Source organism: Chiloscyllium punctatum, chromosome 1, assembly GCF_047496795.1.
Source record: "Chiloscyllium punctatum isolate Juve2018m chromosome 1, sChiPun1.3, whole genome shotgun sequence".
Taxonomy (NCBI): domain Eukaryota; kingdom Metazoa; phylum Chordata; class Chondrichthyes; order Orectolobiformes; family Hemiscylliidae; genus Chiloscyllium; species Chiloscyllium punctatum.
In genome coordinates this window covers 57,217,061-57,338,956 of record NC_092739.1, presented here as the reverse complement: position 1 = coordinate 57,338,956, position 121,896 = coordinate 57,217,061, and the positions used below count along the sequence as shown (strand labels likewise).

Here is a 121,896-nt window from a genome sequence, read left to right as displayed (position 1 = left end):
AAAATGCTAAATTGTAAAAAATAAATATCAAACTTTTGTTAGATTAGATGTTTAGTGCAAAATAAATTCAAAACAGATGCAGGATGGATATTTGGTGATAAACTAATCAAAGAATCCATGGGAAAAGACAGAAAAATCAAACCCATCTGGGTGTTCAAGTTGCAGTTAAAGTGTTAGGTTAGATGAATTAAAAAACTAAAAAGCGACAAACTTAACAAGCTACTTGGCCTTTTCTCACACCTCACAGGAAAATATTGGATGCCCATCCTTCAAACTGACTTCCATTCTAGCCCAAGTTGTCTGACCAATGGAAACAGATCAAAATGTCAAATAACTTAAATTTTATTCCCTTTTTTTACACAAACAGTTGCTTCCATTCATAACTTGTTTATCAAGTGCCAAAAGTATACATGGAGTTGTCTCCAGAATTTGTTTAAATTCACTGTGCAGAAGAAATTACTTTTGATGACAATAGCAAGCCACCTTGAAATTAATAAGTCTGAAACCTGACAGCATTCAGCCAACTATTAAAACTTTGTTGGCAAATTAGTAGCTTCTTGATCTTGAATGCCAACTGACCTCAGAGCTGCTCAATATTGAGGTGATAAGCAATATCAGGTTAACAATTCAAGAGGGATTGACAACATTAAATCCACTAATTTTAAAAAAATACTTAACTTTGAAAGTACTTCCCTTATTTCTATAATATTTAGAGTTGAGGCAAATATAGGTGGAAATATCTTTCAAGGCAATAACTATTTATATTTTAAAGAAATTATACCCATTTGAGTCTTATACCCACCACGAAATGATTGTCAGTGTGACGCAGTGTACAGTATTCTTCTCTGAATCACAGGGTCTTGGTTCCAGCATCACTAAGAACTTAAAACACATGACCTAGGCTGATAAGAGAAGACTGAAGAGACTGTTGCATTGCTAAAGGTGAGGCAACAGCTTTGCTAGATGTTCTGTTATAAAAAAAATCACGGTACTGCTTGCAGCCGTTGCTTGATTTCCAGACCAACAAAATCTCCAATGTAAGCAGATCTCATATGCAATCAGCTAATATTCTGATACATAACATTTACTATATTTCAAAAGCAATGCATTGGTTGTGAAGCACTTTGGAGAGTTCACAAGACAGAAAACATTAAGCAGTAGGCTGAGAGATCTTTACTATGATGCCATAGAATCTGCTCACCAAATAAGCTCAGCCATCTTTAACTCTGAAGGGTGAAGGAGGTAGCCATATTAACATTAGAAGGCAGAAAGATCCAGTTCCATAATACATGCACACAGACTATGGAGGGACAGAGGACAGTGCCTAACAGTACCTTTTTCCATATTCTCATTTTATGATCAACGTTTGCCATTTTAGTATACCCAAAAAGAGGTTATAAATCTATTTTACACTGAATGCCCTATCCATATTTGTTAACATACCTGCGGAGACTAACATTTTAAATTATGTCCAAATGCCAAACCTAGGACCTTTGGATATTCATGTTTCAACTTTTAGTGAAAGGACCATAGGAACACTGGACCAAAATCCATAGGAATACAATTCTTGACCAAAATACAAACAGCCTTATTGCAGCTTGAATGTAACAGATGTGGCATCAATAAGTTAGTGACAAATTTCTAAAGAACAAATTACACTTTAAACAACATTTATCACTTTTAACATGGGTAATAAAAAATAAGATAAACCACTGTACCAAATAGCCAAAAAATAGAACTCACATGTAAGTGGATATATTGTTAATATGAAAAAGAGCTGGGAATATGTTTCAACATACAAAAGCAGTGCTCTGAGGGAAAATTACAAAATTAACTCAATACTTAATGGCCACATTCCCAATTCAGTTAATAGCAGAACCTCATTTATCAGGTGTCAGTATATCCATTAAACTTCAGTTTTTACTCAAGTGGCAAAGCAAATCTATCAGATATTACTAAATACTGCTTTATTAAAATGATTGAAAAAATAAAGCTATGTTTGACATATCTGTACTGTTGTATGTATTGCAGACAGAGAAGCTACTTAAAACTTCTGATATTTTTGTTTTTGAAGTACATTGGGATGCTCCACATGACAATGCAGCAAGAGATGATATGAAAGAATATCACAATTTTGGATATATATAATAGTTAACGTGATAGCAGCCATAATCTGATCGCAGTGGTAATCCTGAGAATTCAGAACAAAAAATAACCCTTTTGGTATTCTTAAGTATGAGGAAGAACCAGTTGAACAGCACAAAAAGCAGCAAAATGTGAATTAAAGTGTAGTCAATTGAGTTGTCACATAATGCTAAATTTTATAAAAGGAGATGTACACTAACTGGTATTGCATTTATCCACATTACTGTGTATTAAAACTATTTAAAGAAAGCTTGAAACTGCATGTACTACTCTCCTAATGTGACATCATGAAATTCTGTCATATGGTTTGCATGTTGCTGTACAACATATCAAGATATCACATGAGGTGGAGCATACCAAAAAAATTACTCATTACCAACCTGCTTCAAACCAGTGGTTTTTAACACAGCAGTTTGGCAACTGAGACATGAGTAAGCATACAGACACCTAAGTTATTGCTGTGTGCTCTGCATAGTTGAATACACACCCCTTTAAGGTGACAGATTTGAAGAACTTAATCTTATCACAAGGCTTGCAATTTACTAATTTTTCAAACTTATCACCGGAATCAAAGCTGTAATTGAAGAATCAGAATTCAACATTTCCTTCCTGCCTACTGTGAGTAACCTTTTATAGATTAAAGGAACCAGCTTACATCTGTGTTTAGATTGCCTTTGTGTAACAGATCACATTTAGCCAGTTTGACTTTAGTGCTTCTTTAAGTTATGATAAAGATCATGATACTGTAACTGATTTTTGTCCCACATCATGGTGTCATATTGAGACATCCATTAAGTACAGTAATGCAGATTGACAGATAATCATAAAAATGAGGTTCTCCTCTCAAACACCACTTTCAATTAATAAAGTCACACGACTCAAGTTTTTTTATAAAAAAAATAAAAATTAGGACAGTTCCAGCCAGTGACCAAAATATAGGTCTTTACTGGTATAGTAGGTGATGAGAATATACAGCAAGGTCAGGCCTGGAACCTGGATACTTCAGAGCCCATTGCTCATAGGAAGAAAATATAAACTATTTGGTAACAAAAGTGTACTATATGTATAATACAAAAAAGGTATGGTGAAACTGTACCTCCACTAAAGCTTATACAAGTTTCTTGGTCCATAGAAACTATGTTATTTTTGTATGCATTCTCTAGTCTTCTTCACCAACATCCCACCCAAATTCTTTATATCTTGCCCACACTTTAAACAGCTGAAAAATAGATTTCCATTTTAGCTCTTTATAAAGTTTTATACATAGGTGTATTTTCTTAATGTGGTAACACCCCTTGCAGATTATCAATGCTTGACATGTCCACCATCTGAACAAAGAGGTGATTTCCAGAATACCACAATTGTTGATACTAGGGTTTTCTTTGCAGGACTTCAACAGTTTTGCATCTTCTCCCTTCCCAAGACTTGGCCACTGTCTTTAAACCACTTTAATAGTTAGGAGACTACTGTTGCTGCTGATGTGACAATAGTTGAGTTTGTGCTGACAGTTGTGTAACTTCCCTCACTGTTTGTATTCGAGTCATTTGATGCCATCAAGCTGGAATTAGCTCTAAGAATGGCTCCAGCAGCACTGCAGTGTGGTCTTGGTCCAGGCTCTGGTGTGTATGTGAAAGTAAGGCTCGTAGAGTAGATAATCCCATCATTTCGAACCAGAGTGACTGGGACCTGAACAGGTTGACGTACCCATCGCCAACCCTCTCGGAATGCAGAAATATCTGGAACAACACAGAGCATGCTCTCTGCACACCTTTTAAAACAAAATTGAAGCCATTTAGCAAAGAGTTAGATAAATTATTTTTATTTCAACTACACCATGATTGCTTATAACAGTACAGTGTATGCATTGAACATTATCTTGCACTAAGGGAATAAAACTTCATTCGATACCTTTGAAATTAACCTTATTGTCAGAAAGATCTCAAAAAGATACCAAAATGCAAGTGTGCCCAAAATTTTGGAATATGGGAATAAAATTGCTTCCATTGAAATATTAGAATTCTCACATGTAGCCAGGTTGAAACATGTGCGTCCAGTGGATCAAAAACAACATTACCAGATCCCAATGTAAAAAGTGAAAACGCCTTGGTCATTTAAGTTACAGGTTCCCTGTTAAAATAAAACACACTCAAACCTTAGTTCAAAATTATGCAATATGTAATTGCAATAAAAATAATGAGGTTATACTGCACCACGAGGTACAGAATATTTCAACAATTGTCTATATAGCATAGACTGACTTTGATTTTACTCCAAGGTTTAGGCTTCCATCTTGCCATAAAATTTGCCAGAAAATGATAGCATTTTAATTCTGTTTCAATAAAATACTGTTGCCACTGTTGTGTCACATTTGCATGCCACAAAGTGGCATAAATACAACATCTGCATTGGGACTCTCAGCTTGAGCAGCTCAGACGTTGTCTAAAAATATTAAAAATTCACAAGAAATAATACACAAAGAAAACATGCTTATTTCTGGCAGTGGATGAGTGGAAAGCTGGCCAAATTTGCCTTGACCTCTTGCACTGTGTCGAGATCAGTGCTCTAGCATGAATTGATGCCCTTTTATATATAAAGGAGAGCAGACAAAGACCACAGCAACAGACAAATAATAAGACAATGATATGAAATGTTCATTAAGTAAAGATGAAGTTGCATATAGGTAAATCCGATTTACAATTGCTTGGTCTGCAAACTAATCCTTTTAGCTTTGGCACAGTTTTTAGCATAGCTTCCCAGCTTCAAAGGCATTGCTGTTTTGCATGTCACTAAATTTAAATGCTGGATAAAAATCAAAATTTCAGTGCTACATTAACTGAATTATTTTGTTCACTGCATGTGCTGAATTGTACTACAATACAGTTTAGAACACTCCAAAACTGCTACATTTCTGCAAGGACAAAGTTAAAATCATGAATTCGATCAAACCTATAGGTCATTACATGAAGTCAGTTGGCTCAGTGCTCTCAGAGAGAGTTGGGCACTCAAATGATATTGAAAGTTGCTTACACAATACTTCACCACAACTTCTCCCAAAATGTTTGAACAGTCTAGCCCAATGATTGTCACCTCAGTTTGTGTTAGCAATGTCTCCCTGAGTGGTGCTTTCATAAAAGTAATATTTCATCATGGAGTTAAGCAAGGTCTCTAGTTTAACCTGCTCCAGGCTTGACCAGCAAATACTACTGAATAGTGATTAAAAAACCAAACAATTGGATGCAGCCTTCTGGACCAGGGAAAATAAATCCAGGTTCCCTTATCCCAAAACGTTTCTATCAGTTTGACTTCTAGGTCTATTAAGAATACGCAGATAAAGATTTATCTATTAAATATGCATAAATATTAACAATATGAAACCGTGCTGACAGATATATTGTGCCTATAGCCAAATAATGAAGCTAACAATACATACGGGATCAAGTTTAAGGGCAACACAGCAGAAAAATGACTAAGTAGCAGTACTGAGCAAGTGTCAGTGAGATGAAACTTCTTTAAATGCATATTAAGTGCCAGTATGTATGGATAACAGATCCTACGTAAATCAGCCAGACAGTAAAATTTAAATTGGGCTTAGCTACGCTAATACGCAGAAGCACAGAATAAAACAAGTAAACCATTTTTCTTCCACCCCAACCACCTTAATGTGGTTCAACCAAATTAAACTCAAAATAACCATCTATAAAATGTTTAGTAAATTTCTTCACCTGTACATGGTCTCCGCTTCCACATCACCAAACCAAACTCGCAGATTAGGTGTAAAATTCTGTCCCGTGAGCTCAAGCATTGCAACGTCCCCGCCTCCATTTAACTATAAAAGAAAAGGTCAGTTGTACAAAGCCAGCTGTTGTATATACATCCACAATAAACTGCAAAGTTATTGTATCATCGTTAATAATGATACACATTGCCTTAAACCTACCTGTTGGTACCCAAAGCAAGAAAAGTAGAGTTCCTTTGCTATTTTACACAAGGCTCATTTAAAACACTCACCAGTAAATTACAAACAGTTTAGTCATTCCATTGCTGAAAAAAAATCTTTCAGCATAGAATCAGTTACTACATAACATACTCGCCAACAACCAAAAGAAACTCTTCAGACAGTCTCAAATTTATGGATGCTGCTGCAATAAATTTCTATTACATAGTAACCATAGAAGGTGAATCCTGCTGAATTTAGGAGACAAATTTAGCAGGTCTCATTAGTGTTTTCCATCAAACTGCATTATATGTGCATCAGAGCATTTTGTTACAAATTCAGAGGGTGTGGGTATCACTGGTTAAGTGAGCATTTATTGCCTATCACCAATTGCACTGGAGGTGGTGATGGTCTTATTAACTGTAGAATGTTGGTACAAGGAAGTTCCAGGATTTCAATCCAATGCTTGTGTAGGAACAGCAACACAGTTCCAAGTCAGGATGTGTTATTGCTTAGAGTGGAAATTGCAGGTGGTGCTCCCATGCATCTGCTGCCCTTGTCCTTCTCAGTGATAGAGATTTTGTGTTCAGAAAGTGCTACTAGGAGGTGCCTGTTGTTGCTGTGCACCTGGTAGATCATACACACTGCGGCCACTGTGTGTTGGTTGCGAAGGGATTGATTGCAGATGGTGGAGAAGGTGCCAATCAGTTAAATGGAGAAAAATGGCAGGAAGCTGCAACACAAAGGGACTTAGAAATACTTGTACACAAGACACAGAAAGCTAGCACACTGGTGCAGCATCTAATCAGGAAGGATAATGCAATGTTGGCCCTTATTTCAAAGGGGTTGGAGTACAAGAGTAGGGAAGTCTTACTTCAACCGTGCACGGTGTTGGTGAGACCACATCTGCAGTACCAAGGAAAGATATTATTTCATTGGAGGCAGTTCAGAGAAGATTCAGCAGAATGATCCCTGCTATGGAGGATCTATCTTACCAGCAAAAGGTAAATAAATTAAGACTCTACTCTTTGGAGTTTAGACGGATAAGTGGTGATCTCACTGATGGGCCTGACAGGGTAAATGCTGAGAGGATCTTTATTCATGGAGAGTCTATGACCGGAGTCAGACGTACAGCATGGAAACTTGGTCTAACTTGCCCATGTCGACCAGATATTCTAACCTAATCTAGTCCCATTTGCCAGCACTTGGCCACATCCCTCCAGACCTCTCCTATTCCTATACCTTCCCTATTCCTTTTCCTATTCCCTATTCCTATGCCTTTTAAAATGTTGTAATTGTACTAGTCTCCACTACTTCCTCTGGCAGCTCATTCCATGCATGCACCACCCTCCATGTGAAGAAGTTGCCCCTTCGGTCCCTTTTAAATTTTTTCCCTCTCACCCTAAACCTATGCCCTCTAGTTCTCTACTCTTCCCCCAACTCCAGGGGGAAGACCTTACCTATTTTACCCTATTCATGCCCCTCATGATTTTATAAGCCTCTAAAGATCACACCTCAGCCTCCAACACTCCAGGGGAAACAGCCCCAGCCCATTCAGCCTCTCCCTGTAGTTCATATCCTCCAACCCATGGGCATGGTTTCAGAGAAGAGGGGCACAGATTTAAAACTGAGATGAGAAGGAATTTATCGGAGGGTTGTATCTCTTTGGCACTCCTTGCCACAGAGAGCTGTGGGGGCATAATCCTCGTGCATATTAACTTTGACATAGATAGATTCTTGATTAGTTGAGGAAATCAGGAGTTACGACTCCCCAACTAACCAAGTTGGATTACGAGGTGGATACGAGGAATGCTGGATCAGCTATGAAATACCCGAATGGCAGAACAGGCTCAAGGGGCCAAACAGCCCACTCCTGTTCCTTATGATCGTTGCTCTGGATAATATTGAGCACCCTGAATGTCGTTGAAGCTGCACTCATCCAGGCAAGTGGAGAGTATTCCATCACACTCCTAACTTGTGCCTTTCAGAATGTAGACAAGCTTTACGGAATCAGGTGGCGAGTTACATGATGCAGAATTCCCAGCCTCTCTTACCCACAGTATGTATATGGCTGCTCCACTTCAGCTTCTGGTCAATGGTAACCGAGGATGTTGATAGTGGTGAACTCAGCCAAGATAATGCCATTCGATGTCAAGAGAAGATAACTGCATTGTCTCTTGTTGAGATGGTTATTGCTTAGCATTTATGGCACTGCAAGATGTTATCTGCTACGTATAAGGCCAAACCTGAACGTTGCCCAGCTCTTGTTAGTTTGGAGCAGTCTTTAGTACTATTGCAGGAATGTTTTCAAGGACTGCAAATGTTGCACTATTTGGTGTTCTTCAGCCATTTCCTGATATTACGTGGAGCACATCAAATTGGCTGAAGACTGACATCTGGGGAGCTTGAGGGCTGGCAGGGGTGGATGAAAGTGCTTACAAAATATTCAGCTTTGTTTTTTGCACTAACGTGACTCTGTCATCATTGAAGATGGGGATAGCTGAGGAACCTCCTCCTCTGCAAGGTCATTAATAATCTACCACAATTAGTAACTGCAGAAACTCATTCAGATTTCTTCAATCAAACCCGGAAACACACACATCTAGAAAGACAAAGGCAGAAGATGCACAGGAACACCATCACTTGCTAAGTCATAAGTCACAAGACATCAGATTATAATCCAACAGAGCCATCTGAAATCTCATGCTTTGAGCACTGCTCCTTCAGGTCTCTTTACCTGACAAAGGAGCAGTGCTCCAAAAGCTTGTGACTTCAAATAAATCCTCTCTGCCACAACCTGGTGTCGTGTGACTTCTGACTTTCTCCACCCAGTGCAACATCAGCACCTCCACATTACGACCTGCCAGTTGTTCTTCAAATTACACACCAGCCTCACTTGAAACTGCATTGCCATTCCTTCACTGGTGTGAGGTCAAATTTCTGGAACTTTCTTCTTAACCACACTACAGGTCTCCTTACACTCAAGGTCTACTTCAAGAAACGGGCTTAACACCACAATCTCTTCAAAGACATTCAAGGACAACAATAATTGCTCTCATGGCCAATGGGTGGACAAAAGTAGAGGGGAGGTGCACGCAAGGCAGATAGGTCATTACCTTTCATTTCCTGCACTGTCAGGCAAGGGAGCTTCTCTTTGTCCACTGATGGACCCTCCAGCACTTCCCAAGAGGAGACAAACTTTTCCCTTTATCTCCCCAACCACATGCTCAAGTCTCCAAACCAGACCTATCTAAAATACCAAAGTGCCTGTGAGTTCAGACTCAAATGATTTTTTTCTCAGGGAGATTTTCTAGTCTTAGGAACAGTCAGTGCCCGACTATACGGTGGCCAATGACATTTGCCTAAAGCAGAACGTGCTCCCATATGATAGAAGTTCCATTTAAACAATTAAGAACTTTGCCAGAATAATATTACTGACAGATATCCAGTTCTGCATTAGTGGGCTGAAAAACAACTTTTCTACCACTTTGGATGAAGACATGTTTTACCATTAAATCTATGCCATCAATGAACTTAAGTCAACAACAGTTTTCACAGTTCGGACATGAACACCCGTGTTGCAGCCTTGTAGCATATTTGGTTTTTTCATTTCTTCTATCCACTATGACTACAAAAGTTGTGTTTTTAAACTATTGCCTACTGTTCCAACCAAAATTCACCAGTAAGATTCGCCTGGAAAATCATGTAGAATTTATTTCAATTTGTGATAACAGATTTAAACAGAGACATGACAAGAGAAAGAAATTTCCTTACAGTAATTTACTCAACATTAAGTATCAGCTGCATTGTGAAAGAATGATGACAGAGGAGGATTCCAGTATACCTGTTTAAATTTTTAAAAATCTGCAAAAGGAAGTGCCTCCTTACAGTCCTTAGTCAGGTTCCAAAGATGCCCAAAAGACACAGCTTAAATAACCTAAAGTTAGAAAAGACTTCATGAATAACCAGAAGTCTATTTCAGCTGAGGAAAATTCTGGGAAAAGGAAACCAGGAATGTCAGGTTTTCCATGTTATGTTAGGACATAAACAACAGATGAACAAATATGACAAAACAGATATGTTAAAACAGAAAAAGAACTCAATCCAATAAGACATGACTTAAAAAACCCCTCACACACAGCAGGTATCCCAGGGAACAGGTGCAGGGAGTGAAGTGAGGGCCTGGCCTACATTAACCTGTTACTATAAACCCTGGGTGGGCACCTGCCTCTTCTTGGAAATCATGGATTTACCAAAACTTCATACAAGGATGAGGATTACAAAATAATTGACAAGCAACCTTTTTACATAGTGTATTTAAGACATTGGCCTAATTTCTGCTCCTATCAGACCATTGAGTCCACTCTGCTGTTCATTCATGGCTGATAAGTTTCTCTACCCAATTTTTCTGCTTTCTCCCCATAACCCTTGATCCCCTTGATAATCAAGAACCTATCTTAGTCTTAAATATTCAGAATGAGCTGGCCTCCACAACCTTCTGTGGCAGTGAATTCCACAGATTCACCACTGTCTGGCTGAAGAAGTTCCTCTTCATCTGTTCTAAAAGGTCTTCCCTTTACTCTAAGGCTGTACCTCAGGTCCTGGTCTCTTCTACCAATGGAAATATCAGTATTCTTTAATTTTCAATTAGATCCTTCCTCATCCTTCTAAACTCCATCCAGTATAGACCCAGAGTCCTCAAACATTCGTCATATGTTAATCTGTTCATTTCTGGGACCATCTCATGAATCTCCTCTGAACACGCTCCGGGGCCAGTACCTCCTTCCTGAGATATGGGGCCCAAAAATGCACATAGTACTCCAAACATGGCCTGACCAGGGCCTCAGAAGTACATCCCTCCTTTCATATTCATGTCCTGTCAAAATAAATACCATCATTGCATTTGCCTTCCGAACTACTGACTCAACTTGTAAGTTTACCTTGAGAGAACCCTGGACTAGAACTCCCAAGACTCTTTACATTCAGACTTCGGAATTTCCTCCCCACTTAGAAAATAATCCATTTCTCTGTTCTTGCTGCCGAGGTTCATGACCTCACACTTTCCCACATTGTATTTCATCTGCCACTTCTTTGCCCACTCTCCTAACCTGCCCAAATCCTTTGGCAGCCTCCCCACTGCCTCATGTTACCTGTCCCTCTACCTAACTTTGTACCATCTGTAAACCTAGCCAGAATGCTTATCTGGAACATTAAGGTTCAAGCAAGCTATCCTTCCACTGTGCTGAAATCAGAGTTATGTATACTAGAATCATAGAGATGTACAGAAGGAAACATACTCTTTGGTCCCTGCTGACCAGATATCATAAAATTAATCTAGTTCCATTTGCCAGCATTTTATCCATACTCCTCTAAACCTTTCCTATTCATTTCCCATCTTGATACCTTTTAAATGTTGTAATTGAACCAGCCTCCACTACTTCATCCGACAGCTCATTCCATACACACTATCATCCATTGCATGAAAAAGTTGTCCCTCAGGTCCCTTTTAATTTTTCTTTTCTCACCTTAAACCTTTGCCCTCTAGTTTTGGACCTCGCTATTCACTCCAACAATGACCCTCATGAATTTAGAAACTTCTATAAAAAGGTCCCTCAGCCTCTGCTCCAGGAAAATAGCCCCAGCCTATTCAGCTCAAACCCTCCAACCCTGGCAACATCCTTGTAAATCTTTTCTGAACCCTTTCAAGTTTCACAACATCCTTCCTCTAGCAGGGAAACCAGAATTGAATGCAGCATTCCAAAAGTGGTTTAACCAATGTCCTGTACAGCCACACTACTGCTCATTTTGCCAGGTATCTACCTTAATTGAACAAAGCAACTGCTATCAACCATCCACCCACAAACCTGGGTGGAAAAAACACATTTTTGCTATGATTAGTACTGTTGCCCCATTAACATCTTGTAACAGGTTATGTCACTTCCATGCTTTCAATGCCTTTGAGCTACAATCTGCATTGGAAGTTAGTTTGAGACTGTCCTGCAAAGTTGAGCGTTTGGATGGGGTGCAATTAAGCATTTATTGGTCCATGATTAGCTCCAACAGGTGTTGTTAGGAATTAATGCGAAGTTTAGAAATTCATCTCATTAGATGGATGGAGAGAATTTACCACTGCTCTTAGGTCATTTCCTCTTGAACTCCAAGTCAATTCCTCTACATCAATGATGCCTATGTCTAAACTCCAAAATGAACTCTCTTCACTTTCTAACTCATCTATCCTCAAAGATTTAGATGTGAATTTGCTTATGGGACAGCTTATTTTGAGTCAAGAGTGTGGTGCTGGAAAAGAGTGTGGTCTGAGTAAGAGAATCGACTTTTTGGGTAAAAGCCCTTCTTCATTATGTCCAAAACGTCAATTCTCCTGCTCCTCAGATGTAGCCTGACCTGCTGTGCTTTTCCACTACACTCTCGTCTCTGATCTCCAGCATCTGTAGTCCTCACTTTCTCACAGATTATTTTGACTCCATTCCCATTAAACTGATCAAACTTACTTCCAAAATGTCTAACTTTCAAATTGCTCAATCTCCCAAGGTGTTATGCGTCCTCAACTGTCCTTCGCAATCCCGTATTTACAAACTACCAAATCTTCCAACCTGTAAACTCTCTACCCTCATTTCTCACCAAGTGTTTGAAACAATTGTCATGAAAATTTTTGTCAGTTTTCCTGAAACACGGAGAAGTTCCATAATCAGGATACTGCCTTGCTAGATCACTGACCATGCCAAAATCACATGATCTATGTTCTTCTGACCATAAGAAATTAACCTTCCTTATCCTGTGACTACTGATATCGTCCTCCTTTAATTGCATACAGCATTCTTCTGCAATGCCATCTCTACCATCGCTCAGGTTTGTGGATGATCTTCATTTTGTTTAACATAGCCGCATGGGTAGGCCGGTCAGCCCTTTGAGTCTGCTCAGCCAGTCTAGATAATGACTGATCATCTACCTCAATGCTATTTTTCTACGCCTTCCCTATTTCTGATGTCATTAGTAAATAGAAATTTATGTTTGAACTAAACGACTGAAACTTCAATACTGAAGCAGAGCAAACGTTCCTTGTCTAAAATGCCTTGCCCTTTATTCTGAAACTGTTTCCCCTGGTTCGAGATCCCACAGTCAGGGGAAATATCCTTTCTTCATCTCAACCACAGTCAAAGTAGCCAACAATAGCTTTGTTTCTATACTTTGCAACATTGTCTCTGAAGTTGCTCAACTGATTTACTCTCAAACCTTTATCCTGGTTATTCAAGATAACCTTAGCAAACATGAAGCAGGTGTCCACTGATTACATCAACTTTATTTTTGCAAAATCTCTCTATACTTCTGTCGCCCATGTTATCCAAGTGATTGCTCAATGTCAATACTTCAATTAGCTACATTTTTTCCAATTAAGCAAATCAAGCTAATTTAAACTTTAAAAAATAATCAGGTGCACTCAGCTTGAACAAGGTTGTTTATCCTATTTGACGCAAGCCAATCTTCCAATTATGTATCATCTGTAACAACAATGCCTGAATTCTACTTGTATAATATTGTTAAATCCCATTCTTCATCAGCCAATTTGTTTTTAAAACTTTTCATCTCTCCTTTGCCACCTTTGGATTTAATTCTTCCAGCTGCCCCTTTGCTACGCTGTGTAAACATAACATCCAAATCTCAGTTACCTGTATTTCAAAGTACATGTCCTGCTCAACCACTACATTCCCTCAATGATCTACCTTGAGTTCTCGTCTCCACATTACCTCCAATTTAAAATTCTCACCTTTGTTTTAGCACTTTTCCACATAATCCTTCCTATATTCATGAACAGCTCTAGCCTTGCAATTCAGAAATCTCCATACTTCTAACTTTGGCTTCTAGCTTACATCCCTCTTTCTTCACTCTACTACTGATGCCATCAGCTACCTAAACTTAATATCTGGAACTTCCCTTCGATGTCTCCAACACACAGTTCTTTAAATGTCTTAAAAACCAACCTTGGATTAAGCTTTTGTTAAATGCTCCTTTTTTTTAAAATCAACTTGACAACTGTTTTCTTCAGATTGCATCTTTCAAGTAGCTTTCAATGCGGTCTGTGTTGAAAGGTGTTATACAAGTGCAAATTGTTGTTAGATGTGCTTGCAGGGTCTCTGAGGTCAATTGACTTAAGAATAACTTGCCTGTTATAGATTAAAGCAAAGCTGTACATATGTAGCCAAGCCTTAAATATGATATGCGAGCTAAACAAGTCCACAATTTTCCAAGATGACAACTGACCAATTCCCTGGAAGGTGTACTGTATCTAGGCCTCTTGTCACTTAGCCTTGAAAGCTAATTTGCCAAGTACACTGATGGACAAGTAGTCAAATTATCACTGCTCTTAGATTAAAGCACAAGTTTCAGTTGAACCTTTTTGGTAAGGCTGGTCTTTTAACGATACTTAGCCAAGTTATTTAATTTTAAAGATGTGGGACTTGTTCGATCACATGCAAATAAAAATTGTGTATATTTTTTCCAATAGCTGGGTTCAGAGACTTTTAAACAACATGGTATATTCTGTCTACGACACACCTTGCAAAGCCGAAAAACAAACTTTCCCCCTCAAAGTCAAAGAGCACCTAATTTGTTAGCCAGTTTCTTCAGTCAATGGCTGGTTCTTCTTGGGCACACCTTAAAGCTATTGCATTTTCAAAAAAACTTGCACTGATACGTTCTTGCCCTCAATGTAAAGAGATTTAGCCACTGTAATCTAAATGTAAACAAGCAAACCTATAAATGTTCTAAGTCCTGTTACCTGAAGACTTTCTACAACAGGTACAGGTGTCACTGGTGCATGTACGGGCCCCATCCCCTCGTAGAAAGTGTATTCAGCCTTATCTGTGCTTATGATTGTCCAAGAGGCTCCATCGTTTATCATTTCTTTGTTTGGTTCTTTTGGACATGGAGTGGCCTGTTAGGGGAGGGAGGGAGGGGGCAAAATTAAATTAAAACACACACTGACCATGAAACACAAACTAAATCCAAGTTGCATTGATTGACTTAATGGAGACATACGTTTTTAAAATAGTGAAAGATCAGTTCAGTCTTCAAAGTACAGTGGAACTTGTATTATTCATATTCCAATTATTTACCATTATCTTCATTGGTCAAAACATTGTTTCTTTAGTTAACCTATGATCAATCTCCTGCATGACCAATATTACAATTGAATCATCATTAACGTTGTGCTTACTGTAAGTTTTAAGACCTGTGCCTATTATTGATATTCCAGAGTTTTAATTTTTTTTATAATAGGCCCAACACATGTACTATTTGGTACATGTACAACACCAGTGTTTTGAGATTCTCAAATGCCTTTTTAATTTCAATTCCCCAATCAGTAAAGTCAATTACAAAGGCAGTTAATAAAAGTTCCACTGCAAATATACTTGAAAGTTTAATTTCATTGAATTGAAATTTACAGCATAAAACTTACAAAATATTTCAAAAATAATTTTGGTGCAACTTCCTGATGCAAATGTTTGATGTAGTTAGCCATGGAAGTTCTGGTTAAAATAAAAAACCCTAACATATTTTGATAAGGAAGCAACATAGTTGTATTTTAGTAAGAATGCACTAACTGCACAAAAAGCTAAAATTTAAGTTGTGCTAGCAATGACGTATCGGCTGCAAACCATGCTGTTCCAAAAGAAATACTGAATTGAACGTATGTGCATTTAACTTGCAGCCAAGGACTTTTAGTTAAAAATAAAAAGCTGAATTCTGAACATTGATTTTCATTTATTTACATTCAGAATTGAACAGTTAGTGCAAGGATTTACATCCATTTGCTTCAGTGATAACATTCTAATGTCTCAAACAAAGGTTTAGATTCAAGACACACAGCAGAAACCTGAACCAATGGTGTAGGTCAATATTTCAGCACAGTACTGAGGGAGAGCACCATTATTAGAAGTGCAGTCTTTGGGCAAGTCAAATCACAATTCCTCCCTACTATACAAACATAAATATTATTCAAGGTCAGAACAGCTAATTCTGAGAACATACTGCCTAACACTTATTCCCTCAACTACTAACAAAAACAAACTGGTAGCATATTTTAATGTTTGTGAATCCTTATTATTGACAAGTGGCTTCTCTGTTTGCCGACCAAATAACTGAGGCTTACCATTAAGAAATAATTCTTTGGTACATTGCAAAGATGAAGAGGTCACCCATCTATATTGTGTATTCTCATGAAAATTTACATTGATTGATGTCGCAGTTAGGTGAATTAAGTTCAACAGATTTTTATATGGGGAGCAATCAATAATAATTTATACTGCTGGTATAGTTCAAAAGATTTTATTTTTTTTTAAATGCTCTAATCAATTTCTGAACACTGGTAGTCTTTTCAAAAGCCAGAAGTATATTACATCTCAGATGGAAAACAATGCAATTCGTCGAATTACAATCTTAACTTGAGAGTAAAGTGAACATGAAGTTCTGAAACCAATACGTTTAACTAGTACAGATAAACCTTCAAAGTATATTGTCAATTCCATTATTAATTTACCAAGATTCTTGACCCAAGTATAAGTCTATCTGGTTCAGCTTTAGATATAGTGCACAAGAAAAGGGATGGATATGTTATACAAGGAACAAACAACACAGAATAGCTATTTGGATGAAGTACAGATGGTTGCTGATGGCAGAGGAACAGCTTATCAAAAGCCAGTTCCTCCAGCATTTGAAAAGTGAAGAAAAAGGGTGAGATGTAGAGAAAATGCAATATTTGCTACCAGGAAATAAAGGAGTCACCTACAATCTAATGTAACTTCTCCTCATATAACACCCTTAGGCAATAGAGAAGACATGTAACTTGCTCAAGTTTCTGTCATGTTACCTTGAAACCAGTAGCTACAAGATTGTCGTCAAACCAAACATTTGAGCCTATCCCTTTACATGGCAACAGAGTTCCTTTTCACAATTGTCTGATGACAAAGTAGAAATCAGACACTAAATCTGTCTAATGCAAATCCTTTGTTTTTAAAAAAAATTTCACAAACTGAGCATTGCTGGCAAGGTCAGCATTCATTGCTCAATCTTAACTGCCACTTATAAATCTTTTCATAAATGATTTCAAAACAATTTGAGGTTCAAATGAAAAGGAGGAAAGAGTCTGTCTTTTGCTGTAACACAACCGTGTCCGTGCAGTGGACATTTGTATTGGTTTACCACCATGTTAATGACTGCAAGCAGATTAATAATAATAAATTATGTAGCAATGTATAAGAAAATGACTTTGTTGACCATGTACTTCAGTCCATTTGATTTGCTCAGATTGCTCAATTTAACTCTGTTCTTCAATTAAATAATCATTGCTAAGCTATAAAAAGGGGAAATTTGTAATAAAGGCTGCTTTGAAGACTGATCATGGTTTGAAAATTCAAGACCACTGGGCCATACTTGCATCATTTTAATGGGTTGTATTTATAATTTTGACGACTTTGTTGCCCTATTCTGTATAGTCTTCCCATGCCTGAACTCATTTCCTATACATCTAAGAGATCTATTTTCTCTGATTGCAACCAAAACAATGAGATGTGTCCTCTTGACATGTTGCTAGTTGGCTTGTTTCTAACATCATTTCAGACAATGCAACCTCTGGAACTGTACATAAAACTTCAAACGCAGAGTTAGTTATCACTTGGAGAACTATAGCTACTGCAGCATGCTATAGAAAACTAAATTTGTAACATGGCCAATTGATTCATAAATATAATTTCTCAATTCTTTTGAGGCCCATAATTCAAGATGGATTTAAGAAACATGTCTCACTTACCCACACACAATTGTTTGATAAAACAATCAAAATAATTCATTTTCTTACTTGAAATTGGATTATCCTTTCTTGAGAAAGGCACAGATACATCCTTTCTGTATCTTTCAGATAAAATGCACACTTATGGAGCTGTGACACTGGGTCATCCGCATCTAATAATGCTGTTTGTTTATCGACTTTACGAATTATCTGTAAAAGATTAAGAAATTTAATGCCAGTTTATTGAATTCCACAGTGGTGCTGTGAACATTTGTCCATTCGATACCCAAGCATCAGCTTGCTTTTGACCAAGTAAATATTATGTCACCAAGAGAAACTGAAAAAGAAATGAAATAGCTGACCTCTCTCTCATATACAGTATAAACTACCAAGAGCATTTGGTAACAGAACTCCTGTGTAATGACAGCCCCCATGACATGTTACCCAAAATTTGTAAATCAATATGTTGTCAGTGTTTTTGCCCAAGCATCAACTTTGCTAAAGGTTTGAAGTTCGGTGCTCGAAGTAGTCTTCACTACTATACCAAAAGACAAAACAGTGTGTGCATGCTCAAGAGCACGTGTAGTCATAACTCAAATAATCGAGAGGAAATATTGATCAATAAACCAGGTGAGAAAAGCCAGTACAAATGACATCATCCACAAAGTGTACTTCACCTGCACTGGTTATAACAAACATCCTTCCCTGGTAGAATAATAAATCCAAAACGACATGGAGGTATAAAACCTATGCACTAAATGATTCGATCGTTTGTTCTTCTCTGAATTACCGATGTGTGTGTCAAAACAGATGGAACCATAGTTTTCCTGTTAATGCGGCAAGTCACTATTGAAAGAGAAAGTTAAAAATCACAACACCAGATTATAGCCCAACAGGTTTATTTGGAAGTACTAGCTTTTAGAGCTCTGCTCCTTCATCAGGTGATTGTGGAGTATAAGATTGCAAGACACACAGTTTATGGTAAAAATTTAGTGTGATGCAACTGACCTGGATTGAAAAAGACCTGGACTGTTTGTCAAGTCTGTCATCTTTTAGAATGACCATATCGATTTCAGTTCTTTCATATGTAAACCCCAGAACTTCTTATCACAAGTTACCTTCTCAAGTGAACTTGATAATAGGTGCCATGTCAGCTCAGATAATGCATTGAAGGCGTGAGGTGCCAGTGCCCCAATGTTCAGACAGATTCTGTAAATCCCATGGATTCATACATTTTTGAGCAAATTAAAATGTAATTCTGCAAGTACAAATTCATCCCACAAACTTGTGTGCCTGAGAGTGTAAAGGGGTATAAGTCGGAGAGATTGTGGGTGTTGGGTGGGGGGGGGGGGGGGGGGGGGGGGGCGGCGGGGGGAGGAGAATAGTACAGTAGGATCACCTGTAGTCTTGGGTTCATGTCACACTACAGGTGACCCCACTGCACTACACACACTACTACAGACTCATACATTCACACAGACCCTCTCTCATACACATCCACATATGCACAGATGAGCGACTTAAACAATCCAGGTCTTTCTCAATACATAATCTCAGTTTTGACCAAGTAAATATTATGTCACCAAGAGATTTTTGCTATAAATTCTGTGTCTTAAGATCTTATAATCCACAACCACATGAAGGAGCACGCTCCAAAAGCTAGTGTTTCTGAATAAACCTGCTGGTCTATAACCTGGTGTTGTGATTTTTAACTTTATACATACCAGTCCAACACTGGCACCTCCAAATCTTGAAAAAGAAAGGCATTTTCAGCAGCCTAGCCCATATTCATCCCTCAATGAAAACCCCCAGAATCAGTCTAACAAATCACTAAGTTCAGTTGGTATTAACTTCAGTTTGATTGGTAAAAACTGCCACTTTTGTTGATAGGGTTAGGGCTAGGGATAACCCTTTCACAGGCACTACATTTGCAAAGTAACTTCTTGGCAATGAACTGCTTTGACAAAGTCTGATGCTGTAATAAGATGCTATGCAACTTTTTTTTGCTGAAATCAATTTCACTAACACATGAATATTTCATCGTAATTAATCTGATCCAATATACCTTTTAATGTCAACTCAGCCAACTGCAAGTTAAATCTCAGACAGCAAATGTATCCTAAGCTTTAGTAGAAAGCATCGTGTCTCAAGTGCATTGTTTATCTGTTCTGAGGAACATGTCTTTACACTCCCCACTGAGGGAGTAATTGGAAATCACGTTTCCAAGGTCACTGTAGAAAAACCAAAAGGCCAATCATGTTTGCTCCACCACTGAACTAGATGGTGCCTAATTATTTACCTCCATAAACACTTGGCTTTGCTATTGCCACACCTTGATTTAATTAGTTCCAGAAATCTATCAATTACTGTCCTGATGATCAATATTGCATAATCACAGCCCTCTGGGGTAGAAAACACCAAAGAACCACCACCCTCAATGAAAAAGTTGTCATCTCAGTTCTAAACAGTCGACCTCTGTTCTGTGATTGTGTGTCCTGGACGTTTTGGAGTCTCACAATTATTTTTTAAAAAAGTCAATTCTGCAACAATAGCACCCTTTCCATCTCCATGGTAGTGCAAGAATCAGATGAAAGACTGACCTTGAGCAAACTGCTAAAGGCCTGCAAACAGCCATACAACTGTACTGTCATTTTGCTATCTTTGAGATACAGAAGTGACAAACTGAACATGCACAAAATGCCAAATATTTACATTTGAACACTAAACTATTAAAGATATACAAAAAAGGAAGCCACTATACCAGTCTAGGAAGTGCCATCCCAGTAACAGAACACACCAGCTTCACTGTCTGACCATAATGAATGTATCCATCACGCACTGTGAATTCTTCGCCCTCTGATTCTTCATCATCCACTGTAGACAACAAATATATTTATTATACATACTAGGACTGCAAATTAGTTTCATACTCAGTTGCTACCATAAAAAAAACATACATTATACATATATGGCTATTGAAGGACAACCTCAAATCACTTATACTCTTCACATCAAGAACGAAAGGCACGCAAATTGTGAAAGGTACTCATTACAAGCAAAGAGCAATCAAAAACAAAAACAGAAGTTGCTGGAAGAGCTCAGGTCTGGCAACATCTGAAGAGAAATCACAGTCAACGTTTCGGGTCTGGTGACCCTCACCAGATCAGAAACTACCTCTGCTTTCTCTGCACAGATGCTGCCAGATCTGCTGAGTCTTTCCAGCAACTTCTGTTTTTGTTTCTGATTTATAGAAACTGCAGTGCTTTCAGTTTTTAATCGATCACAATCAAATGTATTACACTAATCTGCAATTTTGCTCAATAAGACAGACATGTTTTAGGGTCAATGTTACATTGAAGGAATGGATCCACAGGAGAACAAAGAAACTTAGTACTCCTGATTGCAAGTTCTTTCCTTTACATACCTAATTGTTAAGTTTGAAAATGATCACACAAACTAGGCAAAGGTATGGTGAATCCTTGGAGAAATTTGCTACTTCGAAAGTTTCATTACAAAAACAAGTGCAATTCGAGAACAAACTATAATGAACTAGTTCCAAAGCTCAGAAGGAATGAAAATTTTAGAAGAGATCAGGTATTAAAAATTAAGAACTGTAGATTTATAACAGGTAAGCAATAAGAAAAACTGTTTAGAGTTTATTACAGCCAGCACTGAAATTTACAGTTTTCACAAAAAGCAAAAGCAGTTAAATTAGAATGCACATTATACTTGAAACCATGGGCTACCAAGTCAACTAGGTTTTTGTTATCAGTGTTCAAACCAGTTTTTCTCCTTGGCTTCATTTTTCTCCCCTAAATATTTACATGGAATAGTTCTGAAGAGACATTTTATCTTGTACTCATTAGGTTAAATGAGAGAACGCCAAATTTCAAATTATCACAACAATTTGTACTACAGGAAAATGGGTGCAGAGAACAGCAAGGTAACTGTGATTGGCCAGAGCATTGCAATGGAGGAACACAGGATACCAAGCTCTACGGCAAATCAAATAACATCTCTAATAATTTGCCATGCTTTGTTCTTCTTGGGCAGTTAGTGTCAACAAACATGCCCAAGTTAGGTATCATCAAATGGAAAGTCCTCTTCTACACTACCTTACCCTGGCAATGCAGGCTTGCCCAAGCTGCATCTTCAGGGTATTCCATCGTTCCTTAATCATCTTTCCCAGAGCCCAAGAGCTGTTACCTGAACTTGCTCTGAATTTTAAACTCTTATGTATGGCATCTGTCATTGATGCAGACACCATGGTAAAAGTACACATGACAATAAGTTTTTTTTATTCACTCTGTTTTAGAAATCTAAGATGTTATATACAACATAGTTCAATTTTCAATAAAACAGAGAAAAATCAAAAGTAAGATTGGCAACGATCAAAGATGTTGAAACATGAAAATGGGGGTAAGCAATTTTGACCTTCAGGCCTGCTCTAGTATTCAATACGATCAGGACTGATTATCCTACTCATTACCCTGTTCCCACTTTCTCCCCATATCTTTTGACCCCTTTAAGTCTATGGACTATACCCAACTCCTCCTTGAAAACACTCAATGTTTTGGTCTCAATTGTTTTGTGGCAAAGAATTTCACAGGCTCACCATGTCCTAGATGAAGAAATTTTCCTCCTCATTTCAGTCCAAAATGGTCTACTCTGCATCTACTGAATGGCATATGCCTTTTTTAAATGTTCCTATTAAGTAATACAGAATATTAAACACATTGCCTAATTTCTGAGCATCTGTTGAACAAGCCCATACTCCAAACTCTAATTCTGAGATTACGTCGTTTGGTCCTAGACCCTCCCACAAAGGGACACAACCTTGCTGCATTCTCGCCTGTCAAACCTCCTTAGAATCTAGTATATTTCATTCAGATCTACTTGTTCTTTCATACTCCAATGTTACAACCTACACGTCTCATCGTAAGATTCCTTCTGTATGCCGGATCAGCTGAGTGAACATTCTCAGAATTGCCTCAGATGCAAATACACTTTTCCTCAGTTCAAATCAGTTCAAAGTATTTCGGCTGTGACTTGGCTACTGCCTTGTATAACTTAATCAAAACCTCCCCATTTTTATATGCGTGCCCTTTGTAATACTTGTCTCCTCTCTGAACTTAGATGCCAGTTTTTCGTGATTTATACCTTATGACTCCCAAATCCTTTTGCTGTGGCTTTAAGATTTAAGTAACATTCAGCTCCTCAATTCTTCCTACCAAAAAGTGTATAAGCTGAAAATATCCTCTTTGCCCTATTTCTGTCCTCTATTATGATTTCCCCATTTAAAAAAAAATCTAGGTCAGTAATTGCACACTTATTCTAGCTTTTTTAAAAGAAATATAGAAATAACTAAACAGATGCAAGCAAAATAGGCTATTCAGCCATTGAGCCCACTATCATTCAACAATCATGACTGATCCTCTTTCTCAGTGCTATTCTCACACTTTGCCCCCAACTCTGACTTTTCAAAATCTATTTTATTTTTCAAATATATTCATTGACTTGGCCTCCACAATATTTTGCGGTTGAGAATTTGATAAGTCCACCACTAAGTGAAAAAATGTCTCACTGCGATCTGAATGGGCCTACCACATATCCTGAGACAGAGACCCTTTCTTCTGAACTCCTTGGCAGGAGAAACATCATCCCTGTATCTAGTCTGCCCAGCCATCAGAATTTTGCATGATTCTATGAGACACCCTCTCTTCTTCTGAATTCTATGAATACTGGCACACTCGACCAAATCTCTCCTCATTTAATAAACTTGTCCCTCCAGGAATCAGCCAAGTGAAGGTTAGCTACACTCCTTCTATGGCAAGTTTATCCTCTTTGGGAAGGAGACCAAAACTGCATACAGTACTCCTGGTGTGGTTCACCAAAGCCCTATACAACAACACTTCCTTGCTCTCCTCCTTCAATCTTCTTGCAATGAAGAAGATACCTTTTGCTTTCCTAACTGCTTACTGCAAATTTGCTTTCAATGACCAGTATACAAGAATGCCCATGTCCACTTGTATCGCAACATTTCCCAATCTATCACTATTTAAATAACAATCTGTTCTATTGCATGCAAATTATTTCTGCATTCAGAATCAGTTCAACAAATTAATAGCACAAAACTGCTGCACATGGGTAAAATAGGATTGTGATTGTGGAGACGACTGTAGAGTCACCATGATTGGGAATTTAGCATCCAAGAGTATTTTATCTTTAGGAAGAATAGTCGAAAGGAAAAATGTAGCATTGTTGTGAAAGACAAATTCAATGCAAGAGAGAAAGGATTTTGGGTAGGAAACCTAAAACTGGAATTAGGTTGGCTGGAGCTAAGATACAACAGCACCACATCTGGAAAAGTGGCCAAACTATGGTTAACAGAAGCACTGAGCGTAACATTAGATTTAAAGAGTCGTATAAAGTTACTAGAACAATTAACAAACCTTAATACTGGCAGCAATTTAACAGTTAGCAGAGGAGGATCAGGGGTTTGAGATTAAGAGGGGGATAGGTATGGTATCAGCGTAAACTTGCCAAGTGCATAAAAGACTAAGAACTGCTATATGTATAAAAAGAAAAAGCTTAGAGAAGACAAATGCAGGATCCTTATAATCTTAAACAGGTTCATTCACGACGTAAACAAAGAAAAGGTAGAGCAATTAGACAATTACATTTGCTCTGAAGATAACAAAAACAAAAGCTTCCTAAAATGTTAGTGTCTTTCAGGAAGGAGAAATAGAAGGAAATAAACTCTAGAAAAAAAAAGGAGCTGGAGAAACTAATGGGACTGAAAGCAGATAAATTTCTAGGGCCTGATAATGTACACGCCAAAGATATAAAGGTGGCGGCAGTGGATGCATTTGCTGGCATCGAAAATTATTGTCTGGAGATTTATGTCAAACTCTATTGTGCAGGTAAACAGGATAAAGAGAAACAAAATTTGTGCTAATTATTTTCAAATTACAATAAATTGCCCTGTAACTGTACTACAATGATTATGATGGTTTTTCAAATAAAACTGGAAACACTGTAGCACAAATTACCCAGTAATTATATGTTGTTGTTACATCAATTATTCTGTTAATGAAGCAGCTGTCCATATGCTATATTTAGTTTCAGCGCTCATTTTGAGATGAAAATACCTTCAGACTATTATTGATCTAGTCTCATCTCATGGATGGTACTATCCTTTTCCCAAGTGATCAACTGAGATAGGAGATTCTCGGATGATGTGCTTAATGAAATAGGTAAAGTCTCTTTCTGCAAAGCAAATACTTTGAATAACTAAATTCAGGTGATATATAAATCTGATGTATTCTGTGGCAGTATCATGTACCATTTGGCATGATGTAAATATTATTTGCTTTTCAAGAGTTTCAACTGTACCCGGTTTCACTTATTGTGACACCAATATCCGCAACTTCCACTATTACCAATAATATAGATAGTATCTGCCATCACAGATCATGCCTTTTTATTCAAGACCTTGATAGATTAAGTACACGCGAAAGGGTTTCAACACATCTCAAAAACAAATGGGAATACCATGGACAAACACACTGAAGTTTCATCAAGTCAACTACTTTGGTAATGTCATTATACTATATCAAATAAAAAAAGCTCAGATTTTACAGAAATTCATCCTTCACTCTAATTCCTCTCAGTTAATATTTTTGCTATTTTTATAATTACAATGATAATGAAACTTGAAGATCATTTTACAAAATTAAAATCAATTCACAAATGTTGATTACTAGTATGACAAATAAAAAGTGAACTAAAAGCAAAATTTGCTCATGTAACTTCAATGTTGGTGACATTTCAATGTAACCGGTTGTGCATCCAGGACAGGAACCAGTATAATATGCTAATACGACATTACTGTCACTCCAATTAAATTGTATTTGAATATTACATTGTGTCCAATCATACTTGATTTTTTGAGCAATTACAAATTTGATTAAAGTGTCTGGAACTATTCTGATATAAAGAAAACTTAGAAATTAACAAAATGGCACTTCAGAGATTAATAAATGAAGGCTTTCATTAAAGATTCATTGAGGCCCTTCTTAATGCACTCTTTACAGTAAAGTATTCATTTGCCTTGTAAAATTACATCACCCACAATTACAACTAAATTGCCGATTGCTCAAAGCTAGTGACTTGTTGAGATGAAGGTCAATAAGTAACAGCAGCAATATGGTATCTCACTCCATGTTTGAAGTTTGAATATCTGCAGGCCATTGTACTGTTAAATAAAGTACAATAAAACCCTAAACTGTGCTCAACAAATATTCATAATTGCACTTTCCAGGAAAGGAAGGGAACTGGTTCACTCAGAAGCAATTAGGAGTGGAAATTATAGTTGATATATAACTCTTGTGTTGAAGTCAAAAATGATTATTTCAATTGTTGTTCTGGCCAACGTCTGTTAGTGTGGCAGAGAGCAGTAAGCAAAGCTGAGAACGTTAGGCCCACATGGCTCATGTTATGGTGCCAACTAATATTATTGGTCAAATCGCATCCCCAAATTAAAATTGGACTTGATGTATAATAGCGCTGCGTGTTGTGTTCTAACAAGGTTACCCCCCACCGAGACAGATGCATGCAACGTCGCAGATTTTGCTTTAGAGAGCTTAAGATAAAGAAATGAAGATGAAATAGAATAAACCAATTTACTTATAATACAAATTCAAAGAGTTTTAAACACAGCAGCTAAGGAGAATTCTATTAATCCCAAACACTTCTTGAGGTCACAAAGAGAACATCTGTAGTGCTGAACCCAACACCAACCTTTGGTCAGAGTTCACACTAGAACCTTGTTCTCAAACAACTGAATCAGTTTAAGGTAACTGACTAACTCTAAGTCTGGAAAAACTGATAGCTCCAGAAAGAAACTATCATAAGCCTGAGCTAACAGCTTCAATTAACCTCTTCAAAGTTTTAACCTAATGTTGCTGGAGTAAAACCAACTCCTAACTGAGGCAATTTAATATCACCATATTCTCTTTCACTCAGGAGCTTGCTGTACACATGCAAGGACTTCATATAACTGCCCAAAACAAAGTACAAGTAAAACAAAAACCTCTCCCCAAGCTATAGGTGTTTCTATTAAGCTTAAAAAACCTCAAATCTCAAAAATTTCAAATAGCCCTTGAAGCACAACAGCATTTTCAACTTAGCCAAGTCAGCCAAAACCGACAAACATTAGGTTGTAAAACTAGCCCCCCCCCCCCCAAAGTATTTTAAAGGAAATACAAGTTAATTATTAACTTCTGAAATACAAAACTGAGGCTCCTGAACAATAATTCAAAACAGACTTAAAATAAGTGATAGTAAAATGTATCAGTTTATATCTCATTCACTGACATCTGAATTTTAATTTTTAATTTTAAAATTTTAGATGGTCTTTTTTCATACATAATGTGCTAAAGCTGGATACAAATTTCTTGCCTATGACAGCACCTCAGTTATAGAAACAGAGAAAAGCTCCTAACCCAACACATCTGCGATCTTGCAATTTTAGGGATCAAGCTGCCAGAAGGACACTGTGCGCGCGTGTATATGTGTATGTTGGAAGAGGAGACACATTCGAAGAACCAAGGAGAACCCAGTGCTCCAAAGTTGTTGCTTTCTTCTGGTTGGATTTTGTTTTATGAATACAGTGGGGATATTGTTTTGCAAGATGGTTGTGTCTCAAGTAACATTTAATATAAAAATAATTTCAAGCAAAACACAAGCATTGGTTAATTGTTGTTACTTACATAAATGGATGTAAAAAGCTCCCCACTGTTGTGAACTGGCATGGAAATTTCCTCCTTCTACATGTAGATAACGTGTGCTGACAGTCTGTGAACGAAGTCTGTTAAATAATGCCACCTTTGTTCCTGATGCAATACATACTAAAGATAAAAAAAAGCAATTGGAGGATATCACAACAAAATACAGAGATAATAGCTGGGGGGGTACTACACTGAACATAGACACAGCAGTACAACATTCAGCCACCTGAGCATGTTTCACAATACATGGCTCATCTGTGGGCTAACTCCATACACTGCAGCACAGTGGCACAGTGGCACAGTGGTTCGCACTGCTGCCTCTCAGCACCAGAAACCTGGGTTTAATTCCCGTCTCAGGCAACTGCCTACATGAAGTTTGCTCATTCTCCCTGTGTTTGCATGGGTTTCCTCCGGGTGCTCCGATTTCCTCCCACAGTCCAAAAATGTGCAGATTAGGTGAATTGGCCATGCAAAATTGCCCGTAGTGTTAGGAGTAGGGGAATGGGTCTGGGTGGGTTGCGTTTCGGTGGGTCGGTGTGGACTTGTTGGGCCGAAGGGCCTGTTTCCACACTAAGTAATCTAATCTAATTCTAAAAAAACCTGCCTTTGGCCTATATGCCGGAATGCCTATGCTTAACAAAGAAATTCTCAATCTCAGATTTAAAATTAACTGATCCAACATGCACTGATATTTGTGGAAAGTTTTCCAAATATCTACCAATCTTTGCATTTATGAGTGCTTCCTGACATCTCTCCTGAATGGTCTGGCCCTAATTCCCAGACTATGCCTGCTAGTTTCAGAATACCCAACCAGTGGAAAGTTTTTAACCAGGTCTGCCCTGCCTCTTCTTGTTACTACCTTGAGGAATTCCATCAGATCACCAGTTAGCCTTCTAACTTCTAGAGAAAAGATGTCTAATTTGTATAATCTCGCCACATAATATAACCCCCGAAGTCCAGGTATCATTCTTGTAATTCCACAATTGACTTCCAAGGTCAATATATCCTAAGATGTGGTGCCCACATCTCCCCGCAGTACTCCAAGTGGGGTCAAACTAGGGTTTTGTATAACTGCAGTAGAACTTCTACATCCTTATACTCCAGTCCTCAACATATCAAGGCTAGCATTCCATTTGCTTTTTTGATTTTTCTAAAACCTGTTCAGAGACATTTAAATACCTATGCACCTAAACACTCAAGAGTCTCTGGACATACAACTTATTTAACTTCGTAGTACTTTCTAGATTCTATCCATCCTTTTTCAGTCCAAACTAGATAATCTCACACTTGCTTACACTGAACTCTACCTGCCACAGTTTCACCCATTTAGTGTTGCTCTGTAATTTTATGCTATAACCTACATTGAGGTTTTATTTTTTTCTCAATTTATTCTGTAAGTGCTTGAGGTTGTAGGCATTTAATAAGAACAACTACATAGAGTTTACAAAGTGACTACCTTTACTTCAACTAAAATATCAGATCTGATTTCACTTATTTCCTTTGCTTTTTATGTTTCACTTCATTACTTTTTCTTTTCATTACCTGCTCTTTACTATTCCAATGATAAAATCCCATTTTTTTTAAACAAAATGACTATATTTTGATCTACAATTTTTCAATTGTTTCTATAACTTTAACAAAATATTCACTTCCATGCTAATTCAATGAATAGTTGATCCCAAGACCAGGAAGGATTCGGATTTGATCCTTTGTCTACACCAAATTAGCTGATCTCAGCAGACTGCAAACGTAAGTATTTTAATTGGACTTGGTTCCAATAATTTAGATGAAACCAACTTTTGCTCCTATTAACAGCTACGCTGCACAAAACTCTGTTGGAAATAAAAGATGTGTAATTAAGAAGGACAGGTTTAGGCTCAGCAGTTAGGCACCCACAGTGGAAAGATGTAGAGTTAAGGCTCACAATGAACAATGGTCAACTTGGATGGAAGGGACCAGACAATAAATTAAGTCTATATAACCTTAAAGCAGTAAGGAATTAATAATTTCTTCAAGCAAGAACAGAAGATGATTCATGACAGCAAAGTAATGTAAACTACTTGAAATGTGAAACACAATGCTAGAAATGCTCAGCTGGTCAGGCAATCACTGCATAGAGCAACAATGTGTTATTTCAGGGTGCAACAAAGCCACTCTTAACAAGGTTATGCAGTCCTTGGTTTTGTTTTTAAGATAGGTCATAAATGACACAGACTCTGACAAGTCTGGAGTGTAGGGTTTTAGGGTTAGTTTGATAATAGCTAACAGATACTGCCTCAGGAAGAGGCTTTCAAGTTTAAAAAACACTGGTACAATGAAAGGGGTGCAGCCAGTTCTCCCAGAGCAGCTTTTCTCTGGCTTGGTTAAGTTTTAGCAGCAGTGTGAAAAAAAACCTGCAGGGCCCAGGCTGATACTCTCTCTCCTGCAAGAACGTGTGTTTGATTTTACCTGTTGTGGCAAGGGGTGTTTATGGGGATTACAGTCATCGAGATGTACAACATGGAAACAGACCCTTTGGTCCAACTCGTCCATACCAACCCGATATCCTAACCTAATCTAGTCCCATTTGCCAGTTCTTGGCCCATATCCCTCTAAACCCTTCTTATTCATTTACCCATCCATATGCCTTTTAAATGCTGCAATTGTACCAGCCACCACTACTTCCTCTGGCAGCTCGTGTCATACATGATCAACCTGTGTGAAAAAGTTGCCCCGTAGGTCCCTTTATATCATTTTCCAAAATAGATGCTGCCAGAGCTGCTGAGCTTTTCCAGCAAATTCTGTTTTTGTTTCCGATCAATAGCATTCCACAGTTCTTTCAATTTTTAATTAGATTCTTTAAACATTGTCTATCCTCCAGACAATCACCTCTCCTAGTTCTCATTCTCTCAGCCAACTGAGTGGAGCTAAAAAATCGTCACAGAGAAATGCAAACAAATTCAAGTCAGGTATGTGGTGCATTAAAGCAGCATTGCTTTAGATGATAAAGATCTTACTCAATGTTTTGCTGTGCAAACGTAATTCAATTACTATAGTTTTCCCTCTGATGGAAATAGTTGATTCAATTGGAATTTTTCAACCTTACTAAGCGTAAACACTGCAGTTTAGCTTCTCCAGTCTTCCTACCAAACTGGAAATCAGATGACCAATTACTCCTGTATGCAAGGCAAGCTTGAATCTTAAAGCTTGAGAATGACCAACTTGTTTCTAAGCGAGCCATTATCCGGGGCACTAATTTTAAATAATGTTTGTTTTTTTAAAAAATGAACTACAAACCTTTCAAAACGAAGAATTGTGTGCAATATCATCCAATGTACAATGACATAGTATTTGAACACAAAATGCATAGATACTCACAGTCTGCATTTTTCAAGGATTGTTTCTTTTTAGAAGGTTTGGAGATTACTTTGATCCGCTTGCTGTGAAAGACGCCGATGTCGTCACTATTACCATAAAACATTTTTACTGATAACATGAAGTGCTTTCTCTTGTCAGAGTCTGATATGTACAATGTTTTGGCTGTGCAATAGTTCTGCAACAGTAAAAGGACAAGATTTTATTTAAATAAGCAAATAAAAGTAGAAGCAATATGGCCCATGTGACTGAGACAAGATGGAATTTCATGGAACTGGTCTCAGGTTTTCTAGACATCAATTGCAATGTAAATTTTACAATGAAAAGTAGAATCGCACATTTTCAAAATAGCTAATACATGACACTGAAACTAGTTGGTCCAGGTTCAGTGCTTTCAAACTAATGCGTGAAAATTTATTAATTGTGCATCTTTTCTGGGGGAAAGAGGAAAAACAAATTGAAGTCAAAACGATCAGTCATTACAATAATAATTAAACAAAACAAGGCAAGTGATTAAAATCAAATTCTAAGACTCTGACATGCTATAATCATCAATTCCACCAACTTCAACTGACTACTTTGATCTTTCTTTGAACTGCCCTGCTAAAACATGGCGAGATTAGTTAAGGATATCTGGTGGGCATAGACGAGTTGGACTGAAGAATCTATTTCTATGTAGTGTAACTCCATAACGAATTTTAAACAGACTTGTTAGACAGGACTTCCCTTCACAAAGCTGTGCCCTCTCAGCCTTATATTCCCATACTTTCAGTACCCCGCAATCACATCTTAAGTCATGGACTCAATCTTATTAACGACCAAAGGTCAGGCCTATAGTTTTCCATCATCTGCATCCCTCTTTTAAAGAGGGCTGTCACATTAGCCACTTTCCAGTCCTTTGGGACCCTCCCTCACTCCAATAATTCTACAAAGATCACCAACAATAATTCCATAATGTCCTCAGCTATGTTCTTCAGCACTTTGGGGTGTAGTCCATCCAGTCGGGATGACTTACCTGCCTTCAGACTTACCAGCTTCCCTAGCACCTTCTCCTTAATTATGTTCACTACACCCACTGCTGCCCTCTGATTCTCAAAGTTGTGGTATGCTGCTGGTGTCTTCCATTGTGAAGAGTGATGCCAAGTACCTATTCAGTTTCTCCATTTCTTTGCTCCCCCATTGTTACTTCTCCAGCCTCATTTTCCAGCAGTCCCAACATCAACCCTTGCCTCTCTTACCTTTCAGATACCAAAACAAACCCTTGTAATTTATTACTAGCTAGCTTACTTTCATATTTCTTCACCCGCTTTATTGCTTTTTTAAAGTAACCCTCTACCCGTTTTTAAAGGCTTCCTCATCCTCTGGTTTCCTACTAATCTTCATCACATTGTATGCTTTTGTCTTCTGCTTTTGTACAGTTCCTCACTTCCCTCGTCAGTCACTGTTGCCTCATCCTGTCCTTAATAAATTCTTCTTAGTGAGGATGAATTTCTTCTGTGTCTCCTGAGTTAACCCCAGAAACCCCTGCCATTGCTGCTTCACCATTTTCCCTACTAGGCTCCTCTTCCAATCAACATTAGCCAGTTCCTCCGTCATGTCTTAGTTACCTTTACTCAATTGTAATAATGTTACAGTTGATTCAATTTTGTCTCTCTCAGACTGCAAAGTAAATTCTACTGTATTATTGTCACTGCCTCAGAGGGATTTCTTCACCTTCATCTCCCAAATCAAGTCATTTTCATCGCTTAATGTTTGTAAGCTTTCCATTTTTGGTTTGCAATTTGTAACGGCAACAGTGCAGAGGTCCAGGGAAGAAGAGTCAGATAGTCATTAATATTATTTAATTTTAAGGACAAACTAAAGGTTTAAATTTAAGTCAAGGAAGAAGGAGAACTTAGCCTTCTCAAGGGTGAACCCACAGAAAGCAACTAGCCTGGATGGAGACCACATCATGCGCACAATGCTGCATGGACCAGCTGGCAGGTTTATTTGCAGACACATTAATCTCTCCTTACTAGGATGTGAGGTTCCCACTTGCTTCAAGACAACCACTATATCCATGGTGCCAAAGAAACATTAGACAATGTGCCTTAATGATTACTGCCCAGTGGCTCTGACATCCATCATCCTTCAAAAGCACACATCCAATCCAGCCTCCCAGACTGCCTTGATCTGCTAAAATTCATCTACCATCACAATAAGTCTTTAACAGGTGCCATCTCCCTGGCCCTAAGCTCATCACTGAACAAGAGATGGCATCACTGTCCTTGGAGATCAATTGGATCAATTGCAATTGGATCATGAACTTCCTGATCCACAGACCGTAATCAGTGTGGACAGGTGACAACACCACCTCCATAATAATTTTCAACACCAGGGCCCCATAAGGCTGCATACACAACCCACTACTATATTCTTTACACACTTAAAATTATATGGTGAAATTCAGCTTTAATTACATTTACACATTTGCTGATGACATCACCATTGTGGGTCACATCTCAAACAGCGTTGAGGCAGAGAACAGGAAAGAGATACAGTTTAATGGCATGATGTAATGACAACAATCTCTCCCTCAATGTCACTGACTTTACCAAATGCAGAAGACACACTTCTGTCTGTATCAATGCTACTGAGGTGAAGGTAGTCAAGAGCTTCAAGCTCCTTGGAGTAAATATCACTAATCTGCCCTGGGGTCCATCCACACCAATGCTGCAGTCAAGAAAGCACACTAACACCTCTATTTCCTTAGAGGGTTAAAGAAATTCAGCATGAAATTCACAAAGACTCTTAGCAAGTTTTATAGACAAACCATAGAAAGCATTCTACCTGGATACATTACATCTTTGCATGGAAATTGCTCTGCCCAAAACAGAGATGTGAACACAACACAGTCAATCATGAAATTCAGCCTTCTTTCCTGCTGCCTCAGGAAAATAGCCAAAGACCCCTCTCACCACCTCTTCCATCAGGCAGAAAATACAAAAGTTTGAAAACATGTACAAATAGATTCTGCCCTGCTGCTATCAGACTTGTGAACGGACATCTCAGCAAGAGTTGACCTTTCTCCGCACCTTCTCTGTAACTGTAACACTAGACCTCATTCTGTCCTATTACCCTGATGCACATAGGTAAAGTATAATTTGTCAGGTTAGCATGCAAGACAAGGCTTTTCACCATATCTCAGTACGTTACAACAATAAATCAAATCAAAATCAAATAGCGTGCTCCATCTGCTCTAAGTGGTAAGTCAAACAGTTCAAATACTTGGAATCAGAACATCTGCATGAAGTGACTCCAGCTGAAACTAACAAAAGCCCAAGTTCTGAAGTGGCAGCTGGGGACACTGTAGAGCACCCACAAGGCTGAATGTATCATTGATGGCACAGGTAGACATGGTGACTCCGCAGGCTGAGATTCCATGGGCAGAGGGGGAATGGATGACATTGCAGTCCAGGGAATCCTATGGCCATCCTCTGCACAATGGATGAATCACTTTGGATACTGACATGGGGAATGGCCCGTCAGATGCAAGTATCAACTGTCAAATTTATTGCAACTTTTTTGGCTCTGCTGCTAGGAGGAGGAAGAATAAGTGTGGTAATACTACACTAGGTGATTCATTCACAAGAGGAAAGAAATGTTTCTTTGGCAGCAAACAAGACTCTAGATGCTCTAGGGTCAAGGATATCTTGGGAGTGGTTACAGGACATTCTGGAGTGGGATAGTCAACACCCAATGGTCACAGCACACGTCAGTACCAAAGGAATGAGTCCTAAAAGAATACAGTGGGGATTGTATATAGAACCCCAAACTGTAATAGAAATGTTGGGGAAGGCATTTAACAGGAAATTAGAGAGCCAAACAATAAGGTAAAGATGTAATTATGGACAAATTGAATCTGCATGTAGATCAAATAGCTGATACAATAACATTCTCACACTTACTGACCTGCTGCGCTTTTCCAGCAACACATTTTTCAGCTCTGATCTCCAGCATCTGCAGTCCTCACTTTCTCCTTACTGAAAGATAACCAACAATATAGCTACCATTTCTATAGTCACTCCCTTTAGTATCCTGGGATGCAGTGCATCCAGTTAAGGGGATTTATCGGCCTCTAATCCCAATTTTCCTGACCCCATTTCCCTACTAACCCTGATTTTCTTCCATTTTCCCTCTCTGGATCTCATGTTCCCTAACATTTTGGGGATTTTAGTTATATCCTCTGTGAAGACAGAATCAAAACATGTATTTAACTAGCCTGCCTTCTCTTTATTCCCATTATAACTTCTCTTGTTTCTCACTGTTCTCACTAGCCATTTTCTCTCCACACACTTATAGAAGCTTTTGTAATTGGTTTATTCCTCAAGCTTCGAGTCATAATCTACATTTCTTCTCAATCTCTTTGTTCTCCTTTGCAGAAATCTAAATTGCTCCCAATCTTCTCTTTTTGGCCAATTTGTATGCCTTTCCACTGATCAAATACCCTCCCGTATTTCCCTTGTTAACCATGGTCAGACCATCTTTCCTTTTTTTTTCCCCCGCCAGACAGCAATTACGATTACATTAGATTACTTAGTGTGGAAACAGGCCCTTCGGCCCAACATGTCCACACCGACCCGCCAAAGCGCACCCACCCAGACCCATTCCCCTACATTTATCCCTGCACCTAACACTACGGGCAATTTAGCATGACCAAGTCACCTAACCTGCACATTTTTGGTCTGTGGGAGGAAACCAGAGCACCCGGAGGAAACCCACACAGTCAGTCGCCTGAGGCGGGAATTGAACCAGAGTCTCTGGCACTGTGAGGGAGCAATGCTAACCACTGTGCCACCATGCTGCCCACAGGAATTAACAATTCTTGCAGTTCATTTAGGTGCTCTTTAAATGCTTACCATTGCCTATCTACCATCATCCCTTCAGTAACGTTGCCCAATTTACAATAGCCAACTCACACTTCACGTCACTGTAGCTTCCTGCATTCAGATTCAGGATCCTACCTCAGAATGAACCACGTAACTGTGCATCTTAATTAAGAACTCCATCATATTATGGTCACTTTTCCTCAAGAAGCTTCACACAGCTAGATTGACAATTATTTCTTTCTCTTTACACAATTCCCAATCTAGGATGGCCCTTTCCTCAACACGTTGATCCAGAAAACCATTTCTGACACACTCCAGGAATTCTACTGAACTGGACCAGATTTGATTTGTCCAACCTACAGTTCCTATGGATTGGAGGGAGGAAATTGTAACACCACAATGAAAAGGAGATAGAAAGGAAACAGTTAGAGACCAGTTAACCTGCCACCATGCAAAAATGCTTAATTAAGATTTAATAACAGGGCACTTGGAAAAAACAGGATTGGACAGTGTCAGCATGGATGGATGAAAGGGAAATATTGCTCGACAAAGCTACTGGAACTTTTCAATGATATAATTAATAAAATTGATAAGAGGGAACCACTGTATGAGATTTACTTAGACTTTCAGAAAGCTTTCAACAAGGTCCCACATGAGCAATCAGCACAAAATTAAAGCGCATAAGGTTGGAGATGGTGCACTGACATGGATAGAGAACTGGTTGGCAGATAGGGAACAAAGTAGGAATAAATAGGTCTTTTTCTGAATGGTAGGCAGAGACTATTGGAGTACCACAGGGACCCCAGCTATTCAAAACATATATTAATGATTTAGATGAGAAAATGGAATGTAATATTGTTACGAAGTTGAAGGCGTGTACTGTACTTTTAAGAGTGAATGCTGTTCTGCACTGAGAGCTTACAAGAGCAGTCTCTGTACTGGAAAATTGAAAATATGTACCATTTGACTGTGAAATATATACCTGAGTTGGTTGCTATTTTGACAACAATTCAAATTTAACTAGTTTAATTTATGCTCCAAGATACTAAACCCAATCGAGTTTGAATTTATTACTGTGCCAACATTGAATCAATGAAAGAATCTGATGTTGGGAATATAAAAAAGGCAGGCATTTTGAAAATCAGACAGTAACTGCCATTGAGAGAAACCCAACACATTGAAACACTCTGTACCAAAAAGGTACCTTTTCCATTTGAAACACATTCGTAATAAAAGATGACAATCCAGGGATATCTTCAGCCAGAAGAAAGACACCAATGACTACAGCCGCTGTATGGTTTTGAAATTAGGTTGTCGCAATTTTAATAAGTGTGTTATTGGAACATTGTATTGTTATAGATTTGGAGGCAGGTAATAAGCAGCTAAGAGAAAGGGGAACTTAGTTGCTGTTGAAACGTTCACTTTTAGAATTAAATAAATTGATACTATTGATATTATTTTCTTTAAATAGTAGAATTTGGGAGTTCTGTCACTCATTTTACAGATTACAAGGTGAACAATGTCTCCAAGTTTGCAGACCCACAAAGACAGATGGGAGGGTGAACTGTGAGGACTCAGATACTTCATTGTGATTTGGACATGTTGAGTGGAAAATGTATGGCAGGTGAAACAATGTGGTTAAATGTGCAGTTATCTACTTTGATAACAAAAATGAAGGAGATTATCTGGATGCCAATAAAGTGGGAAAGGGAACGTGCAGTGAGATCTGGGTGCCCTTGTATACCAGTTGCTGAATATGCAGCAGGTGAAGGCAAGTGTGTTTGTTATTTTTCATATTGAGAGGATTTGAGTACAGGAGCAGAGATGTCTTGTTGCAATTGTACAGAGCCTTGGTCAGATGGCACCTTGAGAACAGCTTTTGTTTTTTTAGCAGAGGATGGATGTTCTATCCAGAGGAAGTGTAACAAAAATTTACCAGACTAATTCCTGGGATGGCAGGACTGACAGGAATAGAGACTGGATCGCTTACAACAATATCCTTGGACTATTGAAGAACAAGGGGGCTTTCATACATTGGTTCTGCTATAATGTAGTTGCTCCAATCTCATGCAATTCCATGTTATAAGAAAATCTCGGAATAGCAGCATCATTTAAACTAACGGGGCCGCAACTGCTTTATATATTCAAGCTAAAGCAAGTGTCCCCAATTCGTCAATCATGTTATAGTGAATTTGTATAAATGAAACACGCTTTATAGCAGAGCAACCTATACAAACCTATAAAATTTAACAGAACTAGATAGGCAATCACAGGATGGATGTTCACAATGATTGGTGAGTTCAGAGTCATGGATCACATTTTAAGGATATGGAGTAGTCACTTAGGGTTTAGATGAGGAGAACGGTTTTCACCTGCAGAGTAGTGAGCAATTACAATTATCTGCCACAAAAATGAGGCCAAAATTTTGAATGCTTTCAAGTAGGGGTTAGATATCATTCTCAGGGCTAAAGGATAAGGTTTGAGGAGAAACGAAGAAGAGTCCTGATTTGCATGATCAGTCACGATCATGTTGAACGACAACAGACTGAAAGGATCTACTCCTGCTCCTAGTTTATAAGCTTTATTGAGTTTCAACAACTCCTCTGGCAGAAATTCCAACTTTATCCAAAGAAGAAATAAGCATCTCTTCTATTTTCAAAGAACAATGAAATTGATAGCAATGAAAACCAGACTCTACCCAAAGAATGGATTTTTGATGAAGCTTATGAATTGTGGTAAGGGGACAGCCTGTCAAAAGTGTCAAGCAAGCAGAACCAAGTGCAGTAAAAGCTTGTCAACATGCAAGTCATAATATAACCTTTAAAATTATGAATTAGTAAGGGTGAATAATTATGCAGATTATGAAAAGAGTCATACAACATGGAAACAGACCCTTCATTCAAACCAGACCATGCTGAACATGTCCCCAGAACAAATTTGGCCATATCTCTCCAAACCTTTCCTATTCATGTCCCTATACAAATGTCTTTTAAATGTTGTAACTCTACCTGCATCCATTTCCTCTGACAGTTCATTCCACACACTAACCACTGTGTATAAACAAAAAGTTGCTCATGTCCTTTTTAAATATCTTCCTCCTTTCATGTTAAAAATATGCCTCTTAGTTTTGAACTCCATCCACCCTAGGGAAAAGACCCTTGCTATTCACCTTCTCTATGATTTTAGAAACCTCTATGATCGTCCCGCAACCTCCAACACTAGCGAGAAGTCATCTCAGCTTATCCAGCCTCACCTTAAAAACTCAAACCCGGCAAATCAAGTTAGTTCAAAATAGCTAAGCCTCAGGATGGCTGTTGAAAGTGTTGAAAAGAACGAGAACACAGGAACTACCAGCACAAGAAAATAAACCTCTCAAACTGTAGAAATCTGAACCACGTTCAGAAGTAAAATTGCCCTGAAATGTCTTTCATTACAGGGAGACAATATATTCTCTGTAAGGGGAGCAATATGAATCTCCAAATAAAGCCACATTTGTGAAACAACTTGAGGGATGGGCAACCGAAAGAAAACACATTAGGTAGAACAGCATTTATTCATGAGATGGTTGAATAAATCGTTAAAGTCAGATTCAAATGAACATAGCAGGTCATCCAGCACCTCAAACGCATTCCAGCATTAAATTTAATCATAGCATCCCAACTCAATGCCCCAACAATGCCAAAGAAAATTTGTTAATCTGTAAAATTGCAAATGAATTAGCTGTCAGAGGAAGTGGTGGAGGCTAGTACAATTCCAACATTGAAAAGACATTTGGATGGGTACATTATTAGGAAGGGTTTAGCAGGATATAGGACAAATGCAGACAAATGAGATTAGATTGATTTAGGATATCTGGTTGGTATGGTTGAGTCGGACCAAAAAGTCTGTCTCCCTGCTACACATCTCTAGGACTCTATTTGCCCCAGTATCTAGAGCATATTGAGAGAGCAATTTACATAATTTCATTATCGTCTGCAAAGGCATTTCCTAGTTTCTCTATTAAAATCATAGAATCCCTACAACGTGGATTAAATGATACTATAATTAAAATGTTATCAAGTGTTCTCATCCTTGATTCCCCTACCAGAGGAATATTTCCCTGAAAGTACCTTGTTGAATTCTTTAACATTTAAAACCAATCAAATCACCCCCTCAAATCTTCTGTACTCCAGGAATCAAATACAAATTTACACAAACTGTCCTCATAAGTGAGGTTTCCAAACCACAATAACATGAAGAATTTGAACTACACTGTCAAAATATATTTTCTTTGTGATGTACAAAATAAAATGTAGTCCTCTGGACTGGATCAAACGGAGGCCCTGTGAAACTATTCCAAAAACATTCATTTTGTAACCAAGCCCCCTTCAGATAAAGATGAAAACTATTTTAGTCTTTGTTCTGTCAATCTGTTTGGACATACCTCCATGGCCATCACATTCCGAGATGGGACTTGAACCCTGATCTTCTAACCTTGAAGTAGGGATACTACGGCTGTGCCACAAGACCCTCCATAACTCACTAAACTTGTTAATAACCTTTTTGCACCTGTTTATTAGCTGAGCCACTAAAGATGGCCACACACAAGTGATTTTCAAATGCAGCTGATCTTTGAATCTAAGCCATCTCTCAAATCCTGTAAGTCTGCATCTCAACAGCTGCTTTATTTTTCACTTCTACTAGCTTCCTAGGTAAAATATTGCAGTTAATGTCCAAGAACAAAGAAGTAAAAATATGGACAGAAAAAAAAGTGAATGCTATGACAAGTTTCCATTCTGCTTATTTTACTCAGCTTTATTTCCAATATTTCATATGGTCCACAGAAACCTCAGACCATATTGTGCTGAATGAATGCTATTATAACCTCAACAAAATATCGCTTGATGCAAAACACAGCCAATAAACTAGTTAGTTTGGAGCGTATTTGCAACTAGTTTGCACCAGCAGACTATTTCAAACAAAAATATACAAGATGTACTTTAAATCCATGCTTGTTGTTTATCGTTGTACTTGCAACAGAGTCATGCTTATTACTGAATAGGACTCTACCTTTCCTTCCAAGTTAAGTTGCTGCATTTCTTGGTCACTATTTCCAATTCCAATAAATGCACATGGCTGTGATTCTTGTTCGTTGCACCCATCTCGCTCCATCTGATCTTTCTTTTTCTTCCAGCCACTGCCCATTAGATATACACATGGAGGGGGGCAGAAAAATCTGCAATATAAAACATTCAAAATGTTTAACTAATATGAATATGCTAGCCTTGGATTGAAATACATGAATACCAGTACCCCAAGTGGTATTTAATGCGATTTCCACTTCAGCTCCAAAATCTGATCACTTTCTGGCATGTTCTTGGTTTTCATGTGCAATGGCCAATTCAAATGGATCAAAATGAAACTGAACAGCCACTCATTCTTCCCCTTCAAGTTCACAGATCACAGAATCCCTGCAAAGTGAAAAGACGACCATTTGGCCCAAAAGGTCCATACCGACCCATTCCCCCATTACTCTACAGTTACCCCTGACTAATGCACCTAACCTACACATCCCTGAATACATTTACCTGACCTACACATCTTTGGGTTGTGGGAGGAAACCCATGCAGACACAAGGAGACTGTCTGTTTGGAGTTTGCAGAGGCTCCAGAGGCTGGATATGAACCCGGGTCTCAGGCATTGAGAGGCAGCTGTGCTAACTGCTGAGCCACCATACTGCCCAAAGTTATAACACCACCTTTCCGGGCCTCTTCTGGTATTTACTAGCTGCCAAGTCAATGTAATGACACTCACAACTTTGCATTGCAAATGCTTTCTACTGAAAATAAACCCGAATTGCAACAGCATTTTGTCAAGTACATATTTTAGCAAATATGCCATGACACTGCAGCCGAGTTAATACAGAATTGTACAACACAGGAAGGGGCCCTCAGCCCACGTTATTGTGCCAAACTGGACACCAAATTAAGTTAAATCTTTTCAGTCTGCCCTTGACTTACATCTTTTCATTCCTTGCACATGTGTACTTTTCTAAAAGCACCTTAAACACCCCTATCGTATCTGCCTCCACCACCACCAATCCCTGGAAGCGTAATCCAGACTCCTACCACTCTAAAGAAAACTTGCTCCTCACCTCTGTTTTGAGCTTTTCTATCTCTCACTTAAATGCATGTCCACTCCTAGTATTAGACATTTCAATTCTGGGAAAAAAAAACGACTCCAACGGTCAACCCTATCTACATATTTCAATTTTATAGACTTTTATAAAGTCACCATCCATCTTGTCATTCCAGAGAAACAACCTTCATTTGTCTAGCCTCTCCTTATAAGTCTCAACCTTTAACTCAACCAGCATCCTGGTAGACTTCTTCTGCACCTTCTCCAAAGCCTCCACATCCTTCCCGTAAACGTGGCAACCAGATTTGAACAATACTCTTAAGTGCAGCCTAACCAAAGTCTTATAAAGCTGCAAGACACCCTGATCTAGTAGTCAATGGCCCGACCAATAAAGGCAAGCATGCCATAACACCTTTACTGTTGTAACTACTTGTATGCCCACTTTCAGGGAGCTATGGACTTCAGGTCTAAGATAGCGGGTGTACATTAATGATGTTCACAGTCCTGCTATGAAATGGATAATTTTCCTTAGCATTTGATCTTCCAAAGTGCAGCACTACCACAAAATGCCATAGTTTTACTTGGACAGCCAATACTACTGTACACTTCTTTATAGTTCTGCAATGTATTGCAATTTTATTACTTTGTCAAACCAATTCACTAAACGAATTAGTGTAAACTAGGACTACAGGAGCTGTTAATTAGATATTACTTTTCAATACTGTATTCTTTAAACAACCATTTTGCATTACTATTTTTTGCATCACAAGTTTCAACTTTCAGTCCCAAATGTTTGTAAAGGGAAAATGACTTCATGATGGCTAAGTAGATGTTGTCTTACCAATCCGTTCAGTGATGTTATTACATATCGCTAGAACAAGTGGGATGTGAACGCAGGCCTCTTGGTCCAGAGGTTGGGACACTATCACTGCACAGGAGCTCTAATAGTGACTATGCAAACATAACTTAAAACCACAGGTTAGTTGACCTCAACAGCAATTTTAAAAAAACAATTCATTTTAGAGAAGCAGAGTCAGCACAGGGAAAGTTAAGTGATTTGTTAAAAACTAGCCATTTGTAGTTTTTTTTCCCCCCAAGATGTTGAACAAAATATAGCACCTTGGATTTCCATGAAAATGAATTTATCCTAACAAAAAATGGGACTGAGGATATAAAAATCAGTAAGTTGTTCTAGTTATTCTGAACAGAAGTAGTTCTATAGAGAAGTAGAACTACTCTGGATCTTATAACAGTGCTCACTTCTGCAGTTTTCTTGTGGCTTACCTTGCTGAACACATGAATGAGAGGGGGGTAGCTACATTTTCATTGGAAGAATAAGGAAGCAATTGAATGCTGCAAATCTGGGTGATGTTGAGAAACAAGGCAAACTCAAAGTACAAATACAATCATTAAAAATTGTGTCACAGGTTAGTACAAGGGGCTTGGACAGGATAAACAGACAAGGTCTTTTCCTTGGGTTCGGTGGGGGTAGGGGAAGAGGAGAGAACTAAAGGGTTTAGTGTTAGGGTGAAAGGGGAAGATATAAAAGGGGCTTAAGGGGCAACATTTTCCATGCAGAGGGTGGTGCATGTAAGCAATGAGCTGCCAGAGGAATTGATGGAGGCGGGTACAATTGCAACATTTAAATGGCATCTGGATCAGTAATAATATGAATAGGAAGGGTTGAGAGAGACGTGGGACACATGCTGGCAAATGGGGCTAGATTTATGTCGGTTAACTGATCGGTATGGACAGGATGGACCAAAAGGTCTATTGCCGTGCTGTATACCCCTATGACTCTATAACCAAATAATTAAGTGTTTATGAAATTTGCTACACAGAAAAACTAGGGGAAAGGATAGGACAGAGCTACAATGACAGATACTTAAAGGAATATTTCAGAACACAGAATAGCTTAATTTGCGCAAGAAAAAAAACCCAGGGATTTCTACCTTTCTGTAGTTAGGTAGAAATGTTAACAATAAAACGTAAAGACAAGTGCCTTGTCCTTGTGGACTTCATCTTACAAGGGGTTATAGAAATGTTGATACATTTGTGAAAATTAAAACCAAAGTCCTCAGATTTGAGGAGGGTCTAAATAGATTAAATGAAAGCGAAAGCAGGGAGACAAAATGTGGGAAACTACAGGCCTTTAGCGGATGAAATTACCCCTGTATCATGTGGAATACTACAGAGTATCAGTGACTTTAGAGAATAACGTAAATGCATAGGAGACAGTAAAAGGCTTTACACGGCCTATGCATAAAGGTTGGACAGGTTAGGTTCATAACTGCTACAGTTTAGAAGACTAACAGGTGATTTAATTGAAACAAAGATCCTGAGGAGTCTTGGCATTGTAGATGAGGACAGGATGTTTCATCATGTAGGAGAATCTGGAAATTAAGGTCTTGTTTTAAAAATCATGGGTCACCAACTTCAGACAAAGGTGAGCTGAGACTTTATTTTGAGCACCGAAAGTCTTTGAATGTTCCCACCATCTTTTCAGAAAGAAAACGACTTGTTGCATATTTTGAAGGCAGAGATAGACAGATTCTTGTTAAATAAGGGGGTGTAAAAGGTTATCATGGGTAGGCGAGAACATGAATTTGCAGTTACCATCACAGCTGTCATTGAAAGGTGGAGCAGGCTTGACAGACTGAATGGCCGCGGAGGTTTGATGCTTGGTTTATTTCAGAAAGACATTAGCTTCCACACACAAGGTGAATAGTTCATTTTCTGTTCAGTGTTATAACAATTGGGGTGAGGCAAGCGTCCATCTCGTTTCTCATACTTGATAATCAAAAATCATGCATGGCTGTGAAATGAATTATTATTGAGGGGAAATAATGAAACTTTTTAAATGTAATAGCGTTTAATTTTAGTGTTTCAGAAATATGGCAACAAAGCCATTAGAAAGAAATTCAACTACTTCCAGTGTAGATGCCTAAAATAGTCAAAGCACGCAACAAGAATGTTAGGTAAATAACGTGTCATACACCGGAGGAAATTGACTCTGCTGGTTAACCACAACAGTTAGTTTTAAGAATTCAGGTTCTAAGAATTTACAATAGCATGGTTTAACATGAGCAGGAAATCAGCAACAGTTTACACTGAAATCCTTTTGTTTAATAACCACAGGTGAGTAATTTTGAGAATTATTGGAATTTTGTACTTTGATATGTATACTGTTGTAGCAAAGCGCAAACACTCATTGGTACCACTGTCAAATGAAAATTTTATTTTGAAGTGTCAGAAATTTTAAAGTAAAACTTGATCTTCAAGGACCAAGAGAAGTTTTAAAAATAAATGAAATTTAAATAAATTTAGCTTTGTGTTGGGAATATTGCATTTTAAATATGAACATAAAAGCCTATAAATTAGGAGTAAGCCTAATTCAGTCTGTCAAGCCTGCTCCACCATTATTTCCCCTTTAATAATAATTCATTTCACTGAGGACAGACAATGAACTATTCACCTTGTGTGTGGAAGCTAATGTATTTCTGAAATAAACCAAGCATCAAACCTCTGAGGCAATTATTTCCCATCATCAAAATCTGAAATTGCACAATGCTCAACACAACTGATAACTCCTCTTTAATATTCCTTCATAGGATGCAAGTGGCACTGGCTAGGCCAGCCTTTGCTGCTATTCAAGTTTCCCTGAAGAATCTGGTAGTGATCTTTCCAAAACATCTGCCGCCCATCCTTTGCTGGTACAAAATAGTGCTGTTATGAAGGGAGTTACAGGATTTTAACAGTGACAGTGAAGGAATGGCAAATTTGTTCCAAGTTAGGACGGTAAGTGACTGGAAAAGGAGTTTGCAGATAATGTTCCCATGCACCTTTGTCTTTTCAGGTAGTATAGGTCGCAGATGTAGAAGCTGCTGTTGCAGAAACCTTGGCAAGTTGCTGTGACACTACCTTGTATACAACACGTCAGGGGATGCGGTGGCAATGCACACGCTTGGGTCGGGTGAGAGGGCGGGTAGGTTTGCTGATGCAGACTTTGAACAATAGTTGGCACTGGCAGAGGTCACAATTTGGAAGGTGAGCACATGTGACAAATAGGTCAGATACTGTACACACCCCTATAAACAACAGCATAATATACTACACAAAAGTCAATGCAATGTGCAGTTCCAATTCCTTAAATTAAAAAGTGGAGTGCCTATATTTATCTGCTCTCATTTCTATAATCATTTGTGGATTGTACTGGGACCAATCCAAATATTGCTACCATGGAGAATCTGCTTACTCATCATCTTAGCTCTTTGGCCTACACTGCCATTCAATATGATTACAGCTCATCTCTCAACTCCATTCGTCCATCCACTCTAACTCAAGACCTATTTCAGGCTTGGAATCTCCATAACCCTCTTACGATCAGGTGATCCTTTACCTCCAGGATCGTTACAGAAGTATGGACATCTTTTTCATGAGCTTGGATAAAAACTTGAAATGTAGAAGCAAAGTTTAAGCCCAGCCAAACTCTGCAATTTGTGAACCGCAGAGTCAGAATAGACAATACTCATTCAGCCAGACCTTGAACAATCAACTTCCTGTTGAAACCAGACAGGCCTGAAACTGCCTAGCCAGACGTTAACAGCCACATGGTTTGTTGTGAAACAATTATTTTACACCCCCAGTGAACCTGCTTTGTTACAAGCATGCTACAGATCTGGCCCCACTCAGTACTAGCACTGAACACTAGCCTCAGAATAAGAGGGGACAAAAGGACAACTGGAGACCCAGCTCTCTCTGCTTTGTGCATTTGCCTCTACAGCATCTCCAGAGACCACCTCAGTGAGGTGACTCGAAAACCAGAACCAGACTGAGACAAGAGAAGCTCAAATCAATGACTGCAGATCCTGAAATAACAGCCAACCCTCAAAGATTGGGGAACAGAATGCTCCAGCTTTATTGAATGGTTTTACCAGTCATTTCAGATACAGCAGTAGGGACCTAGGTGTCGATTTGAGACAGTTTACTGAAGATCCTGTGAAGAGGTTGATACAGTTTGATAGAATTTATTTAAAGTAGAATAATAGTCTGATAAATATTGTTTTTCCTTGACAAAATGTTCAATAAAGTATTCATTAAAGTTGTATTGGGGCCTTCCCAGACTCCAGGCATTTTTGTCTCTTGCATCACACCCCCATGTTAAAAAGGGTTACTGCGATCTGGTCGAGATTTGTCAGGGTAAATATACGCACACTTTCACTTTACAACACTATATCAATGCTTTGCTGACTTTCTAATATCATACTATTCTTTAGGCTTAACCCCTTCCTGAAAACAGTTGGAGCAAGAAATTCCCAAACTGTTTATTCTAATGAGCAACTTTCAAAGTTGAGCTTTGGCTCAATTATTTTAAAAAAGCACTGTCGACTAAAATCACTCATCACATGACTAGCTGTATAGAAACTGGAGAACATGCATACAACAACCACTCAAACTGTAGAAACAATCCACATTATAAACCATTGTTCTAAAATCCCACTTGCTGAAATTCTCTTCATAACTTTCATGTGCATAACCTTGCACATAATAAAGTGCACCACAGCAAAGTGCATAGTACAAACGAACTGTACAGGACATGGATAGCAAGTCAGGAAAGGGGACAGTCAGTTGTTTGCTAAGCTTTGAGTTTCTAGAAAATAATTTAGAGGATAGATTCACAACATGTTGAATTGCTGCAACTAATGCTGTGGTAGCATGGAGGGAAAGTTTAGACCGCAAACTGCTGAAATGAGAGATTCTGGAGTTTGTGTGTTTGGTGGAAGAGAGAAAGCCAATCCATTGTCACAAAGATCAGTTTGTGCAGAGCTACAAAACAGCAAGAGCATCAAATAGTGGTAGTAATTGTTTGCAAGCCATTGAACAGTAGCAAAGTACAGCACAATATAAATCTGGAAATTAACGGTGTTGGTAGCAAGAGCAATACGGCAATCATAGGGGCCTTCAATCTCCAGATAAATTGGGTAAACTAAATTTGCTAACGCTGTGAAGGACAAATTAATAGTACATGTTGAGGAACCACAGAATGGATAATTTTAAATCTGTGATTGCACAATGGGAAAATGATAATTAATAATCTTGTTGTAAAGGTACCTTTATGGAAGAGTATTCATTAAATGATAATGTAAAATTCTAAGCCTGAAAGTACAATGATCATTCTGAAATTAAAGCCTACCTTGAAACAAAAATCTATGGGTAGATTTGGATTTGAGTGTATGAAGAGCCAATGAATTGTGCTCCACTAGAAATACTAAAGAGGTGTAACTGCAGACAGGAAATGGATAGCAGTTGAACAGTTAATTCATGGTTTACACTAAATTCGGATTCCTTTGAAAAACAAAAATCCAATCATAAAAAAAAATTGTTCTAGGTTAAAGGAAGACACTAATGAAGTTGGCAGAAAATCAATATAATTGCAGATGGGGAGCACTTTAAAATTAACAAAGGAGAACCAAAAACTCTTGGAGAAAATGTCATATGAAAGTAAGCTAGCAAAGCCAGTACTAGTCGTCACTAAGTTGCAAACGGGTTCCATTCTGGATTCTATTTGAAAGTTGATTTGTATGCAAGCTGAAACACAATATAGGACAATACAAAGCAGTCGTTTGTAAGAACAATTTTTTTATATGCCAGGTCAATAATTTCACCTGTGGGGAATCATGTTGGTAAGCACAAGCATGCTTAAGTTGGATGCTCATAAATTGACAGCCCCTGTGAATGCTTTTACAAGCATGCAAATTGGAAAAGATTAGCAAAGACAAACATGAGTATGCTCCAGACAGAGACAAGAGAATCTACAATGGGAAACAAGAAAATTGCACAGAATCTAACCAAAAAATCATAAAAAAGATAGAAAAAAATCTCCCAGACCCAATGGACTAATGAGAACAAGGACTGAAAGAAATTAGCATTAGTTTAAAAATAATAGGGACATAAACGGGAACGTATGCGGATAAATCTTCTGAACCTCATTATCTCAAAACAATGGATGAGGTGGCTATAAAGATAGTGAACAGGTTGGTGGACATCTAAAATCCTATGAATAAAGAACTGTTCCAGCAGACTGAAAGGCAGTGAATCTCACCTACCTATGCTTGTGATATGATAGCAGGACATTTTGAAAGTAATGGTAGGATCGGGCAGAGTCAACATGAATTTACGAAAGGGAAATCGTGTTGGACAAACCTGTCAAAAGTTTTTGGATGATGTAACTAGCAGAACAGAAAGGAGAACCTGTGGAGACAGTGTATGTGGATTTTCAGTAAGCCTTCAGCAAGATATTAATTTTGATACTGAACAAGATTACACCACAAAGGATGTAGCAGAATAGAATCACAGTTTGAAGAGGCCCTTCAGTCTATCATGTCTATACTGCCAAAGCTACACAAAACCGACACTATTTCCACCTTCTAAGACTACAGCCTTTTAAAGGTTGAGAAGTTACCTGCTTCTATTACACACTTTAGTGCATTTCACAGCCCCACCACATTCTGCATGAAAAATATTTCCCTCAAATCCCCTCTAAATATCCTGCCTTCCACCTTAAAATTATGCCCCCTTTTTATTGGCCCTTCAACTAAGGGGAACAACTACTTTATATTCACCTTGTCCAAGCCTCAATTATACACCTCTATCATCTCAAACTTCGCTGATCCAAAGAAAACAAGCCAAGCTTATCCAGCCTCTCTTCACAGCTAAAGTGCTCCAAGTTCAATGGTGCAATACCTTAGCAGGGATGACAGTGGAGGAACAATGGCGGATATTTCTGTGTATAATGCAGAAGATGCAGGATCAGTTCATTCCAAAAAGGAAGATTCTAGAAGGCAGCATGGGATGTCATGGCTGACAAGGGAGGTTAAGAAAAATGTAAAGTTAAAAGAGAAAAAGTATAACATAGCAACGATAAGTAGGAAAACAGAGGACTGGGAAGCTTTTAAAGAACAACAGAGGATTACTAAGAAGGAAATACGCAGAGTAAAAATGAGGTACGAAGGTAAACTGGCCAAAAATATAAAGGAGGATAGTAAAAGCTTTTTTAGGTATGTGAAAGGGAAAAAAATGGTTAAGACTAAAATTGGGCCCTTGAAGACAGAAATCGGGGAATATATTACGGGGAACAAAGAAATGGCAGAAGAATTGAATTGGTACTTCAGATCTGTGTTCACTGGGGAAGACACAAGCAATCTCCCTGAGGTAACAGTGGCTGAAGGACCTGAACTGAAGGGAGTTTATATTTGCCAGGAATTGGTGTTGGAGAGACTGTTAGGTCTGAAGGTTGATAAGTCCCCGGGGCCTGATGGTCTACATCCCAGGATAATGAAGGAGGTGGCTAGAGAAATCATGGATACATTGGTGATTATTTTCCAGCGTTCAATAGATTCGGGATCAGTTCCTGCAGATTGGAGGGTGGCTAATGTTGTACCACTTTTTAAGAAAGGAGCGAGAGAGAAAGCAGGGAAATTATAGACCAGTTAGTCTGACCTCAGTGGTGGGAAAGATGCTGGAGTCAATTATAAAGGGTGAAATTACGACATATCTGGATAGCTAACAGGATAGGTCAGAGTCAGCATGGCTTTATGAAGGGGAAATCATGCTTGAATTTTTTTGAGGATATAACTCTGAAGAAGGACGAGGGAGATCCAGTGGATGTAGTGTACCTGGATTTCCAGAGAGCTTTTGACAAAGTCCCACATAGGAGGTTAGTGAGCAAAATTAAGGCGCATGGTATTGGGGGCAAAGTACTCACTTGGATTGAAAGTTGGTTGGCTGACAGGAAACAGTAGTGATAAATGGCTCCATTTCAGAATGGCAGGCGGTGACCTGTGGGATACTACAGGGATCAGTGCTGGGACCGCAGCTTTTTACAATATATGTTAATGATATAGAAGATGGTATTAGTAATAACATTAGCAAATTTGCTGATGATACTAAGCTGGGTGGCAGGGTGAAATGTGAGGAGGATGTTAGGAGATTACAGGGTGACCTGGACAGGTTAGGTGAGTGGTCAGATGCAGTTTAATGTGGATAAATATATGATTATCCACTTTGGTGGCAAGAACAGGAAGGCAGATTACTACCTAAATGAAATCAATTTAGGTAAAGGGGCAGTACAGAGAGATCTGGGTGTTCTTGTACACCAGTCAATGAAGGTAAGCATGCAGGTACAGCAGGTAGTGAAGAAGGCTAATAGTATGCTGGCCTTCATAACAAGAGGGATTGAGTATAGAAGCGAAGATGTTCTTCTGCAGCTGTACAGGGCCCTGGTGAGACCACACCTGGAGTACTGTGTGCAGTTCTGGTCTCCAAATTTGAGGAAAGACATTCTGGCTATTGAGGGCGTGCAGGGTAGGTTCATGAGGTCAATTCCTGGACTGGCAGGACTACCTTACGCTGAAAGACTGGAGCGACTGGGCTTGTATACCCTTGAGTTTAGAAGACTGAGAGGGGATCTGATTGAGACAAAGATTATTAAAGGATTGGACACTCTGGAGGCAGGAAACATGTTTCCACTGATGGGCGAGTGCTGAACCAGAGGACACAGCTTAAAAATACGGGGTAGACCATTTAGGACAGAGATGAGGAGAAACTTCTTCACCCAGAGAGTGGTGGCTGTGTGGAATGCTCTGCCCCACAGGGCATTGGAGGCCCAGTCTCTGGATTCATTTAAGAGAGTTGGATAGAGCTCTCAAGGATTGTGGAATCAAGGGTTATGGAGATAAGGCAGGAACAGGATACTGATTAAGGATGATTAGCCATGATAATATTGAATGGTGGTGCAGGCTCGAAGGAGAGAATGGCCTACTCCTGCACCTATGGTCTATTGTCTTATCTAGGCAACACTTGCTGGAAAAACTCAGCAAGGTGTGGCAACATCTGTAGTGAGAAAGCAGAATTAATGTTTCAGATCCAGTGACCCTTCAAGCATAAAAAGTGACTCAATTCTCATTCTGAGGAACAGTCACTGGACCTGATTTACTCTCTCTCTCTCCATAGATGCTGCCAACCTGCTGACTTTTCCCAGCAATTTCTGATTTTGTTTCATTTCCAGCATCTGAAGTTCTTTGTTTTTTTGTTTACAGTCCAGGCAACAACCCAGTGAATCTCACCTGTAACCCCTCGAGTGTAATCACATTGAGTGTATAGTGTGGAAACCAGAATTACACATAGTACTCCAGCTGTGGTCTAACTAAAGCTTGATTCACAACCTCGCTGTCCTTATAATCTATGCCTCCACTGATAAAGGCAAGTGTCCCAGATGCCTTAACTACCATATTAACCTGCTTTGACACCTTCAGATATCTTTGAACAAACATCCCAAGATCCCTCCACTCCTCAGCTTTATAGTATTCTGCCAAAGAATTACTCCCTTGTTTTGTTACTTCTATCAAATCATCTCTCACTTATCAGGGCTAAATTCCATTTGCGACTGATCAGCCCACATGACCAATCTGTTTATATCTTCCTTTAATATAAGATCCCCTTCCTCACTTTCAAAAACCCAGTCAATTATCCTGTCATCTGCAAACATACTGATCAAACTCCCCCCTCAACACACTCATCTACATCATTTATATACATTGGCATTAATTTGTTAGCATGGATTTGGAATTGCAACTAGGAAGGAGAACAGAACATTGGAATAAATGGATCATTCTCAGGTTGGAAGTCTGTGACTGGTGGGGTACCACTAGTAAGAGTGCTTAGGCCCTAGCTATTCACAATCCATTTTAATGATATGGATGTGAGATCAATATAATATTTCCAAGTGTGGCAATGACAAAATTAGGGAACACAAGTTATGAGAAGGATCCAGAAGTTAAGGGATTTTAGACAGGCTAAGTGAGTGGGCAAGCACATGGCAGAATCAATGTTGAGTGGAATACTGTGAAGTTATCTGCTTTGCAAGGACAAACAGAAATGCTGAGTATTTCTTAAATGGTAAGAAATTGCCAACTGCTGATGCTCAGAAGGGCTTGGTTGTCTTTATTTATATAAGTCACATGCAAATGTAGTAAGCAATTAGGTAGATAAATCAATTTGTTGCTCCAGATTTAAATGCAGGAGTAAGAAAGCCCTATTTTAGTTCAACAGAGCCTCAGTAAGGCCTCATCTCACGTGTGGCTAGTTTTGCTCTCCATATCAAAGGAAGAACATACTTGTTATTCAGGGAGTACAACAAAGGTTCACCAGACCACCTCCATTTGCAGCAACAGTGGGAACAGGGAGATCAAGGACTAGGGGGCTGCCAGGAAGGTCAATTTTCATCTGAAATCATGAGGTCCAGAAGATTTATCCACATAGATTCCCATTTATGTTATCATTACATTTTTTAAACTTGTGGAATCAGTGGCCCCCTCAAAGACCGCATTAGGAAACTGGAGGAACTTCGGATCATTCAGAAGGCTGAGGAGGTGATAAAGAGGAGTTATAGGGAGATAGTCACACCTATGTTACAGGATAAAGGCAGCTGGGTGACCGTCAGGAGAGGGAAAGAGGATTAGCAGGCAGTGCAGGGACCCCCTGTGGCTGTTCCCCTCAAGAATAAGTATACCGCTGTGGTTACTGTTTTTGGGGGGACGACCAGGGGAAAGCCACAGTGACCAGGTTTCTGGTACTGAACCTGGATCTGTGGCTCAGAAGAGAAGGTGGGGGGAAAAGAATAGTAGATTCAATCGTAAGGAAGAGACAGAAGATTCTGTGGTCACAAGCTAGACTCCTGGATGGTATGTTGCCTCCTGGGTGCCAGGGTTAGGAATATCTTGGATCGAGTTAAGGGGAAGGGTGAGCAGCTAAAAGTCTTGGGACACATCGGTACCAATGAGATAAGTAGGGAAAGGGAAGAGGACCTGAAAAAGAGTATAGGAAGTTAGACTGGAAGCTCGAAGACAGGATGAGCAGAGTAGTAATCCCAGGATTGCTACTGGTGCCATGTGCTCATGAGGTTAGGAGTAGAGAGTATGCAGATGAACATGTGGCTGCAGGACTGTATAGGAGGGAGGGCTTAAAAAATGTGGATCATTGTGATACCTTCTGGGGAAGGTGGGACCTGTACAAGGAGGATGGGTTGCACTTTAACTGGAGGGGCACCAATATCCTTGGTTGGAGGTTTGCCAGAGCTCTTCAGGAGAGTTGAAACTAGATTGGCAGAGTGTGGGAACCTGAGCTATGGATCAGATGATGGACTAGGTAGTGAACAGCCAGATACACATGCAGAGAGTCTGCGAGGAGGGATAGGCACTCATTGGGGCAATGGTGCAGTCAGTATGATGGGTCGAAGTGTGCCTATTTTAATACAATTAATATAGGAATTAAGGGTGACAAACTCGAAGCATGGATCAGTTCTTGGAACTTTGATGATGTGGCCATGATGGAGGCTTGGATATCACAGGGGCAGGAATGATTGTTGGATGTTCCAGAGTTCAGATGTTACAAAGGATGTTTTTGCAGGGGGGAGAAGAGTGGCATTGCTAATCAGGGATACAATCACAGCTGCAGAAAGGGTGATTGCTGAGAACGGTTTGTCTACAGAGTCTATATGGGTGGAAGTCAGCAACAGGAAAGGAGCAGTCACTTTAGTGAGAGTTTTCTGTAGGCCCCCCGAATACCAACCGAGATACGGAGAGCAGATTGTGAGGCAGATTTTGGAAAGATGCAGGAGTAACAGGGTTGTTATCATGGATGACTTCAGCTTCCTTAATATTGACTGGAACCTCCTTAGTTCAAAATAGTTTGGATGGAGCAGTTTGTGTCAGGTGTGTCCAGGAACTGTTCCTGACACATTATGGAGATAGGCTAACTAGAGGGGAGGCCATTTTGGATTTCATGCTTGCCAACAAGCCATGCCAGGTGTCAGATCTCTCAGTGGGACTGCATTTCAGTCAGTGATCACAACTCACTGACCTTTGCTGTACTTTTGGAGAGGGATCGGAGCAGATGATATGGAAAAGTAATTGACTGGGGAGGGGGAATTACAATGCTTTTAGGCAGGAACTGAGGGGCCTAAATTGGGAATACATGTTCTCAGGGAAATGCACGACAGAAATGTGGAGGTTGTTTAGGAAGCACTTCCTGATTCTGCTGGACAGGTTTGTCCCACTGAGGCAAGGAAGGGATGGGAAGCTGAAAGAACCTTGGGTGACAAGGTAAGTGGAACATCTAGTCAAAAGGAAGAAGGAAGCTTACTTAAGATTGAGGAGGCAAGGATCAGATAGGGTTCTACAGGGTTACAAGGTAGCCAGGAAGGAACTGAAGAATGGACTTAGGAGATCCATAAGGGGCATGAGAAAGCTTTAGAACAGAACAGAACATTACAGCGCAGTACAAACCCTTCAGCCCTTAAATGGTCAGTGCAACAATCTGAAGCCGATCTATCCTATACCTCTCCATTTTCATCCATGTGTTTATCCAATTACCATTTAAAATGCCCCCAAAGTTGGTAAATCTACTACTGTTGCAGGCAGGGTGTTCCAAGCCCCTATTACTCTGAGTAAAGAAACTACCTTGGACATCCGTCCTATATCTATCACCCCTCAATTTAAAACTATGCAATGTTGTGCTCACCATCCTGTGAGGAAAAAGGCTCTCACTATCTACCCTATGTAATCCTCTGATTATCTTATATGTCTCACTCAAGTCACCTATCAACCTCCTTCTCTCTAACAAAAACAGCCTCAAGTCCCTCACCCTTTCCTGATAAGGCCTTCCCTCCATACCAGGCAACATGCTAGTAAATCTCCACTGAATCCCTACCGTTTTATATGTTGTTGCGTTGTTCTGGAACTTTGGAGAAAAAAAGTCAAAACAGCAGCACTTTTAAAAGGGAGAGGAACAGAACTGATACAGCAGTGAACCTGTGCAGTTACTACCTTTGCTGTTTGAATTCATGTATTGCTGTACATCAGAGTACATCTGGTAAAATTAACAAACAAATTCAAAACTGATCTTGGAGGAACCTGCTTGGGAGAGGTCACAGCACAGAGACAGATAAGCGAATAGCTTTAGGTGTGGCCTTGCCCGAAGTATGCAGTAGTGAACAGAGTGGCTTCTTTCTTGATTATATGTTTTATTGAGAGGAGTCTCTTGATTAAGCTTAAAATATAAGCCATAAGTATCAAGTTAGCCTGGAGCAGTATTTTGTAGAATAATAAGACAGTGCTATTTTCTGGGTCTGCAGATTGGGAGCAGCAAAATTGGCCCTTAGTAAAATGATATGCTCTTCTTGACGGATGTGGAAGTTTGGGGAGAGTTTGTGTTACAGATTATATCTGCAATAAATGCCATTGGTTGCGAATCCTATCAGATCGAATGGAATGGTTGGAGCGACAGTTAGAGGCAATGAGGAATTTACAAGAGCAAGGGGGTGTGATGGATGGCAGTTATATGAAGGGAGAAAAATCACAGATGCAGTCACATAGATAGGTGAACTCTAGGAAAAGAAGGAGAGGTCGTGTAGGAGTCTTTGGTGGCTATCCCTACTTCAAACAAGTATGCTGTTTTGGAATATGTAGGGGGTGTTGGGTTCTCAAGGAAACATAGCATGAACAGCCAAGTTTCTGGCATTGAGATTGGCTCAATGCAATGAGGGGTAAGTCGGGTTCCAAGACCGTTAGGGGACTCTAGTCAGAGGTACAGATGTTTCTGTGGCCAGTAGCAAAAAAATCAGAATGGTTTGTAGCTTCCCTGGTGCCAGGATCAAGGATGTCTCAGAGAGGGTGCAGAATACTCTCAAGGGGGGTTGGGGGGAGGGGAGGAGGAGGAAAAGAGAAAGAGGGTCCAGCAGGAGGTCACTGTACACATTAGAGCCAACAGCATAGGAAGGGAAAAAGTTGAGATCCTGAAGGGAGATAACAGTCATTTATTCGATCCATTGCTCCCAATGCAGTCTATTCCACATTGGGGAGACAGGACGCCTAATCGCAGAGCACTTTAGAGAGCATCTCCAGGACACCCGCACCAACCAGTGCCACCGCCCCGTGGCCGAACACTTCAACTACCCCTCCCACTCCACCGAGGATATGCAGGTCCTGGGCCTCCTCCATCACCACTCCCTTACCACCCAATGTCTGGAAGAACGCCTCATCTTCTGCCTCAGTACCCTCCAAGCCCATGGCATCAATGTGGATTTCACCAGTTTCCTCATTTCCCATCACCCCCCACCCCAGTTCCAAATTTTCAGCTAAGCACTATCCTCATGACCTGTTCCATCTGTGAATCTTCCTTCCCATCTATCCACTCCACCCTCCGACCTATCACTTTTACCTCTATCTCCATCAAATCATTGCACTCTCAGCTACCTTCTCCCCAGCCCCAGCCCCACCCCCCTCCCATTTATCTCTCCACCTCAGAGGCTCCCAGCCTCATTCCTAATGAAGGGCTTTGCCCGAAACGTCAATTTTTCTGCTCCTCGGATGCTGCCTGACCTGTTGTGCTCTTCCAGGACCACACTTTTGACTCTGATCACCAGCATCTACAGTACTCAATTTCACCCTGTGCTGCTCTTCCTTCTATGTTCAGACTGATCCCTGGGACAGTGAGATTATTCAAATGGAATTTGGTGGTGATCTCATTTAAGAATATAAAATTCTTTCAGGGCTTGACAGGGTAGAAAACAGGAAGAATGTTTCCCCTAGCTGTTAAGTCTAAAACTAGGGATACGCCCTCAGATTAAGATGTAGGCTATTTAAGACCAAGATGAGGAACCTCTTCATTCGGACAATAGTAAATCTTTTGAATTCCCAACTGCAGAGGGCTGTGGAATCTTTGAGTATGTTCAAAATGGAAATTGATAAATTTCAAGACAAAGATATCAAGGAATATGGGAATTGAGCAGGAAAATGGTATTCAAATGGATGATCAGAGAATAGACAATATAGACAATAGACAATAGGTGCAGGAGTAGGCCATTCTGCCCTTCGAGCCTGCATCACCATTCATTATGATCATAGCTGATCATCCTCAATCAGTATCCCGTTCCTGCCTTATTTCCATAACCCTTGATTCCACTATCCTCGAGCGCTCTATCCAACTCTTTCTTAAACGAATCCAGAGACTAGGCCTCCACTGCCTTCTGGGGCAGAGCATTCCACACAGCCACCACTCTCTGGGTGAAGAAGTTTCTCCCCATCTCTGTCCTAAATGGCCTACCCCTTATTTTTAAGCTGTAACCTCTGGTTCGGGACTCACCCATCAGCAGAAACATGTTTCCTGCCTCCAGAGAGTGTCCAATCCTTTAATAATCTTATACGTCTCAATCAGATCCCCTCCCAGTCTTCTAAACTCAAGGGTATACAAGCTCAGTCGCTCAAATCTTTCAATATAAGATAGTCCCGCCATTCCAGGAATTGACCTCGTGAACCTATGCTGCACTCCCTCAATAGCCAGAATGTCTTTCCTCAAATTTGGAGACCAGAACGGCACACTATTTCAGGTGCAGTCTCACCAGGGCCCTGTACAGCTGCAGAAGAACCTCTTTGCTTCTATACTCAATCCCTCTTGTTATGAAGGCCAGCATGCTATTAGCCTTCTTCACGACCTGCTGTACCTGCTTGCTTACTTTCATTGACTGGTGTACAAGAACACCTAGATCTCTCTGTACTGCCCCTTTACCTAACCTGACTCCATTTAGGTAGTAATCTGCCTTCCTGTTCTTGCCAAAGTGGATAACCATACAGTTATCCACATTAAGCTGCATCTGCCATGCATCTGACCACTTACCTAACCAGTCCAGGTCACCCTGAAATCTCCTAACATCCTCCTCACATTTCACCCTGCCACCCAGCTTAGTATCATCAGCAAATTTGCTAATGTTATTACTAATACCATCTTCTATATCATTAACATATTGTAAAAAGCTGCGGTCCCAGCACTGATCCCTGCGGTACCCCACTGGTCACCGCCTGCCATTCCAAAAGGGTGAAGTTTATCACTACTCTTTGTTTCCTGTCAGCCAACCAATTTTCAATCCAAGTCAGTACTTTGCCCCGAGTACCATGCACCCTAATTTTGCTCACTAACCTCCTATGTGGGACTTTATCAAAAGCTTTCTGAAAGTCCAGGTACACTACATCCACTGGATTTCCCTTGCCCATCTTCAGAGTTACATCAAAAAATTCCAGAAGATTAGTCAAGCATGATTTCCCTTCATGAATCCATGCTGACTCTGACCTATCCTGTTACTGCTATCCAGATGTGTCGTAATTTCATCCTTTATAATTGACTCCAGCATCTTCCTCACCACTGAGGTCAGACTAACTGGTCTATAATTTCCTGCTTTCTCTCTCACTCCTTTCTTAAAAAAAAGTGATACAACATTAGCCACCCTCCAATCTGCAGGAACTGATCCTAAATCTATCGAACTCTGGAAAATAATCACGATTTCTAGAGCCACCTCCTTCAGTACCCTGGGATGTAGACCATCAGGCCCCGGGGACTTATCAGCCTTCAGACTTAGTCTCTCCAACACCATTTCAGCTGTGATTAGTTGAATGACAGTTCAGAAGCTGAATGGCCTACCCTGTTCCTAATTTGGAGGTTTCGATGTTAGTGTCTAATTTAGAAGAAAACTTGAAGGTCATTGATTCGCTGCCAATTTGTCACAGAAATACAAACCTGTTGAGCTGCAAGTTTATTAACCGAATGCAAATAATAATTCTATGCAAATCAATGTCCTGCAGGGATCCAACCTTTTTAAAATTTACACATTTCAGATAGCTTGCAAGGAATTTTAGAATCTGAAAGCGTACTCTATTGTACTTCTGAAATTAACTTGAAATGGCTAGCAGGTGACCATGATTAAGCATTCTACTGCCCAATAACTCATGTTGTCATTTAAAAACACAGGATTATATTACTACTTTAAGAAAATGGGAAAAATCTTGACCTAAGTGTAAGATTTACGAAACTGAACATTAAGAATCAGTGGAAGAGTGCAAGAAGCAACATATACTTGGAAATGAGAATGCCAAGGAAAGCTAGGTCAATACAGATGTGCATTGTATCTGAAGGGCAGAGCTTGGGTACCTAGTTGCGCACTGATCACTGCACACATTGATATGCTCACAGACCCATTACTAATGCTCTACTGCTCTACTTTGTAGGAGTTGGAGTATATGCTGTAATGACATAGGCAGTACACATGAAGCGAGCACAATCAGCCCAATTCATCCTACAAAATCTTATTCACTTAATTCTGACAACTTGCACTAAAATTGAGAACTATTCAAAGACTAGTTGAGCAAGAGATCATCATACCGACACGATCATATCTTTCAGCATGTCCCACACTCCATTATTACCTATCAGGTATGCCCTGTTCAACCCGTGATAAAAACCCACCACAGTGTTTTTGGGAGGTTTGAGTATAAACTGCAGAGTTGTACACACCAAACATTACAAAAAGGCACAATCAGCCCAATCAAGCTTAAAATCCTGTTCACACACATCTGGGATCTTGTGTCCTTGGAGTCATCAACACTGACTCAGGACTTCATGAAGTCTCATGCAGTCAGGTGAACTATGCACGAGGAAAAATCTGACAGTTTATAACCTTCCACCCTTTCTTGTCTGATGAACCAATATTCCATTTAAACACAACTGAAAAGGGACAAGAACAAAGAACGCACTCTGGATTAAAAACTTTAGTGACCACAAGAGTGGCTCAGTAGCATCACTACTGACTGAACCATAGAGTCAAAGAGGTGTACAGCACGATTAACAGACCCTTTGATCCAACTTATCCATGCCAACCAGATATTCTACCCTAATCTGATCCCATTTTCCAGCACTTGGCTTATATCCCTCTAAACCCTTCCTATTCCGATACCCTTTTAAGTGTTGTAATTGTACCAGCACCCAATACTTCCTCTGGCAGCTCATTCCATACACACACCATCCTCTACCTGAAAAGGTTGCCCGTTTAGTGCCTTTTAAATCTCCCCTCCCCACCCATTCCCCCTCACCTTACACCTACACCCTCTAGTTTTGGACTCCCTCATCTCAGGGAAAAGACCTTATCTATTTACCCTACTCATGAATAAAAAAAGAATATTTCTGCCAGACTAGGACTATGGCAGATAATGAAAGCAGCAAAGCAGAAAAAATGTTATTTCATCTCAACCTCACTAAATTTCATGTACCATAAATACCTCTGGCAGTATTGGTAGGTGTAACCAATATACAGTAGAGACGAAGTCTTATATTGACAGTGAAGGGGACATCCACTGTAAAAGGTAGCATTAACACTGTGCTACACAGGAAGGATTAAGACCACTTATAGCAGCCCAAGACTGAGAAACAATGAAGTGCTGCCAGCTATCAACATCAGCATTGTATTTAACCACAATCTGTAAATTAGTGGCCAAACATATACCTCACCTGACAACCAAGGTTAAAAGATAAAAAAAGACTGCAGATGCTGGAATCCAAAAGAGAGAGGTAGGAGGGCTGGGAGGACACAGAAACTAGGCAGCATCAGTGGTCGAGAAGTTGATGTTTCGGGTGAAACTCTTCTTCCGGACTGGGGGTGATGAAGTGGGGATAGGTGAAGACAAGTAGAGGGTATGACCTGGTTGGCCAATGGGAGGAATGAATCCGGTTGGTGGCAGGGAGCAGTGGAAGGGATGGAGAGGAGCTCAGTGAGCCATAAACTTAGGGAGCAGTTCACTGAACAGCACAGCCAGGGCCACAGGGGCTGACTAAACCTCCCAATCACTGCCCATTTCGATTCCCCCAACCGCTCCCTTTCCTTGACCTCCTCCATTGCCAAAACAAATCACAGCGCAAATTGAAGGAACACCACCTCATCTTCCACCTGGGCAACCTAGAGCCCGGAGGATTCAACATTGAGTTCGCCAATTTTAAGTAACCTCCCTCCCTATCCTCTGACTCTATTCCAGCCCCTCCCCATCCTTCCATCATCCCCATCATTCCTTGCATTGACCAACCAGGTTGTATCCTCTACCTGCCTTTGCCAATCCCCACTTCACCACCCTGTCCCCGCCTCCCCCTTTATCTGCAGCTTCCCCAACACTTACCCTCAGTCCTGAAGGTGGTTGACACCCAAAACAGACTTCTCCACCTCCTAATGCTGCCTGGCTTGCTATGTTCTTCCAGCCTCCTGTCCAACTTACAACCAAGGTTGAGTGCCAACTGCATTTCAGTGAGTGTAGGAAAGCATGTAATGAGCATCAACAAACATACCGAAAAGTGGGGCACCAACTTGATGAAACTACAACACAAGACTTTACACTTGCTAAATCACAGCAGCAGTATTTCATCAACAGACTTAAGCATGGCACTATTTGATAAAACACTGCTATCCAGCAACACACTTACTACAAAAAGGATCATTTTGTCCATGAGCCAATTGCAGTTTGCTAGGGGTTATAAAATAATCAGGTATTCGTTAGAACGGCTCCATTTGTAAAGCAAAATTGTAGTTGCAAAGTATTTTACAACAATCCCGGAGCATTACAAGACAATATAAATGCAAACTCTATCTTTTCTTTCTGGATAAACAAGCACAATCATAAAACATATCACAAATTCAGTTCCTAAGCAACTCACCTTTTCTCATTCCCATAAGATTTTTGTGCAACCTTAGCATGTAGAATTAGTACAGTTTGATCGCCACGCTCCTTAAGATAATTTCGCATTGCTTCCCTAAATAAACATTCAATAAGGAATTCAGATTTAAACTCATGGTAAGTTCAAGCAAGAGTTAAATCTTCACAATAGATTTCTATAGACTGCAAAAATAGGTGTGCATAAAAATTAATTTACAACTTGGTATAAAATTTGCAAATATGACATTAGTTTTTGAAGAAAAAAATCTTTTCTTCAATAAGACTTAAAAATACTTCAAGAGCCATAAACACAGATTGAAATTGCCACTTTGAGTAATTAAAGGTCACAGAAGAAACTAATGTTAAATTAAGTGATTTACTCAAAAGGCAAAAACAAATTTGAGACATCATTTCACATTTCTCAATCTATGTTATCAACTATACCCAAAATAACTCCCTGCCCAAAGCACAAAAAAATTTCGAAGAATGAAATGCACTCAATATACACAATGGTAGAAATAAGGTTTCATAAGTATATTGAGCTATTTCGATAGACTTCATACAACAGTCACCACAGAAAATTTAGATATTTCATAGAGTTAGAGAGATGTACAGCATGGAAATAGACCCTTCGGTCCACCTTGTCTGTGCCGACCAGACATCCCAACCCAATTTAGTCTCACCTACCAGAACCTGGTCCATATCCCTCCAAATGCTTCGAAATTGGTTGGGTATAACTTTGGCCCCCAGTATTAAACTTATAACATTAGTGCAAGACATTTTTACAGTTTTTCCCCACGTATTTTAAACTGTAACCCAAGCTGCATGTTCTGTTGCAACACAATAACGTAACTGTGAAGCGGTCGGTGGAATTTTTGTCTTTAAACTAAAATTATAGTGATGCACAACACACCAACGTAACAGAACCTTACCTGGTAAGGCGTTTGGGTTGAGGTCGCTCCCCAAATTTCCTGCAAAGCAAACATTAAAAAAGTGCATTAATAAATTGTAAATCCAAATTTCAAAACTGCTACAACTGTCACCAAGAACATTTCTCTATACCCAAAAACACCCTTCACCCCATATACGAGGATATATTTTTCTTGCCATCAGGACCCAAAGCCAAAATTTTAATCCATCTAATTTTCCAAGATTTTCCTCTTAAATTCATGTGTCAACCTTCCTTAGTCACAAATCTGGCACAATTCAAAGCTGCAGATAGTCTAAGCTCCATAAATTGCAAGCCAGGTAACCCACTTGAATCTCAAACTGAATTATTACTTTATATAAAATAAACTGAAATACTACTTCACAATACTGGACTAACAAGATGCAAACAGGGCACGAACACTACACAACTAAATAATCTGCCAACACTTGCTGATCAACCTAATTTTATTGTGACTTGATTCTGCAAAGTGATTAGGTTAAAAAGTAGGCTGAGATGACAAGTTCAAATAGTCAAATTAAGAATTGGTATTTTGCCACACTTGCAGTGGACAGACTCAAATGGAGTTCTACATTTTGGGCATTACATCTCCAAGGGTCACAGCTACAGACCAAATATGGGTAGATAGAGAGATCAGTCATGGGCTAAATAAATTGGGATAAAGCCTCTTATGTCTTGCTCCCTTTTGTAGGAGATTAGGAACATCATCTCCACAAATGCAGTAAAGTATAGAATAGATCCAATAAAGCTAATAAACACTAAAATCCTTGAATTCTGATATAGCTGCATATACCATGACATCAAGATAGACATGAAAGGGGATGATAACAGCTCACTTTATCTCAGCCTTGGTTCACTTACATACTCTGGACCTGAACTGCAAGGTTAGAGGTTTAAACCTTACTCTAGATATTTAATTTTTCATTTGAATGCAGGAGTAAGATGCGCTGCACTGCTAAATATACCTTCTTCCAGATGTGATTTTAAAACTGTGGCAACACCTGCCCCTCAAGGGATTGTAAAAGATCCCATAACATCATGAGAAGTTTATCAAAGTTAATTTAAGATTATCTAAAGCTCATTTTCTTGCCTTTTTTTGCTATTACGGGTACCATGTGGTGAGCAAATCAGTGTCTATGCTGCTTTACATTTCAAAGAATTGGGTTTCAAAGTACGTCTATTAGCAAAGAAGTGGTTTGGGGTGACCTGACACCACTCAGATACAAGTCTATTATTCCTTCCAAAGCTATTCAAAGGCAGGTTTTTCTTTTGTAATTTTAGTTTGCAAAGAACATACCAAAATCAATATTGCAATATCCTCAGTTAATATTAAAGAAATGCATATGGTTGTTAGAAAGCAACTGTAGAGGTCAAAAATGGAGAAGGAGGATAACCATAATGCTGTGGTACATATTTCTTCCCCATGGAAATTCCTTGAAGAATTAGGTTCAATTTTCAGAAGATTTGTTTTACTAAGTAAATTTTATATATTTGCATTAAAACGAATGCAGATCTTATGCAAATCTTCATTTAAGAAATTTTCCAAATGGGATCCTACAAAGAAAGTACACTACCAATCCGACATCACCAACTGATTGAGGTTTTATTTTGGAACTGCCTCTATTGTTCCAGAGGCTTCAAATCTGTTAAGTCTCTTTTAGCAATTTGCAACTAAAATATGGCCAAATTCTAATTTACTGTGTAACCAGTTGCTGTAAACATAAGACCATGTTACTGCACTCCATTTGGGACATGGAAAGATTGGATAATCATGAGTGAGGAAGAATTAAATGACGAGATACACAGTACGGGCAGCAAGACATGCAATTCAAACATCACTTGTACTTTATTATCAACATTTGTCCATTGGTATTGAAAAGCTGCTCATTTACACAAGGATTATTTTAAAACACAAGCTACAATGGCAGTGTTTCAAATTACAGTATCAATAAGAACTTGCATTACATAGTTAAAAATCACAACACCAGGTTATAGACCAACAGATTTATTTGGAAGCAATAGGTGAAGAAGGAGCAGCCTTCTGAAAGCTAGTGCTTCCAAGTAAACGTGTTGGACTATAACCTGGTGTTGTGTGATTTTTAACTTTGCACACCACAGACCAACACCAGCACCTCCAAATGATTGCATTAAATAGGATTTCTGGTTTAGAATAGAATACTTCGCTAACAATGAAGTCAACTGGTGGGAAAAATAGATTAAGAGGTTAGTTAAAAGTTTGGCTGAAGAGATGAACAGGGCAGCACAGTGGCTCAGTGGTTAGTATTGCTGCTTTACAGTGTCAGAGACTGACTTGCTTTCACAATGTAGGGATTCCATGATGTGAAAAAGACAAGGGAAAGGAGAATGCAGAATATTTCAGGAAGAAGTGACATTCCTTCCATGTAGCTTTATTGTACAGAAAAGCATGGTCTTTACTGGTTATCTGATTCTCTGTTACAGAACACCACCCATTATTCTTTCCAATTGTGAACTTCAACATATCCCTGACCACATTTCCTCCTGGCACCAGGTCTATCCTTCTTCTAAACTTCCTCGCTTTCTACCTCCTGCATTTCCTACAATTCAAATTGATCCTGTCAACAGCATTTGAGCTATTTTCATCTCTGTAACCAATTCCTCATATCTGTGTAAATCAGTACTTTTTCCACTTAGTTGCTTTTTTGTTGTGCAATTTAACTACTTGCACAATTTAGGTTGGAGGCTCTCTGCAACTACCATATTTTGGGATTCCCTTGTTAATGCTTGAAAGATCCAGTGCTGAAGGTCAGTTGAAAGACAAATAAATCAATTAAAAGCAGAAAATGGTTAAAACAGATGAAGTGCCAGTAAATTCATGAAAGTAGTAAAATGCAAAGTAGTAAAATGCAAAACCTCTTCTTAATTCCAATATAAAAATATAGCACTGATAATGAAAATGTGCATAATTCAAGCTGTATTCAAATACTATTTAAGAAAGGAGGTAAGGAAAGCCAAGGAACTGTAGACTGGTAAGCCTGACATCGGTAAGTGGGCAAGTGGTTGGAGGGAATCCTGAGGGATGGGACTTGCATGTATTTGGAAAGACAAGGACTAATTAGAGAGAGTGAACATGGCTTTGTGCATGGGAAATCATGTCTCATGAACTTGATTGAGTTTCCTGAAGTAACAATGAAGAGACTTGATGAGCACAGAGCTGTGAGCATAATCATTTTGGAGTTCATTACGGCTTTTGCCATTTATATAAACCTCTATGGATATGTATGGATGTGAACACAGAAGGTATCGATAAGTTTGCAGGTGACACCAAAATAGCGGACAGTGATGAAAGTTACAGAGTACCACAAAATCTTGTTCAGATAGGCCAATGGAGTTTCATTTAGATATACGAGGTCCAGCATTTTGGAAAAGCAAATCTTAGCAGAACTTATACACTTAATGGTAAGGACCTGGGCAGTGCTGCTGAACAAAAAAGACCTCAGTGCAGGTTCATAGTTCCTTAAAAGTGGAGTCGCAGGTAGATAGTGAATGTAGCATTTGGTATGTTTTCCTTTATTGGATTCAGCATTGAGTATAGGAGTTGGGAGGTCATGTTCAGCTTGAACAGGACATTAGTTAGGTCACTTTTGGAATACTGTGTGCAATTCTGGTCTCCCTCCTATCGGAAAGTTGTGAAACTTGAAAGGATTCAGAAAAGATTTACAAGGATGTTGCCAGGGTTGGAGGGTTTAGGCTACAGGGAGAGGGTGAATAGGCTTGGGCTGTTTGCCCTGGGCACCAGAGGCTGAGGGGTGACCTTATAGACGTTTATAAAATCATGAGGGACATGGACAAGGTCTTTTCACTGGATTTGGGGAGTCAGGAACTGGAGGGCATAGCTTATCTTCCATTGGGCAGAAGATACAAAAGTTTGCAAACACGTACCAAAGGATCCAAGACAGCTTCTTCCCCACTTATGGAGACTTATGAATGGACCTCTCACATTAGAGCTTATCTTCCTCCACATCTTGTGTGTGGCTGGAACACTATATTCTGCATTGTGTTCTTTTGTAAAAGATGCTTTGTCTGGATAGCATGCAAAACAATACTTTTCACTATATCTCAGTTCATGTGACAACAAATTAAATCAAAATTAAGTTCATATTAAATCCTGCTTGTTATCACTCATTCCTTTGTTAGTGTCTACTTCTGGAATTAAACCTGCACTTTATTTGTTCATCATCGTAATTTCCTCAATCCGATGAATTTCTCCAGCCTCTGCTTTTAAGTGCCTACATTTACTTTAGCTATTCTCTTTCTTTTTATATACTCAAGTTCTCATTTATATATCTTTGTTTTTATAGCTAGTTTACTTTGATATTCTACTTTCTCCCTTTTTATTAACTCTTCGATAGCCATTTTCTGGTTCCTAAAACATTTCCAAACCTCAGACTTGTTACTTTTGTTTTATATCAGCTCTTCTCTTAAACACTATTCTTAACTTCCTGAGTTATGGATATGTGTCTCTCGCTGAATTATTTTTCAATGGAATGTATTTTAGCAAACTAAATTGGTCAAACTTCTATTTTATCTTCTTGGGACAGCAAAAAATTGTACAAATCAGTGTATTTGTAAAATGAACACTTCCCATCATTGAAGAATCAATACAAATATTTCAAAGCAACTTGAAGTACAGGATGACTTACTTCCAAACTCTTATTCAATGTCATACCAAGAGTCACAAAATATTTAGGTTAATGGTAGTCAATTTTCATGAAACCATAAAATCTAGAATAAACTTCATATTTCACCACAGAATAAATTTACAGCACAAAAGGAATTCATTTCATCCGGTATGTTGGTGTAAGCCAAACAAGCCAGCTAACCAAATTTCACTTTCTAGCACAAGTGCACAGCAGTTATGGAAAGTGAAGTCATTTACCTTTTTTAGACAGTGAATTCGAAACCTTCCATTACCTTTAGTCTGAAAGAATGTCACTTTAATGCTCTAATTCTTCTGCCTGCCACTTTATTTCATTTAGTTTTTGCAAACTCTTCCTGTTCTTATAATCCATGTCCATGGTTAATAAACAAAAATATACAGTACATTCTGTCTACCTGATCTCTTACTTTCCAGATTCTGATGACTTGTACTCCAAGGGCCCTCTGCTTCCCAGTATCTTTTCATTTGTGTATTTCTTTGTTCTTCCCAAACCAATAATGTCACTTCTCAGGACTGAATTCTATTTGCCACTTTTTTGCCCACCAGACCAGTCCATTAATATCTTCTCACAAACTACAATTTTTGTATAATCTGCAAATGCAATTACATTCTTTACATTTACATCTAAATGTCCTGAAAGCAACAGGCAAGTATTGACATCCTAGTCACAAAATGCACTGCCCACTGCTTTCTACAACTGAGGCAATTTCAGATCCAATTTGAGTCACTCTTGGATCCCATCAGCCTTAGTTTATTAATGTGGCATGTGTAACCTTGTCAAAATCCACAGATTCCATCAAAAATATTACCTCCTCAAAATTAAAAGAGGGTAGCAAGTAGAATCAAAGTAGTCAGAAATAATCACCCCTGAACAAATCCAGGTTGACTGCCCTCTCTTAATTCATTTAAGTAAGCATTCAACTAATGAGAATGAGAATATCACTCTTGAGATGGTTCACAGATCATTAGGTAACTGCAGTCCCTCTGTGTATCTAGATAGTGGTAATGCAGGAAACTTATTGAAACTACATCAGAATGGACCCAAGATATTATACACGAAGGGCAGCACAGTGGTTCACCGGTTAGCACTGCTGCCTCTCAGCACCAGGGACCCAGGTCGATTCCTGGCTCGGGTGACTGCGTGGAGTTTGCACATTCTCCCCATGTCCGCGTGGGTTTACTCCGAGTGCTCCTGTGTTTCCTCCCACAATCCAAAACATGTGCAGGTCAGGTGAATTGGCCATGCTAAATTGCCCAATGTGTCAGGTGCATTAGTCAGGGGTAGAGGTAAGGAGATGGGTCAAGGTCAGTATGGACTTGTTGGGCGAAGGGCCTGTTTCCACACTGTAGTCAGTCAATCTAACCGAATTACTGATACTAAAAAGCAAATTCCGTCACTGATCGTTTCTATTAATTCAAAAACCACAATACAGATTATTGATTGGTTTCAAGTTTAGTTTAAGAACATTAGGAATAGACAGCACTACTGCTGCATATGTACCTTGTAGAAGTCTCAAAATTATTGGCAAATATTCTCCAGGACACATTTTATCTCCAGTTGGGCAATATGACTTGATTTTGTAAGGGGAAGATCATTGCTAATAAATTTGACTGAGTTTTTTGAGGTGGTGACTAGGTGTGTAGATGAGGGTAGTGCACTTGCTGTAGTTTACACCGACTTCAGTAAAGCTTGTATCAAAGTCTCACATAGCAGACTGGTTAAGAAGCTAAAAGCCAGGGGATCCAGAACAATTTAGAATCAAAACTGGCTTACCAGCAGGAAGTTGAGGGCGATGATGGAAGGGCATTTGTGTAACTGGAAGTCTGTACCAGAGATCAGTACTAGCTTCCTTGCATTTGTAGCGGATATTAATAATCTAGACATGAATACAAGAGGCATGATCAGATGACAAAAATAAAATTGATGGTGTGGTAGATAGCAGGGAAAGCCTTCGACTACAGGACAATATAGATGAGCTGAAAATTCAACTGAGCAGCAAACTAAATTTAATCTCAAAAAGTGTTGGTGATGCATTTTGGGAGGATTAACAAGGCAAGGGAATACACATTGAATAAAAGGACCCTAGGAAGCACAGCGGATGAGAAGAACATTGGTGTGCATGTCCACAGATGCTTGAAAGCAATAAGGTGAATAAGGGGGCACATGGGATACTTGTCTTTATTAGTCAAGGGCTTTGAACACAATAGCAAGGTTATGATGGAACAGTATATAACATCAGTTAAGTCACCATTGGAGTATTATGTGTAGTTATGGTCACCAGGCGAGGAGGAGGTACGAGACGGAGGAGATGGGTGGCAGAGGAAATTCTGCTGGATGTTGCCTGTGCTGGAGTGTTTCAACTATGGAGAGACACTGGGAAGGCTGGGGTATTTTGCCTTAGAGCGGGGAAGGCTGAGGGAGGATCTGATTAAAATGTACAAAGTTCTAAGGTATATAGACAAAGTAGATGGGGTGAAGCTTTCCCATTAGACGAGGGATCAATAACCAGGGAGTTCAGTTTCAAGATAAGTGGTGAGTGGTTGAGACAGGATTCGATTGAAACCATTTTCACCCAGAAGGCTACGGGTTCCTGGAACTTTATGTCTGAATGGATGATAGAGGTGGGAATTAGAACATAGAACTATACAGCACAGAACTGGCCCTTTGGCCCTCGATGTTGTGCCAACCTATGAACTAATCTAAGCCTGTCACCCAACACTATCCCATCATCAACCATACACTTAAGGACTGTTTCAATGCCCCTAAAGTGGCTGGGTTAACTACATTGTCAGGCAGGGCATTCTACTCCCTTACCACTGAGTAAAGATCCTGCCTCTGACATCTGTCTTTAATCTATCACCCCTCAATTTGCAGCTCTGCCCGCCCATTCAAGCCAATGTCATCATCCTAAGAAAAGACTCTCACTGTCTAACCTACGTAATCCTCTGATCATCCTGTATGTCTATTAAATCCCCTCTTAGCCTTCTTCTCCCCAATTAGAGCAGACATAGGTCCCTCGGCCTTTCCTTATAATTGAAACATCAGCCTACAGAGCTACAAGCCAAGAAATGGAAAATGGGATTAAAATCAATGGATGCCTGAAGACCAGCACGATGGGCTGACGGATCTTTCTGTACTGCAAATACTTTATGACTTTACAAAGATTGCTTAAGAATAAATCTTTATCAATTATTTTATTCTTTTAGTTATATTACATTGAACGATATTTGCTCTTCAATGGATTTTAAGTGGTAGACTGTGCAGGACTGGGACGAGGGTCCAACAGTTTGCTGTAATCAGAACCACACTCTGGAAAATGAAACACATACAGATTACAGTCCATTCCAGTCTGGCACAGTGTTATCAACTGTTTAAGACAGAAAAAGCCATCATTCCAATTGCTGCATTTCAACTTTTTGTTTAATGATTGAGAATATAACAAAAATAACTTTGTTGTGTACAAAGAAAATAACAAACTTGAAATTCAGAACTCAGCAGGATTTAGAAAATCCATCCCAAAGGAAAAATTCTAAATGGTTACTACTCCTAAACAAAGCCAAAACTGGTTCCACAAACATGCTCAGAATATATCTACAGATGCAGGAAATGGCTTCAAGGCTCAGACAAAATTTCCAACTCTGGAAATTAAACAGTAGAGAAACAGATTTGAAGGCACAGCATGCAGAAATGGCAAGAACGTGAAAAACCACAGAGCTAAGTATGGATAACCAAATGATTTTATGGGAAATAACAAGTAAAGTACTTTTAGTAATTTGTGGACCTGCACTTTATCCAGATCAAAAATTTTAAAAAGTTAGAATTGCTTTGAAAAGGTAACTTGGCAAAAGTTGATTAGAACTACACCTTCCAATGATTACATTTTGGTCCTACAGTTATATCCAGAAGAGACATTACTCATGAGATAATTAGGGCCATCTCAAAATTGCAGCAAATGCAGAATCTATTTTAAACAATTCAAAAGGAGGAATTTCCTCTAATAATTGCCCATTAGATTTGCCCTTGCACAGTTGCTCATAAGTCATGACCATAACTTCTCTTCTGTTTACTACCTTTACTTGATACATAAAAAAATGAAAACCACAGAGCAACAATTCCTCATACTTGAAACATTTGTGGAAAATAAACGGTTAATGCCAAACTTAGAGTTTATCCAGCTTTCTCCATTTGCAATAAGTTGTTTTTTTTTAAAATTCATTCAGGATGAGAGCTGCTATCAAAGCATTTATTGCCTATCCCTAATTGCCCAGAGGGCAGTTAAGAGTCAACCACATTGCTATGGATCTGAAGTCACATGTAGGTCAGACCAGGTGAGAATGGCAGTTTCCTTCCCAAAAGGACATTAGTGAAGAAGATGGGTTTTTCCAACAATCGACAAAGGAATCAAAAAGTCAGTGGACTCTTAATTCTAGATTTTTACTGAATGCACATTTCACCATCTGCCATGATGGGATTCGAATCAGAGTCTCCAGGACATTATTCGGGTCTCTGGATTAACAGTCTAGTGATTATATTAATAGGCCATCACCTCCTGCTCTGGGTATATTTACTGCAGGTACTTGAAATCAACCATCCATGAGAAAGCAAGTTGCCATCCTGATTTGACTTTGTCAATAGAATGGTCTCTGCAGGCCCATATTCAAATCTTTTGCCTGAACAATATATGTATGCTCAACTGACTGTTTACCTCGTCAAGGCAGCACTGCCTTCAAACACCTAAATGGAAACTATTTAATTTGGTTAGCATACTGCCTCTGGGGGGAACAAGTTAGCTTGTTTACATACTGTAGTTATCAATAACAGAATTGCCACAAAGTCTTGAAGCCTCAAGCACAAGATACTTTCCCACTGTACCTGTTTTTCTGTGCAAGTCTACAACATTAATCTGTTCAGTTGAAATATATAATGTCTTTCATCCAGAATGTACCTACACAGCTCAAATTCTCCCAATATTTGGCCAGAACGCTACCTAGTTTTCTCATCCTATCCTCAGCTAATGCTGTTATAACAAGTGCAATGCAGCTACTTAAGTTTAAGAACAGTTGTTGCACAAAGTTAATGTGCCCTGTTGGTAAACCAAGATATGCAACCCTGAGAAAACCTATGCACATAGTCCTGTCCAACGATTTTAAAGTCTCAATTAAATACCTGTAAAGTCAATGGGATGAAACATTCTAAACACGATTGCAGAAGTAAGCTTAGAAGATTTCTCATAGATCCAACTACGCAAGAGATGTTGCTTCAAAATTGCTGCAGATTCACAAAAATGTGGTGTGCCAATTCAACTTCAATTGCAAACTAGACAGAAGTTTTTCTGATTAAAGCCTGCTCTTCATATCTTGAGCCACACTATGTCTACATCCAGTGGTGGCTCATCAATTTCCTCTGTGCAGATATCTTCAGTTTTGTTTTCTACCAATCCCTCACTTTCCCACTAGGTTGAAGAAAATAAAATGGCAAAGGATGAAACTGGATTCCACATTATCTCATCAATATACTTAATTTGAATGTCAGAGTTAAAATCTCAACACCAGGTTACAGTCCAACAGTTTATTTGAAAATACAAACTTTCGGGGCGTTGGTCCTTCTTCAGGTGGCTAGAGGGACAGGATCATAACACACAATTTATAGTAAAAGATCAGTGTCATACAACTGTCACAATGTATTGTAAAAACATAGATTGCTGTTAAATCTTTAATCACTTAGAATGGGAAAGAAGGTTACGATTCATTAATATATAAATCCCAGAACTTCTTTCGTCACAGTCCAAAGCACTAGCTACCTGACGAAGGAGTAGTGCTCCAAAATCTTGTATTTTCAAATAGACCTGTTGGACTATAACCTGGTATTGTGTGATTGTTAACTTTGCCCACCCCAGTCCAGCACTGGCACCTCCACATTAAATGTCTGAAAAAGTCAGTTCATAAAGGTTAGTTTCATGCCTGCTGTGAGCACCTGGCAGAAGCAGCAGTGTCACAGAAGTGGGAAAAGAGAAGCAAAAGTAAAATAATGCAGATGTTAGAAATCTGAATTTAAAACAGAAAATACTGGAAACACTCATAGGTGTCAGCCAGTACCTGTGGACAAAAAGTTAAAAATCATACAACACCAGGCTATAGTCCATTAGGTTTATTTGGAAGTACTAGCTTTTGGAGCACTACTCCATCAGGTAAGTATGGAGCAGGATCATAAGACAGTGTTTAAAGCAAAAGATTACATTGTCATGAATGCAACTGATACGATATACAGTAGAGGAACCTTGGTAAAAACAATGACTGCAGATGCTGAAAACCAAATACTGGATTAGTAGTGCTGGAAGAGCACAGCAGTTCAGGCAGCATCCAACAAGCAGCGAAATCGACGTTTCAGGCAAAAGCCCTTCATCAGGAATCTTGATTATCCAAACGTCAATTATCTGAACAAGATCACAAGGTCCTGACGCTTGGCTAAAATGTGTTATCCAGCATTCGATTATCCAAACAAAATACTCCCCACCAAAGTTGTTCAGATAATCGAGGTTCCTCTGTATTGAACAAACCTAGATTGCTGTTAAGTCTTTCATCTTTCAGAAAGAGTTGCAGGCTTTGGTTCATTAATATGTAAATTCCAGAACTTCTTTCAAGTCACATTCCCGAGTTACCTTAAGGTTTTATAAAAAAGGCAACATCTCAGCTCAGCCAATGCATTAAAGGTTTAAGGTTAGAGTCCATCTTTACCCCAATCTTGAGTCAGACCGGTCCTGTTTCTAAAGTAAAAATTTATGAAATGTTATAGACCGACTCTAACCTCACTTTAATGCACTGTCTCAGCTGAGTTAGAGTCAGAAACAGAGATGTACAGCACAAAAACAGACCCATCAGTCCAACCCACCCACTTGACCAGATATCATAACTTCATCTAGTCACATCTGCCAGCACTTGGCTCACATCCCTCTAAACCCTTCCTATTCATATACCCATCCAGATGCCTTTTAAATGCTGTAATTGTACCAGCCTCCACCACTTCTTTTGGCAGTTCATTCCATACACTGAAAAAGTTGTCACTTAGGTCCTTTGCATATCGTTCGCCGCTCATCCTAAACCTATGCCCTCGAGCTCTGGACTCCCCTACCCCAGGGAAAAGACCTTGTCTATTTATCTTATCCACGACCCTCATTATTTTAAGCCTCTATGAGGTCACCCCTCAGCCTCTGATGATCCAACTTATTCAGTCTCTCCCTACAGCTTAAATTCTTCAACCCTGGCAACATCCTTGTAAATCTTTTCTGAACTTTTCCAAGGTTCACAACATCCTTCCAATAGGAGTGAGAACAGAATTGCATGCAATATTTCAAAAGTGGCAAAACCAATGTCCTGTACAGCAGCAACATGACCTCAACTCCTATCCTCAATGCTCTGACCAATAAAGGAAAGCATACCAAACGCCTTCCTCACTATCCTATTTACCTGCAACTCTACTTTCAAGGAGCTATGAACCTGCACTCCAAGGTCTCTTTGCTCAGCAACACTCCCCAAGACCTTACCATTCAATGTATAAGTCCTGCTAAGATTTCCTTTTCCAAAATGCAGCATCTCACAGTTATATAATTTAAACTCCATCTGCCACTCCTCAGCCCATTGGCCCATCTGATCAAGATCCCGTTGTAATCTGAGGTAACCTTCTTCGCTGTCTATTACATCTGCAGACTTACTAACTATACCTATGTACACATGCAAATCATTTTTGTAAATGAAGAAAAGTGGACCCAGCACCCAGTGGCATACCACTGGTCACAGGTCTTCAATTCCTAGAATATAAATGCAGATAGACTATTCCCTGGTTAGTGAGTGAGAAATTCAACAATAGTCCCATATGTCCTATCAGATGGGTACAAAGCAGACAGGGGAAAAAAAAAAATCATACCGTACTATTCAGAGGGTTCTCAGAGTCAGCCAACAATAATCCTTCAAATGACATTTAAAAAGTTAAGGTCGCTCATTTCCTTGCTAGTGTAGGAGTTGCTATAGACGAATCTGTGTTATCTGCATTCGTGACAACATTCAAAAGCACTTGGGAATATTGTGATCATGAAAGCAATATATGAATACTCAGATGTTTCTCCATTTAACAATTTTCTTCGACCGGAAATAGTACCTGAAATCTACACTGAATGCAGCACAATTATTTTAGAAAAAAACCATCTCACTTTTCATTACAAAGCAACTCCCTGATACTTCACAGTTAAAACTGCAATGAAACAAACTGCTCCCACTTATTATCAAAAATAAATTTGTAACCAGAAAAAAAAAAGGGGAGCACAGGAGAATGTGGGATCAGTCAGGCACAGAAGTTTTGTACTTGCAATGCCTTATTCATTACAATGAATGTGCGCAATGGCTTCCACTTTCAATCCCACTGACTTAAATGTCTACCCTTAGAGTCAGATGTACAGCACTAAAACAGACCCTTTGGTCCAACTCGTCTATATGAACCAGATATCCCAACCTAATCTAGTCCCAACTGCCAGCACCTGGCCCATATCCCACCAAACCCTTCATATTCATATACCCATCCAGATGCCTTTTAAAGGTTGCAATTGTACCAGCCTCCACTACTTCCTCTGGCATCTCATTCCATACATATACCACTGTGAAAAATTTGCTCATGGTCTCTTTTATATCTTTCCCATCTCACCCTAAACCTATGCCCTCTAGTTCTGGACTCCCCCAAGACAAGGAAAGAACTTTGCCTATTTATCCTATCTATGCCCCTCAATTTTGTAAACCTCTAAGGTTACCCCTCAGCCTCCAACGCTCCAGAGAAAACAGCACCAGCCTATTCAACCTCTCCCTATAGCTAAATCCTCCAGCCCTTGCAACATCCTTGTAAATCTTTTCTGAACCCTTTCAAGTTTCACAACATTCTTCTGATAGGAAGGAGACCAGAACTGCACACAAGAGTCCAAAAGTCACCTAACCAATGTCTGTACAGTCACATGACCTCCCAACTTCTATACTCAATGTTCTGACCAATAAAGGAAAGCATACCAATCACCCCCTTCACTCTCTTATCTATCAGCGACTCCACTTTCAAGGAACCTTGTATGCAAGTGAAATAATAATTCTACAAACCAAAGAGTTAGCCCAGCTTTCAGATCAAAGCCTTCAAGGATCAGAAGACATATGATAGTGGGCCACCCAGCCCATCGAGTCAATGAGATCATGGCTGATCTGATTATCTTCACTTTCCTGTCTGTATCTCATAACCTTTGATTTCCTCACTTACTTTAAAATGCATCTCAGCCATAAATATACTTAACAATCCAGCCTCAACAATGCCTTGTAGTAATGAACTTCACAGATTCACACCCTCAAACAAAAGATCTTGCCTCATCTATAAAAAGTGCAATCCTTTATTCTGAAATTATGCCCTCTGATCTTCAACTATAAAAGGGGGAAAACAAGCTTTTGGCTCTACCTTTTCAAGTCACCTAAACTGGAGAACCTCAGCAGGTTGGGTAGCATCTGTGGAGAGAAAAGAGTCCATTTTAGGCCCAGGGACTCTACTCTTCTCTTCTCAGATGCTGCCCCCCAACCTGCTGAGGTTCTTTAGCAATTTGTATTTGTTTCAGTCTCAAGCATCCACAAGTCTTTGTTTTTGCCCAATATACACAACCTCTCCTCATTAGACAGCCTGAAATCAACCCAGCGAACCTTCTCTGGACTGCTGCCATTGCAAATACATTTTTTCCTTAGATAAGGGAGCCCAAAACCATTCACAGTATTTCAGCTGTGGTCTGACTCGTATACTGTAAAGTTTTAACAAAGCCTCATTGCTGTATTTTACTGAATGAATCTCAGGGCGATAATTCAAGGTTCAAAGGAAAAATTGTTTCCAAAAAATAAGTGTGTGTTTTTGGGATGTTGATCATTCTAACATTGATCAAATAGACTGCTCTGCTGAGTTGCTTTTGCAGTTGCACAAACATGCAAATTAAGAGGAGGCCACCCCTCGAGCCAGCTCCACCATTTAATTAGATCATGACTGATCTATTTCTCCTCATTCCTGCCTAGCTCTGATAATCTTTCATCCCTTGCTTAAAAGCATACTCAAAAGACTCTGCTTTTACCACCTTTTGAGGAAGATTGTTCGAAATATTCATGATCCTTTATTAGAGGAAATTTCTCCTCCTCAGTCTTAAATAGGTGACCCCTATTTGTGGATTTTCCATAATATCCAGACATATCAGCCTTGGGAAATGCAGGGTTACAAGGATAGTGTAGAGATGGGTCTGGATGGGCTGCTCTTTGCAGTGTCGGTATGGTCACAACAGGTCGAGTGGCCTGCTTCCACAGTATAGGGATTCTATGATTCAATACCTAACCTTTTCTTGAAAGCATTCAATGTTTTGGAAGCAACGACTTTTCACATCAGAGAATCGCATAGGTTCACCGGTCAGTGAAGAAATTTCCCCTCATCTCAGTTCTAAGTGGCCTACCCAGTATCCTTAAACTGTGCCACCTGATTCTGGACTCTCTGGTTATCTGGAACATCTTTCCGGCATTTACCATTCTATTAGCTTCCCTACTTACTTAAAATATCAAGCTTACTGACCTTTTGCAATTCATACACTGGGACAGCCAGATATCTCAATTTTAGAGCTCAGTAAGTCCTCCCCATTTAGTTTCTATGCTTTTTCATGACAAAATGAATTTCACGTTTACTCGTGTTTTAACTATCTGCCAAATTTTTGCCCACTCACTCGCCTATATCTTTATAGTCGCCTTTTGACCTCTTCATAATTTACTTATGAGTCATCACCAAACTTAGAAACAATATCTTTGGTTTCTTTAAAGTCATTTTTATAAATTGTAAAAAGTTACAGTCCAACAATGATCCTTGTGGCACACCAGTTCTTATCCCTTGCCAACAGAGAAAAGGTCAATTTATGTTTAATATTCTGTGCGTGTCATTACATTTTATTTCTGAAATTAATATTTGACGAGACACCTTATCAAAAGTTTTCTAGAAACCTTAGTGCATCAACTGCTGTATCCACATCATGTCAAGAACGGGTTTAGGATTACTTCCCTTTCACAAACCCACCCGAGTGATTTCATTACAATCCTAACTTCTACCCTGCAGTTAAATACTACCTTGATATTCCTGTAGCTGCTAGGCATTTGTATTCTAATATTCTACACACACCTGTTGGAACACAAAATAAGTATGGGCAGCTCAGGATCTCATGCTAAGCAAGAAATAACTAATTCTCATTGTTATTTACTTCTAAGATAATTATATAAAACACCCATGATTTTGCACAAATCAAGTGTTGTGTAATATTGAAATTGGAGCATGGTTGTGGTAGTAAACTACTAGTTTGAACTATGCATTCAATATTACAGATCTAACTTAGCAGAACACCGATACAGAGAGCTTTTTGTAAAGTGCTGAAATCGTCGCAGCCTTCAGGATGATATCTGCTTTTTTCTCCCCTGAGAGATTGACTTGCATAAACTAGAGTGATATCTATGGGTAACAGATGCAACTCAATGTTGACTTGCGGCCCTGCGAACTGGCATCTTAATTTACTAAACAAAAAGTTTAAAACACTGTAGGGAATCTAATCTGATCTACATCTTAGAAGCCCCAGTTATCATTTCCCTTTCAAATTCAAAAGCTTACAATTCAATTTCCCATAAATTAGAAATATATTTCATATTTCCCTTTTTTTTAAAATGGAAAATAATCTGATAAATTGATATTTTTCAGTCCAAAAACATCAAATTAAATAATTTGAATTGAGCAAAGTTACAAAGTGGAAACCAAGTGCACAAATTCAGATCAGTTTAACTCTCAATTTGAAGCACAGACTACATTGTTATGATTTATTTTCAGAGGTCTTTGAAAAGCCTGTAGTTTAACTTCTTTGTCCACACATAGGATATCCATTTACATATGACATGGTGACTACACCTGTACTTTTTTTTGTTAAAAAAAAGTCACTTCATGGTTTCCAATCTGACCACAAATCTTACTAGAGTCTCTAGCATGCAAAATCATACTCCAGTCTATGCCAGCCACCAACCCCCGTCCTGACGTCACTACCTTTGTATACAACACCAGGGCCGAGGATCATTCTCACAAGAACTGAACTCAAAGTCTTACCCACAAAACCAAGAAAACCAATCTGAGATAAACACCCAAGCTTCTGTTTTACTCACTATAAAACAAATACTTAATCCATAACCCATATATCAGAATAATTATAATCTATGGAAGTCAAATAAATCCACCAGTAAAATGTCATAGTCATTTGCAGCACAGAACACAGCCAGTTGCCTTTATGAATCTATATGGAACAATAGAGCCAGTCCCATTCCGCACCTCTATTCCCACAGAGTTTACTTTCAGTGAATGGTTAAACCTCAAAATTGATACTTTAATAACTCAATTTACGAGGCTAACTTACCTTCACCTCTCACTTCCCTCCATTTAAACTTCCAAAAGAAAACCATTCCAGCAATTATCCTCAATGAGTCAAATTTCACATCAATACTTCATTTTGTAACATATACCCCATTTTAAAATAAAAATTAAAATAGAGAAATAGATGAACAAAATTAGAAGTGTATATATGTGAAAGTGGATATTCCTTCGATGACAATGAAATTAGACTTCTAGACTTCTATAGATTGAGATCCAAAGAAACCTTAAATCATAACATATTCTATGCACTGTTGTATTAGATCTACTGGCAATGTGTTAAAATTTGCACATTAATATTCATATATCACACACCTCAATGCTCATTAAAATATTGTGTTTTTAGTGAAGTTAATAATTTCCAAAGTTCCTTGATGAAACATTAAAATTATTCAATAGAGAAAGGTTGCATTCTAGCAAATTGTGAAACATTAAAAATCAAATAAAGGTTTCTTGACCAAAGCCAGACCTCACTTTGCAGACTCAGTAAACGACAAAGAAAATCCACAAAGAATATGCGTCTGTTACCAATGTAGATGGTGCTCTAATCATGACACACAAAGTACTCTGAAAAAACTATCTTCTAATAAGTTAGATGAATCTAGACACTACTATAAGCCTTACACATTTATAACAGATATATTTAAAATAGGCAGCAGTGTGGCAAGAAGGAATCCTAGCAAAACTGGAATCGGGATGCAAACGCTCTGCCAGTTTCAGTCATAGCTGGCACATAGGAAGATGGTTAAGGTTGCTGGAAATCAGTCATGTCAATTCCAGGACATCTTTGATACTTTCGTCAGGCAAGATATTTTCTAATCAACTATATTCAGAGATGTGACTGCACATTTCTGGAGCAGATGAAACTGGAACCTGGGCCTCGTGGTTCAGAGATTGGCACAAGACCATTGTGTCATGAGAGCCCTGGAGTGCCTCAGGTAATGTCCTGGACCTAACCTTTTTCAGCTGCTTCAATGACCTTCCCTCTATAAAAAAGGTCAGAAGTGGGATGCTCAAGGATTGCCCAAAGTCCAGGCTTGGGCTCAAGAGTGGCAAGTAACAAATTGCACCACACAAATGCCAGGCAATAACCATCTCTAATAAAAGACAATATAACCACCACTCCTTCACATTTAATAGCCTCACCATCACTGTATCCCCCACTAACAACATCCTGGGAGTTATCATTGAGCAGAAACTAAACTGGACTCACCACATACTGGTTACAAGTAGTAATAGGCTAGGAATGCTCACCTCCTGACTCCCCAAACCCTGTTCATCATCTAAAAGCACAAGTCAGGAATGTTGTGAATATTCCCCACTTGCCTGGGTGAGTGCAGCTCCATCAACATACAAGTTGACAGCTTTCACGATAAAGCAGTCTGCTTTATTGGTACCACATCGAATCCCTTCACCCAGCAGAGCAGTGTGTATACACTGCAGTAATTCACCAAAGATCCTTAGCACCTTTTATACCCATGACCACTTTCATCTATAAGGCAGCAGATACATGGGAACACCACCTGCAGGTTCACTTCCAAGCTACTCACCACCTGACTTGGAAACATATCAGTGTTCCTTCACTGTCACAGGCCTCAGAACCCAGTCTGCTGGATTTTTAACCATTCAAACCAGACCACCCCCTCACTGAGGGATGAACTATCAGTCCTCAGCAAAACGTCTCACCTTCATCCCACTATGCTCCTGGGTCAACGAATTCCATATGTGATGTGACATTGAACTTTTCTTCCACCGCTGCCATGCTTATGTTTTCAATCATGACTCCCACTCCCAACATACTCCATCCTCTTGAACACGCCGTTTGGGCCACGTACCTTCCCTTGACCTCAGGACAGATTGAGGCAGTCAACCCCTCTCACTCTCGCATCATGCAGTCCTCCCCTCTAACTCCAACCTCATCATTAAACCAGGAGGAGCCATCAGTGGTTCGGTGCACTGACCTCTACAATCGCCAAAACCAGGTGCCAACTCACGGACACCTCCTCCCATCGCCCCCTCAACCACACCTCCCAGGCCATCCACAATCTCGGTTGACTTTTTGTCTCTGCCTGCTCCTGCCCAACCTAACTTATTTCCTCATATCTCAACACCAACTTGCCCCCATTGGTCCAGGAACTTGCCACATATTTAGGACAGCACCCACACCTGCCACCTCCTCAATGACTTTCATTTTCCCAATCCCAAACACCTCAGCCTAATCATGGACATCCAGTCCATACACATGTCCACCCAGCATGGCGAAGGCCTCCAATCCCTCCATTTCTTCCTCTCCTGTTGACCTAACTAGTACCTGTCCGACATTTGATTGGTATAAGGAGCTTCACCCTCAACAACTTCTCTTTCGAATTCTCCCACTTCCTGCAGACCAAAGAGGTAGCCACAGGCACCCACATGGGCCCCAGCTATGCCTACTTCCTCGTAGGATACTTCGTAGTTACACTGGCACCACCCCCAACCTTTTCCTCCGCTACACGGATGACTGTAGCGGTGTCATGTCATGCTCCCATGAGGTTGAATAGTTCAACTTCACAAACACTTTCCAGCCCTTCCTGGACCTCTCAGTCTGTCTCCAACGACCAACTCAACACATTTATTTGAAACTCACCGACTCCCACAGCTATCTTGACTACACTCCTCCCACCCTCATTCCTGTAAAAATGCAATCCTTTACTCCAAATTCTTGTGCCATATCTGCGCCCAGGAGAAGCAATTCCACTCCAGGACATCTCCGATGGTCTCCTGTTTCAAAGACAGCAATGTCCCCTCCCACAAGATCAACAATGCCCTCCAGTAGTCCTCCACTTCAAACACCTCCGCCTTTGAATCTCACCCCTCCAACGGCAAGGATAGACCTTCCACCCCACTAGTCTCCTGATACAATGCATTATCCTCCACCATTTCCAACATCTACAATCAGACCCCAGCACCAACAATATATTTCCCTCCCGATCCCCATCTGCGTCCCACAGAAACCATTCCCTCCAAGACTCCCATTAACCCAACCTCCACATGCGGCACCTTCCTTTGCCACCACACAAGGTTTAAAACCTGCACCCACACCTTCCCACTCACCTCTGTCCAAGGCCCCAAAAGGATCTTTCCACATCCACCAGAGATTTTCCTACACACTCACCCACCTCATCTACCGTCTCCACTGCTCTCAATGTGGTCTTCTCTACACTGATGAGACAGGACACCAACACGCAGAGGGTTTTAGGGAACATCTCTGGGGGACACACACCAAACAACCCCACCACCCTGTGGTCAACCACTTGAACTCCCCTCCCTTTCCCAAGGACAAGCAAGCCCTGGCCTCCTCCACTGTCAAACCAAAGCCACCCACCAAATGGAGGAAGAACACCAGCTTCCACCTTGGGACTCTTCAACCACACGGCATCAGCATCAACTTCACTAGTTTCCAAATCTCCCCACCTCATACCAGATCCAACCCTCCAACTCAGCACCGTCCCCTTGACTCCATCTTCCTTCCCACATCTGCTCCAATCTCTTCACTGACATATCACAATTAGCCCCTACTTGCATCCACATATCGCCTTCCCAGCTACCTTACCCCAGTCACAGCTCCATCCCTCTATCTCTCAGCATCCATTCCCCTTCACATTCCTGATGAACAGCTTATGTCCAAAACATCAACTCTCCTACTCCTCAGATGCTGCCTGACCTGCTGTGCTTTACCAGCACCAAACTTTTCAACTATAACAATATTGTAAAATAGTAGTCACAGTCATGACAACACCTACTCTATATACTGAAGTTTAACATAAAACATCTCCACTAAAATATATTGAATGCTTTTATTTAAGATTTAAAATTTACCAATACAAAGCACTTTCACCAATCTGGAATTCAACCTTGAACCGGACACTACGTTCAAAACAGCTTCCAGGACTTCCTTCCAACAGTTAAGCATAATTCAGATCGACTGCTGAGAATGTTGACTTAACAGTATTTACGAGGTCATCTCACATCTTGATCCAGAATACAGTTAAGTGCTACTGATTGGGTTTTCTTTCTTCCACTGGCCTGAAAGTGATTATTTCAATTAGTTATGCTGACCACAGTTCCTCTCAAAAGTTTTGGTATTTCCACAGGGCAAGGTCTGATGTATTCATCCATTAAATGTTAGCAGATAAATAAGTACCTTACAGGGATCAAATCAAACTTAAACTCTGCTTTTCAAAGCTGCTAGATTTTATTGCTCCCAGAAAAGTGGCACTGCAAATAACATTTCAATAATTCAAGCTATTGTGGAGTACAATGCTGCAAGGGAAGCTTCCATGGAAAATTCAAAATCTACTCACTAAATTCAGTTCTTAGAGTCAGGATCTGGAACTCTTTAAAGTCAAGTCCCAAAACAGATAACAGATTAATTGTGACTCTATAATAATTTGAATAAGGAGTACTAATTAGCGATTCAGAGACTCTTCCCACTCTACTAGCAAATAATGTGGCTCAGATCCTGTTTTGCCCACCTCCTAGATTAAAATTTGAATGAAAGAGTAGCCACCCAGTTAGGGTTTCTAACTGACAAGGTCTTCCACATTTAAAAAAAATATATTTTCCAGAGATGTTATTACACACTCCTGGAGCAGGTGAGACCTAAACCCAAGCCTTCTCACTCCAGGGCCGGGAAACCACTGTATGACAAGAGCAGCCAAGTCTTCCCCCTTCAAAAAAAATAATTTAATGAGCTCAGTTATTGGTTAGATGATGTAAACCTCTAAAAATTAGCACGTTAAAGCTAAATTGGATTAAATTGTAGACCTTTAAAACTTGTCAAACTGCCATTTACTTTAAAGTATTAAATAAAATACAGAATAAAGCCAACTGGAGCTCTGCACTGAAAGGCACATTAAGACAGCAAGACAAAATTTTCTCTTGTGGTTTAGCAGTGTCATTAACTGAAAATGTACCACTCCCTATAGAACTAGAGCTTGTTTATTCTTTACTTTACAATGTGCTGTGCTGCACAGGAGAGCTTCATTTAGTTTTTGGCAAGTAGTTTGATGGTTGGAGCTAGTTCTAGAAAGATTGCATGGCATAGTAGTAGGAGGCTTAGTGTCACAGAGCTCAACGGCACAGTAAAAGATGCTTCCTCCTATTGATTCTTTGCCAATGAAATACCTATCTATTCTATCCCCATTTTCCAGCACCTGGCCCCACAGTCTTGTATGGTTTGGCATCACAAGAGTACATCTAAATACTTTTTTCAATGTTATGAGGGTTTCCGCCACTATCACCCTTACAGGCAGTGAATTCAAGATTCCCACCAGCCTCTTTGTGAAAAGAATTTCCTCATATCCCTTCTAAACCTCCTACCCCTTACCTTAAAAAAGGTATGACCCTTAGACACTGATTCCTTTACTAGGAGAAAAAGTTTCTTCCCATCTACCATCTATGCTCCGCATAATTTTATACATCACAGTCAGATTCCCCCCTCAGTCTCCTGTGCATGAAGGAAAATAACCCATCTATCTAATCTCTCCTCAAAGTCTCCAGCCCTGGCAGTATCCTAGTAAAAGGTCCTCTGCAGTGCAATCACATACCAATTTAATTTTGATTCCAGAACTGCACATAATACTCTAGCTGTGGCCTAACCAATGTTTTATGCAGTTCCAGCATCATCTCCCTCCTCAAACTCTATGCCTCAACTAATAAAGACAAATATGCCTTCTTAACCACTTCTACCTATCCTGTTACCTTAAGGGACCCCTATACACACACAGCAAGGTCTCTCTCAACCTCAGTGGTCCAGTGAGTGTTACCTACCGTATTCCTTTGCCTTGTTTGTCCTGCCCAAATGCATCACCTCCCACATATCCAGCTTGAATTTCATTTGCTTCTGATCAGCCAGTTCATATGGTCCTCTAGCTTTCCTTCTCACTATTTATTAACCACCCAATTTTGTTTTAATCATTCATGAACTTATAGATCAATCTTGTTATATTCAAGCCTAAGTCATTTATTGGTGCACCAAAAACAACAAGGGGCCCAATTGTGATCCTTGTGGAGCTCCTCTGAACAAGGCTTTCAGTGACAAAGACATCCTCGACCATTACACATTGCTTCTTGCCACTCAGCCAATTCTGTATCCAATTTGCCAAGTTTCCTTAGGTTAAATAGGCTCTTACTTTTGCTAGCAGTCTCACACTCGGGACCTTATCAAAAGTGTAACTAAATTCAGAATCAATGTATTTGTATAATATTCTGAGTTTCAAGAATGTTCAAGTCTCCATATGAAGAGAAACAGGAGCCTTTCAAGCCTATTAAGTCACATTATTTTGTAAATAAATAGATAGATTTCCAGAATTGGAGTTTAAGTCTTTAAGGTTTCAATTGAGCCATCATCCCCAATCTTCTAGGGAAAAGTGGTCCAAATTTCCAATCTGCCTTATGTAAATATTCTTCCACATTTCACACTAAATGTGGCAACAATAAAGGACATGACTGGTAGGCTGAGTCTGCAGTCTGATGAAGGAGCCAAGAAGAAAAAACGTACATGACCTCAGCCTCAACAATATGCCTGACACAGAGGCATTTGTCCATGATTGACAAGAGTAACCACTACAAAATCCACAGGAGATGAAGTCCTATCTTCACATTAAGGGTACCCTCCATAACTTTGCATAGCACTACAACAGTGCTAAATGTAACAGATCTAGAAACTCAAGACTGGGTATCCACAAGGTGTTGTGGGCTACCATCAGCAGAACTGGAACACAATCTGCAACCACATAACCCAACATATCCATTACTCTATAATGACTGTCAAGCCAGGGGATCAACCCAGGGTCAATGAAGAATGCAGGAAGGTGTGCCAGCAGCATTACCAGGAGAAGTACCTAAAATTAGGCATGAACTTGGTAAAGCTACAACACTGGACTACTTACATGCCAAAGAACATAGACAGCGAGTGATAAAGTTGAGAGATTCCACAAATCAACACTTCAGAATTAAACTCTACATTCCTGTCACTTCCATTGGGAGTGAATGATGGCAGGCAATTAAACAACTCACCAGAGGAAATAACTCTCAAATATCCTCATCACCAATAATGGGAAATTCCAGGACAAAAAAAAAAGAGAAGGCTGCAACATTCATCGCCCAGCAGGGCAAAGTTAACAAATTTACCTTAGTCTCCCTCCAGAGTCTCTAGCATCACAGATGCCAGTGGTTCAGCCAACTTAAGTCACCCTACATGATATCAAGAAAGGACTGAAGTCACTGGATGCCACAAAGACCACAGACCCTGGCACACACTTACATAACACTGAAGATTTGCTTCAAACAAGCTGCACCCCTAGCCAAGATGTATTGGTAAATCTACAGCACTCACATCTACCTGACACGTGGAAAATTGTCCAGGTATGACCTGTGCACAAAAAGGACCAATTTATCCTTCTACTCCTGATCATCAGCAAAGCAACAGAAGGAGTCATCAACAGCTGATCAGGCATGCTTGCATAGTAATAACTGATGAGGAAGAAGGGTTTATGCCCGAAACGTCGATTCTCCTGTTCCTTGGATGCTGCCTGACCTGCTGCGCTTTTCCAGCAACACATTTTCAGCTAGTAATAACTGATGCTGAGTTTGGATTCTGCCAAGGCAACTTAACTCCTTACGTATTTAAAGCATTGGTACAAATATGGCTATAAAAAAGGTGAATTCCAAAGGAAGACCAGCGTGACTGTCTGATATAATTTGACCAGGTGCCATACCAAGGAATCTTAGCAAATTGAGGGTCAACAGAAACCAGTAAGAAAACTGGTGGATTCAAATCTAGCTGAGGTTGAGGTTGGGGTTGAAGGTCATTCACTTCAGCTCCAGAACATTGCAGAATTCCTTCCACTGTCCTAGTTCCAAGCATCTTTAATTGCTTTGATGACCTTCTCCCCATAAAAGGTCAGAAGTGGGGTGTGTAAACATCAACGAACAATATTCAATGCTATTCATGATTCCTCAGACATTCCACATGCACACATAGCAAGACAGGGACAACATCCAGGCGTGAGCTGACAAGGAACATGCGTAGTACATGTGCCAGGCAAGCAACATCTCCAAGAAGAGAATCTAATCATTGCCCCTTGATATTCACTGGCACTAGCATTACTGAATTCCACCCCACCCCTCCACCACTATCAATTCCCTGTGGATTACCACTCGATGAGTAATATAGATACTGCAGCTACAAGAATTCAGAAATTAGCAGTCCTGCAGTGAGTAACTCTCCACCTAATCTGCAAAGCTTCTCCAAAACGTAGTGGTGGAATACCCCCCATTTGTCTCAATACATACAGGTCCAAAGAAACTTGATACCATCAGGGCAAGGTAGTCTGCTCAAATAACATCACATCCTTGAGCAGTCAATCCCTTCACTACCAGACACAGTGGCAACAGTGTGCGCCATCTCCAAGATACACAGCAGAAATTTACCAAGGCCCCTCGAGCAGCACCTTCTAAACCCACAATTGTTAACATTCAGAAGGACAAGGGCACCAGATATACGGGAACACCGTCACTTGCAAGCTCCCCTACAAGCCATGCATAAGCATGATTTGGAAATATATTGCTGTTAGTTCACTTGCACCAGATCAAAACCCTGCAATTCCCTAACAGTACTGCAGATGTACCTACACTAAATGGACTACCAAAGGGTCAATTTGCATGCTGTACATCTCTATAACTATGAGCAGCAATTCTCAAAATTCAACCAGGGATGAGTAATAAATGCTGGTCCAGACAAAGTTCACATTCAATGAATGATTAACAAAAAGTAAAATAGCCAGATTTTCCTTTAAATGAGTTTACTGAAGGATAGATATTTTCCTTAACATGTATTTAACTGTTGTGCTTCACAGGACATTTCATATTTACCACAAGGTGAGACTAGTTCTATGTTTAGGATTGCATCGAAAAGCATCTTCTCACAATGTAGCATACCCTCAGTATTATAGTATCAACCAATATCAAGTTTTTTGCTTTACAAGTTTAAGGCACAAGAGAAAAATTACTTCGCAAACAGAATTCTCCCCATGTTCAAAGTTATTTTCATTCATACTTCACAGCAATAAAAGTCCTACTCACTCATTACCATAACAACACAGCAATGTGGACACTTGAAACAGATTTTTATCACATTTATCTAACAAGTTTCTAGCACTACTAAGTTAAGCCATTGAACAAAACTTTCCAATTTATTTACTACAGAAAATCACCTTCTTAGACTGTCCAGCTAAGTTCTACAGACTGGATCACCTTTCATCAACATCACAATAGAGACTATCACCAGCACACAGCCTGAGCATTATATGAATCCAATATTAAAAAATCAAATCCAGATACTCAATGTCAAATTAGTTTAATGCTAATTAAATGTATATTGAAAAATGATGATGCAAGAGTCAATTCATGAGTACATGTCAAAGACAGTATGTGTGAATAAGGCATAGCAGTGCAAAGCCCTCTATTTTGATAGCACCTTTAACATAACATAACATTCCAAGGTGTTTCACAACTGCAACATCAAGCAGAATTTGACACCAAGCCACATAGTGGTGTTTACAGATTTAAAACAAAGCTGGAAAAACCAAGCAGGTATCGCAATGCCCTTGCAGAGACAAAAAGTTAATGTTTCAATTCCGATGAGATTCTTCATAAGTCAGACATCCATAAGCTTGGTCAAAGATTTCAAGTTATTCGAGAGGCAAAGTTATTTAAGACAGAAACTCAAAAGATTATGCAGTTAGAGTATAGTGCAGCACTTAAAATTTGGCATTATTAAGAGGCCAGAATTTGACAAGCACAGATATCTTACAACATCGTGGAACTGAAGAACAGTACTGAGATCGAGGTGTAGAAGGATTTGCAAACAAGGTTGAACATTGTAAAATTGGAATATTTCTTGCCAGGAGTCAATGTAACTCAGTGAGCACATGAATGTTGTGTGAACTGGGATTGGTGCAAATAGGATACAGGCAGAGTGGAGAGTGACATCAAGTTGAAAGAAAAGAATGCTTTTGGAGGGACAGCTAGCAGTGCATCAGAACAGTCAAGTTTTCATTCCTTTTAAACACGAATGATGGTTTCAGCAGATAAAAGGATGAGGCAGAGGCAAGTGAGATTACAGAGATGGATGGTTGAGAGCAATTCTACATCAAAACCTCTCACTTAACACATGCTTTTTAGTTTTCATATATTATCAGGGTATAATTCTGCATCAGTGTGGCATCAATGAGCCCTTGCAAAATTGAAGACAGTGCAAATCAGGTAGTAAAGCTCTTTTGCAGGTTGGAGTCATACCTAGCACAAAAGAAGATGACCGTGATTGTTGGAGGTCTAACATTGTAGTCACATCAACACAAGTATACTCCAGCAGTGTTCTAGGCCATTCATTTTCATCTGTTTCTACTATTGCCTTCCTGACAATATACATCCCCAAACAGGGATGTTGACTAATACTTGTGTATTGCTCAGCATCATTTGCACTCCTTAGATACTGAAGCAATCTATGACCGAACACAAGCTCAGTTCCATTCCAGGCAAAGCAGCTTATTTAATTGGCATCATGTCAGAGAATCACTGAGCATTTTGTTTCCACATATTTACTTCTTCTGACCTAGACTTGAATAAACTATCCACATAGATTACCTGAAATAAACAGGATGCACAGAATAAGACTGCCACTTCAGACAATGGAAATAGCAAAACTAAATTAAGTCTGCCACAAATTTTCAATGCTGAGTTTAAATTTTAAGAATTTATTCATTTCTCAATGGAGATTTAAGTTTGAATCACAAGAGGCAGGTCATCTTCAGGGTAAGCTTTGCTGTAGGAACAGATGACCTCACAATATAACACAATATGTTTAAAGCACTCAAGTGTAGAGAAAATTCAGCAGCAAAATGCAGTTACTGCACAATAATATCAGATTCTAGAATATTCAACAAAAGTTACAGCATTCTCTTCACAGCACCTAACTACTGTTCATCATTCTCAAGTATGGAAGGCTAATTCCACTTCAATACATATTTCAGTAGTTATGCCACTGGACTGATCACACAAAGGAAATAAGAGTTCAAATCCTACAGTGGCAATTTGATCTTTAGAAATACATTTTACAAATCTAGAAATAAAAAAAAGTTTCCAATAGAAGTTGCCTTTGAACTGTCAGATGATCAGAAAACCCCAAACGATTGATTACGCTCCAAGGGCAGGAAATGTGCTGACTTTAATCATCTTCAGGGCACTCGGCAATTAACAATAAATCCTGCCCCACCCCACACATCCATCCCCATCCAACTGAGAATTAATTCTTATTTTTTTTAAAAATTAAGATTTCAGAACATGTATGCATAGTAATAAATCATGTTGCCTTACACTGTGGCTCACATAGGCACAAATAAACAAGTTTTGGGGAAGACTATTGACATTTATAATGCTTAGCTGAAAAGAAGTTCACACTGATGAACTAGTTTGCAGTACAGCATTTAACAGTACTGAGAGCATTACAGCTGAGTTTCAGTCGCTGTACTATGTCAACTGTCTTTAGATAAATCTGAACCATCAACTTATTCACGGCAATTTATGGAAACGGTCAACACTATTGCATTACAAGTATCCTCGTTCGCGAAGGGCGGACGTTAAATGGAACTAGAAAGAAAAACTCCCAGAGGACGCAACAGTTTCTGGAGCAATTCCCTGTAGATACCCTGATGCGTACAAGCACGCTTGTTTGCGCCACAGGCGAGTAGCTTCGATTCGCTCGGCTGGGGTTAATCCCCAACCAGCTGCGTCCTTTCACCAGGGGAACTGTTAGTCCTGGCGATGCACAGTGAAATAGTGACAGGGCTCAGAGGCGACCATTCACCGGGGGGTGGGAACACGGACAAAACAGCCCAATAATGTCAACACACAAACTACCTTGACCACCGTCAGTGGAATACTAGGAACAGGAGAAAGAAACTGATTTTTTTTTAAAATCCCAAAAACACTAGAAAAATAAATCGCTGTCATCAGCAGCGAGAAACAAAGTCTCAGGAGACGAAAAGAGAGGGGAAGGGGGTTGGTGGTGGTGTCCGACAGCGGATACTCAGCATAATCAAGTCGCAAACAAAGTTGGCCTTTCTGCCTCCTCATTCTCCACCGTGCGGGGAGGGAGAGAAACGGTGCATCTTCTGGCCGGGGTCCTCGGGGACAGGGCTCACTCCAAAAGACATAAACACCCAAAGGGTCGGGTCGGGTCAGGTCGGGTCGGGCCGGGCAGGAGGTGAGCTGAGGAGCAGTCCCGAGCTGGGCTCAGGACCGGGCCTGTGGAGCCGAGCCGCACTCCCTGTCCTTCCTTCCCCTTCAACACCTCCTCCCACCCAGCTTCCCTACGCACTGAGCCAAGCGGCAGCTCCCGGATCGGAGAGCCCGGCCCCGGCTGACGGCCGACACTCGGGGAGCTGGAGTCACACACACAAAAAAACACACACACGGAGCAAACAATAGGGACCCCGGGCCGTATGAGCAGCTGCTGACGGCCCGCCGCCGCCGCTTGCCGGCCCAGGCCGGCTCCCGTCCTCCACAGCAGCGGCTCCGGGAGCCGTGGTGGCGAGGCCGGCGCTCGGCAGCGGGCGGCGGGCATCGAGAGCCCTCCAATCGGACACTCACCCTGTCACAACAGGCGCCATCTTCCACAAACTCTCAGCCAACTCCAACTCTCGCGAGAATCCGCCCCATCCCTTACATCTCCCTCCCTCCCCGTACCCCCACCAACCCACGCGGGGCGGGGCGGGGCGGAGGAGCACATCTCGCGAGATCTTGCAGCGGCTGCATCGCGAGATTTCAGAGTGGGAGAAAAGGAGAGTGAGAGGGGTAGGGGTTGGGGTTGAGTCAGGGACAGGAAGAGGGAGTGAGGATGAGATAGAGATAGTGACACAGACAGGGATGAAGGGACTAAGAATGAGATAGAGAGACACTAAGAATCAGACTGAGAAAGAGTGACAATGAGACAGAAAGAGAGGTGGTGACAAAGGGAGACAGTGAGAGATACTAAGACAATAAGAGAGAAGCAGTGAGAAAGGGAGATGGGATATACTGAGAGTGACAGCACAACATCGTGGGCCGAAGAGCCTGTTCTGTGCTGTATTGTTCTATGTTCTATGTTAATGAGACAAAGAGAGAGAGGTGGACAAAGAGTGGGAGACATTCAGAATGATTGAAAGGGACATTGGAAAGAGAGTGACTGTGAGAATAAGACAGAGGGGGAGACGGTGAGAATAAGAGAAAGAGTAACAGTGAGAATGAGAGAGGTAGTAAGAATGAGACTGTGAGGGTGAAATTGAGAAATAGTAAATTGCTCAGAGGATAGATAATGATCTATCATTGTTGTGGGTGTGGATTCACATGTAGGCAAGACTGGTAAGGATAGTACATTATTTCACTCAGGACATTGGTGAATCAGATGGGTTTTCATGACAATCTACAGCAGTTTCACGTCATCATGAAGTTCTTAATTCCAAACTTTTTTTTAGTAAATTAAAATTCTCCATCTGCCATGGTGGAATTTGAATCTGGGTCCCCATCACATCAACTGGTCTCTTAAATAATAGTCTAGTAATAATAACCACAAGTCCATTGCTTCTCCTAAATAGTGGCAGTGAGAATGGGAGAAATAGAGAAAGTGAGAATCATAGAGACAGTGAGAAAGAGAGAAATAGAGATAATGATAGAGAAAAATAAAGACCGTGACAATGAGCAGGAAAGAGAGAAATAACAACAGAGAGAAACAAGGTGGGAGAAAAAAAGAGAGAGAATGAAGGAGAGAAATAGAAAATGACAGAAATAGAAAGTGAGAAAGAAATAGGGACAATAGGAATGAAGCAGAGCAATAGCAGCAATGTGGGTGGCCAGTGGAATGGCACAAGGATGGTGATCGGTCCACTACTTTTTGTCATTTATATAAATGATTTGGATGTGAACATAGTTATCTTGAGAATGTGACTTAAAAGAAGTTCTGGGATTTACATGTTAAAGAAACAAAACCAGCAAACCCATTCTAAAAGATGAAAGACTTTACAATCTAGGGTTGTTCAATATATTATTTCAGCTGCATGAGACTAATCTGTTGCTTTAATTTCTGTGTCTTATAGTCCTGCTTCACAACCACACAATGAAGAAACAGCACTTTGAAAGCTAGTGCTTCCAAATAAACCTGTTGGACAATAACCTGGTGTTGTGTGATTTTTAACCTTACTAAATGCTACAACTTGCCTCATTAATATATAACTTCCTATCTGACGAAATATGCCAACCAAGCTGGACGTCAAGAATTCTGGATGTGTATATTAGAACAGGTACCTGGCTACTTCAACTCATCTCTGGTTGTGATGGACCCCCCCATGTTGCTCACCGTGCAACTCCATTTCAAGGCATGATCCATATTCACCATGTACTCCTGCATCTTAATACTTGCCATTCATCATGGTACATCTCTAATTGACTTGCAGGTCACTTAGGAAGCACAAACTTGCATTGCAGGGCATTCCGGCAACCAGGATTGAAAGACTTGCAAGGGCACTTTGTACACAGGGACAGAAACCCATTTAAGGGTTGAACTGGACTGCATTTCAGGTCTGCTTGCTTGCTCTTTCAATAATCATTTAGTAGGTTCATTCCCAATGTCCCTCCCCCAAATCCCTCCTCCCTACCTTTTATCTCAGCCTGCTTGGCACACCATCCTCATTCCTGAAGAAGGGCTTATGCCCGAAACATCGATTCTCCTGCTCCTTGGATGCTGTCTGACCTGCTGCGCTTTTCCAGCAACACATTTTTCAGCAATAATCATTTAGTGCTTATCTGCACTCTTGCAGTATCCATGCATTGCATTGCCATGCATGTTAGCAAATTGCTGCTTCAGCCAGAGCCAAAGACTATCAATATCGCTTTATATATATTCTGTTATCTGGAGAGGACTGGAAGGGATGTTGGGGGAAGATTGCTGTTATGAACAATGTACAAAGACATCAATCTAGCACCTACAGCACATGCCATTTGTTTGTGTGACAAATGTGCTGTGTGTTTATTCAACCAAATAGGTGGAGGAAAGTTGGTCGGGGGAGGTAACTGTCAGTCAGGGGTTCCCCATACCATTAATAAGGTACACAATCTGCACATACTCCAGGGACTTGTTCCCAGTTAGTTATCCTGTTGTGTTATTCATAGTCAGGGCATCTGTTCGATTACAGTCCAGGGAATGGGCAAAGTTCAGTCATGTAGGGCCAGCACCACCTGTCAGGGAATTGTATATTGTTTGTTAGGGAGGTAAACTTTATTATGGTTGGTCTCCACATGGGGATGATGGATGGAAATGGGCTTTTGGGGTAATGTAAGCTGAAAGGGGATAAAGATGGGGGGTGCAGGGAAGAAGTGACACCGTACTGACTGTATCCATTGTAAGCTGTGTTTCCTACCATTGCTTGCCTTTCTCTAGATGCAAAATGCACTGGCAAATCAGGGATAGCATAGGGAACTTGTGTGTGGAGTCTGAGGAGGTAGGGGAAGCCCTAAATGAGTTTTTTGCTTCTGTCTTTATGAAAGAAACGAACTTTGCAGTGAATGAAACCTTTGAAGAGCAGGTGTGCATGCTGAAATGGGGATAGAGATCGAGGAAGCTGATGTGCAGAAAATTTTGTCAAACAATAAGATTGACAAGTCGCCAGGCCCGGACCAGATTTGTCCTTGGCTGCTTTGGGAAATGCGATTGCTTCACCACTTGCGAACATCTTTGAATCCTCATTCTCCACTGGAGTCGTACCTGAGGACTAGAGAGAGGCAAATGTAATTCCTCTCTTCAAGAAAGGAAATAGGGAAATCCCCAGCAATTACAGACAAGTAAGTCTCACGTCTGTCGTCTACAAGGTGTTAGAAAGGATTCTGAGGGATAGGATTTATGACCATCTGATAATCAAGATAATGCTTGATTAAATGCAGTCAACACGGCTTTGTGAAGGGCAGGTCATGCCTCACAAACCTTATCAAGTTCTTTGAGGATGTTACTAGAAAGGTCGATGAGGGTCAAGCGGTGGATGTGGTGTATATGGACTTCAGCAAGGCATTTGATAAGGTTCCCCATGGTAGGCTCATTCAGAAGGTCAGGAGGAATTGGGATACAGGGGAACTTAGCTGTCTGGATACAGAATTGGCTGGCCAACAGAAGACAGCGAGTGGTAGTAGAAGGAAAATATTCTGCCTGGAAGTCAGTGGTGAGTGGTGTTCCACAGGGCTGTGTCCTTGGGCCTCTATTGTTTGTAATTTTTATTAATGACTTGGATGAGGGGATTGAAGGATGGGTCAGCAAGTTTGCAGTTGACACAAAGGTTGGAGGTGTTGTTGACAGTATAGAGGGCTGTTGTAGTCTGCAGTGGGACATTGACAGGATGCAGAGATGGGCTGAGAGGTGGCAGATGGAGTTCAACCTGGATAAATGCGAGGTGATGCATTTTGGAAGGTCGAATTTGAAAGTTGAGTACAGGATTAAGGATAGGATTCTTGGCAGTGTGGAGGAACAGAGGGATCTTGGTGTGCAGGTACATAGATCCCTTAAAATGGCCACCCAAGTGGACAGGGTTGTTAAGAAAGCATATGGTGTTTTGGCTGTCATTAACAGGGGGATTGAGTTTAAGAGTCGTGAGATCTTGTTGCAGCTGTATAAAACTTTGGTTAGACCGCACCTGGAATACTGCGTCCAGTTCTGGTTGCCCTATTATAGGAAAGATGTGGATGCTTTGGAGAGGGTTCAGAGGTGGTTTACCAGGATGGTGCCTGGACTGGAGGGCTTATGGAGAGAGGTTGACTGAGCTCGGACTATCTTCATTGGAGAAAAGGAGGAGGAATGGGGACTTAATTTAGGTATACAAGATAATGAGAGGCATGGATAGAGTCGATAGCCAGAGACTATTTCCCAGGGCAGAAATGGCTAACACGAGGGGTCATAATTTTAAGCTGGTTGGAGGAAAGTATAGAGGGGATGTCAGAGGCGGGTTCTTTACACAGAGAGTTGTGAGAGCATGGAATGCGTTGCCAGCAGCAGTTGTGGAAGCAGGGTCATTGGGGACATTTAAGAGGCTGTTGGACATGCATATGGTCACAGAAATTTGAGGGTGCATACATGAGGATCAATGGTCGGCACAACATCGTGGGCTGAAGGGCCTGTTCTGTGCTGTACTGTTCTATGTTCTACGCTCTATGTTCTAAATCATGAAGGCAATGCCCTACAGATATAAGGACCATTGTGGAATCTCTCAGTTGTACATCTACAAATGGGTCAGAAAAGTGACTGATGCCCCATCTGTGGAAGATCAGACTGGTTCATTTCCCAATGACAAGGTCAGAACTGCAGCCTGGGCAGTAGGATTCAGGAACATATCTGGCTTCCTACAGCTGCTGGGTGCCATTGACTCAGACACCTTGCACTGCAATGGCTGTAACACAATGCTACAGAACTCACCAACAGGAAAATGCTCCATTCAATTAATGTCCAGATGACCAGTGATTGTTACAACTTCCTGGAGGTATGTGTCCATGAACTTGGCAGCCACCATGACTCCTACTTGGTACATTTGAGGATGCTTACCAGTTTGATTAGTGGAGGACGAAGTCTATCCACTACAACTATGGCTCATGTGCCATTGCACAGGACACTGATTGATGAAGATCGCAGGTACAATGTGCTCATGCTTTGACCAGGGTCATGGCAGAACAGACAATAGGGCTGCTGAAGGTGGTTTCACTGCTTGTAGTAATCTATGGGAGAGTCCACTAGCATAGACTGAACATAGTATGCTGCACCATCCTGGAATGCAGTGCTATGCACAATTAGAGCAGACAACAAGGCATTGTGATAGATGCTGAAGAACTTTGAGAATGAAAGCAATCTTCCAAGGAGGAGGATGAGGACACTGAGGGAGAAGGAAGCTCTCCTTGTCCATGACAGCTCAGCTGTGTCACCACAATCCAAGCAGGACTTACTTGTCATCCAGTTCCAGTAGATAAAAGCTAGGTGCAGCAGGCCATCAAAGAGTTATACAGCTTGGAAATAGACCCTTCGGTCCCACTTGTCCACTCCGAACAGATATCTTAATGTGACCTAGTCCCATTTGTCAGTATTTGAGCCATGTCTCTCTAAACCTTTCCTAATCATGTACCTTTACAGAAGCCTTTTACATGTTGTCACTGTATCTGTCTCCACCACTTCCTCTTGCAGCTTGTTCCATACATGCACCACCCTCTGAGAAAGGTACTCTTCAGGACTTTTTCTCACCTTAAACCTATGCCCTCTAGTTTTGGATTCTCTCAGCCAAGAAAAAAGACCTTGGCTATTCACTCTATTGATTTTTTTGCATCCTCTCAAGTTTAACACCGTCTCTTCTATAGCAGGGCAACCAGAATTGTACACGGTATTCGAAAAGTGGCCTCACCAATGTCCTGTAAGCCGCAACATGATATCCCAACTCCTATACTCAATGTTCTGACCAATGAATGGAATGTAAAATTGCTGATGGTTAAGGTTCCAGCTTTTGATTTGCATTGTGGAGGCATCCTGCAGGCTTTATTTGTTTTGGTTGTGTTTGCCTTTGGTGGCTGTAATCAAAACTCTTGTTTGGAGTTGTCTGGTTTGCCTGTCGGCATGTGTGGGAATTGGGGACAGAGTAATGGTAACCTAGAAATGGCATTTAGATGGGATGTAGTAATGACAGTGTGGCCTGGTGGTGAAACAGTGAATAGAGTGAAAGAATGTGGTTGTATTTGTGAGAGAGTGTCAGCCATGCCAGCTATGAGCCCTTGAGCAGTGTGGCTTTGGGCTGCTATGCCATTACTTTGTCAGTGAGGGATAACACTAGATTGCCAGCACTTGGACATAGTGGTATTATTGCTAGACTATTAATTCAGAGGCCCAGCTAACACTCTGGAAACTCAGGTTCAACTCCTGCCATGGCAAATCAGTAAATTTGAATTCAATAAAAATCTGAAATTAAACAACAATTGATGAAAGTATTGCCAATTGTCAGGAAAACCTACCTGGTTCACTGATGTCCTTCAGGAAAGGAAACTGCTATGCCTATCTGGTCTGGACTGCATTGACTCTTGACCTACAGCAATATGGTTGAGTTTTAACTGCCCTCCGAAATGTCTGAGTGAGCCGCTCGGTTGTAACAGCTGTTAGAGACTGTCAAAAAAAATAAAATCAGACAGACCATCTGGCATCAACCTCGGCACCAGAAATGACAACAGCAAAAACAATGCCTGTTAAGTCCTCCTTATTAAAATCTGGGGACTAGTGTCAAAACTTGGAGAGTTGTCTCACAGATTAATCAAGCAACCACCTGACATAGTCACGCAAAATCATACCGTAAAATGTCCCAGACACCACCGAATCACCTTTCCTGGATATGTCTTGTCCCACTAGCAGAACAAATGGCAGCATGGTGAGATACAGTTGGGAGGGGGTTGCCCTGGAAGTCCTCAACATTGACTCCAGATCCCTTGAAATCTCATGGTATTAGGTTGAATATGGGCAATTATCACAGACATATCAGTGTTTCTTCGGGTTGACCAACACTTGGAGGAAGCATTAAGGGTGGCAAGGGTGCAGAATGGACTCTGGATGGGGAATTTTAACATCCACAATCAAGAGTGGCTCATGGCAGCACTACTAACTAAGCTGGTTGAATCCTAAAACAGGTAGATTTGGTCTGCAGACTTGATGAGAGAATGAACAAAAAGAAAAATCATACGTATTCTCATCCACACCAATCCACCTGTTGCAGACACAACTGCCTGTGACAGTTAGAGTGTCGCTGCACTGTCATTGTGGAGATGAAGTCATGCATTCGCATTGAGACTATCTCAAATTATACTGTGTGGCATTATCACTGTGCTAAATGGGATGGACACTGAATAGATCTAGCAACTCAGTAAGCATGTTAGGTGGTATGGCCATTGCAACAGCAGAATTATACTGCAACACAATCTACAACCTTGGCATATCACCCACTCCAGCAAGGGAATCAACCCTTGTTCAAAGAAGAGTATAGGAAGGCATGTTGGAGCAGTACCAGACATACCTAAATATGAGGTGTCAACCTGGTGAAGCTACAAAACAGGACTACTTGCATGTCAAATAACATATGCAGTAAATCAAAGACACAGCTAAACTATTCTGCATCCAATGGATCAGATCAAAGTCATGAATGACATTGGTTAATAAACTAACTCGCATTTAGAACATAGAACATAGAATATAGAACAATACAGCACAGAACAGGCCCTTCGGCCCACGATGTTGTGCCGAACTTCTATCCTAGATTAAGCACCCATTCATGTACCTATCCAAATGCCGCTTAAAGGTCGCCAATGATTCTGACTCTACCACTCCCACGGGCAGCGCATTCCATGCCCCCACCACTCTCTGGGTAAAGAACCCACCCCTGACATCTCCCCTACACCTTCCACCCTTCACCTTAAATTTATGTCCCCTTGTAACACTCTGTTGTACCCGGGGAAAAAGTTTCTGACTGTCTACTCTATCTATTCCCCTGATCATCTTATAAACCTCTATCAAGTCACCCCTCATCCTTCGCCGTTCCAACGAGAAAAGGCCGAGAACTCTCAATCTATCCTCGTACGACCTATTCTCCATTCCAGGCAACATCCTGGTAAATCTTCTCTGCACCCTCTCCAAAGCTTCCACATCTTTCCTAAAGTGAGGTGACCAGAACTGCACACAGTACTCCAAATGTGGCCTAACCAAAGTCCTGTACAGCTGCAACATCACTTCACAACTCTTGAATTCAATCCCTCTGCTAATGAACGATAATACACCATAGGCCTTCTTACAAACTCTATCCACCTGAGTGGCAACTTTCAAAGATCTATGTACATAGACCCCAAGATCCCTCTGTTCCTCCACCTGACTAAGAACCCTACCATTAACCCTGTATTCCGCATTCTTATTTGTTCTTCCAAAATGGACAACCTCACACTTGGCAGGGTTGAACTCCATCTGCCACTCCTCAGCCCAGCTCTGCATCAATCTAAGTCCCTTTGCAAATGACAAATGCCCTCCTCACTGTCCACAACTCCACCTATCTTCATATCATCTGCAAATTTACTGACCCACCCTTCGACTCCCTCATCCAAGTCATTAATAAAAATTACAAACAGCAGAGGACCCAGAACTGATCCCTGCAGAACTCCACTTGTAACTGGGCTCCAGGCTGAATATTTACCATCTACCACCACTCTCTGACTTCAACCGGTTAGCCAGTTTTCTATCCAATTGGCCAAATTTCCCTCTATCCCATGCCTCCTGACTTTCTGCATAAGCCTACCATGGGGAACCTTATCAAATGCCTTACTAAAATCCATGTACACTACATCCACTGCTCTACCCTCATCCACATGCTTGGTCACCTCCTCGAAGCATTTGGAGGATGCTCCACAAAAAGCCCCATCCTTAACAATGGGAGTGCTCAATAAGTTAGTGCACAGGATAAGGCTGAAGCATTTGGAACAATTTTCAGCCAGAAGTACTGAGTTGATGATCCATCATGGCCTCCTCCAGAGGTCCCCAACATCACAGATGCCAGTCTTCAGCCAATTCAATCCCCTCCACGTGATATCAAGAAACAGTTGGAGGCAATGAATACTGCAAAGGCTATGAGCCCTTACAGCATTCTGGCAAAAGGGCTGAAGACTTATGCTCTAGAACTTGCCAAATCCCTAGCTAAGCTTCCTGTACAGTTACACCACTGATAGGGCATAAAAAGAAAAATAGAAATGGGAGAGAGAAATAGAAATGGCAGAGAGAGAAAAAAATAGAAAGCGTAAATAAAGGAGAGTGCAATAAATTGAAGCAGTAAAAATGAGAAAGGGAATAAGAAATACTGTACCTGGCAGACATGATTATCTAAGTTAGTAAGAAAAGTAAATAATGAGCACATGACAACGGTAAAAGAGATTATTAAATAGTGAGAACAGTAACATTATGGTTGATTACTGCTCTTATTCCAAGGTCAATTATGGTTTCCTTAGATTTCATGATCAGAACTATACACAGTAATCCAGCTGAGGCCTAAGCAAGGCTTTGTATTGCTATAGCAAATCTTTCTTTCTATACCTGTAGATACAAACCCAACATTCCAGTAGCCTTTTTAATTCATATTTGTATTTGGCCAATATTTTAATAACCAATGATTGTGGAATCCTATATCTCTTTGGACCTCCCATTATTCCTGGTTTTACACCATGTAATTGTTTTCACCACCAAATGGTTTATTTCACATGTAATTGTGTTAAAATCCATCTGCCACATTGTTATCTAAACACTTAATCTATCAATGTCTTTGTGAATTCATGGATCTTTCTGCATGTTAATATGCTATATTGCTGTGTCATCTGCAAACTTTCAATTGTATTATCTATGTCAATAATATATATATAGTGAATACTTGTGACCGAAAAGTTAATGATAAAACATGGAAGTTATCCCAAAGTCACAATCTCCTTTGAAGAACAAAAAAGCAATTCAGAAAAATGTAAGAAAAATGTTCAGAGAAAAAGACTTTAGTTGTGTCTCTCCACTCATTAGCTGTCCATACCAACAAAATGTTTCTCCATAAACTCATTTGCCAAGGGAGAAGCAGGTAATTAAGGGTTTTAAGAAAATTGTTGGAGGCAGATCCATTAGTGACTCAGACCTTGGGAATAACAAAGTCATGACAAATATTAAGGTTGAGTTGGTGGCTATGAATATTCGCCAGAGAAGTTATAGGGGAAACAAGACAGCAAATGAACTCAAAGGTCAAAGCCATGAAAATGTAGACAAGAGCTTTACTATTTAAATGTCAGTTCCCTCTACATTCAGTTACTTGAGACATCCTATCATATTCATGTGTCACCTGGCAAAAACAAATTAAATTGAGAGCATTTCTTTGTTAGCTTCAAGTGCGTCCTTTTGTTTACCTGGTTGACTGATTCTCAAGGGTACCTCTCCCTTATGAAGCAATTTTGATGTTGACATTGCACACCAAACATAATACATGATAACTCATCTTGGAGATGCGACTTTGATTCAACATTTCTTCTGCATTATCCAACATTATTACCTTAAAGATGCTTTAGATTGATTTAAGTGAAGAAAATTTTAAAGTGAAGAGAAAGACTAAAAGAGAATATTTTTGTTTATCCATTATTACACCATTATTAATTAAAATTATTCATGCAAAACCTCAACAGATATCCTATGATATTAAAAGTAAGAGAAGAATGTACAGAAAGATATGTCGTTGTTTGGCTGACCTCATATAGGTTCTGACATCTAAAAAAGGTAGAACAAGCCTGAAACCCTAATCTTGGATCTAATTGTGCAGTGTTACATGAAAAGAAGGTAAACAGGAGGACGCCACTATTGAATCGAATAATAATTAATAACGAGATGATGGAAAAGCAGATTACACTGAAAGAATACAGATAATTTGCCACTGCGATGACATCATAAGAAAACTTGGGTTAGATTCATAGTGGAAGTTGCTACCTGTGAATAGCAAAGATGCTTGAGAAGATGTAGGAATGGTTGTAGAAATTGAGTTTTTTTAAGCAACAAGCTAGAGAGGTTGTTGTTGTCCTTGGAGCAGAGGAGATTGAATAGAGATTTGACAGATGTACAATATTTTGACAGATTTTTATAAGGTAGACAAGGAAACATGATTCCCATTTACTGATAATACAAGGACAATGCTCTACAGATATAAAGTTCTGAGCAAGTGATTCAGAAGTTATGTGAGGACTTATTTTAAAACAGTAAGTGACATTGAACTGAAAGTTGCTACCTGTGAGTGAGTCCCACCTTCTCCAGTGATGTGTAACAACATCTCTGAATAGGTTGATTAGAAGATATCTAATAGTATGTGTGCCAATCCAGTAAAGTGTAAGGCTCTCATAAGACCATAAGATTTAGGAACATTTGTAGGCTATTTGGCCCCTCAAGCCTACTCCACCATTCAATAGGATCATGGCTGATCCACAATTTCTCAGATCCACTTATCTGCATTTTACCACAAATCTTGATTTCCCTCTGATCAAGAAGCTATCTATCTCTCTTTAAATATGCACATTTCTCTGCGGCTAGGCGTTCCAAAGATTTACAACCCTCTGAGAGAAGAAATTCCTCCTCACCTCAGTCTTAAATTGCCTTCTATTTATTTTGAACCCATGCCCTTTGGTCCTAGACTGTCTATTGAGAGAAAATGTATTCTCAACATTTTCCTTGTCAAGCCTCTTCAGGATCTTTCATGTTTTAATAAGATTATCTCTCATTCTTCTAAAGTCTAATGAGTAGAGTCACAACTTTAGCCTTTGCTCAAAAGGCAATCCGTCCATACTGGGGATTATCCTCCTGAACCTTCTCTGAACTGCCTGCAATGAAATGTTAGCTATCCTTAAATAAGGAGATGAAAACTGCTCACAGTCCTCATTTTGCAATCATTGACTGTCCCACTTTCCACCACACTCACAGGTAGCAACTTTCAGTTCAATGTCACTGACTGTTTTAAAATAAGTCCTCACATAACTTCTGAATCACTTGCTCAGAACTTTATATCTGTAGAGCATTGTCCTTGTATTATCAGTAAATGGGAATCATGTTTCCTTGTCTACCTTATAAAAATCTGTCAAAATATTGTACATCTGTCAAATCTCTATTCAATCTCCTCTGCTCCAAGGACAACAACAACTTCTCTAGCTTGTTGCTTAAAAAAACTCCATTTCTACAACCATTCCTGCATCTTCTCAAGCATCTTTGCTAACCCTGACTCCACCTTCTCAAGGACCCTCCTCTGATTTTCCTGAATAGTAATGATCAGAAATACATTAGTTCAGGCAGAACCAGGGAGGTAAAGTTTCAACATATCATCCCTGCTTTGTGCTCAATGTGTCTATTTCTTATGTCCAAAATCCCAGTTCATTAATCACTGTCTCACCATGTCCTGCTAGCTTCAAGGATCAATGCATGTATACACTCAGGGTTTTACAACTGCATTGTGATGTCTATATTGGCACTCCCTAACTCTGAGGTATGTAGTGCTGCTGACTGCACCAGAGTGCCATTCCAACACCCTCACTGGTCAAGGCTAATGCCCCTTGGAGTGGTTGTGGGCTTATTGTTGAGAAGCCCATCAATGAGATAGTCAGTGTCCAAGACAAACAATAAGGAGCATGGACAATCTTAATCGACTGGTCATTCAGACAATGAATTTTGTTGTTGTGAACAATAATAATGATTGTTTGGGAGTACTTATCAGATCCCTCAACCCACTTTCTTGCCTAACTCATGGACATTTGTTTTGGCCTTGTCATCCTTAATCTTTTCTGTTGCTGTCTTTATATTCAGCTGTGTCTGGAGTCTGTGCAAAGGAAAGTTGGTGACAACGTTTCTAAGCAACTTCCCCTCAGTCCAATAGTTAATGTCTTTCCCTGTAAAGTGAAGAATCAACTTCTCTGTTTCAAATCCTCAATTCACTGGAACCTGCTTCTAATTTAAACCCGCCCACCATGGTCTCCACCCCTTCTTCTCCTGCATCTGTGCATTTGCCCAATGTTATCAACAATTTGAGATTAGATGGCACTGGACAAGAAAAGGGTAGCATGAGACATCAGACAACTTGAAGGCCACCCCCAAAATGAAAAAAAAGTAAACTTTTAAATGACTCACACTGGTACAATATATCTTGAATATCTCAAAATGGATCTTCAGTATACTTCCAAGTATAATAGGCATTTCCTTAGGCAGTTTGGCTATAAATGAAATTTGAGTTTGCTTTCAAGGTCTTTCCAGATAACTGCAACAAAAGATTGTGTTCTCAATGTCTGGCTACCATTGATAACTTACCATGGAAAGTTCTACTGACAATTTTTTAGGTATGGATGCATCATCCTTACATAAAAGCTGTATCAGAAAGTTCTTCTGCCAAGTGGATAATAATAATTTAATTTGGAACAGAATCTACTACAGATATTTTGCATGTAAGAGGAAAGTAGGAAGTCCAAGGCTGTACACACTGCTGCTGACAAACCGAGTAGAATTTCAATACAGGACAGTTCAGCAGTATTTTGGAAAGTAAAAGACTATTATGTAAATTTGCAGCAAACCTGGGCATGAGAAGAATAGGTGAGGCTGTTGTTGGAAACTAACCATTATACAGTACTGCCAAAAAAGTCCAAAGAAACTGTCCAAAGAAGAGATTAAAGCACTTGGAGCCAGACTGTTCTTGCTCTTGTCAACTTTATTCCCCCAATTGTATATGGGTCCTGGCCCATCCATGTTTTTATTATTACCCTGACTCCTATTTATAGAATGGAAACATCTTGAATCTTTTTTTTATGAGCCAAGTCCCATTGAGGTTGCACAACTCGTACTACTACTTATCTATGAGGATCTTCAACTCACCTGCTGTTCTTATGCCAATACTGAGGAGATTCTTACTTGTTACTGAAGTCTAGGAGAATGGTCTGGAATCCTTAGCTTCAGCAGTTGAAAGAGATGGAGTTTTTAACAAATTACTTCTCCAATACAGGTTCAGGCTCTATTTCCTCCACAGGTTGTTCTGGTTCTGAATGTGTTATTTTAAGCTTTTTAAATGTTCCTTTCATCTCCTCCAGGCCTTTATCCTCCCTCAGTTGTGAGTGTGTCAGTGAGTGCAAGTAAGAGATTTGGCTTGAACATTGAATCAGATGGAGATTTCAATATTTGGAGACTTTATTTAAACATCTCTTGCTTCACTTATCATTTATTCTGGTGGTTCAAATGATTAATATCGAGGAAATGCTGGAGGCAACATATTTTCATCAATCTCCAGAATCTCAAAATTAGGCACTCCAATTCTGCTATCTCTTCAGTAAAAGTGAAAACCCTCACATTAAATTAGAACATTGGGAAATATTGAGACAAGTCAAAATCGATCAAATTAGCTCAAAAAAGTGTGAGGTTTGAAAGATCCCAAAGGTCAAATGATAAAGGAATAGTAAATCTGGATGAGTGTCCTCACGAAGTACACAGTTGACAATCTCCTAAACCATTTCTATTTCTGGGGCAGGTAGGAATGGAGGAAGTACTAAAAGAAATAGAATTTCTATAGAGGCAACCATGAATAGAAGGTGTTAGGCAACAGGGTATCATCTCTGGATGGACTTATGCCAGTGACTGGTCTTTCTTCTGTCTTTATGAAATTACGAAAATTATTATTATTATTATTAGGATCATCATTATTCAAATAATTATAATTATAAATTATTAAAACTTCACCTGGCCCAAGGTAACTATTCAGATATGGGACAGTCTGGTTTCCAGCTGGTCTGGCCCCTGCCCAGTCTCAAATGTTTTGGATGCTTTCCCAATATTTTTAATTTGAATGTCCAGACTATATATTGAAATAAATTGTTTTTCTTCATTGGTTAATATGAGTTTATTTAAAATTATCATTATATAGGTTCTGGACATCACTAAACTTAGATTGAATTAATTGACAATGAACTCTATCTAGTCATGTTTAAGGTGCCAGTTCATTGACTCTCTCATGGTTTGTGCTTTTCTGAAGAAATTTCTGTGCAAACCAAGTTACTCGATCATGTCCTCAATGTGGTGTAAGATATCATGTCCAGTGTAAATCTGCTGCAACACTGACTGAGGTATTTTTATCACTGCACACCATCAAGATGTTTTCTGGTGAGTTTTCTCAACCATGCCCAGACATGAAGCGCATGAGGAGAGTTTTGTGCTCTCTTTATTAGGCAGCCAAGTGCTATTGTTGGTTCAATCCTGGAATAAGATAATAAATACATGCTCAAATAATGGCGGATGGGCACCCATCTGGCGTAACGGCTTTAACCCAAAAAGACTGTAGCCTCTTGTCACAGTGATTCTATGCATTTGATCTCAAATTGGGATTCACAATCAGGCTTGATGGAGGACTGTCCAATATTCTTGAATTCTCTGCCACTCTATTGTCACAAATTAGAAATGAGTTAACATCACTCCAATCCTAAAAAGGATGCATTGATTGCCTCAAAAAGAGCACAGAGCAATAAACCCAATATTCCCTCTGGATCAGATGTCCCAACGGCAAGCAGTGGGAACTGTTGTAAATACTCATTAAGTTATAAATTCTTAGATTGAACTTTGTGATTAAGTGGAAGGTGAAACATGGTCCTTCATATTCAGGTCTGGTGAAAACTGTGGTGGAGCCGGCAAGGTAGTTTTTGAGATAGATTAGGAGTTGCTTAAATCCAGATTTACTGTTTAGATGGCAGGGTGCAGGAACAGGAGATGGACGTTTTGCTGTTTCATGAAATGTAGGACTTGGCATTCTATGGGAGGGTGTTGACTGACTTAAAACGGAGGACTGTTGGTGGGAAACAGAGAGAGGCAAAGAGAGAGGGGTTGAAACAAGGACAGCTTAAGTTTGATTGAGGGCAGATCAATGGTACTTGAGGAAGACTTAAGAGTCACCATGGACAGAGCAGGGATTATGGGGGAGGATCAATGGTGAATGCATGGGGAGAGTGGAGGGTAATTGATGGGCAATTGAAGATGACGTAGGGAACAATGAGGATGACTGAAGATATTGGAAGGTGGTGATAGTGGGACATTGCAATCAGAAGAAATTGGTAGAAGAGTAGGCCATTCAGCTTCCCAAATCTGCTCTGTTATCCAGTAATGCGATGGCTAACCAAATTGTGGCCTTAACTCCATTTTCCTGATTGCTGCACCCACCCATCCCCAACGACTCTATTTAAAAATTATTTCATGGGATCCGAGCATCACTGCCTGGCCAGCATTTATCACCCACCTCGAATTGTCCAGAGGGCAGCTAAGAATCTACCACATTGCTGTGAGTCTGGAGTCACGAGTTGGTCAGACCAGGTAAGAATGGCAAATTTCATTTCCTAAAGGGCATTAGTGAACCAAAATTGGCTTTTACAGCAGTCAGCAATGGATACATGATCACCATTAGGGCTAGCTTTTTATTCCAGTTTTTTTTCTTGAATTCAAATTTCACCATCAACAATAGTAGGATTGAAACCTATGTTCCCTGTGCATTGGCATAGTATTCTGGATTGCTTGTCCAGTGACATTACCATGACACCACTGCCTTCTCCAAACTCCTTTGGTGCCCAAAACCTCTCTACAATTCATCATCTAAAATATTCAGTGACCAAATGTTCACTGCTCTCTTGGGTTGAACATTATAAACATTAATGGTCCTCTGAGAGAAGAAATTTTGTCGTATATCAGTCCTGTTTGTCTCCCAATTCCCTGTGATGGGAAACTTTCCCTCAGTATCCATGCTGTAAAATCCTCTCAAAATCTTATATTCTTCAATAAAATTACCTCTCATTCTTCTAAATTCCTTCCTTTTTGCCTTTTAATTTTCCACATTTCTCAGATACCTTTTGTGTCTTTTACTGGAAAGACAGGCACAAAATACTCTTAAAATCTCTGCCAGTCCCTTGTTTCCCTGTTATTAATTCCACAATCCCTTTAGTAATTCAATGGAACAATGCTTGGTTTAGCTACCCTTTTCATTTTTATTTACTTATAGAAGATATTACTGCCTTTTAAAAATATTTCTTACTTGTTTTCTTTCATAATCTAATTTCTCCACATATACTATGCTTTGAGTAGTCATTTGATTGTTCCTAAAATGCTGAATTTGTTTGCCCTACCACTAATTATTGCAGTATTGTGTGCCTTTCCTTTTGGTCTAATGCCTTCTTAACAGAATTATCAACAGATTGCACATCCTACTCACAGTCCTTTTTCAGTGGAATACAGTTTCCGCTGTTGAAAGTTATGAAATAACAACTGTGATGTTGGGGACTTCATGAGGAAATGGAGATGGGTCATCCATTTGACAATTCTGTCTGAAGATGGATGTACTGGCCTCATGCATTGTTGAGAATGGCATATTTGTGGAGTCTCTTCCTTCCATTAGTTGTTTAATTGTCAACCTTCATTCATAACTGGGTGTGGCAGGTCTGCAGGGGTTAGCTCTGATCCGTTGTCTGTGTGGAATTGGATAGCACCATCAATTGCATGCTGCTTCTGCCAGTTGGAATGGAAGTAGTCCTGTGTTGTAGCTTCACTAGGTCGACACTTTTTTTTGTTCTGAGGAAGGGTCACTGGACTCAAAACATTAACTCTGATTTCTCTCCACAGATGCTGCCAGACCTGCTAAGCATTTTCAGTGATTTTTGGTCTTGTTTCTGATTTCAGCATTCACAGTTCTTTCAGTTTCTACCTCATACCCTTTTGTGGGTATGCCTGGTGCTGCTCCTGGCATGCTCTCCTGCACTCCCCATTGAACTAGGGTTTATCTGGGCCATGAAGTTACATATTGTGTTTGAGTACAATTCTACTGCTGCTGATGGCCAGTTTTGAGTTACTAGATCTGTTTGAATTCACTACTAATACTGCACAACTCGATGGAGGATATTCTGAACATGAAGATTGGATTTTATCCATACAATGACTGTGCAGATTCAATAGGGCTGTGTTTACAGTTATTTTTCTTGGTGCTTCGGTCAATGCCAGGTGTTCTGCCTGGTTTCATTCTTTTCTTTAAACTTAGTAGTAATTTTGCAACAACTGAGTTGCTCATGAGGCCATTTCAAAGGACATTCAAGAGTCAATCACATTGCTGTGGGTCACATGTAGTCCAAGCCAGGTAACGTCATTTATATAAAGGATTTGGTTGTGAACCTAGGAGGTACAATTAGTAAGTTTGCAGATGACACCAAAATTGGAGGTGCAGTGGACAGCAAAGAAGGTTACCTCAGATTATAACGGGAGCTTGATCAGATGGATCAATGGGCTGAGGAGTGGCAAATGGAGTTTAATTTAGAAAAATGTGAGGTGCTGCATTTTGGAAAGGCAAATCAGGCAGTACTTATACACTTAATGGTAAGGTCCTGGGGAGTGTTGCTGAACAAAGAGACCTTGGAGTGCAGGTTCATAGTTTCTTGAAAGTGAAGTTGCAGGTAGATAGGACAGTGAAGAAGGTGTTTGGTATGCTTGCCTTTATTGGTCAGAGCATTGATATAGGAGTTGGGAGGTCATATTGCAGCTGTACTGGATATTAGTTAGGCCACTTCTGGAATACTGTGTGCAATTCTGTTCTTCCTCATATAGCAAGGATGTTGTGAAACTTGAAAGGGTTCAGAAAAGATTTACAAGGATGTCGCCAGGATTGGAGGGTTTGAGTTATAGGGAGAGGCTGATTAAGCTGGGGCTGTTTTCCCTGGAGCGTCAGAGGCTGAGGGATGACCTTATAAAGATTTATAAAATCATGAGGGGCATGGATAGGGTAAATAGGTAAGGTCTTTTCCCTGGGATGAGGGAGTCCAGAACTAGAGGGCATAGGTTTAGCATGAGAGGGGAAAGATTTAAAAGGGATCTAAAGGGCAACCTTTTCACACAGAGGGTGGTGTGTGTATGGAATAAATTGCCAGAGGAAGTAGTGGAGGCATTTGGATGGATATATGAATAGGAAGGGTCTTGAGGGCTTTGAGCCAAGTGCTGGCAAATGGGACGAGATTCATTTTGGATATCTGGTCGGCATGGACCCGAAGGGTCTGTTTGCATGCTGTACATCTCTATGACTCCACGGCTGCAGACTTTCTCCTGTAAAGAACATTGGTTAATGACTTAAGATTTTTCAATAATCAACAACTGTTACCATGCTAGGTGTGCTCTCTGTTGATTCCTTGCACCATATCTCTACTAACAGTAAGTTTTTTCAAGTCCATGAAAAGACTTACGTACCAGGAGCTTATCGATCTGCATGCAATGCATACTAGATGACATGAAATGAAAAGTAGAGAGGAGAAGTGAAACCAAATGTTGAGCAACAGGTCCTTCAGTTAGCAATAATGTAGCTGCAATGTCTGTGACTGCAAGTGCCATTATATCATATTAATTAACTCGGAAACATTCCCTTAACAGTTAGTAGCAGTTGAGTAACTGGTTAGGTCAAAGTAAAACTATCCTAAAATGAATCTAAAAAATACGATGAGATGGTGCCAGTATTGGACGGGTGGACTAGCTACCTGATGAAGGAGCAGCGCTCCAAAAGCTAGTAATGTACTTCCAAATAAGCCTGTTGGACTATAACCTGGTGTTGTGTGATTTTTAACTTTAAAAATATGTTAAGCGTTATTGTACACAAGCTTGTTTTCAACTTTATTTTATTCTCCTGATTCAATTTAGGACAAAGATAGTTCTGCTCAATGTAGCAGAGACCATTATGGTCTCTCACAGAGGCCACACTGCTGACTCTAATCTGGATTCCATCCTTATCTGCCATATGCACATGCATATGTTCCAGCTGATGTCTATAGTTACTGATTAGAAACAGGGAATGCTACCACTTTATCCCTTCCAGACCCTGGCACTCAGACCTAGCCCATAATTCACTCTGCACCTTTTGATTCAGATGACCTTACTAATAAAAACAGATAATGCTGGTCAAGCAGATCTGAAGACAGAGAAAAACAAATTTGACAATTCATGGTTGTAACCTTATTTTTAAAAGATGATTATTTAACCGGTATAATTGAATGATACCTTCATGAGACCCTTTCTCCTTTGGGAATCAGCAAATGGGTGATTACGGTCTCTCGAGACGGTGCACCATGCCACTCATCCTGTGGCCGACATATTTCTGATATTTTGATAAATTACCTAGATCTAGGCAAAGAGCACAATTTAAAAATTTACAGATAATACAAAACTCTATGATCTGCACTTACAAAACTTGGATGCATTGTGAACTATGAGGAGGAGAGAGTAGAATTTCAAAAGGACATAGCTTGGCAGAATGGGCAAACAGTTGACAGACTAACATTAATTTAGGGAAGTGTGTAGTGATTTATTTTGGTCGGAAGAACGTGGAGAAAAAATACAAAATAAAGGGCAAATTCTAAAGAGGATACAAGAGCAGCAGGAACTGCAGATGCACAAATCAGAACAGTTTGAAAAAACAGGTAATAAAGCATACAGCATCGCTGGCTTTATTGATAGGGGCATAGAATACAAAAGCATAGACGTTATGTTAAACTTGTTCAGCCCCAACTGGAGTATTGCATCCAATTATGGGCAATGCATTCCAGGCACAATGAGAAAGCATTATGAAGAATACAGAAAAGATTCACAAGATGGTTATTCAAAAGAACTTTATCTGTGCGGAATAATTGGGACTTTTCCTTGAAGAGGAGATTGAAAGGAGATCTGGCCATTGTATTCAAAACCTTCAGAGTTTTAACAGAGCAGATCAGAAAAAAATGTTTATATTGATAGACATATCAATTGGGCACAGATTTAAAGTAATTGGCAAATGAAGGTGACTTGAGGAAAATCTTTTTCAGGCAGCGAGTGGTTAGGATCGACTCACCACTTGGCCATTGCATAAAAGATGCTGTGAGTTCTGGCTGATGTATAAACCTTGGCGGACTTCTCATGTAATTCTCCCACAAATCCTACCAAAGTCCACATTACTCAGGCCTCCACAAGATTCCACCCACTATAAATAATATGTGAAAATTGAGCATTGATATGCATTAAATTGTTCTTAACATCCTTGGAGGAAATATGTTTTTCACAAACATATCAATATTAATCATTTGTTAATATTTTTAAACATATGCCAATTTTTGAAGCATTCTGAAACAATTCTGGAATTGGCTTGCTGAACTGTATAAGTGAAAAACAGACCCATCCAGTTAACAATTTTCATTGCAAAACTGTATGTACAAAAAGAAAAGCTTTTTTTTGCAAGAAATTATTTATTTTCAACTTACCTGCTACAAAACAGGAAACCACAAACAGTGAACATTGTTAGTATTGGTTAATTGAATTGCTCTCAAAATCAACAGTGAAATGGAGGTAGAAATTGATCTGTGGTGCAGGTACTTTTCAAGCTAGAAATGAGCACCAAGCATGTACACATCACAATGGGACAGTAAACTACTGATCCATACAGGCATTAGTTTTATCCCTGAATGTGTGGATCCATTTTATATGATAGACAACTAAAATAGGTATTAGGACACTGGAATATGCTATGAAATCCAGTAATAATAAATGATGTAGCACTGATACATTGATATACCCTACATTTTGATCTATGTCCTGATGATAGCGCAATTCTAGAGGAAATGTTGCAAGAATAATATTTTGGTAAACATACAGTAAATTTATACTCCAAAACAGTGAAGTTTAGAAATGTTGTGAATTAAATGCTGAATTTGCTGAAGTAAGTATTGTAATCAGTTACTGCGATGAAACAAAATACAAATTCAAAAATGTATTTCAAAAGCATTTTTCTTCCAATTTACCTGTAAATAAATTAAACTTTATCAAAATATTTTGCGTCCTAAAGTTTGCAGTGGATGAGCATTGTCCTCTTAAGGAGTATCATTGGAACTTGTCTAGTTAACATTTCAGTAAACAATTAAAGTGCTCAATTTGATGAGTTTGCAAGTACAGTATAGAGCAATTATAATAGGAAATTACAGGGACTCCACATTCTGCTTTAAACAATATGACATGGCACATGCTATTAGTTCTGGATCATTGGTGTCCCTGCACCACCATCTGCTGAGGTCAGAGTATGTGTTGGATTTGGCGTCGGTTGCAGACACTTAGTGTTGTGTGTGCACTGGACCAATTGTATCATGCATTCATACAACTAAGAAAGCTATAGCTTCTGTATGAAGTAAAAGATCACAAAATCCACACCACATTCAAAACTTTGTGTAATTACAAGAAAATAGCAATTGTCATAATACAATGTACTAAGTTATTAGGGAAGGTATGGCATTAGGATGAGTTAAGAGACAGCAAAAATATACAATTAAATAGGTTCAACTTGGAGCTGCTTTGAATTCAGCTGTTTCAGTTAAACCAAACATTGAAGGGACTTGTGGTTAATTTAACTGTCAATCATAAAGAAGTGCAAGTTTGGTTAAAACCTGTTCAACAGATAAATTCAGTCTTGTGAAAGATATGTTTTTTTTCAACTGATCAGGCTTGGATGATTGTAATGGTAAACGTCTGTGGTAACAATAGCCAGGTGTTATTATTGCATGAAAGTGCTCTTATATAATTGATTTACAACTGACATGTAAACAGCATATAAGTGCATTTTTGTAGAAACGATATACTTGCATTTGTACATTTATAAAATATCAAATTGAAATAATGAAAATTATGTACTTCAGGAATAAAGATTCGATTGAGCTTTTAAACAATTTCATTAAATAAAAATGTTTTCAGCAAACACAGAAAGTACCATTTTAATCTAGGTACAATCAATTCAATTAGACCTGAGATATTGTAAGTGAATCCTGACAAGAGTAAGGAATGGATGGTGTAATTCTGCACATGTCGCAATCTGTTTGAGGCTGAGGTTGACAGATGGATACACAAAAGGAAGTGGGAAGAAAGAGAGTTAAATAACACAGTGAGACAGAGGGCCATAACAAAAATGAAACAAAAGGGAAGAAACAGGCAGCGAGAGGTCAAGGTCTCATCCAAAAAATGTCAAATGATCAAAATGTCAATGTTGAAAACCTTTATGTATCTGTGGTGTGTTTCAGAATAAAATCAGATTTAACATTTATCCATCTTTACAGTCTTTGGACATAACCTCTCTGTGAATATTCTGCAAGCTGCTAATGAAAATGGCGAGGCATGTAAAAGTTAGTGAAAATAATTTTGTACTGGGGATTGTGTCAGGTGCCTGGTTTATGCAACAGAACAATTGGAACTTCCAAGCTCACTTCATTCTCTGAGTCTGAATCCCCTCTCTGGGATTTAGCTTGCTGCCAACCAGACTGTTTGGCAAGCTGCATTAGGTGCCTGTTTGAGTGGACAGTGCATCAATTCTATTTAAATGTGGCAGGTGTCAGAAATGGTTCTGCTCAGCTAACCTCCATCTTCCAGTGGTTGTCTGCTCAAATGAGCAACTAAACTTTTTATGACTCATAGTTCACTTAACACTAAACATGTGCAAACATTTCAAAACAAGTATCAGCAGAGCAAATATAATGTTGGCTTTCATAGTCTGAACTATAGAACACAAATTAAAAGAAATTAAAACAAATTTCATAATACACTGCTCATACTGCATCCAGATCTGTCTGGCAAGGAATAAGAGAAATTCAAACATTGGAAACATAACGATGAGACAGATCCCTGATGCAAAGAGCAAAATCTATGAAGAAACTTGAATCTTCCAGTCTAGAGGGAAGCGGTGATCTTATAGCAACACAAAGCATTGTCAAGGGGATAGAAAAAGTTAACTTGAGGATCATTTCACATTTGACTGCAGAATTTAAATATGGAACATAGATTCAAATTAATAAAAAGTAATTTTATAATTGATATTGGGAAATTATCCTTCACATAAAGTGTGAATAACATGTGGAAGAAACCTTCTGATAGACTAAGGAAGGTAAAATAAAATTCATATCATTAAAGAAATAATTGGATATTAAAGTAAAAGGGTAAAATTAGGATCTCTGGCTGGATAAACTAAGATGGATTGAATGGTTTTCAGCTATAATTATGCTGTAATTTTATGAAGAAAGTTACCACTTGGCCTCACTCCTTCCAGTATGAAGAAAGTTTCTTCATAAGGGAAGGAGTGAGGCCGAGTGGTAAATTTCAAGAAGGTTATCGAATTCTTCTCTTTGCTGACTTTCTCCAAGGTGGCAACGAAAGAAAGAAGGGAAATCTGAGTCGAGAGACTATGTAATTTCAAAGTTGTTAAGGCATTGAGAAGCCACTTAAGAGGTGATTTAGCACTCAATACTGGATTTTCCAGTTATGAAGGCTTTTTGCCAACCTGTCAGCAACTCCTCAACATCATTATTGTGAGCACACTGCAGCAGGAGCTCTTTCAATGAAATGGACAAGTCGTGAAGACTTTCTTTGGTTACACTGAAGTATGACCATTGGGAGACTAGTATCAAAGCACTTCTTCTCTCAGAGAATCTTTTCACTGCTTTATAGGTGATTGATAACTTCATAGAAGACACTTTAAATGTCTTGTACTTCACACACGTTCAGCTGCACTTCCCCACTGACAGCCTTCACTATGACATGACAGCTGTTTATGCAGCTGAGGGTCATGAACAGAGATCACATCTCCAATTGTTTCAGAAGCACCAGTGCCTCAGCAGACTCAGGCTTTCATCAATCCATCTCCAAGTGCACCAGGTATGACACATAATGTCTGTGGTTAATCAGATCTCTGTCACAGGAAGCTCACTCTCAATGCCTCCCTTCATTCTGTATTTCTGCTTCTCACCAAGTCCCCAGCTTTTTTCTCCAACAAAACGAGAAAGCAAAAACCTGTCAGAACTCATGATGGCTTGTGGCAGAGGAGAAAATACATCATTTTTAGAGAGTAACTGTGAGGTGGGGTGCAAGACACCAACAGTCTAAGATTAAGCATTCACTGTTCAGATGAGTTAGCACCGTACCTGCAGAGAGATGCATGAGTGGAACTGCAAGTTTGTTGACCTGACAAGTATGGTGGATGAGAACATTGTGCAAGTCTGTATGTGGTATTTTGCATTTGAAGGTGTTCGCCCTCTTATCTTTCCTGCCCTCCTAAGGCCTGGATGGTCCAGGTACCCAGGAAACACACTTCTGTTGCTGACTTTCAAGTCACTTCCATCGAAGGAGGAATTAGTGGAAACACAAAGAATCAACACAGTAAAGCAGGCTCCAACCTTTAGAAACTACTTGGATAGTATTTGAAGTATTTTAACATTCAAAGCTATGGGCCTAGTACGGGAATTTGGGACTGATAGTAGTATATTTTTGGCAGTACAGACTTGATGGATCAAGTGGCCTTTTCAGTACTGTATGATTTTTATGATTCCAGAAGTCTGGGAGAAGAATGCGAATCAACACCAACTGTGCCAAACAAAGTGTTGAGATGGAGGTTCCTCAACCAAGCACCAGCCCCTAACTCAAGAAATACTCGAGAACCTAATCCCAAATTGCCAGCACTCCCTGGAAACCATAGGAGTGGGCAGTATAGTTCAGGCCTACTGTTATTAAAGCCAATATTAGGGGCAGATGTTTGCAATTTTAAAAAACTTATCCAAGGGATGAGGATCTCACTGCAAAGCCAGCATTTATTGTCCGTCCTTAACTGCCCTCAAGAAGATGATGGTGAGCCACTTTCTTGAATTCCTGCTCTCCATTTGTTTTCTTTTGTTGGATGTTGGCTTTGCTGGCAATGAGCATTCATGTCCTATCCCTAATTGCCCGTGAACTAAGTAACTTGTCTGGACCCTTCAGACAATAGTAAAGAGTCAACCACTCTTCTGAGGGTCTGGAATTCACACACAGAGCAGAGCAGATGTGGATTATAGATTGCCTTACCCAGAGGAAGACAATTTATGACAAACAATTGTAGCTTCAGTCACCATCACTGAGATTAGCTACACATTCCAGGTTTAGTGAATGGATTTGAAATCATATCTGCAGAATATTAGCCTAGATCTCAGGATTACAACACAGCCATCAACTCCCCCTTTGGAAGAAACTGCAACAATTTTATTTTATCGGGTGTTCCAAGTTTCTGACCCAGTGTCATTGAAATTAACAATCTATTTTCACATAAAGATGATTTGTGACTTAGAACTCCCATATGCCTGCTTCCTTTGTTTTTCAAGTGTCCTTTTTTTGAACTCCCTATCTCTGTGTTTGGCTTTTTACCCTAGTCCAATGAAGGCCAATAGACACTCAGAAAACAGCACTTTTTCCTTTTATTAGGTATTTCACACTCTTTCAGCCTCAAAACTACTCATCCATGTTGAAAGCATGGAGCAGGCATTGAGGGTGGCAAAGGGCAGAATGTTCTCTGGGTGAAAGAATTCAATGTCCATCACCAAGAGTGGCTCGGCAGCAGATCCTAAAGGGCATAGCTGCCAGATTGGGTCTGTGGCAGGTGGTGAGAGAACCAACAAGAGGGAAAAACATTCTTGACCTCATCCTTACAAATTTGCTGGCTGCAAATGCATCTGTCCATGACAGGATTGGTCTAGACTGGCCAATGACAACAGTCCTTAGGGAGACAATGTCTCATCTTCACAAGGGGAATACCCTCCATTATGTAGTGTGGTACCATCACTGCGCTAAATGGAGCAGATTTTGAACAGATTTAGCAACTCAAGACTGGGCATCATGAGGCACAGTGAGCCATCATTAGGAGCAGAATTGTACTCCAGCACAATCTTTAACCTTATGGCCCAGCATATTCCCCATTCAACAATCACCATCAAACTAGGAGATCATTCCTGGTTCAATGGAGAGTGCAGGAAGGCATGTCAGGAGCAGCACCAGGCTTACCTAAATAATGAGGTGTCAACCTGGTGAAGCTGCCAAATACCACTACTTGCATGCAAAACAGCACGGAGAAGCAGCAAGTGATAGACAGAGCTGGCAATCCCATAACCAAAGTTTAGATTTAAGCTCTGCAGTCCTGCCATATCCATTCAGAAATGGTGGGGGACAATTAAACAACTCACTGGAGGAGGATACTTCCCAAATATCTCTATCTTCAATGATAGAAGAGCTGATCGCATCAATGAAAAAGATAAAGATACAGCTCCCTAGCCAATCTGTTCCAGTACAGTTACAATATTGGCATCTACCCAACAATGTGGAAAATTGTCCAGATGGGTCCTGTACTTATAAAGCAGGACAAATCCAACCCGGCCAATTACCTTCCCATCAGTCTACTCTCGATCAAAAGTAAAGTGATGGAAGGTGTCATAAACAGCGCTATCAAGCAGCACCTGCTCAGTGACACCCATTGCAGGTTCCACCAGGACCACTCAGCTCCTGACATCATTACAGCCTTGATTCAAACATGGATAAAAGAGCTGAATTCCAGAGGTGAGATGAGAGTGACAGCCCTTCACATCAAGCCGCATTTGGCTGAGTGTGGTATCAAGAAGCCCGTGTAAAACTGGGATCAATGGGAATCGAAGCAAACTCTCTGCTGGTTACAGTCATACCAGGCACATAGGAATATGATTATGCTTGTTGGAAGTCAGTCATGTCAACTCTAGGACTTATCTGCAGGAGTACCTCATGGTAGCATCCTTGGCCCAACCATCAATGCAAGTGTGGATGCTTGTTGTTGATCGTCCAGTGATCAGCCACCATTCACAACTCACAACTCCATGGATACTGAAACAGTCCATGTTCAAATGCAACAAGGCCTGGACTATATCCAGGCTTGGGTTGAAAAGTGGCAAGTAACATTGGCCTTACAAATGCCAGGCAATGGCCATCTCCAACAAGAGACAATCTAACCACTATCACATAACATTAAATGGTGTTACCATCACTGAATCACCCACTATCAATATCTTGGGATTCACCATTGACCAGAAACTCAACTGGACTCACCACATAAACACAGTAGTTACAAGAACAGATCAGGGACTAGGAATACTGCAGTGAGTAACTCACCTCCTGACTCCTCAAAGCCTGTCCATCATCCACAAAGCACAACTCAAGAGGGTGATAGAATACCCCCCACTTGCATGGATGGGCACCGCTTGAACAACCCTCAAGAAGTTTAAGACTTTCGGGACAAAGTTGATTGGTACCACATCCACAAAGATCCATTCTCTCCACCACCAACACTCAGTAGCAGCAGTGTGTATTATGTACAAGATGCCTGCAGAAATTCACTGAAGGTTCAAACCCCAAAACACCTCCATCTAGATGGACAAGGGCAGCAGAAACATGGGAACAACAGATACTGCAAGTTCCCCTCCAAGCCACTTACCATCCTAACCTGGAAATATATCGTTTTTCCTTCACTGTCTCTGGGTCAAAATTCTGGAATTCCCTCCTGAAGGGCATTATGGACCTACCTACAGCACATGGACAGCAGAGGTTCAGGGAGGCAGTTCACCACCATCTTCTCAAGGGCAATTACGAATGGGCAATAAATTCTGGCCAAACAGCAAAGTCTCACAAGTGAATAAAAAAAATCCT

At 39.9% G+C, this 121,896-nt stretch overlaps 1 protein-coding gene across 2 annotated transcripts; it reads right to left on the bottom strand.

Annotated features, from left to right (window-relative positions):
• Positions 1-326: 326 nt before the first annotated feature.
• Positions 327-93,533, bottom strand: rbpjb (recombination signal binding protein for immunoglobulin kappa J region b). 2 transcript variants are annotated; one of them, XM_072565862.1, is made up of 11 exons: positions 93,420-93,533; positions 63,524-63,562; positions 62,593-62,688; positions 40,945-41,110; positions 31,031-31,205; positions 27,656-27,793; positions 20,644-20,756; positions 17,952-18,092; positions 14,874-15,029; positions 5,868-5,971; positions 327-3,913 (listed from the first exon to the last, which is right to left on the bottom strand). In XM_072565862.1, exons 1-11 carry the CDS (start codon positions 93,437-93,439, stop codon positions 3,601-3,603), a joined length of 1,461 nt encoding a protein of 486 aa, XP_072421963.1. In that variant the 5' UTR covers positions 93,440-93,533; the 3' UTR covers positions 327-3,600. The 2 variants fall into 2 exon arrangements, with proteins under 2 accessions (XP_072421963.1, XP_072422045.1); XM_072565944.1 differs by lacking the exon at positions 14,874-15,029.
• Positions 93,534-121,896: the final 28,363 nt, after the last annotated feature.

Coding starts and splice junctions, on each gene's coding strand:
- rbpjb (XM_072565862.1), bottom strand. CDS start 93,439: ATGGCGCCTGTTGTGACAGG. Junction 41,111..62,592: donor TCTTATGGGAATGAGAAAAG/GTGAGTTGCTTA, acceptor TTTATATTGCAG/ATTTTTCTGCCCCCCTCCAT. Junction 5,972..14,873: donor CTGTTGTAGAAAGTCTTCAG/GTAACAGGACTT, acceptor TTTCTTTTATAG/TTAAATGGAGGCGGGGACGT.